Raw genomic sequence first — 144179 nt, 5'->3', positions numbered from 1 at the left:
GGGGTTTGTGGGTATGAGGATCAGGAGAGGAGATCAGGAGGGAGTGAATCTAATGGTGAATATGAGCATAATTTCCCTGCTCTTATTCCTCCGGGGAAACCGGCTCCATAGTAATATTAAAATCTATGGATTCAAATTAAGGAGAGCTGATGAAGGATTTGTATTCGTCTGTCTCTTTGTAACGGATCCAGTCCAGCCATTCCGCAGAGAACTTGGATATTTCTTCCCTTGAGATAGCTATCAGTTCTTCTATTTCTTCAATTCTATTTAGTCTGCGGAACCATTCTTTGAGTGAGGGTATATCAGATGTGCGCCAGTGGCACGGAACACAAAGTTTGGCAGCATTCATCATGTGTCGCGCCAATACTGTTTGAGGGTAGTTGGAGGTTCTAGGGGAGTAGTTAAGAAGAAATTTTTCCGGGGTGAATGGAATTTCACTGGATATGACTTTTTTTATGGTTTCCTGCACTATTTCCCAGAAGGGTTGCAATATTGGGCATGCCCACCATATGTGAAGCATGGTACCCGGAGACTCAGTGCATCTCCAACAGGTGTTGTCGACTGTTGGGGCAAATCTGTGGATTTTGTCTGGCGTCCTGTACCAACGGGTAAGGATTTTATATCCATTTTCTTGTGCAGTGACATTAATCGAGGTGCGATGGGGTGAGCGACAGATCGTTTCCCAGTCTTTTTCGGAAAGGGATAATTGTAGGTCTTTCGACCAAGCAAGGGCAAAAGTGGCAGAGGATGCAGACGGGGCATCAAGAATGTGACCATATAATTCTGAAATTATATGTCTTTGAGGAAGGGTGCGTTCACATATGGTTTCCAATGGAGACCGGGGTCTAGACCATAATGTTGGGTTGCCTTTGGAGGAGAGGAAGTGGCGTACTTGAAAGAATATCCACAGTGGTATGCCTGGGGGGGGGTAATGAGGAGTTAAGTCTTTCCCATGAGATGGGTGCTCCATCTTTGTAAAAATGTTTGGCTAGAACTTCCTGGTGCGGCCATAGGGAGCGCAAAAAGCCGGTAGACATGCCTGGCGGAAAGGCAGGATTTAACCTAAGGGAGGTCAATGGACCACAACGGGGATCAATTTTCATCTTCTTACGCCAAGCATCATGAATGAGTAGCGGGGGCCCAATAAAAGGGTGTATTTTGAGAGGTTGAGGTATGTCTGACAGAGGAAGCCACGGTAGAAGATGTAGCGGAGTAGTTGTCCAGACATTTTCCATCTTAACCACCTCTTTTTGGTCGGCATGGAGGGTCCAATCAACTATTCTGGTGAGAAGACAAGCTTTATAATAACTGGTCACATCTGGCAGGTTGAGACCTCCTCTATGTTTAGGGGCTGTAAGGCGGGAAAATTTAATCCTCGGTGGTTTATCTTGCCAGATAAAAGTCCGCCATGAAGTGCGTAGAGAAGAAAAAAAGGCTGAAGGTATATGTATGGGAATTGTTTGGAAAAGGTATAATAGTTTGGGGAGAATGGTCATTTTAAGAATAGCAGCCCTTCCGAACCATGATACCTGAATGTTTCTCCATAATTTCAAATGTGTATTGATAGATGACAAAAGGGGTTGAAAGTTGGAAGCATACAGATGTGACAGGTCGCGAGGGATATGTATGCCTAAGTATGGGAGTGTTGTGTTTGCCCAAAGAAAAGGGAAATTAGATTGACACCGACTAACCTCAGCAGAAGGAAGGGAAATGTTTAGGGCCATTGATTTTGAATGGTTAACTTTAACTTTAAGGTTGGATAGAGAACCATAATATTCCAGGTCTTTCATTAGGTTCGGGATAGAAATGTGCGGTTGTGACAGAAAAAGGAGCATGTCGTCTGCAAACGCAGCTACTTTATGGTTGGTATTACTTATCTGTATACCATGAATGTTAGGGTTTTGGCGAAGCATGTTCAGAAAGGGTTCGAGGGACAAAACAAAAAGGATGGGGGAAAGTGGGCATCCCTGTCTTGTGCCGTTGGATAGGCGGAAGGCGTCCGACAGGTGGCCATTGACCCTGACCCTAGCAGTTTGATCTGTGTAAAGCGCCTGAATGTTTGATAGCATCCTAGTTCGGAATCCAATGGACTCCAGGGTCTTCATTAAGTAGTCCCAGGCCACCCTGTCAAACGCCTTCTCTGCATCCAAGGAGAGAAAGAACCCAGGGGCTTGTTTTGTGGTCAACCAGTGGTGAATGTTGAGGGCCTTTGTGGTATTATCTCTCGCCTCCCTACCAGGAATAAATCCAACCTGGTCTAAGGAGACGAGAGACGGCAGAAAGGGGAGTATCCTATTAGCCAAAATTTTGGCATATAGCTTGGCGTCAACATTTAGAAGGGAGATTGGTCTATAGCTTGTAACCAGGGAAGGATCTTTTCCTGACTTCGGGATAACAGAAATATGTGCCTCCAGGAGTGAGGGTGGGTGGTTAGGGGATGTGGCTAAGCTCCCAAACGCACGGAGAAAATGTGGTGTGAGAGTATCAGCAAAGCAACGGTAGTACTGAAGTGTAAGCCCATCCGGGCCCGGGCATTTCCCCGGCTTCATTTCTTTAAGAGCGCGGTGCAGTTCTTCTCCAGTTATGGGGGCTTCCATGGAAATCGCATCGGACTCAGAAATGGGACTCATGCCGTGATCTTGGAAGAACTTATCCAGTTGAGCTTTTCTGGCTTCTGAAGAGGGTTTAAGAGCAAGTGAGTCAGTAAGATTGTACAATTTCCTGTAGTAGCACTCAAATTGCTTTGCAATGTCAGGGTTAGAGTGGTGGTCCTTACCAGAAGCATCTCTTATGAGGTGTACTTGGGACGATGTATGCTGTGGGCGTATGGAACGTGCCAAAAGGCGACCACTTTTATTCCCCTGCTCATAAAATAGTTTGCGGGAAAGAACGAGTCTGCGGTGAGCTTGCAAGCCCAACTTATCTCGCAGTTCAGTTCGCACCGCGGTTAGTTCTGATAGAGTGGATTGTGCCTGCGAATGTTTAAACGATTTTTCAAGTCCTTCGAGTTTGGAATAAAGATCCGTGAGGTCCTTCTGCCGGGCCCGTTTAAGTGTTGCTGATAATGCAAGGAATTCTCCCCGGATCACGCACTTGTGCGCCTCCCATTGGGTCAGTGCTGAGGTATCTGGGGTATCATTCAGATTAAAATATTCTTTCAAGGTGTTTTGAATCCTTGTGGTTGCCGCCGCATCTTTTAGGAGTGAGGTATTAAGTCTCCAAGACTTACATCTTGTCTCCACTTCTGGAAACAGCAAGGTTAAGGTGATAGGATTGTGATCTGATAGCACACTGGTTTCTATTGAGGAAGAAGAGAGGTAAGGAAGGTCTGGTTGGGATAGAAAAAGGTAATCGATTCTAGAGAATTTCTGATGAGGTGAAGAGAAAAAGGTGTAATCCCTAGTATCTGGATGGGTCAATCTCCATGTGTCATGGAGTCGGAGGGATTGGAGTTGTGTGATGATTTGTCGCAAAGCCTTGTAGGGGAGGACCGAATTGCCTGTGGAGGAGTCAAGTAAGGGGTTCAGAGGGGCATTGAAATCACCTCCAAGAATTAAAAGGCCGGATGTGAAATCTTGAAGCTCCTGTAAGGTTGAGCGAAAAAAGGCCACCTGCTTGGTGTTAGGGGCATACACATTTGCGATTGTAATTGGGCGGGAGGCAAGAAGTCCCTTTACAAAAAGGAATCTACCGTTAGGATCTTTTTTAATGTCAATCAGTTTAAAGTCTAGTTGACGTGTAAGTAGAATCGAGACTCCTCGTGATTTGGTGCCTTCTGTCGTGGAGTGAAATCCCGTAGGGTATCGTTTGTTGGAGAGATAAATTGGGTCACCAGTTCGAAAATGGGTTTCCTGCAGTAAAATAATTTGTGCCCGGAGTCTATGGGCTTCTGATAGTGTTTGCGAACGTTTTTCTGGCACATTTAGGCCATGTGCGTTCAGCGAGAGAATTTTGACGCGGTTTTGTATTTGTGTTAACTTGGGGTTGGTCATGATGAAAGGAGAGTATGGAAAGGGGAGCTAATTCGGAAAAGGAGGGAGAGAAAAAAAAAAAAAAAGGGGAGGGGGATGAGGGGGGGGGGGTGAGGAAGAAAGGAAAGATCAGGAAATTAAAGATAAAGAAGGAAGAAGTCGAGATATGAAAGATGGAGGAGTTATTAGAAGTATCAGAAAAGTGATATAGAAGGAAATGCCCCCAGAAAGCTTACCAAGATTACCGGGAAAGCCTTATTCTAAGGGGCGAGGAAATGCGCACTTGGTGCTAGGGGTCAACGGGGGCCCGGAGTGAAACACTGGCACCCGTTGTGGTGCGGGGAGGGGTCTTAGAACAGAAACCAGATAACCCACCATGGTTTATTATATAAAAGGCCAAAAATTTAAAACATTTTTTTTCTGTTTTAAACATCCAACAAAAAAAAAATCGAATTTCCTCATATATTGAGGCCAAAATTTATTCTTCTACATGTCTTTGGTAAAAATAAAATCCCAATAAGTGTATATTAACTGGTTTGTGTGAATGTTAGTGTCTACAAACTAGTGTGTGTGTGTGTGTATATATAATGGAAATTATGCAGCTATAGACTCTAAACTATAATGGCGGTGATCAGCAAGTTATAGTGCAACTTTGATTGGCAATCTGGCGTTAACAGACACAGCCACCCTATCTGGAAGGGTCACTAACTGACAATGGCATCATGTCATTACAGGGAGCGGTGATAATACTGTAAACTGACACTGTACAAATGACACTGGCTGGGAAGGGATTAACTGCCCAACAATATGTAATGTGTTTGCACTTTTGGTTTTAAAGTTTAATCTACACAACCACAATTTGTAATCTTAAGAAAACCCAAATGTCTAAAATATTACTTATAAAATCACTTTCTCTTTCCTTAATTGATGGACACAACTCCTAATCTTCATAACCATTGGGTTATTCTGCCCCCTAGAAAAAGAATATGGCTACGCCTATGGGCAGTCCCAAGGGGTATATTCTCTCTGCTATAGGTACTGCAGTTTTTTTTTTCTGCCTAGTCAGGAGTAAGGACCTAGTTCCTTGCTGGGAACTCTGGTACTGGCACATTTTTTTTTTCTTTTAGATAGACATTTTTTCTCAAGTGTTTTTTTTTTTTTTTTTTCCTGTGAGATCTACAATCAACTGTCAGACTAAGCGACAGGCTGAATGATCTAGATCCAGTGGTCACCCCAGTCTGACCAGCGAGCGCACGCAGACCTCCGCTCTGTGCTAGGTTGTCCGCGACATAGCCCCACTGGACGGGGGCTGGCCTGCGAGTTAAATGCCTCGCTGGGTCGTATAATGACGGGTCTTGGCCTGAGTCAGTGTTCCTCCTGGTCGACAGCCCCCCCCCCCCCCCATTTGGATGGCGAGGGATTCTGTCTGGAGTGGTGCGCGCCTGGTTCCTGGTATGGTGAGTAGCTGCCCTCTCCCCCCCTGGAGGGTTTTGGGATGGATGTAGTCCCCTCCCTGGGACAGTCTAACCCCCGAGTTCCCCTCCTTCCTGTCAGACAACCCCCTTTCATCTGTCCCCCATCCTACTTATGCTGTGGCTGTGCGGGTGGTCTGGTCCACCTCCTGGGGTGGGGGCAGGACTCAATGCTGGTGATTGGGGTGGGGGGTGCGTTGCCGGCGACCGGATGATCGGCTGTGCGGGTGGGGGCGGGGGTTGTACCTGGTGGGGGCTCTTGCCTAGACCTAGGGATCCCTCCTGGGAGCTTTGTGGGGCTACAATTTTGATGTAGCCTGTGTTTCGGAGCGCGGTGGCCATGACAGTGGAGCCCGGGGCATGGAGATTTTGGTGGTGGGAGCCCCTCCTCCATCCCCTGGTGCTGCCTCCTGGATCTTTTAACTTCCTGATCGCTGTTGCTTAATGCTTGGTGCATGGCGACCGAGTGGTGCTGCCAGTGTGGTGGGGGGTTTTCCCTTTGCAGTGTTTTACACTTTTTGTGGGGTCTCCCTGGTGACTCATGGAGTCTTTGGCGCAGATCTCCCCACCTGACCCCCCTCTCTGAGGCAGTGGGGCCCTCTGGGTCCCAACCATCTATTGATCCACTGACGGCAGTTCTGAAGTCCTTTGTGTTCCAGGTGGAGGTGGCTTTCGGGCAACGGGCTAGCAAATCGCTCCCCCCGCCTTTTGCTGCCTCATCTGTCTCATCAGATCCTAAATCTGATTTGTCTGCTGCGGAGGTGGGTCACCCTGCTGGGTCTGCGACCACACGCCCAAAATCCTCAGATAGTGTGGATGATTGCTCCACATCTGCAACTGCGCACAAAAAGGCGCTGGTGGAAGCACAGATTGTGTCTGTGCATGAGACCTTGAAGATAAAGGACGCAGTTGCGATGGAGGCGCAGGTTCGCTTTGGCACTCGCAGTCCAGAGCAGCAAAGGGGTTTCCATTCCCTGCCTATTTTGACAGAATAGTCTCAATAGTGATGATGACCAGAGCGTCCCTTTGCGATTTACTAGGCATTACTCCTTGGGGGGAGTCCCTTGTTCCTCCGGTGGTGGACCCTCCGGTTTCCAGATTGAACAAGGCAACCATGATTCTGGTTGAAGAGTCCCCAGTCTTTAATTATCTGGCTGACAGGAAGGTGGCTGCTGTGGCCTGCAATATGTACACTCGGGCTGATTTGGCATTGAGGCTGGTATTCACCATTGCCCTGGTGTTGCGAACTCTGACCGAGTTGACTAAGCTTTTACGCTGTGACCTGGAGGGAGAACAGCTCCCCCCTGCCTTTGATGAGCTGGCGGACCAGCTGGTCCAGGGGCTGCAGTTTATCTGGGATGCCTCTTTGGAGGCGGCTCCCCTAGTGGCTTGGCTCTTTTTCAGCAGTGGTCCTTTCGGCTTGTCTTTTGGTTCAAATACTGGTCTGTGGACCAGACTTCTAAAAAGGCCTCGTCTGATCTCCCCTTTCAAGGGGGTCCCCTGTTTGGGGCTACTCTGGATGACCTAATTAAAGGTCTCACAGGGGCGGCTCATAAGTTTTTTTTTTTTTTTTTTTTTTTTTGTTTTTTTTTCGTCCCTCCGGGTCAAATGACAAGGGCTCAAAGCCTTTCAGGGCCTCCTCCTGGAGGATCCAAATGAACCTGGTCTGGCAAGCCGATAGCAGGCTTCTCCAGTCCTGTGGACAAGGCTCCTTCCGCATGAAGCTGTGCCCTCACCTGTATCGGGGGTGGGAAAACGTCTTTGTTGGTTTCCGAAACCGTGGACTTCCCTGGTACAAGACAAATGGGTCTACTAAGTCGTTTGGTCCAGCTCCAAGATCGATTTTCACTTTTGTCCCCCGGCAAGGTTCTTCCAACTTGCGCCTGTCCCTGGACTGTTTACGGGGTCCGATTTGGGGCAGTACAAGACCTGTTGTTTCAAGGGGTGATTGTCTCGGTTCCCACTTTGGAACAATTTCAGGGTTTTTATCTAAACCTGTTTACAGTTCCCAGGAAGGAAGGCAAGGTGCGTCCAATCCTGGTCCTCAAGGCACTGAACTGCTTTGTGCGGGTGCAGAAGTTCAGGATGGATTTGATTCTCACAATGTTGGCATCCCTGCATTAGGCGGATTTTCTTGCCTCGAACGACATCAAGGATGCTTACCTTAACATTCCAATATGCGCCGGTCACCTGCGCATCCTCCACTTTGCCGTGGGAGAGGAGCATTATCGGTTTGTGGCGTTGCCCTCTGCACCACGGATCTTCACAAAAGTGTTGGCATTGATACGCCAGCGAGGGATCGTGGTACTGGGTTACTTGGACGACCTCCTTCTGCGAGCCCCCTACTGCTCTGGTGGAAAACCTGGAAATACCCATACGAACTTAGAAGTTAGACTGGATTCTGAATTTTCAGAAGTCTGCTCTTTTTCCATCCACAAAGCTGGATTATCTGGGTCTGACTCTTGACTCGGCCCTAGCCAGAGTGTTCCTTCCTCTGGACAAACTTCGGAAATTGCAGGTTGCAATTTGTCTCCTGCTGTCCAGCAGATTATCACTGGGACTTGCATGCAGGTGCTGGGCCTGATAGTGTCTCTACCTTTTTTGAGGTGGTTTTGTTTTCACAGTTCCATACGAGGTCCCTGCAAAGGGAGATTCTGGCCAAATGGGACCCTATGAGGTCCCTGCAAAGGGAGATTCTGGCCAAATGGGATCCTATGAGGTCCCTGCAAAGGGAGATTCTGGCTGAATGGGACAAGACTCCGCAGTCTCTCTGCTCAGGGGGGATGTGGACACTGGAAGAGTCCAGACTACCAATCAATGCCTTGGAACTCCGAGCGATCAAACTGTGTCTGGGACCATTGGACTGAACGTCTTCAGGGATGTCCAATGTGCATTCAATTGGACAAGGCCACGCCAGTGGCTTATGGCAATCACCAAGGGAGGCACAAAAAGTGTCCTGGCGGCTCTGAAGGTAGCCGGCATTCGAAGGTGGGCAGAAGGGTTCCTTCCACCCCTCTCCCCCGTATACATTCCCGGGGTGGAAAACTGGCAAACGGATTAACTCAGTCGGCAGGTGTTGGACCAAGGAGAGTGGTCCCTTCACCCAGAGGTATTTCATCAGTTCCCGTGTTGAATCGGTTTGTGTCTCGGCTCAACAGAAAGGTGCAGAGGTTTTTTGCTCGGTCACGGGATTCTCTGGTGGACGCCACAGATGTGCTGGTTGCCCCATGGGGGTCAGTATCGTCTGATTTTATACCTTCTCTCCTCTCAAGCTTCTGCCAAGACTTCTATGCAGGATTGAGGCTGACAGGATTTTGGCTATCTTAGTGGCCCCAGGCTTGGTACGCCGATCTGGTGCAGCTGGTCACCAACGTTCCTTGGAAGCTTCCTCTCGGGGAGGATCTGCTGTCCTAAGGACCAATCTTCCATCCTACTTTTAGTTGCTGGCTTTGATGGCTTGGCTGTTGAACGCCAGGTGCTCATGGATAGCAGTTTTATCTTCATCAGTGATTCCAACGCTGTTAAAAACAAGGAAATCTACTCCTAGGAAGATCTATCCTTGTACGTAGAAGAGGTACATTGTGTGGTGTGAGTCTCTTGCGGTTCATCCTCGCTCCTTCTCAGTAGCTCTGATCGTGACCTTTCTTCAATTTTCTGAACAGAAATTTGCCCTCGAGTACCATTAAGGGCCAGGTGTCGGCTTTGGCAGTCGTCTTCCAATGACCCTTGGCTTCACACTCCCTGGTGTGTACCTTTCTTCAGGGTGTTCAACAGTGCGGTCTCTGTTGCCACCTTGGGACCTCAATTTGGTGCTTTCGGTCTTCCAGAAGCCTCCTTTTGAAAACCTTCAAGAAAATTCCTTGCTTACTGTCTCAGAAGGGGGCTTTTTTGGTGACCATCGTCTCTGCGCGTAGGATGTTTGAACTGGCAGATGGTTCTTTGCCTCGTCCGTCGTTCCTTCCAAAGGTTGTCTCTGATTTTCATTTGAATGAAGATATTGTGTTGCCTTCCCTGTGTTCCAGCCTGAAACATCCGTAGGAAATTTCCTTGCATGCCTTGGGTGTGGTCAGGGCAATTAGGGTGTACCTGGCAGCTACAAGTCTTTTAGGAAGTTAGGAAGTCAGACTCACTATTTGTGCTCACAGATGGGCCTCGGAAAGGGTTGTCAGCTTCCTCTGCGACCATTTCTAGATGGATCAGACAGACGTTATGCAGGCCAATTTCCATCAGGGGTTAGGTTCCTCCTTTCCCTGTCAAGACGCACACTACTTATCCAGGTGCCTCCTGGGCCTTCTGTCATCAGGCGTCAGTGACATAGGTTTGCAAGGCGGCCACCAGGTCGGTGCATGCTTTCACAAAGTTCTATAAAGTGGATGTGTTGGCTTCTGCAGATTCTTTTGGCCTCCAAGGTTTTGCAGGCTGCTGTTTAGAGGACTTGGTCCTCCTTTGAGGGGGTGTTTTTTTTTTTTTTTTTCAGGTGCGCTTCAGTTGTTTTGGTTGAGCTCATGTTGGCTACTGTTTGTGTATAGAAAAGGGTGCTAGCAGCGATCAGGCTTGCCTGTTTCGCTGGACCGCTCCTCTTTGGGATTGTTAAGTGCGCTTTCAATCGGACTATGCCACGGCCGTGGCTTGTGTCAATTGCTAAGGGGGTACCTTAATTGCCCCTGCGGCCTTGGAAGTGGCCGACATCCTCCGATGGGCGCAATGCTTGTTCCAGCCTTCTCCGCTGTTCCCCTTTCAGGATTGGGAAATGGGCTGGCGGATTTCCTCGGTCGACGGACCTTGGATCTAGGAGAATGGTCTCTCCATCCGGAGGTGTTCCACCAGTTGTGCCCAAGTTGGGGTACTCCAGATGGGGCTCTGTTGTCATCCTGGATCAACATTGATGTACAGCGGATTGTGGCCCGCTCCCGGGATTCTCAGGTAGACGCCGCGAACGCGCTGGTGGCCCCGTGGGGTCTGTATCAGCTGCTGTATAGTAGTGGATTTTTCTGCGCTAATTTGAATAATTAATGTGTGAAAAATAATTAGGAAAAGCTGCTGCACAAAGGAATCCTAGAAAAAACCCAAATGAATTATAAATAAAAATGTGCTGAGCTATAGTATAGTGATAAGTGAAATCACTGAGTGATAATTGACATTGTGTTTGTGAAAAAGGAACCTGAAATTAATCAGTAGACCCTATATTTATAATAGGGTCCACTGATTAATTTCAGGTTCCTTTTTCACAAACACAACGTCAAGTGAAATCACTGAGAGTGATGATAATTATCACTATACTATAGCGCAGCACATTTTTATTTATAAATCCGCTGCTGTATGCCTATACTGCTCTCAGGTTACTACTGTGACTGCTTGCGGGATAGGTGGAAGGGATTCCGATCATTCTTAGGGTTCCAGACTGGTCTCGTTTGGTACGACGACCTGGTTGGGCTGGTTGCGGACGCTCCCTGGGGAATTCCTCTCAGGGAGGACCTGCTGTCACGGACCAATCTTCCATCCTGTTTTACGGTCGCTGGCTTTGATTGCTTGGCTGTTTATAGCCGGGTGCTGAAGAAAAGGGGATTGTCTACTTTAGTCATCCCTATTCTGCTCACACTATGGAAAGGACTTCTAGAACAATGGATCATCGTACGTGGAAGTCGTATATTGCGTGGTGTGCGTCTTTTGGGGTTCCCCCAAGCTCTTGCTCCGTGGCTCGATTGTTTGCCTTCTTTCCACGGGGAGTTTCTTAAGGTTGGCCTTGCGTATATCGAGGGTCATGTCTCGGCCTTGGCAATATTATTCCTCAGGCTATTGGCCATTTTTTTCCCTGGTGCATACTTCATCCAGGTGGTGCGACACCTGCTATTTCCGGTGCGACCTCCGTTACCACCTTGGGACCTTACTTGGTGGTGATGGTTCTTCTGCACCCTCCCTTTGCAAATTTTCAGGGGATTTCCCTGCTCACTTTGTCCCTGAAGGTGGCTTTTTTCTTTGTGGCTATTACTGCTGTGCTCAGCATGTCGGTACTGACGGCGTTGTCCTGTCGTTCTTCCTATCTGATGGTGCATAGGGATACAGGATACTTTGTCCGGAACCGTCCTTCCTTCTGAAGGTGGTTTCCGTTTTTAACTTTGCATGAAGTCGTCTTATTTGCCTCCTTGTGTCCTCAGCCTATACATCCGAAGACTTGCATACATGCTTTGGTTGTGGTTCGGGCATTTTGGGTGTACCTGGCAACTATTGACTTTTTTCGCAAGTCAGATTCCTTTTTTGTGCTCACGGATGGCCCTGAGAAAGGGTTGCCTGCGTCTGCTGCTACTGTTTCCAGATGGGTCAGGCAGACGGTGGTACAGGATTATTAAAGGGTCAGGTTCCTCCTTTCCCTGTGAATGCGCTTTCTGCTCGGGCGCTTAATTCCTTCTGGGATTTTTCACCGTCCGGCTTCTGTGCTTCAGGTTGGCGAGGCGGCTACCTGGTCGTCTGGTCCCACCTTTCCAAAGTTTTATAAAGTTGATGTGCTGGCATCTGTGGATGCCTCTTTTTGCCGCAAAGTTTGCGGGCTGCTGTTTGTCTCCTTTGAGGGTTTCTGTTTCTCAGGTGGGTCTCGAGTCCTGTTTTACCTGGTGGGCTATGTTTAGCCTTGTGGATTTGTTTCTGCTGTCCCACCCCTCATTTATGGCACTGCTTTGGGACGTCCCTACTGATATTAATCAAGAAGTCTGTCTGTCAATGAGCGACAGAAAACTGGATTTTTGACTTACCGTAAAATCCTTTTCTCTTAAGCTCATTGACAGACGCAGTACCCGCCCCTCTGTTTTTGAGTTGGGTTGGTATTATTTCTCTGACACTGCTTTGTTACAGAACTGGCATCCTATAGCAGGAAGTGAAAGGGTAATACCCCCTGGGACTGCCCATAGGCGTAGACAGAACTTTTTTTTCTGCCTAGTGTCCTACTCCTGTAGGGGGCAGTATAACCCTACTGATAATAATCAAGTCGTCTGCATCTGTCAATGAGCTTAAGGGAAAAGTATTTTAACCACTTAAGCCCCGGAGGATTTGGCTGCTAAAGGACCAGGGGTTTTTTTGCGTTTTTTTTTTTTTTTCTTTTTTTTTGTTTTTTTTTTTTTTACTGCGTGACTTTAACGGACAATTGCGCGGTCGTGCGACGCTGTACCTAAACGAATTTGACGTCCCTTTTTTCCCACAAACAGAGCTTTCTTTTGGTGGTATTTGATCACCTGTGCGATTTTTTTTTTTTTTTTTTTTTTTTTTTTTTTTTTTTTTTTTTTTTGATCACGCGCTATAAACAAAGAGCGTAAATTTTGCAAAAATAACTATTTTTCACATTTTTTTTTTTATATGAAATTCCCCCCAAAAAAATGTAAAAATCAAAATTTTTTAACATTTTTCGTCCAATTTGTTTTATGCTACCTATGTTTGGTAAAAAAAATCGCAAAAAGCGTATTTTGATTGGTTTGCACAAAAGTTATCGCGTTTACTAACAAAGGGAAAGATTTTTGTCATTTTTGGTGTTTTTTTTTAACGCGTAATGGCGGCGATCTGCGATTTATTTTTCGGTACTGCGACATTGCGGCGGACAGATCGGACCCTTGACTGACATTTTTGACACTTTTGGGGGTACCAGTGACATTACTGCAGTAATCAGTGCTATACATATGCACTGTTACTGCAAAAATGACACTGGCAGGGAAGGGGTTAACTTTATTGGACAGGGAGGGGTTAAGTGTGTCCTAGGGGCGTGATTCTAACTGTGCAGGGACATTGCTATTGGTGTAAAAGCAAAGATCAACAGTTCTACATAGTAGAACGGTCAGATCTTCACTTTTACACAGGGAGAACTGACAGGCAGCTTGTTTACACAAGCCGCTCTGTCTTTCTCCCTTCACAGGAGCGATCGTAGTGTGACTGGCGGACATCGAGTCCGCCGGTCACACGCACTGACTTGTCTGTGAACGAGCCTCGGCGGGCGCGCGCCCGCCCGCAATAGGCTTGCAAGTCAGTGACAGGCGAGTGACGTATCGATACGTCACTCTGCCTGGCCGGGGCTGACCGCCGCAGTATATAGTCGTGCGGCCGTCGGCAACCGGTTAAGGTAAGTCAAAAATCCAGTTATTTTATTTAAAAATAAGAAGAAAGCAACTTGCAAAACATCAAAAAGGAGAGCGCTTGAGATAAGCCACCGGCCAGTCGGCTCTTCCGCCCGGCGTGCTGACGTCACCAGAACGAGACGGAGGGCGGGCGGAAGAGCCGACCGGCCGGCGGCTTATCTCAAGCGCTCTCCTTTTTGATGTTTTGTAAGTTGCTTAACAGGTGGGTCCTAGGGGGCCAAGCTAAAAGATCTCTGTCCAGGCTAATACAGATAGATGCCACCTTTCTGCCCTCACAGGACTGGGGAAGTCTGTATGACTGGAAACAAGAAACAAACAGGGCGCATCGGCCTGGTGCATTATCCCTAAAGCCATGTATTTTAATAAGGTAAAAAAGGGGTACTTACAAATGAATGTTTGGTATAGGCATATCATGTAAAAGGACTAAGAAGTCCACAGTATCTCATCAGGATGATTAAAATTGTCTATAGGGTGGCTGGCGCGTTTCGAGGTCCTGGCTTTTCCTCAGAGCTGCTGCGGAAGAGGCAGGACCTTTAACGCGCCAGCCAACTTATGGACGTTTTTATTCATCCTGATGAGATACTGTGGACTTCTTAGTCCTTTTCCATGATATGCCTATACCAAACATTCATTTGCGAGTACCCCTTTTTTACCTTTAAAATAGATGGCTTTAGGGATAATGCACTAGGCCGGTGCGCTCTCTGTCTGTCGTTTCCAATGCACATGCCTATTTAGGATCACAGGTTTGGGTGTTGATTCTACAATTCGATCCCCCATACAGTTGGAAAACATCCCCATGGCTCACACTTAAGCCCTTGATCACCCCTGATGCATTCATTTTATTTTTGTACAGCGTCGCAAAACTGCACAATTGTCTGTTAACCACTTCAATGCCGGAAGGTTTTACCCCCTTAGTTACCAAGCTTTTTTTTGCAATTCGGCACGGTAATCTTAATTGCGTGGTCGTGCGACGCTGTACCCAAATACAACTGATGTCCTTTTTTTTTTTTTTTTTTCCCCCACAAATAAAACTTTATTTTGGTGGTATTTAATCACCTCGGCGGTTTTTAGATTTTATTAAACAAAAAAGAGTGACAATTAAAAAAAAAAAAAAAAAAACCCCTATTTTACTTTTTGCTATAAAACATTCCCAATAAAAAAATGTAAAAATCTAATTGTTCTCATCAGTTTAGGGCAATTTGTATGCTGCTACATATTTTTGCTAAAAAAAAAAATTCCAAAAAGCGTATTTTATTTCGTTATCGCGTTTACAAACTATGGGATAGATTTTTGGACTTTTTATTTATTTATTTTTTTAGCGGGATTGCAGAGGACAGATCAGATTCCCTAACTGACATTTCTGGCACTGTTTGGGGAGCAGTGACATTAACCACCGGAGGATTTTGCTGTCTTACGTCCAGGCCACTTTTTGCGATTCGGCGCTGTGCGACTTTAACTGACAATTGCGCGGTCGTGCGACGCTGTACCCAAACAAAATTTATGTCATTTTCCCCCACAAACAGAGCTTTCTTTTGGTGGTATTTGATCACCTGTGAGATTTTTACTTTTTTGCGCTATAAACAAAAAAAGAGCGTAAATTTTGAAAAAATAACTATTTTACACTTTTTTTTTTTTTTTATATGAAATTCCCCCCAAAAAATGTAAAAATCAAATTTTTTTAAAAAAATTTTTTGGCCAATTTGTTTTCTGCTACCTATGTTTGGTAAAAAAAAAATCACAATAAGCGTATTTTGATTGGTTTGTGCAAAAGTTATTGCGTTTACGAAGGGAAAGATTTCTGTAAATTTTTTTTTTTTTTTGCGGGACTGTGACATTGCGGTGGACAGATCGGACCCTTGACTGACATTTTTGACACTTTTGGGGGTTCCAGTGACATTTCTATAGTAATCAGTGCTATAAATATGCACTGTTACTGTAAAAATGACACTGGCAGGGAAGGGGTTAATGTATGCCTGGTGCTTACTGACGTGTGTGTGTGTGTGTGTGTGTGTGTGTGTGTGTGTGTGTGTGGGGAGGTGACTGAGTGACACAAGGACAGATCGCATGTTCAGCTATGCTGAACCCTGCAATCTGTCACGGTCACTGAGGGGATCCGCCCGCTCTGTTTACACAAGTGGGCGGATCTCCAAACTCGATTCCCCGACGATCGGGGAAGAGCAGCGGCGATTGCTGCTGCTCATCCCCTGGCCCGACTCCCGCTGTGAATGAATACAGTGGGAGCGAGCGTGCCGCCCACAAGGGGAGGAGTCCAGCGCCGTAGTACTATGCAGTACCTCCGCAGTAGAGGCACAGTGAGCAGTTGTCTAGTGGTTAAAGCGGTTGTAAACCCTTGTAAAAAAAAAAAAAAAAACCTGCAAGACAAAGGCATAATGGGCTAGTATGAATCGCATACTAGCCCATTATGTGTAACTTACCTCAGAACGAAGGCCCGACACGGACTCCCGGACATCGCTGCGGGCGCTGCCATGATCCCTCGCCGTCTCTTCCGGGTTCGGTGGCTCCGGCGCGGTGATTGGCCGGAAGAGATGGATCCGGTGCGATGATTGGCCGGAGCCGCGATGACGTCACTCCCGCGCATGCTCCCGGCAAGTTAATTGAAGGTCCCCCTGGACCTTCAGAGCGCATGCGCCGCTCGCGAGAGCGGCTGCATGCACTGTAAATATCTCCTAAACCATGCCGGTTTAGGAGATATTATTTGTACCTACAGGTAAGCCTTATTATAGGCTTACCTGTAGGTAAAAGTGTCAAAAAGCGGGATACTACCGCTTTAATACAGTAATCAGTGCTAAATATTATGCACTATTACTGTATAAATCACACTGGCAGGGAGGGGGGTTGACCAAAGGGTTCTACCAACTGGAGGGGGGAGAGCTCTGTGACAGGCACACAGACTGGTGTTTCAGCTTAGTGTACCTGTCTGTCAGAAGAGCCGCCTGCTTTGTTTTTGATAGGCAGGTGGCTCTCCTCCCGCATTCTGGCTCTGGCTGTGTCTATTCATAGGGGGAGTGAGGCGTGCAAATAATCATGTAGATCTACGTGATTATGTGCAGCTGAGCCGCCTTCTGCAATAAATCTGTGTGGGAGGGTTGGCAAGTGGTTGAAGTAATGCACTGCTGAATTGCAAAAAATGGCCTAGTCGTTAAGGGGGGTAAAACCTTCCGGTCCAGAAATAATTAATAACCGTAACCCTAATCGTCCAGAAAATTTTCATTTCAGCACTAGGAGTTTTTGACATGAGCAGTACTCTATGAAGAAAGTGTGTTGTGACAATGTTTAGATTTTCCTTTTATAAAAAAAAAAAAAGAAGAGAGGAGCCTTTCATGGAGCCAGCCACTGACCGGGTACCATCCGTGCAGATGCCAAGACAGGTGTTTTATTTGCAGATATGCTGACAAAACATTAATTATGTCTCAACCTTTGGTTGTTCCAGGTAGCTCTACCCTTTGTTTTCAAATCATATAAATGGCACAGCATGACATACATTGATGATATTGGCTGACTGATCAACCTGGATTTTGCTGTTTTTGAACCTGGAAGTTGCTGTTTTTCAAAATGTCACATGAAATCTTGCATGACGTGAAAGATCTTATCAATATATCAACTTGTACGGTTTGAATGGGACCGTTTCAATCTCTTACGGCATCTGCTCCTAGCATTTCACTCCCTATAATTTTACATGCTGGCATTATTAGATTATCACTGTGGGGATTTTTCTTTTCTGGGTAATACGTTTCTGCCACAAAATAACTTGCTTCCTGTGCCTTTTTACCACCTGAGATTTTTTTTTTTTTATAATGCACAAGGCACAATGCAATCAGACAAGTTGGATCACCAGTCCATAAAAAACCCATAGTTGGGTAGTTTTCACTGTGCAGTTGAAATAATCAGAATATTAGGATTTCACCGCTCAGGCAGGCAGAAGTCTGATTTCCATTCCTCCCTCCTCTCCTTACGACACTCAATTAATTTACAGGTACTCCTCCTCTACTTACCCCCCCCCCCCCCCCCCCCAGCACAATACTTCTAATAGTTCTTGCTGTTCAGTCCACTGTGCACTCCTGCTTTGGAAATACTGTTTCCTGTAGGGAGGCTTTTAGTCATCAGTTCTATAGACTGCAAGGCCTTCAGCTTTAAATCCTCAAACTGTAATGGTATCAGCAGCAGCCGTGCAGAAGGTGATACAATGTTGATGTGTGATTACTGAATAAAAGGGCAGAGTACAGGGGGTTGGTAGTGATTAGTGCAGAAGCAGTTTTCTGCCTTTCCCTAGTACTTGCAGTTATAGTCCTTGCTGTGTGTGCTCCTGCTTCGGAACTACTGTTTCCTGTAGGGAGGCTTACAGTCACCAAGAGCTTTGTACCACCATCAGCCTTGCAGAAAGTGATAAATTGGGCATGTTATTACTGAATCAAAGGACAGAGGGCAGCGTACTGGGTTCAGCATAGCAGGGGCCAGCCACGTACAGTACAAAGTGTCAGTAGCAGCCTGTAATGAAAAAAGGTGTTTTCTTCCATATGCAGAGTGGTGCATGGAAGATGCTGTTGCATATTACTACCTGTTTTGGCATGCTGATCCTGGCCAGCCCTACTCTTGTCCATTCCATCTGATGTCGCATGCAAGCACCTGGGAGGGACACAGAGGATGGCTAGCAGGGATCGAAGCAGGACAATGACGTATGCTTCCCTTTTGCTGCACTTCAGATAATCCTACACTACAGATTCACCTGAAAATGGAGGCCAAAGTTAGTGTAAGTTGAATTCACCACTTTGGTGAATTGAGGTGGAACCCCACTTGACAATCTGTTCTAGAGCTTTCGGGCTGTAGGGCACAAAATTGCTCTTCTGCTTCTCCACCACCTGAATCTATTCAGTATGACCCTGATCCTACTAACCTCTTTGAGGAAGATGAGGGGGGTAAGATAGATGCACAACAGGATCCTTCAGAGGAAGTTTAACCTGCGTTTTTGAAACTCAAGGCTTCATGATATATACTTTCTACAGTGAGATCACTAGCAGACAAAGGCTTGTATGCACTGTCAAACAGCATAGGAATATTCTGAGCCTAAACTGGGTTACTATGGACACTAAACTGCGGGTGAATTCTAAAAAGACATTTCCTACTACACATATTTTACCTTTTGCTTTACATGATGATTGGACAAATGTTGACAAGGTATTTTTTTCTCCAAAACTCTTTGCTTTTGTATATCCTATGGAAAAAGAACTTGTGAAAAAAGGGTCTGTTCCAGTGGTGGATTCAGCCATCTCGGTTGTCAACCAGCATTTGGCTGTTCCGATTGAAGAGGTTTCCTACTTTTCAAGATTCAGTTGATAGGCGGTATATTTTATGTATATGCCATGGAGAATGTAATTTGCCAAGTCTCTGGGATGACCCTATCCTCTGTACACATGAGCAGAATTCTGTGGTTAATGGCTTGGTCTGCTTGTAAAAGGCATCTTTTATGCATGTGTTTCGATGGTGAATCCTTTGATAATTTTTCAAAGAAGTTTTTGGAGAGGGGAATATGTTCTCCCCCACAAAAAAAAAAACGGTTGAATGAGAAGTTCCTTTTTTTTGTAAAAAAAAAAAAAAAAAAAAAAGCATCTTTTTGTAGGGTAGATTTGTAACCTGTTACTAAAGTTGAATTTATCCTTTAAGCCTATTACGACTATGGCTCTTCTCATCAAAAGGGGTCCTTTAGGTTCTCCCAGGTGTCTGCAAGTTCAAAAGCATGTACCTCCTTTTGTTCAGGCATTGGATTCCAAAACTCTCCAAGTCTACCCAGAAGCCCTCTTCACAATTAAGGGGTGTCCTCACTCTCTGGGATGGGGGGGGGGGGCTGTCTCTTGTCCTTTGCGCTAGCTGGAAGAGAGAGATGTCCCAGACTTCTGGGTCCAATCTGTCATTGCCAGGGGCTACAAAATAGAATTTTAAATTCCTGCCCCTCCTCAATTCCTGCCCTTCAGTCAGCTTCGTCTCGAAGCCAGGCAGATTTAGGGGCTACCCTAAACCAACTTCAGACACAAGGAGTGACAGTCCTAAGTTCTACAGAAGAAACGTTCAAAGGGTATTCCTCAAACCTACTCCTGCTCTCAAAAACAGAGGCATTTGCCCGTTTATGGACTTGGTATCCCTGAACAGATATCTGTGTGTTTTCAAATGTTGCATGGAGTCCACAAGATTTGTAATCACTTCTCTCAGATCAGGGGAATTTTTAGCAAAAAAAACATCTTCACATTCCCATCTTTCCAACAAACCACTTTCTGCGCTTTGCTGTAGGGTGACCAACATTTTCAGTTTGTTGCGCTTGTTCTTAGATGCTGTTCCACACCAAGAGTCTTCACAAAGTTGCTTCCTTTACTCCTGGTCCTGCTAAGATCTGAGGACATTCATGCCATTGGATACCTAGTAAACCTGCTGCTGAAAGACTCCTCAACAATGGTCTTTTCTTCCACATTTAAAGGAAGATCCTTCAAATTTGGAGTTGGTGATCAAATTCAAGAAGTCTGTTGTCCAGCCTGCTTTCTACCTTGAGTATCTAGGACTGATTTTAGACATGGCTCAGGCCAACATTTTCCTTCCTCAGGAAAATATTGCTTTTCTGAAGCCTAACTGTCAGACTCAAATGAACCAGGCATCCCTTCACTCGCTTCTGCATGAGGGTTCTGGGCCCCATGGTGCCCACCTTTTCAGGCTGTTCCCATTGCTCAATTGCACTCCACACCTTTGCCATCCACCATTCTCACAATGTGGGACAAAGACAGTTTCCTTCTGGTCGCCCACTACTTCTATCCAGCCAGGCAAAACAATCTTCCTGGAGTAGCCAATTTCTAAATCAGCCCTAGAATCTGTGAATTTTTTTTCTCTCTCCCTGGGAACTGGTAACAAGGCATGCCAGTTTGTCTGGCTGCGGCAGTATCCATAATTCCCTGACTCTCCAAGTCATCTGGTCCCAACAGGTGTCTATGCTTCTCATCAATATTTTGGAACTGAGAGTAATAAGATCGACTGTAAAATTACTGCATGACTTATGGGAGAGTCAGACAGGGCCACGGCTGTGGCCCACTTAAACCACCACGGAGGCACTAAAAGTCAGGCAGCATTAAAGGGGCTCACTCTCCAACAGCTGTTAGAAATTACTCATGACAGAGAGAAATGACATTTGGTGCTTTGGATTGACACAAGTACGCACTATAGAAGGATGTTCTTTGTTCATTTTACACATTGGGGCTCTTTTTTCAGCCAGAACATGGCGGAAAATTGGTTGTAAACCTCCAACTCCCCTATTTTCCTCCTCAGAGCTCCCTATTTTTCCGTATGGGAACAAAGTATCCTGGATGGCTGTCATTCTTGATTCCCTGTATCTTATCACCTTCTGTGGGAATGTCAAACAATTTATGAATCCCCCATGGGTTGGGTCAGGACTGCCATCTGTGGCTGCCTGCCATATCTTGGGATAAAATATAAAACATTTTCCTGGCATACTTAACCAGCTAGCCTGCCAAAAACACATTGCACTGGCTTAACAATTTAAGTTAAAAACAATGGTTTTAGTTGCTCAGCATTTACAAATACACTGCTAAAAAAAATTAAAGGAACACTTTTTAATCAGAATATAGCATCAAGTCAATTAAACTCCTGGGATATTGATCTTGTCAGTTAAGTAGCAGGGGGGTTGTTAATCAGTTTCAGATGCTTTGGTGTTAATAAAATTACCAGGTGCACTAGATGGGCAACAATAAGTCAACCCCCCAAAACAGGAATGGTATTCCAGATGGAGGCCACTGACATTTTTTTACCTACTCATCTTTTCTGACTGTTTTTCACTAGTTTTGCATTTCGCTAGGGTCAGTGTTACTACTGGAAGCATAAGGCAATACCTGAACCCTATAGGGGTTGCACCGGCAGTCCAACTCCTCCAGGATGGCACATCAATAAGTGCCATTGCCAGAAGGTATGCTGTATCTCCCAGCACAGTTGAGGATGGAGGAGATTCCAGGAGACAGGCAGTTACTCTAGAAGAGCTGAACAGGGCTGTAGAAGGTCCTTAACCCATCTGTTAACCGGTATCTGCTCCTTTATGAAAGGAAGAACAGGATAAGCTATGTCGGAGCCCTACAAAATGACCTCCAGCAGGCCGCTGGTGTAATGTCTCTGACCAAACAATCAGAAACGGACTTCATGATGGTGACCTGAATGCCCGACATCCTCTAGTGGGCCCTGTACTCACTTCCCGGCACCGTAGAGCTTGATTGGCATTTGCTGTTGATCAATAGAATTGGCAGGTCAGCCACTGGCACCTTGTGCTTTTCACAGATGAGAGCAGGTTTACCCTGAGCACATGTGACAGACGTGAAAGGGTCTGGAGAAGCTGTGGAGAATGTTATGCTGCCTGTAACATTGTTCAGCATGACTGGTTTGGTGGTGGGTCAGTGATATGCCTTTCCAGGCCATCAATGGAGGGATGCACAGACCTCAACAGGCTAGACAATGGCACCCTGACTGTCATTAGGTATCGGGATAAAATCCTTGGACCCATTGTCAGACCCTCTGCTGCAACTGTGGGTCTTGGGTTCCTCCTGGTGCACGACAATGCCCAGCCCCATGTGGCGTGAGTATGCAGCCAGTTCCTGGAAGATGAAGGAATTGATGCCATTCTTAGTTGCTGCAATGAAATTTTAGAAAAATGGACTAGCCTGCTGCATAATTTTTTTACTTTGATTTCCGGGGTGTCTTTGAATTCAGCCCTCTGTAGGGTGATAATTTTATTTTCCATCAAACAATCTTAACGCATTACCCAGTCCATATCCGTATAGATATCAAGCATGATATTTTTCCCCATTGAGATCTGATGGGTTATCAAAGTGTTGCTTTCATTTTTTTTAGCAGTGTATATGTGGAAGCCTCATTGCCTTGTAGAGGGCCCCTTTGTAAAGTGCAGTCGTAACTTGTAACTCTATTATTTAAGAGTCTCCATGTTGAACCATATATAGCAAAATCTGTATAGCAATCGCTAAATTAAGGGCTAGTATGCCTGGAACAGCCTATTTCTCCTTAAAGGCTCAGGGACACAATAGAAGTCCAGCAAATGGCAGCTGCAGATGTTCAATGTGTCTTCACACCAATTTAGTTTCCCTTGGGAACTGACCCCTCTGTTTCCCCATAGGGTGGTCCCTCTATTGGATTCCAACCTCCTGTTCCACCTAACTGAGTGGGTAGTTTGCCTTTTTTCATTAGGGCTTCTGCCTTTAGGAAATGAGTCCCTCCTTCCATACCTGAGCCCATTTTCGCAAGAGATACTGATGTCCTTGGGCTTTTACAAAAACTAGCATCAATTTTCAGGGACACCACCTGTTTTTATGTTAATCTTCTCAAAATGTTTTTTTTTTTTTTTAGTTTTTACTGAGTTGTGCTTTGGTAAAAAGGTGCTTCTGCTGTGAACTGTCTGTTAAGCCTTGTTTTTTCTTGTGGGCCTGTTATTACTCTTTTGGCTATTTTGTTGGTCACCCCTGAGATTATTGTTTGGGGGCATCCCATATATTAAGAATCAATTCCTGTGTCCTGTACTGTACAAATAAAAATAAGAATGCTGATATACCCAAAAATTCCATATCTTGGCGTATAGTACAGGACACAGGTCCTGCCCCTCCTTAATGCTTTTGAAAAAACTGAAGTCTCATGGAGGGGGCAGGGTTTTGGGTACATTGGGTAGGCAGTCCTAGCAAAGCTTTTGCTAGTGTCAAATCACCTGAAAGTAGCAGCAAGTAACCATGGTCTAATAATCAATTCCTGCCTTCTGAACTGTACTCCAAGATACGGAATATACAGGTACATCACAATTCCTTTTTTATATATACAAACAACCCATGAGGTTTAGAGACAGGCTGTATGAAATTTGCAAAAGCTGTGCGAAAAACCTATTATGCCTTATACTCCACACCACTCTATACACTGTGATGTACATTCTGTACTTCACGTTGCTTCATTCTGTGCTGCATTCACATATTACACATCCACTGTCCTCCCTGTGTGATAAATAGTTTAACTCACCTCACTGTGCTTTGCACTACTTACATCGCACCACTGCACTTTGTTCTGCGTACTGTGCACCACTCCACTGTATACTCTGTTCTGTACTTTCTATAATGAACGCCACCTTACTTGGTGTAGCACCCATTAGTGTGTGCTAGAGTTAGTGTAGGTTTTTCTGTTAATGTAGGTAAATTTAGTTAGTTCAAGCCTAAGCCTGAGCTGTGGAATTTGGGTCAGGGTTCAGTGACTCAGGGCTGGGTGACTCATCTGGCAGCTCTCTCTGGCACTTCCCCCTGGTCTGGAAGTTTGTAGAAAGTTCCAGAACTGGCGTGTGGGAGTGAGGAGTGGTTGCCATGCATATTAATGAGGCCTCAGCCCATCCCCAGTTGTGGGCTGGCAGGGGGCAGTGATGATCTCATAAGTAGACAAGCCATGCCAGCAGGGGCAGTCGGTGGAAGATGGAAAGGCAGTGCGAAGGAGACTGTCGGTGGCCGTCAAGGGTGCCCCTTAGTCTGGGGGAGAGGGGGGTGACCATGGGCCGGGGCTTGGGTGCTGGAAGGATCCTTCTACAACTTAAGCCTCGTACACACTCAATGAATTTCCGCCGACCGGTCGTCCATCTTTTGTCCAGAGTGCGTGTCTGTTGGTTGAATGTGCTCTAGACTGCACACGAATTTTCCCGCATGGCAGAATTCTACTTCAGAAGTGATGTCATGTGTTGGATTGCTTTCTTTGTGTTCTTTCATCTCTGAGCATGCCTAGTCTTGCTTATAAGATTTTTCCCCAGCGAAATCTGTACTAATGAGACGAAAATCGGACGTGTTTTGACGGTCGACAAAAATTATATAGCCTGCACACCAGGATTTTTTCGGCCGAAGAGTCGGTTGTCGGAAGCACCATACTAACAAGCCGAAAATTGGCAGATCGGTCGTCGGACGAAATTCCCCGGCTGAATTTCTACTCGTGTGTACGGGGCTTTAAAGGGAGGAAGTGTAATGTTCTGGTACCTTTGGGTACCCTAATTACTCTTTCATAAGTGTATGCGCCCCACCATTCTCTTTTGGTAAGGTGCGCATACACCTTTAAGACTGATGCTGTCATCACTGAGCGCCGGACTGGATGGCTATTTAGATCGCCGGCTCTCACTCACATGTGTTCGTTCAACCGCCATGGTTGGAGCTTCCTGATCTCTGAGTTCAGCATGTCAAACCTACACGTTCCTGTATCTCGCTACCTGTACCTCTGTTTTCGGATCCTGTCTCGCCACCCGATCACCCCTGGCATGCTGTTTTCACCTTCACCCTTCTCACGACTACACTGCTTTGTGCCTTGATGCTAACCTGTCTTGAAGCTCTCATGCTTGCAAGCATACCTCGCTGTCGGAACCACGCTGCGCTGATCCCTTTATCCCGCTACCGGATCATCCGCTTTTGCCGAACCTCTCCTCTGCTACATTGCTATTAGTGATAAGTACCCCACAGGGGAAACCTCTATAACCTTTATACTAAAGCTTACACTATCTAGCTCTGCATACTAAGGACTATTACTACATCTGCATTATCTAAGATTGCTAGCTCTTGAGCTTACTACCACCTGTTCTTGCACTGGGTTGATCTCTCTTGTATGTCCACCTGCTACTCTGTCATCTGCTACCATACATGATTGCTAAACCTATCTGCATCCCATCTGCTACTATCTAAATTCAAGAACATTTCCTTTCAAGTGTCTGTCATCTACCATCTCTACCCAACCTGTCTCTTCAGCCTATCATCACTGTGTTACTATATACATAAGTCACTCTAGGAAACATCTTATTGAGTGTGTGTATTTACTTGCTGAATTGAGATCCTCCACACATGATGAGTCATTGGGAGTTGGGATTGGTGTCTCAGCGTTTCTCTACATGACTACTGAAGTGGAATATTTCTGCAGCTGAAAATCCACATCATACGTAAAACGCAGGAGCGTTACAGATTGAACGAACCACAAATGGATTCAGCAGAAATAACCACTCAGATGACACAATTAAAACAGCAAGTAACTGCGTTAATACACGCACTTGCTGAATTAAAAGAAGACAATCAGGCTCTGTCGCAGCAGGTAATTAGACTGACACAACTTACCACTGCTCAGTCCCCTGAACCCAAAATAAATCCTCCTTTGGTATTTACAGGCGATCGCAAAAAATTTCGCGAATTTAAAAACGCATGTGAGTTACTTTTCTTGCTAAAACCCCGTACCTACCTTACTGATCACATTAAGGTTTGTACTATTATTTCTTACCTAACAGGCGATCCTCGGGCCTGGGCAGACTCTCTTTTTGAGAAAAATGACCAGCTTCTCAACTCCTATGCCTTGTTCCTAGCAGAACTCACTAGCCTATATGATGATCCCAATAGGCAAAGTACTGCCGATCTTCAATTAAGATCCTTGAAACAAGGTGGGAGACCTGTAGAAGACTTTGTCGCAGAATTCAAGAGATGGACCCTTGATTCAGAATGGAATGATGCATCTCTGAAATCCCAATTTAGGCTTGGCCTATCAGAGGCCGTTAAAGACGAGCTCGCCCGAGCGGATCTGCCAAAAACCCTGGATGCATTGATACAACTCAGTATCACCATAGATAGAAGACTACGAGAAAGAAAGGCTGAGAAAATGGGAACGCCATTATCCAGTTCTTCTCGGATCTCGGCCGTTGACCCCGTTCCTATGGAGGTAGGAACCATACGCCCACCTCTATCAACTATGGAAAGAGCCAGAAGACGATCTGGTAATCTCTGCTTGTACTGTGCATCCCCGGATCACAAGATAAACGTCTGTCCCCTAGTCTACAAAAAGAAGGATGAGTGTTCACATGTCCTCCTAGGGGGATTGACAACTTCAATCACTAACCCTTACCTTTCTGTTTGCTTAACATTACAGTGGGACCAGAAAAGGATTACTACTAAGGCCATGATTGACACAGGATCTTGTGGAAATTATATTGACATACGTTTTGCTGCTTTAAATAAAGTTCCTATTATTTCTAAACTTAAACCTGTCTCAGTGAGTCTTATTAACTGTGTTTCTTTATCCTCTGGTCCGATCACTGATCAGACACAGGCACTCCTAGTCACTACTAACGGGTCTCATATGGAAACCACTACCTTCGATCTAATACCTTCACCCCACTTTCCCATTGTTTTGGGACTTCCCTGGTTGCACACACATCAACCAACCATAGATTGGAAGGAACGGACCCTGACCTTCCTCTCTTGCTATTGCGAGGGTACGTGTAACCTCCCGTCTTTTGGGAAGATCCTGTCTGTGGTGACAGATGAGATTGCACCACTATGTTATCAGGATCTCTCTGAGGTTTTTCTTGAGAAAAATGCTCAAGCACTACCTCCCCATCGAGACTATGATTGTAGCATTGATCTACTCCCAAATAGCAAATTGCCGTTCGGTCATGTTTATCCTCTTTCACAGGATGAACTTTCCCATCTCAAAGACTATTTGGATGAGAATTTGGAAAAAGGTTTTATTAGACCTTCCACTTCTTCCACAGCAGCAGGACTCTTTTTTTGTCCGCAATAAGGACTCAAGTCTCAGGCCTATCATCGACTATAGGCAATTGAATGCTATTACAATAAAAGATCGCTATCCTCTACCGCTTATCCCTGAGCTCATTGAGCAGGTGCGTGGAGCTACCTATTTTTCAAAATTGGACCTGAAAGGAGCATACAATCTCATTCGAATCCGTGATGGACACGAGTGGAAGACTGCATTCAGAACCAGATACGGATTGTTCGAATATCTTGTAATGCCATTCGGGCTATGCAACGCCCCTGCAGTTTTTCAACGATTTATAAACGATATTTTCAGAGACTTACTAGATGTCTGTGTTGTGGTATATCTGGACGATATACTTATATATTCACGATCCCTGTCTGAACACATAAGACATGTAAGACTAGTATTATCGAAATTGCTTGCACACAACCTTTATGTGAAACTGAAAAAATGCTTGTTTCATAAAGAAGAGGTACTGTTTCTAGGCTACATCATATCCAAAACAGGAATCGAGATGGACATGAGTAAGATATCCTGCATTCAGGATTGGCCTACACCAACCACACGCAAGGCGCTACAGCGATTCCTTGGATTTTCGAATTTCTACAGGAAGTTCATTAGAAACTTCTCTGCCATTGTGAGACCCCTCACACAGCTCACTAGCATTAAAAAACCATTCAAATGGTCAGATGAAGCAAATAAAGCTTTTCACCTGTTAAAGACAAGGTTTACTTCTGCTCCCATACTACGCCATCCAGACCCATCCCTCCAATACATTCTGGAAGTAGATGCGTCAAACATGGCAGTAGGAGCAATACTCTCCCAACGACCAACTCACACTTCACCACTTCATCCAGTCGCCTTTTTTTCTAAATCCCTAAGCAGTCCAGAGATAAATTACCCCGTGGGTGAAAAGGAACTGCTTGCTATAAAATTGGCTCTGGAGAATTGGCGACATCTACTCGAAGGCACCCAATTACCAATACTTATATACACGGACCATAAAAATCTCCAATATCTTCAGACTAACAAAACTCTCTCGCACCGACAGGTACGATGGTCACTATTCTTTCTAAGGTTTAACTTCCTAGTGACCTACACACCTGCAGATAAGAACAAAAAGGCGGATGCACTATCACGACTAACTGAAGAAAACTACTTCGAAATCCCTTCCGTTCCTATAATACCTCACAAACGCATTATTGGAGTTGTCCGTTCCTTGAAGGAAGAGGTTTTGCATGGTATAAGTTTGGATACACCCCCACCACAACTAAATACTGATGCAGAAGGCTTCCTCTACTACAACGACAAACTTTACATACCACCTACCATACGCACCAAGATCTTGGAATTATCGCATGATGTGCCTATGGCAGGACATATGGGTATGACAAAGACTCTTAATCTGATTACCAGGCAATTCTGGTGGCCTGACATGAAAACATCTATACAAAAATTCGTCTCTTCATGCAATGTCTGTGCCAGGTCCAAAATTGACACTACGAGACCATCCGGTCTACTATGCAGTCTACCAATACCCCAAACTCCATGGGAAGTTGTGTCCTTGGACTTTATAGTGGAATTGCCTCCTTCCAAAGGATTTAATACCATCTTAGTGTCAGTGGACCATCTGACAAAAATGGCACATTTCATTGCTATTCGCAGACTACCTTCGTCCAAACAAACGGCAGAACTCCTGATGAAACATGTCTTTAAGTTACATGGTATCCCAAAAACTCTTCTGTCTGACTGTGGATCACAATTTATTTCCAAGTTCTGGCAAGAACTATGTCACATACTACGGATCGAGCGGAAGCTCACTTCTCCTTACCATCCGCAGACCAACGGACAGACTGAAAGAGTCAACCAATGCATCGAGCAATATTTACGTTGTTACACTTCTTACCAACAGGATGATTGGGTGGATCTTCTCCCTCTGGCAGAATTTGCCTACAACAACGCAACCCACAGTACGATCAAGCAGAGTCCGTTCTACTTGAACTATGGGTTTCATCCCTCTATTCTTCCACCACGCATCTTTCCTTCAAATAACCCAGTAGCCTCAGACTATCTTACCCAAATAAAGGACTCTCTGGGTTTGCTTAATACTACCATTGCACACGCTCATAGTCAACAAAAGAAGTACTATGATCTTCGCAGAAGACCTTCTCCTCAGTACGCTATCGGGGACCTCGTTTGGCTCTCAACAAAAAATTTAAGACTGAAAATCCCTAGCAAAAAGCTTGGACCTCTGTTCTTGGGACCTTTCCCAATCAAGAAACTTATTGGAAAAGCTGCAGTACAGCTTACATTGCCAATAGACTTCAAAATGCATCCCATTTTCCATGTGTCGCTACTGAAGCCCCATGTTCCTGACCAAGGAATAAGGCCTACTATCCCACCTCCTCCTCCTGTACAAGTTGAAGGTGGAGAAGAATACGAGATAAAAGAGATTCTGGATTCTCGTATCCACAGAGGAAGACTTCAGTACTTGGTTCGATGGAAGAACTATTGGCCCCAAGACGACACCTGGCTAAACACCTCTGACATACATGCCTCTAGATTAATCCGCAATTTTCATGCGAAGTACCCAGACAAACCAGCTCCAGAGGCCTTCAGGAGCCGGCCTTAAGGGGGGGGTACTGTAATGTTCTGGTACCTTTTGGGTACCCTAATTACTCTTTCATAAGTGTATGCGCCCCACCATTCTCTTTTGGTAAGGTGCGCATACACCTTTAAGACTGATGCTGTCATCACTGAGCACCGGACTGGATGGCTATTTAGATCGCCGGCTCTCACTCACATGTGTTCGTTCAACCGCCATGGTTGGAGCGTCCTGATCTCTGAGTTCAGCATGTCAAACCTACACGTTCCTGTATCTCGCTACCTGAACCTCTGTTTTTCGGATCCTGTGTCTCGCCACCCGATCACCCCTGGCATGCTGTTTTCACCTTCACCCTTCTCACGACTACACTGCTTTGTGCCTTGATGCTAACCTGTCTTGAAGCTCTCATGCTTGCAAGCATACCTCGCTGTCGGAACCACGCTGCGCTGATCCCTGTATCCCGCTACCGGATCATCCGCTCTTGCCGAACCTCTCCTCTGCTACATTGCTATTAGTGATAAGTACCCCACAGGGGAAACCTCTATAACCTTTATACTAAAGCTTACACTATCTAGCTCTGCATACTAAGGACTATTACTACATCTGCATTATCTAAGATTGCTAGCTCTTGAGCTTACTACCACCTGTTCTTGCACTGGGTTGATCTCTCTTGTATGTCCACCTGCTACTCTGTCATCTGCTACCATACATGATTGCTAAACCTATCTGCATCCCATCTGCTACTATCTTACTTTCAAGAACATTTCCTTTCAAGTGTCTGTCATCTACCATCTCTACCCAACCTGTCTCTTCAGCCTATCATCACTGTGTTACTATATACATAAGTCACTCTAGGAAACATCTTATTGAGTGTGTGTATTTACTTGCTGAATTGAGATCCTCCACACATGATGAGTCATTGGGAGTTGGGATTGGTGTCTCAGCGTTTCTCTACATGACTACTGAAGTGGAATATTTCTGCAGCTGAAAATCCACATCATACGTAAAACGCAGGAGCGTTACAGGAAGCCCTTCCTGGAGCCTCGGGAGCAAGAGAACAGAGTGAGTAGCATTGTGGGTACTACAAAGGGGGGTGACTTCCACATGTAGTCAGTCTCTCTTGAAGGCTGCTGTGTGCTTAAATCTTCAGCCTTTCCCTAAATATCTCCTGAGAGTTGCCTGAGGTTGTGGTGCTCAGTGACCACAGAGAAAGTAGGGGAGAAAGTGTAAGCTGTCACTCTGACGTGCTACTATTATAGGACTGCGAGTTCCTGCCTGTAATGGGCTGTTGATGAGCTGCCATCAGACCTGTCAGCTCCCCTCAATGAGTGAGCCAGCAGAAACCAAGCGTGTGTAGGTGACTGAAGAAGAGGCTGTATATAGAGATTGTACCTGTATAAAGGAAGATGTCCCTGAAGTTGTTGAAGTCAAGTGGACATTCCATAATCTCCCATCCATATCCAAGTTAAAAAAACTTCCTAATAAAACATAAAAACAAAGCTATGGACTGTTCTCTGTCTCTGAAGTGCTGGTGAAGACTCGGTGTGCCTGGTTATGCAGGAGTGGGGGATCCCTTTTATCTGCAGCTCCTATGTGGGGTGTGCTACATACATGGTATAATGTGTTGGATGCAGAACTACCTACCAAGAACCTTTAAAAAGTCTGAAACAAATATGAGAGCACCTTCTAAATGGAAGTTTTTTTATTTGTTGCCCATTACCAACCCCTGCATCATCAAGGGTACAGTATATCAGACTTGTCCAGGAACAAATAAGAAACATTTTCTTAATATTTATAGTAGATCTTGTTGGTACCAGTGACTTTCACTCTTAAGCATGCTACATACAGCTCAAAATCATGGATCCAATTTCAATCTGTGTGTAGCCCCTTTCTGTTCAACAGAAGCTGATTGTTAAACCAGCTTCAGTTGAATCGTCCTGCTGGAAAGCCAGCATTTGTTCAGTGCTGCAGTGATGATCTGTGTATTCTGAGGGGTAGGTAGGGGTTGGGGATAGTCCCTACTTTCCGAATACAACAGCATAGTGGGCGAGATCCCTTCATTCACATCGCTTGTGTGGATGCAGGAATCAGTTTTTTCATACAACCCGCAGGTTGACATTTTCAAAAGACTCATGATTCTTGGAAAATACCTTGAAGTGTTTGATTTCCGAAATGGGCTCATTTTGTGGATGTTTCCACTGTCCTGGTGCTCCAGGGCTTCCGAAAATGTGATAGAAAATTAGATGTGTAATATATGCTCCTGTAATGCTTGAAGGTAACTTTCATACAGAATAAATCAAATACATGGAGCAGAATACATTTTGGTAAATTATTGAAGAAAGATTATTTGCAAAATATAAGAACAGAAAACTGACAAAAACCCTTTTTTTCTTTTTTTTTTTAGGAAAAAATTAAAAACCCAGTGGCCTTGACTGGAAGAGGGTAAAAGTGCCCAGACTTGAAGTGGTTAATTAGGGTTAACAAAGTGTTACTTATAAGTTAACTTGGAACGATTTTCTTAAAAAAATAAAACTACCAGGTACATCCAAGCTATGTTTTAAAGTTTTTGGGCATGTACACCCAATGTCCATAACTGGTCAATATCAACTTTTAGTACCTGTTTTTAATGCTTTTTAGAGCGGACTTCTTTTTAAGTGTAGATTGGGCAGATATAAAACCCTCACCAAAAAAAAGTGCTTTTAAATGCAGTCACATTACCAGAAGCATCAGCGACACTCACATAAATGCCAGTGAATTTCCTTCTTCACAAAAAGGAGCTTACGTTAACCACTTGCCGACCAGTCACAGTATATATACTGTGGCAGGTAGGCTCTATTACGCAAAATGTATGCAAAACCTGTATGTTGTTTCGTGCAATAGCCAGCTGGGGCAGGTGCTGATTGGCCACATGGGGAGCCAATCAGCAGGTCTGGCGGACGCGATTGCTCCCCAGAGAGGTAGAACGGTGGTCTGCTGATGTACACAAGGCAGACCGCCATTGTGTCAGGGATGAACACAGTGATTTTGTGTTACTGCTAAGCAGGAACAGGGATCTCTTTATTCATCCAGTGAGTCCATCCACCACAAAGTTAAAAAGCATCCCCTAGGGACACACGTAACCTGCCAGTGTCAGTACAGTAATAGTGCAAATTTTTAGCACTGATTACTGTAATAATATCACTGGTTCCCAAAAAAAAGTGTCAGGTGTCCGATTTGCAGAGCTAGTGATAAATATACGTAAATAAATTATAATCATAAAAAGGATCCTAGCTGTCATCAATACCCCCAAAATTAGGCTAGAATAGTAAATAAATTTGTGACTTTATACATAAAAGATAGAAATATCCATAAAGTGTCCAAATGAGTAATCAGTATTTGTTGTGAGGATATCAATCCCACATGAAGTGATGGAAGTTGAAACTCAAAAGATAGTCAAGGTGACACCTTTCACTCTCATGCAAGGCTATCCAGAATGCTTGTGATCCCGATCAAAACACATATTTCCACACTGGATCCAACATCATAGAAAGGGATAATCTTCATGGAAATGCCCAAAGATGTTAATTGGACACACCACAACCTCCTATAAATTATCACTGACTTCACAGTAACCCAGCTCAGATCAGTAGGATCGAAGCGTGCAATTTGATACATGTAATGAAGAAATGTTCCACATAGGATAAAATGGCAAACAAGAATTTGTTGACTACAAATAAACTTACATAGTACCCAGATAAAAAGCATGTATAGAAGACGCTAGAATCTCCTACTCCGGAAACAAGGATGGCTGCCAGATGGTTGCGCATGTGTGGTAGCGTGTGTGCATGGCTCTGCACGGTTTCAACTTCCATCACAGCATGTGGGACTGATATCCTCACTACATATACTGATTACCGTACTTTTTGTACACTTTATGGACTTTCTTTTTTTTTTTTTCATAAAGTCACAAGTTTATTTACTTTTCTATTCTAATTTTGGTTGTCATACAGTATCTAGCTTTACTGGGTATTGATGACAGCTAGCATAATTTGTATAAGAATTTATTTAATTGGCTCGAATAATTATTCTGGCCAATGAAATGAAATTACAGGTGCTTGAACGCATCTACACGGGTCAAATGTTTTTTTTTTTTTTTTTTTGCCTCTAAACTCCTTTAAAAGCCTTTGTGTGCATGTACACGTAGACTAACATGCAGGGGCGTTTAGAGGTAGGAAAAAAAAAAAAAAGCCAATCGTCCCTAGGAGCTGTAGAAAAATTGTGCATGAGACCTTAAAAAACTACACAAGTTGTATTGGAAAATGGATAAAGTCTTCTATTAGTTTAGCTTTTTTTTTTTTCTAAAGAGGAGGAACAACGACCCTGAAGGTTTATTGTAGAGCAATGATTTAAAAAAGTATCTATTCAATTGCCAGTAAATCTGCTTAGATGTTCAGGACCACCAGAAGTTGTCCTTTGGTTATAAAGTCCTGCCTGAGATGATCCCTGTCCAAGGTAAGGCCTCATGTACACTACAGATATTAAACTGAAGTTTAGGAGCAGTTGGGTGTTTTTTTTTTTTTCAGCAGTTCCTGAACTCTCCTCTATTATCTTATGTGTACATGTACACTCAGTCATTTATAGTAGTTTAGAGGTAGTTGAGGTCACAGGCATTTTTTAAAATTGAAAAAAATCGCATTCAGAACTGTAGTTTTAAGTGCCAAATGCTTGTAACCGCCTTTACGCCTTTATGCGCGTTTGCAAGCATTTTTAAAGGGGAACAAATTTCTGATAATATTTAACATAATAAAATGCTGAAAAAATATGAATTTCATCACATGCTGTTGTCTGCATCAATGGATGAGTCCAGTAGCGACAAACTCTGGTGTTTTCATGTAATTTTCTATGTCTTCGAAGCCTCAGCAGCACCAGGAGCATTTCCTCACACATGATGGGATTCATAGAGAAAACATAAAAAATAAGACATCTATCTACAAGCACACTGCTCTCTCTGCTGCTGCTCCCTCGTCTCTTCGAGAATGGGTGAAATAGTTAATAATTTACTTGTTTTCATGCATTGTGCGCATCTGGGAGGGTCTCCTGAGGTTATCTTTAAAAAATGCTTCTAACCTTAAACGCGGTATTTAAAAGCTGTAAAACTGATTTTTTTCACCATTGGTTTCCAGCAATCAAGTTTCCAGCATTCAAAAAATGCTTTCAACCGCCCTGCGTACATGAGCCCTTAAGCCCCGTACACACGTACCGATTGTCGGCCGTAAATATTCGGCCGACGACCGATCGGCCGATTGTAGGCTTGTTAGTATGATGCTTCCGACAGCCGACAGCGCATTTTCGGCCTAACAGAATCTGTCGTGCAGACTTTAAAATTTTTGTTGTCCGTCACCAGAACGGCCGATTATTCGCCAGTCAGTACAGATTTCGGCCAACAGACAGCAGATTAGCAAGACTGGGCATGCTCAGAAAAGAAAAAAGACAAGGAAAGTTAACCATCACATGACATCACACCTGCAGTCGGCTATTGTTGGCCGACAAAATTCGTGTGCAGTCTTTTGCAGTTTTCAACAGACACGACAGCCCTGGACAAAAGACGGCCGATCGTTCGGCCGACGATCAGTACGTGTGTACGGGGCTTTAGTCTCCATCAGGCGTAGCTGTCGTTTCGACAAACTTCAATGATTTGTCTGTGACAGGCTTAAATAATTTATTGTCATATTTTCATTTGGTATTCTTTGTATCACACTGAGTGCCGGTTCACACTACCGCGGCACGACTTCGGGGGCGACCTGTGAAGTCGCGTGCATCGCGACTTTGGCGCGACTTGCACGGACTTCATATAATGAATGTCAATGCAAGTCGCTCCGTTGTTGCCCCGAAGTAGTACAGGAACTTTTTTCTAAGTCGGAGCGACTTGAGTCGCTCCTATTAGAACGGTTCCCGTAGCACTGCATGGACCGCGACTTGTCAGGCTGACCAGTCGCCTGACAAGTCGCGGTAGTGTAAATGGGCACTAAGCCCTTGTGTTAGTAGGTGCTTTTAAACATCTTTCTGACATGTTCTCTTAAAAAATGACAGCTAATGTAATCATTTTTTTCCCTGAACATATTCATTTAAGGGCACATTCCAGCAGGAAAAAAAATAACTCAAAGCTTTAGGCAAATTAAAACTATGAAAAACTGAAGCTGTGTCTTCATGGCCTACAGACCAGAGCTTCTGGGTCATTGCCTGCAGAGGGGAAGTCCAGCCTGCCTTCCAGGGCAGCACTGCCATGTGCTTGTTGTTCACGAGACCTCAGGTAGGCAACCTGAGGGCCTGGATGCTGAAGATACAGAGAGCTGACTGAAGAGCTGTCATCTGAAGATCTAGTCTGGTATCACAGGAGAAAGGTGACGCATGCAGGGCCGGTGCTAGACTATTTTACGCCCTAGGCAAGACCAGCTACTTGCGCCCCCCCGCCCCCTAAAAAAATTAAATAAAAAGGGAAGGGGTTAAAAACTCCTCTGTCATACCAAGTGACCCTGATCTGATGGCTCCTCTATGTTATGCTGTCATACCCAGTGACCCCCATATTCCTCCATGTCACACCTGGGGACCCTAATGTCCCTCTATGCCACACCAAGGGACCCCAATGATCCTCCATGTCACACCAGGGGCACCTGATGTTCCTCCATGTCATACCCAGAGACCCTGATGTTTTTCCATGTCACACCTGGGGACCCTGATGTTCCTCCGTGTTACACCTGGGGACCTCAGTCCCCCATGGCACACCCAGGGACCCCAATTCCTCATGGCACACCTGGTGACCCCGAAACCCTGTTACACCCGGTGACCCCTATCCCCCATGGCACACCTGGTGACCCTGATTCCCTTTCACACCAGGGAACCTCCATGTCACACCCAGGGACCCTGATCCCCTGTTCTGAGGACACTCACTGGGCGGTATGAAGAGAGTGGCCCGCACTCTGCCCTCCTTCACCGTGATCCTGCTGATTCCTTCTCCTAGGATGCTCCTCTTCTGGACCACAGTGCTCACCACAGCTCCATGTGAAGGGAGAAGCAGCAGTCAGAGAACTCCGCACGTCCCTAATCCCCAACCTCCTCAGACCATTCCGGTGCCTCGTTGTTTCTGCTCCAGTAAAGGTGCCGCCCTCCAGTGCCAAGCTTGGGGTCAGGTTCAGCTCTCCTCCGCTCCCTGCTTAATACCGACCCAGGGAAATGAACGGCTGCCCACCAGCTCAGTGCAGAGAGTCACTTCCTGCCCAGGGTTTACACCACTCAGCTCCAGCCAAAGAGGATCATCATGCAGGCAGCACTCCTGTGGGCTCCCTTCCTGCCTCTTGCCCCCCCCCCCCCCAACAGTGGTGGAAAGCCAGGGCATGGTAGTTCAGCCACTGCCCCAGGCACCTGGTATCTTCCTCTGTCCATTCTTCCTCCCCCACTGCCGCCCCCTCCCCTCAGCTCACAAGGATCATTCATGATGGACAGAGAGTGTCGACTCATGGCTGCGCCCCTAGGTTGCAATGCGCCCTAGGCGGCTGCCTAGTGGAATCACCGGCCCTGGACGCATGGATGATGGAAGGAGGCAACAAACTTTCCCTGGACATTTGGGAGTATAGATTGCTGTGAGAGATCTTAGAGACTTTTTGGCTACTGCCATACCTCTTGTGCTAGAGAGTCAGCGGTGCGTTTGCCCAAAGGAAACATCAGATGTTGTCCTGAAGAGCTTAGTCTATCTGATTCTTTGTGAAAAGACTCTGCTCTTATTGCTGTAAAGGAAGAAGCATGTGTTCTTAAACTGCTTCTACTTCAAGACAAATCCACAGTTTGATATTACAAGGACTTCTGCTTCAGCTTTTCAGAAAGCAGTTTACTGTCCTCAACCTGTACATTGTCCTCATTTTTGGAGTATCCAACTCAATTCCCTCAACCCTATGCTAGTTACTCCAAAAATAAACAAAAATAACACCCCTAGTTTTTTAAAGGAAAAAAGAGTGATTGTGATTGTGTGCCTGGCTGTGAGGCAATCTACTGGAAAAATAATCAGGGCAATTTCCAGTGGCTCCTTCAGGGTAGTGTTACAAGAATATTATGGACTAGTGTCAATAGGCTTTTGTTTGCTTTAGAACTGATTTTCAACCTATAAAGTATATGGGAATGCTAAAGCAACTTGAATCAGGTAAAATGCAGGTCAGGAGGTGGTAAACAAATTCACCTGCAATTAATTCTGACTGATTTTAGAAGCATTTTAAACTGCATGCTGCATTTGTCCACCAAAGCCTGCCAACTCTGGCCCTATAGAGGCCTATTTCTGAAGCAGTCCTTAGCATGGCTATGTCACTAACAAAGATCCTTTGACATATTTATAAAGCACAGACACATTGTTTACAAAAGTCTTTACTGCTATCTTCTGAAATCTGATGTGAAATGAAGCCATATTTATTTTAATGAATTAGTAGGAAGCATGGGAGGTAAAAACAAAACCTGTCACGTGACTGGAACAGGTCATATGACAGGGTTCTCCTCCTATACTATCTACGTGTCAGGAGCATGTAAGGCTCCTGTTTTTTTTGCAGCTGGTCTCATTCGAGCATCATGGTTTTGGTTGTGATACATTCTCTTTAGATGACCACCTGCAAGGTGATTGATGTTGTTAGTCTCTGGGTGGAGACCAAACCTGATTTAGGCCAGCCAAGCCTGCAATCTCATGTGTGTAATAGCATGTGTAATATCTGATCAAGCTGTTTGCCTGCCCCGCTAGATTGGATTAGCTCATTGACGACCTCAGATCAGATATCGACTATTCCCTGAACTCTGCCTGCCTTTTGACTTTGTACATAGACCCTATTTTGAACCTTGTCTGAGCAAAGCAATCAGGTATTTCGGTTGGCAGACAGTTCACGCATGCCCTGGCGTGGTAGCCATGCATTAAAGCAGTGTGTATATAAGACCTGGGGGCAGCCGAATAGTGGTAGGCCTGCTGGCCTTATAAGAAAGGGGGCTGCTATAGGTGAAGAACACAGAAGCTAGCTATAGTGTCTGACTACCTGCGTTCAAGGTAAGTCTGACATTACAGTGTTATGCATCTTGTGTTTTTTTAACCCCTTTGGCAATCATGGCTAGTGTCAGAGTGGTAACGTAATCGGACGCATATGTGTTGTGTTGCATTAAAGCCTACCTTTTTGCCCATGCACATATGTGTCAGGCGGTCGTAGGCTAATTGGATTTAAAATGCAGATGCAGTGTAAAGTATTTACTGAAAAATCCTGTGAAGAGCAGATACCACATTTTCCAAGAGGCCTTGCTCTATACATAATTACCACGGTGGTTGTAAGAAAAAGCAATACACTTTTTTTTTTTATAGTTTTACTTAAAATGTACACATTCTTGTTTACATATGTAAACATTAGTCAAGAAAAGCTTTGTACAATGTTTTATAAAAATGCATATGGTTTTAAGAGCATAAGCTTTGCATGGCTGGATAACATACATATTTTACTAATGCCACTAGTGGTTGACATATTCCTGATTTGTTGCTATGGATTGCAGCTAATTTCTACTAATTGTCCAGAGCAGTTTTTCTCTCTTTTGAAAAAAGGTAATCCACATGCCCAGTTGGTTATCCATAGCAAAAATCAGACATTTGCTCCCACTTTGTATATTAGCGCAGACTAAAATTTCTCACATTTCAATGACGTATATGGTATTTGTGCAGTATTAACCACTTTAGGACCAGAACATGTTTTTCAACATTGCACCAGTATAATTTCGTAAAGTAAACATTTGAATCTGAGATTTGCTTTTACAAAAAGTTGGGCTTCCGTATGTTCAAAATACAATAAAACCTTTGGATTGAGAGTTACTTGACCTAAGAGTGTTTTGCAAAGACAAGCAAAGTTTTTTTTATTATAAATTTTGACTTAATAAATGAACGATGTATTGACATACAAGTTGCGTCACGTCACAACTAAGTATGAAAGAGAAGATATGCGCCTCTAAGTGTAGCAATATGGTTACATTTAATGGAGGTTCAACATTTAGCAACTCACATGGTTGATGATTAAAACAGGAACTTCTAAGTGTGCAGGCATCCGGGGTAAAGCTGTCCACATAGACCATTCTACGCACCGCTATCAACGTCATCCCTTCCACACTGCACTCCACGAGCGCTTCAAGCCTCGATTTCAGATCGCTCTACTGCAGAGTAGTCTTCCCGGTCACGCCAGCAGTGGGGAGGACAGCTTTACCCCAGGTGCTTGAACACTTAGATGTGCTGTTTTAATTATCATCCATGTGAGCAGCTAAATGTTGTACCTTCATTAAATGTAACCATATTGCTACACTTAGAGGCGCCTCTCTTCTCTTTTATACTCTGTAGCTCCTGCTGGATTTTGCTTGTAATCCCCTTTGTGGATGGACATTTTATGGTTACACAACCGATCACATTGCTCTAATCTTTTTATATGGACTATAAACTGAAGGATTTATGAATAAATGGTTTTTTGAACAAATCATCTGAGTTTCCATTATTTCTTATGGGGAAATTTGCTTTGATATGAGTGCTTTGGATTACAAGCATGTTTCCGGAACAAATTATGCTCACAATCCAAGGTTTTACTGTACCTAAACGAACAGAAAATAGCCTGGATTATGTGTTTTATGCTGTGTATGTATATATATATATATATATATATATATATATATATATATATATATATACACATACATATTTGTGGAATGCATTTGATTCAGAATGGGTCTATTTGATAATGCAGATAATGCTATTTACTTAGCAGTTTACAAAATAGCCTGTTTGCGTTTGTCTCCAGCTTTTTATCATCTACTGGTACTCAATAATAAGTTTTGTAGCACATTGATACACCTTGCATTACCAGGTTGTAGTAAGGCAGCCAGTTTATTTTTAATGAGTTGCCAATGTACCACAATTTTTTTTTATTTTTTTTTTTAATTTGGCACACCACAGCATGCAGCTGGTCACATCTATGAGTTGTGGTATGCCTAAACGCACGGGGTTATGTGCTGTCTAGGATCGCACTCCAGTGGGTCCAGGAACACATGTAAATCGCACACGGCATGAATGCAACTGTTTTGGAAAACAGGTAAATCTGTGGGTTTCATTGTGCTTTAACAAGTATTATTAGTGATCACCTTTTCACACGTTTGCTTGGACCCAGGTGGCAAAAGCAACCCTGAACAGATATCACAATTGTGACTGTGTTTATACAGCCAAACACTGGACAGGATTTACTGTATACACTCTGTCAAATGTCCTTAAGTGGTTGATAGGTCAATAAACATACGTATAAACTTACACTGGCCAAAAATAAGCACTGCATATAGAAAAAGATTGAAATGCCAAAGGATAGTCTCTTATGCATTGTTTTATTTCTTGTCTTGATCACTTTATTTTCAAACCCTTCATTGCAGATTCCAGACTCTAAAAAAAAGGAGACAATGACACTGTTACGATCACACTCTTCTTCTACATATTTGTATTATTTATGGGGTGTAAAGCAAACTTTTCAACATTTTTCATTTGATAGCAAAGTACAATGATTGGCAGCACAATAACTTGCAGTGGTGTTGCAGGTTTTAAATGCTACAAAAGTGAATTCTTCATCCATTTTGCTACATGGGGGGGGGGCTTATGAAAGCTGTCACTTGGCAAAAAAAACCTGCTGCTGGAATGAAGTGCAGGCACCTCGAGGTACCTGAAAATCTTACAGCAGTTTTCAAATGACTAAAAGCAGGGGTGTCATGCTCAATTTAATTGCGGGCCGCATCAGCATTGTGGTTGCCCTCAAAGGGCCAGACTATATAAATTTGTCCAGGCCTTTGCTTCTCAAAATAGGTGCAGGAACTCAACCATGCACACTACTCCTACTCGAATGTATCGAATGGTGGAGGCGGCCAAGTTTTATCAACAGTGGGAGGATCTTAATGGGGCAATAAATACCAGGAATGTGTTATGTGCAAAGTTCAGGGATGCGCTATCTACAGAGTGCAGAGTTCAGGGGTTCAGAGAGTTCAGGCAGGGGTGCGCTAGGTGCAGAGTTCAGGGGCGCAATGTGTGCAAGGTTCTGGGTTAAGAAAAAAAAAAGCCATGGGTGCGAGGGCCACATGAAATGACCTGGTGGGCAGTATTCTGCCCACAGGCCTTGTGTTTGACATATGTGACCAAAGGGCTCTGGTAGGGGAGGACGGGGGCAGGGGGGCAATTACCCTCTGGGCCACTCTAATGCCCTATAAAAAGGCTGCACTGCTTTTGCCACAGACTTGCCTAAAGGATTCCTGTTGAAGAAAAGTAAAAAGTCCCTGCCGCTGACCTACTTATTGCGGACTGAAGACAAGGACAGAGCGTAGGCTGCCCCCCCCCCCCCCCAGCATGGATGGTGTAAACTGTGTCTGAACAGAGGCTGGTTCCATGCCCTACTGGAGCCCCAACCAAGCTGTCCCAGCTCACGCAAACCGCCCCCTGCTGGCCAAGTCTGGAACCAGTTTTTGGCCTGTGAGTAGGGAGTACCTAGAGCAGAGCTTTAGCCTGGAATGGGGTTCAAGAGGAGGCTTGGAAGAGGGAGAGTGGGAGGGGGGCAGATTCACTGCACCATGGGCCTCTAGTTTGTACTTGCCCCCTGGACTGAAAGTTGCCAGTCATTCCCTGGGCTCTGGGGTAGTGTAGGTGCTTGCTGCTACCTTCTGCCCCCAAACATTCTGATTGGCCTATCATGGCTGGCTAAGGTCAACTCAAGCCACATTGTTTTTACTTATCAGTTCTGCGTAGAGTGGGGGAAGTGTTAAAACCTGGGTTACATTTTTATTCTTGTCCCAGTGGTGAGACAAGAAACAAATGTAATGGTCACCATTAATTTGCCACCACATACTAAGGCCCTGTTCACATCTGAGCAACTCATAATCACAGGCAGAATCGTGTGATTCTGCTCTCATTTTTGGATTGTGCTAAAAATACACCAAGACCCAAAATGTGCCTTTGGCTGCCATTCATTGTTAATGGCACCCCTAGCTTGCTAAAGGAACAAATGTTTTGTCGGGCAACAAATCCCCATAAAATCCCCAAAACATGCCATTCATGAACGAGCCAAAGTCAGCTACAAAGGGTTGAGTCCCCACACACTGTTTCTGATTGATTGTTTTTCTTTTTGAGCACAATTCCAGTTCTCCAGGATATCCAAATTGAATTAGGTGACCAGTGTGTTATTTGCCCTGACTGTAGACATGTATGTAAGGTTTCCTGATATCTGCATTGTATAACAAGATCTATGGTATTTCAGTTTCTGCTGAGGTATCTTACTGTACTGAGGGTGCGGTGGGTGTGGATCCTTACTTGCTCCTCGGATATGGAGAGTGATGTACAGGTCACAGGTGTAATAGTATACCCCCCCTTTTTTTGTTCTGTTACTTTTATCGCTTTGTTTTTTGCCTGTTAATCACTGACTGTATGTAGTGGTTGTATTTTTGTTCAACATGCAGTCTCTGTGTTGTATTGTTTAAATTGAAAACAATAAAAATAATTCCCCCCCCCAAAAAAAAAAAAAATGGCTGCAAAAAAAGTGTACAGGAGCTACTTTGGCACATTTTTGGAGTGGAGGGCAATCCATTCAAGTGACCCCAAAAAAAATTGGCTACAAAAAAAGTGTACAGGAGCCACTTTGGCACATTTTTGGAGTGGATGGCAATCCATTCAAGTGATTGTTGTTGCTCCAAAAACATACAAAAAAGCACAAAAAAACAACAACACTGTGTTGCTCAAATGTGAACGGGGCCCTAAGCTCACACATGTTATAATCTGACTGCACTATCTATTTTATTTACATAGACCTTACTCATTTATTGTCTACCTGCAGACACACTCACACTTTGTAGGTAGTAACACTGATTGAGTTGTGTCTGCCTGGTTTCATTTTATGTAATTTGTTCTGCTACTGTAAGGCTGGGTTCACACTGACGCGAATTGGATTAGGGTTTCCCTGCATCCAATTTGCATGACAAGAGAGCGTGACCGACTCTCAATGGAGCCGGTTCACACATCTCCAGGATGGCTGTCTTCTGTATTGGAAAAAGGTCCAGTGCATCTTTGGCTCCATTTGAAAAAAATTCAGACCTGATTCACACCTGAATCGGTGCACAGGGAAACATAGACTGCATGCTGTGACCCAAAGCCGCATCAGTGGGAACCCAGCCTAAAGGCTATGTTCATACTAGCCTGCCCCGTAGAACGCACCATGCTGGCAGCTGTCATAGTGAGCTTAGGTAGATAGCGGTGTGACGCGTGTTTCAATGCATCATCCAGATTTTTTTAACTTTATTTGAAGGATCACATAGTGATAATGCATCATTCTTGTCACTGCATGGCAGCTTGTTGCATTGTGCTGTAGTGTTGTCATGTGAGGTTCCATCCAGTGAAATGTGGAACATTTTTTCCATGTTGCACCACATCGCACATCACACCAGCATTGCGGTGTGAATGGGGCACATAGAAATCATTTGTGTGACCTGCATTTATCCTTTGTGGCAAAATACAGGTCTCCTCACATAGTATCTGGGCTCGTTCACACTAAATCCCTTTCCCTCAAAAGGTTAAAAGCTTAGGGCCTCCCAATTGCCCAACCTTTGTACCACAATAGCAAGATCATACGATATATTACAACCACATCAGGCAGGCCAGGGCTGGGAGCAGAGAAGCTGAAAAAGACAGATTGCCTACTGAGATGCAGGACACACTGCTAAATGAGTAAGGTGAACTGTTGTCTGACTCTACTTTTAGATAAGGAGAGAAAGAGGCGCCTCTAAGTGTAGACTTTAAAACACATTTTATTCTAAAAAAAGTATGCACTCACATCTGTAAGTAAGCAAACACGTGTAAAAGGACCCTCCTGGAGATTTCAAGATAGGTGGGTGGTGGATAATGTCATCCGATCCGTGCTGCCATCCCTCCGGGACTGACTCCTCTTCACCGTAGCCGGCAATGACGGCGGAGCAGCACGACCAGAAACGCGTCGCATCTCCAGTGACGTCATCCACACATGACTGCTGACCAAGCCTCGTTCTCAATAGACGGACTCTGAGCCTCGCTCTCACTCCTGCTCCGCCGTCATTGCCGGCTACGGTGAAGAGGAGTCAGTCCCCGTGGGATGGCAGCACGGATCGGATTACATTATCTACCACCTACCTATCTTGGAATCTTCAGGAGGGTCCTTTTACACATATTTGCTTGCTTACAGATGTGAGTGCAGTCTACACTTAGAGGCGCCTCTTTCTCTCCTTATCTTCAGCTTGGTGGAACCCCTGGCTGATTGGTTCTAGATGGCTGCCATAGGCGTGCACACAGGGTGTGCCGGGTGTGCCTGGGCACACCCCAATCACCTAGGGCACATTAGCATTATCGCTCTGTTTGCCAGTGAGGAGATGGGAAAGATCTCCCTCAGACCTGCTCTGCCATAAGAGAAGTGCCACACACTTCTATTTCACTTTGCCAGCAGGGAGAGTAATGTATCGGGGCCATGTACATGTAGGCAAACGCATGCATGTGTATTTAAACTTTGGGGTGCACACCCTAATGCAATAGGCTGCGCACAACTATGATGGCTGCCCTATATGTTGGACTCTCCCTTTCCATCTATTCCATTTAAGACGTTTTATGGATCCATATGGACCTTGCCTAATTGTGTGGCTTATGCGCCTGTTACATGTTTTGTTAGACTTTACTTTTAGGCTGTAGGTATGTTGAACAAGAGTAAATAAAGTACAACAATAAAAATGCATAGGCTTTTCACAGTCAGCAATAATGAGAGCCCAGCCAGTAGTACTGACAGGCCGCGTGGCAGCCCTTCCATTATACACCTGAGGCAGCTGAAAATTGGTGCAGCTGGTGGTGCTGTTATATATACATATTACAAATTATATTTTATATTATAATCCAAATTTTATTTGAACATAGTAAAATCTATGTACAGGTACATAAAAGATAAAAGAATGATTGCCCACCTTTATGTCCCAAATACACATCCCTCCATCCATTCCAGTGGTGCAGAACTTGGAGCATTTTGCTTTTCCCCCACTCAGCACAGAGATTTGACTGAAAGTAAAAAAACAAACATAATAAAAAACAAAGGGTCTTTTTTATTTAGTCTTGTAACCAGTCATCATCATTATAATAATAGTTAAACCATGTAACTCAGTGAAAGGATTTCCATAGGATTACTTTACACCTGAGGATGTTTAAAGAACTATGAAACCCAATACAATGCCATCAAGAAAAACAACACCCATAGGTTGCTTTTCTTTTTTTAAACCTGTTCAATTTAGTAGCGTTGTGGTGATTCCTCTAGCAACTCCACTTTAGTTCTGCCGTTTAAAGGATTTAGAAATACCGGGTTACAAGCGTTTGTGAATTAGTGTGATCTCCTCGGAGGAGAGAAATTTCCCAGTAACTTCTACTAAACTCCTTTATATTTGTTTGGTTAGCAAGACTAAAGCTGGATACACACTATACAATTTTCTTTAGATTTTTTCCTTTAGATTTACCAAAAACATAAAATACAAGGTCAAATCTAAACACTTTCAATTTGTATGCAGTCAGGCAGGCCTTTGCACTACATAGTTAAAGGAAATCTAACAACAAAAGTTGTAAAGTGTGTATCCAGTCTTAGTACAGGTAAAAGCATGCTCCAGAATACTTCTTTTGCTTAACTTATAGCAGTATTAAAGGCCAAGTTTGTCTTTTTCAAGCCTATGTATTTAAGGGGACCCAGTAGAAAAAAAGCTTTGCATAATATTCATTAAATTTGAACTAATGAAAAATCTTTTTTTTTATTTTTTCTTATTTTGGAAAGAGTAAGGAAGGTTGTAAGGGCCTTTAAGCCCTATAGGGTTTATTTTTGCCATCTGTGTCCCATTGGGGAGATTACCCTTTACTTCCTGTCACATTGCCAAACAGGAAGTGAGAGGAAATCCCTCTAAAGTGAGGGTATCCCGGAGTATCAGCAGAGTCACCAGAACTGGTGTATCCTTTGGAAGATTTCCCCACTATTACTGTTCTGGTGGTAACCCGTAATTTGGGATTTTCTTTTTCTTTTGGTGATAACAGAAAACAGAACAGAGAGATTGAATTTCCCTTGAATATGTTGTCATACCTGCAGGCCTTTCCTGGAAGCCGGGCTGAAAAACTCCCAGTAGCAATCCCCACCCCCTGCCTCGTTACTAAGATGTAAAAACCATTGAATGCTCACTCCCAGCACTACAGGAGCAAAAATCAATGGGTTTCACTTCCTAGCAAGAAGGCAGGACGTAGACAGAACGTTTGTCCAGATCACCGGGTAAAAATAGATGACAAAAATACCCCCCCCCCCCCCAAAAAAAAAAAAAGTGAATGCAACCACCACATTCAAGAATAATTAATAATTAAGCTGCAATATATAATATCTTTGGCTGCGTATAGATTTTTTTTTTTTTAACGAGTTTGAGATGATTTGAGCTTTGTGACATGGTGCATTTTCCTGCTGAAAGTAGCCATCAGAAGATGGGTACACTGTAGTCATAAAGGGATGGACATGGTCAGAAACAATTCTCAGGTAGGCCATGGCGTTTAACCACTTTAAGAACGGAAGGATTTGCCCGCTTCCTGACCAGGCCCTATTTTGCGATTTGGCACTGCGTTATTTTAACGAACAGTTGTGCAGTCATGCAACTCTGTACCCAAATAAAATTGATGTCCTTTCTTTCATACAAATAGAGCTTTCTTTTGGTGGTATTTGATCAACTGTGCGATTTTTATTTTCTGCGCTATAAACAAAAAAACAGCAACAATTTAAAAAAAAACTATATTTTTCACATTTTGCTATATGACATTCTCAAAAAAAAAAAAAATTAAAAATCAAAATTTTTTTAACATTTCAAGCCAATTTGTTTTCTGCTACATATTTTTGTTAAAAAAAAAAATAGCAATAAGCGTATTTTGATTGGTTTGCATAAAAGTTATTGCGTCTACTAGCTACGGAAAAGATTTATGTCATTTTATTGTTTTTTTCTTTTGTTATTTTACTAGTAATGGTGGCAATCTGCGATTTTTTTGCTGGACTGCGACATTGCGGCGGACAGATGGGACCCCTAACTGACATTTTTGACACTTTTGGGGGGACCAGTGACATTACTACAGTAATCAGTGCTAAAAATATGCACGGTTACTGTAATAATGACACTGGCAGTGAAGGGGTTAACATTGAGGATTATCAGTGGGTTAAGTGTGAGCCTAGGGGAGTGATTCTAGCTGTGGGGGGGTGTGGCTTCTAAAATAACCATAGAGACATGTGATCCTATATAGAAGGATCACATGGGCTCTATGATCATTTCAGGGAGAAGAACAGTCAGCTGTGTTTACAACAGCTGCCCGTCCTCCCTCAGCAGGAAGTGATTGTGGGTGTCAGGTGGCAATCGGAGCCCCCTGCCCCATGCATCGGCTTCCCTGCTGCCGAGTGGGGGCGGGAGCGCACCGCCGGCGGCGCGCGCTCGCCCCCTTGCTTCCCGTGCGCAACTGACGTAGGTCTACGTCGGTTTGTCAGGAGAGCCACCCTGCCGCAGTAAAAAGGTGGCGGGCGGGCGGGAAGTGGTTAAACGATGCTGAGTTGGTACTAAGGGGCCCAAAGTGTTCCAAGAAAACATCCCCCACACCATTACACCACCACCAACAGCCTGAACCATTGATACAAGACAGGGTGGATCCATGCTTTAATGTTGTTGACCATCTGAATGTCGCAGCTAAAATCAAGATTCATCAGACAAGGCAATGTTTTTCCAATCTATTGTCCAATTTTGGTGAGCCTGTGCAAATTGTAGCCTAAGTTTTCTGTTCTTAGCGGACAGGAGTGGCACCCAATGTGGTCTTCTGCTGCTGTATACCATCTGCTTCAGGGTTCAATTTGTTGTGCGTTAAGAGATGGTATTCTGCATACCCTGGTTGTAACAAGTGGTTATTTGAATTGCTGTAGCCTTTCTATCATGTTGAACTAGTCTGCCCATTCTCCTCTGACATCAACAAGACATTTTCCTCCACACAACTGCCACTCACTGGATATTTTCTCTTTTTCAGACCATTCTCTGTAAACCCTAGAGATGGCTGTGTGTAAAAATCCCAGTAGATCATCGGTTTTTGAAATACTCAGACCAGCCCGTCTGGCACCAACAACCATGCCACGTTCAAAGTCACGTAAATCCCTTTCTTCTCCATTCAACTTCATCAGTTCTAGATGCCGAAATGCATTAAGTTGCTGCCATTTGATTGGCTAATTAGTGATTTACGTCCAAGCAATTGAACAGGTGTACCTAATATAGTGACCGGCGAGTGTATCTTCTGGCAACCAGCAACACTGACAACAGGGTTTTGTAATTATTCACAGATTTTATAGTGAAACAACCAGTAATACAGGGGTGATCATATTCTTCTCTACATATCTCCTTACCTAATGCTATTTTTATGCAGAGTATCCAGTGTTCCATTGTTGTTATCAGAGCTGGCTTTTTTGTCCAGGTTCTGAAATCTCTCTCGTGCGGTCAATCCTTTCTGGGCGCTCTGCTTAGGGATGTCCAGTTTTCCTCCAAAGCTCAGACTTCCCTGGTCTTTATCATATGTAAACAGCATAGGATAGCAGTCATGACCCTGACAGGAGATAGAAATAAGAAATTAAATAAAATAAATCTAAAATTGTGTTTATAACATTAGGTTCATAATAAAAGCATAATAATAAGAGTTTAGGGGTCTGATAGTATGATTTTAGTTGTTGGGTAGTATTTTTTTTTTTTTTTTTTTTTGTTCAACGAGAAACCATGCTGTTCTTTCAAAGGTTTCTTATGTTGTATAAATTGAAATGTATACACTATGGACATTTACTTTTTTCCAGTAAGTTTTCAGCTTATGGATGTACAATTGTACAATACTGTTGAATTCTTAAATCGATCATGTTTTTCACAAGGCTCACTCACCTGCTTTTCAAATAAATAAAAAAAAAAATCAAAGTGGTCCTAAATTCATAAATTTTTAATAAAGTGAAGCTTTGTTTAACATCACACATCCAATATGCATAAGTGATTGAAAAAATTTAAAGTTTCTAGAAATATGATAGAAATTATTCATGATTGACAAATCATCCCCATAGACAAACAGTCATGGGAACAATTAGGGCAGGGGTCCTCAGACTTTTTAAACTAAGGTCCAGTAGAGTATCTATTGGGCTGTGGTTGGACTATGGCCAGTGGGAGTTTAAAATGTCCCAACATTGGTGATCAGTAAAGCCCTGTACACACGATAAGATTATCGAACAATCTGTCGTCCGTTTTTTGTGGCATGCTAGTCTGATGTGGAAAGTGAAGAGGTTATTTTCATACGAATTTTCCCGTAGGACAGAATTCTACTTCAGAAGTGATGTCATGTGTCGGATAACACATGACCCAACATTGGTGATCAGTAAAGCCCCGTACACACGATAAGATTATCGAACAATCTGTCGTCCGTTTTTTGTGGCATGCTAGTCTGATGTGGAAAGTGAAGAGGTTATTTTCATACGAATTTTCCCGTAGGACAGAATTCTACTTCAGAAGTGATGTCATGTGTCGGATAACACATGACCCAACATTGGTGATCAGTAAAGCCCCGTACACACGATAAGATTATCGAACAATCTGTCGTCCGTTTTTTGTGGCATGCTAGTCTGATGTGGAAAGTGAAGAGGTTATTTTCATACGAATTTTCCCGTAGGACAGAATTCTTCTTCAGAAGTGATGTCATGTGTTGGATTGCTTTGTATGTGTTCTTTCGTCTCTGAGCATGCCTAGTCTTGCTCTCAAGATTTTTTTCCGTTGAAATCTGTACTAATGAGACAAAAACCGGACGTTGTATTACGGACGACAAAAATTTTATAGCCTGCACATCAGGATTTTTTCGGCCGAAAAGTCGGAGTCGGCTGTCGAAAGCACCATACTAACAATCCGAAAATCAGCAGATCGGTCGTCGGACGAATTTTCCCTTCAGATTTTCTTATCGTGTGTACGGCCTTAAGTGTAAAAAGCACCCAAGCATTTTTGGTATGAAGAATGCCCTGGCATTAGCGGAAGTTAAAGAATTGTCCCAGCATTGGTTGTGAGTATGAGTAAAAGATGCCCTTGTGTTGGGGGTCAGTGGAGGTAATAATGCTCTGGCTTCTATTGGAAGAAAAAACGCCCCTCCTGGTGTATGTGAGGTGAATAGTATCCCAATGGTGTAATTGAGATTCGGAGCATCCTTCCAGCACTGGTGTTAAATTATTACTTACCCTTTCATATTCTCTGTGCCTCCCCACTACTCCTCTACTGGCCAGATGGTGTCATAGCTAGCACTATGTAGGCACAGTCAGAAGACATGGGAGTAAGTCACACATGTGCAAGTCACAAGCAAGTCTCAAGTTACTGTGGCGAAAAGCAAGCAAGTCAAGTCTAGTCCCTGCTAGAAGTCAAGCAAGTCAAGTCAAGTAATTTATTTTGGTCAAGTCACAAATCAAGTCAAAATACTGATCTACCCCAATTTTCAAATTTAAATCAGTTAAAAGTCAGTGGTCAGGAAAGGTTTTGTTTTATTTTCAACATTAACAAAACTGCTTAGTGCTTTTTTTTGTGGCATATTAAAGAAACACTTTGAATGCCCAAACAGCTCAAAATCCTTCGTCCGGTCATGTTTCAACACCACAGTCACTAAAAACATGTTAAGTATTTCCATTGTTAAACAGCCAGTGTCCTAAAAATCAGAACACACTGAGGTGTTTTAAGTGACTGTGGTGTCAGAAACATAACAGGGACATTCATTTTGCTTTAACACATCTTGAGAAAATGCAAATATTTAATAACTTAAAAAAGTAAAGTCATTTCGAGTCATATGTCTCAAGTCAAAGCCAAGTCTCAAGTCATGAATACCAAGTCAAAGTCAAGTCTCAAGTCATGAATACCAAGTCAAAGTTAAGTCGAGTCTTTTATTAGTTTTAGTCAAGCAAGTCTCAAGTCCTCAAACTGGTGACTTAAGTCAAGTCACGTGACTCGAGTCCCCCATCTCTGACAGTCAGACAGAAGATTGGGGAGAGCAAAGGTATATTGTCTGTTTCTTGAATGCTCTGCATTCTAGCACCTGTTACCCACTGCCACTCTGCATACAGCAGCACCAGAAGGCATTGAAAAGATTCTGCGTGCATGGTCTTCTTATTGCAGGAATTTGTAAACAGTGGTCCATGAGCCATAAGCTAGCCATGAATGGATCGAAATTTAGCTGGTGCAGCAGGGATCGTCTGAATTTTAATCCATGTGTGGCTCCTCCTGCTCAAAAGAAGACTTATCGGAAAGCTAATCAGTGTATTCTGACAGTGGAGAGCCCCCCCCCCCCCCCCAGAATACAATGTCTCAGCAGGGAGGATTCCTCCACCCAACTCAAATGTATGGACAGAGGAATCCGTTTGTATTTTTTTGCATTCAGCCTTTATCATTTAAAGCCTTAAACATCTATCTAAGGCCAACCATAGTTTAGGGCTATAGTTTTCTCAACCTTTTTTGAGTCGAGATTCTGGACAGTATCGAGGCATCCCATTCTAAAATGTAAAAAACAATTCTATTTGCTTTACACAATGCAGCAACATCCACACGTAGGACACTTAACATTAGAGGTGATTTATTCTTCCAAAGCAAATACGCTTTCGCACACTGGTACTGACTAGTATTCCAATGTTTCTCTTCTCCCTCAACTTCTCTCTATCAGTCAGCTAATGTCACCCCAGTGCTGAGGGAGAGGGGCACAAGAGGGTCAAGCAAGGATGCTATGGAGGCAACAGACATCCTCCTTATTAACTGATGATGTCATTGGTTGCTAGGATGGCAGTGTCTAAAAAGTTGTAATGGTTCATAATGAAAACAATGGCTTTGTGCAACTAAAAGACAGGCTTCATCCACACACTGGCTTCTATACAACATTGATCCATTTTTAGGCATTTTGCCAAGGCACCCCTCAAGAAACCTCAAGGCACACCAGGGTGCCTGGGCACCCTGGTTGAAAAAGGCTGGTTTAAGGAATGCAGAGTTCGGAGTTCTCCCATTAATACAGGGTCAAAAAAAGGAAATTGGTTGTAAGTCTTTCTAACATTGCTTAAAAGTGGCCGGATCAGCATTACTACAATACTTCTCATATGGGTTAGAAATTTCGGAATGGTGTTCACAAAAGATACACAGTGTCTATTTCCACAGGTGACAACGTACAATAATATTTTTGGCAGGCTCCAATAAGACTTGTACTGTTCTGGGAGCTGGTTTAAAGCAATATTAAAGGCAGATTTTTTTTTTTTTTTAAATACTATAACAAACATTTTATATTTACCGGCTCTGTGCAGTTGGTTTTGCACAGAGAAGCCCCGATCCTCCTCTTCTCAGGTCCCCCTACCGGTGCTCCTGGCCTCTCCCTCTTGTCAGTTGCCCTCATGGCAAGCAGCTTGCTATGGGGGCACTTGAGCAGGCTCAAACCCCAGTCGCTGCTCTATGTTTCAATTTACACATGGAGCATGGCTTGGCCCCACCCCTGGCCTCTCCTCATAGGTTTGCTGGCTGTTATTGACAGTAGTGGGAGCCAATGGCTGCTGTCTCAGCCAATAAGGAGGAAGAGACCCTGGAGAGCCACTGCTTCTGTGCACATCACTGGATCGAGATGGGGCACAGGTAAGTATTGGGGGGGGGGGGGGCTGATGCACACAGAAGGTATTTTACCTTCATGCATTCAATGCATAAAGGTAAAAAACCTTGAGCCTTTACAACCACTTTAAGGCTTTTGCAACTTTTTCTCCGTGCTATCCTATATTTATTTTCTCTTAGGTAACTGAAATGAATTAATGTGCCATCACTCATGCACTATATAAATAAATACCCTAAAATTAGTAATTAAAAGGTTTGGCCACAACATTAAGATTTTTTTTATAGTGTCTGCAGCAAAAGTGGTAGTTACATTTGCTATTCATTAAAAATTTCCTCTGAAGAGCGAAGATATCAAATATTTTTAGCATTTGCGAATTTCACAGGTAGGTCCCTCCGCTGGGTGAATTTAAATTTTTTTTTTACTTAGCACCATACCTATGATCAATAACATCAATTCAAGTGGTATTTGTTATTTTATAATGATAATGACATGATAATTTGCACATAAAAAATGTTCAAATTAAAAAAAAAGAAATCTTGCATGGGTGTGGAGCCATCATTTTCCCACATGAAATTAGCATTCCACTATTTAAAAATTGTCTTAATTTACCCAAAACTGGCATTTTATCTCAAAAACAGTTATTATTACCTCCAATGGTTCCTTCACTGTCCTTCCTCAGTGGAGGCCTCACAGAAACTAAGTGTTAATTTCTGCCAGAAGTGGTCATAGTTTTAGCAAAAACCTGCACAATAATGTTTATGAAATGACTTTTACATACAAAAGAATGCACAAAGGGTGAATATAACGTGCATGTTGTTCATTCAGGCAGACCTGTGCAATAAAGTGAATAAAAAAAAAAAATGCACAGCAATAAAAAATACTGCATGCTTAGGCTTTTTTGAAGGAACAATTTTGTGCTTAAAAGGACTCACACAGATGTTGTAGTGTCTGCATACACCGAAGATGTCCCAAATTCACAGCAGATGCTTCATATTGTGTTTAAAAGTGTATCTATACATAAAAACTTTTTTTTTTTTTTTTAGTTTTGAATAGACTGGGGAACGGTTTGGACCCCCTTTCAGGTTTTACGGCTATCTAGGGCTCCATTACAGAGATTTTCCTTCACTTTCTGTTCTGGGGAAAACTTTTTTTTTTTTACCAGACAGGAAATGAAGGAATCTCTCCAGCGGGGGCTTTGACTGCACTAAAACCTGATAGGAGTACTAATCAACTCTATCCAAAAAAAAAAAAAAAAAAAGAAGAAGTTTTGGGTATAAATACACTTTAAAGAAAACCTGTGGGGTCATTTAAACTACTAAACGAACACTTAGAAGGTAGGAGATGACAATATAAGTTTTAGACTTTTTTCTTTATGTTTCCTGCTATTACTGCCTGGAACCTTTCTAGAACAGCTGCTGTTTTCCTCAGAACATAGGTGTGTGCAGCCTATGGCATTAGGGTGAGCATCCCAAAGCTCAAACACACATGCCATTCTCTGCCACCTCGGCTGAACTGGACAGTGAATGAATGGGAAGTGCTCCCATCCATGGGGGGCACAACACAGGGGTAAGCCCAGGCAGTAGGGTAATTTGACACCGAGCACACCTGGCACACCCCCTGCTCATGCCTATGTCTCAGAATATAAAGAAGATGGGGTTTCATATAACCCTCATCTTCTATATGGAAGGGCAGAAGGGGCTTATTTATTCAGAAAATTTAGGTGGTAACAAGGTCAGTTCAATAGGTTTACTTAGGCCTAGTTAGTCAGTCAGCTTCAGTAGGATCAAAAAAACTATAGTTTAGGGCTATAGTTTTCTCAACCTTTTTTGAGTCGAGATTCTGGACAGTATCGAGGCATCCCATTCTAAAATGTAAAAAACAATTCTATTTGCTTTACACAATGCAGCAACATCCACACGTAGGACACTTAACATTAGAGGTGATTTATTCTTCCAAAGCAAATACGCTTTCGCACACTGGTACTGACTAGTATTCCAATGTTTCTCTTCTCCCTCAACTTCTCTCTATCAGTCAGCTAATGTCACCCCAGTGCTGAGGGAGAGGGGCACAAGAGGGTCAAGCAAGGATGCTATGGAGGCAACAGACATCCTCCTTATTAACTGATGATGTCATTGGTTGCTAGGATGGCAGTGTCTAAAAAGTTGTAATGGTTCATAATGAAAACAATGGCTTTGTGCAACTAAAAGACAGGCTTCATCCACACACTGGCTTCTATACAACATTGATCCATTTTTAGGCATTTTGCCAAGGCACCCCTGAAGAAACCTCAAGGCACACCAGGGTGCCTGGGCACCCTGGTTGAAAAAGGCTGGTTTAAGGAATGCAGAGTTCGGAGTTCTCCCATTAATACAGGGTCAAAAAAAGGAAATTGGTTGTAAGTCTTTCTAACATTGCTTAAAAGTGGCCGGATCAGCATTACTACAATACTTCTCATAAGGGTTAGAAATTTCGGAATGGTGTTCACAAAAGATACACAGTGTCTATTTCCACAGGTGACAACGTACAATAATATTTTTGGCAGGCTCCAATAAGACTTGTACTGTTCTGGGAGCTGGTTTAAAGCAATATTAAAGGCAGATTTTTTTTTTTTTTTAAATACTATAACAAACATTTTATATTTACCGGCTCTGTGCAGTTGGTTTTGCACAGAGAAGCCCCGATCCTCCTCTTCTCAGGTCCCCCTACCGGTGCTCCTGGCCTCTCCCTCTTGTCAGTTGCCCTCATGGCAAGCAGCTTGCTATGGGGGCACTTGAGCAGGCTCAAACCCCAGTCGCTGCTCTATGTTTCAATTTACACATGGAGCATGGCTTGGCCCCACCCCTGGCCTCTCCTCATAGGTTTGCTGGCTGTTATTGACAGTAGTGGGAGCCAATGGCTGCTGTCTCAGCCAATAAGGAGGAAGAGACCCTGGAGAGCCACTGCTTCTGTGCACATCACTGGATCGAGATGGGGCACAGGTAAGTATTGGGGGGGGGGCTGATGCACACAGAAGGTATTTTACCTTCATGCATTCAATGCATAAAGGTAAAAAACCTTGAGCCTTTACAACCACTTTAAGGCTTTTGCAACTTTTTCTCCGTGCTATCCTATATTTATTTTCTCTTAGGTAACTGAAATGAATTAATGTGCCATCACTCATGCACTATATAAATAAATACCCTAAAATTAGTAATTAAAAGGTTTGGCCACAACATTAAGATTTTTTTTATAGTGTCTGCAGCAAAAGTGGTAGTTACATTTGCTATTCATTAAAAATTTCCTCTGAAGAGCGAAGATATCAAATATTTTTAGCATTTGCGAATTTCACAGGTAGGTCCCTCCGCTGGGTGAATTTAAATTTTTTTTTTACTTAGCACCATACCTATGATCAATAACATCAATTCAAGTGGTATTTGTTATTTTATAATGATAATGACATGATAATTTGCACATAAAAAATGTTCAAATTAAAAAAAAAGAAATCGTGCATGGGTGTGGAGCCATCATTTTCCCACATGAAATTAGCATTCCACTATTTAAAAATTGTCTTAATTTACCCAAAACTGGCATTTTATCTCAAAAACAGTTATTATTACCTCCAATGGTTCCTTCACTGTCCTTCCTCAGTGGAGGCCTCACAGAAACTAAGTGTTAATTTCTGCCAGAAGTGGTCATAGTTTTAGCAAAAACCTGCACAATAATGTTTATGAAATGACTTTTACATACAAAAGAATGCACAAAGGGTGAATATAACGTGCATGTTGTTCATTCAGGCAGACCTGTGCAATAAAGTGAATAAAAAAAAAAAATGCACAGCAATAAAAAATACTGCATGCTTAGGCTTTTTTGAAGGAACAATTTTGTGCTTAAAAGGACTCACACAGATGTTGTAGTGTCTGCATACACCGAAGATGTCCCAAATTCACAGCAGATGCTTCATATTGTGTTTAAAAGTGTATCTATACATAAAAACTTTTTTTTTTTTTTTTTAGTTTTGAATAGACTGGGGAACGGTTTGGACCCCCTTTCAGGTTTTACGGCTATCTAGGGCTCCATTACAGAGATTTTCCTTCACTTTCTGTTCTGGGGAAAACTTTTTTTTTTTTACCAGACAGGAAATGAAGGAATCTCTCCAGCGGGGGCTTTGACTGCACTAAAACCTGATAGGAGTACTAATCAACTCTATCCAAAAAAAAAAAAAAAAAAAGAAGAAGTTTTGGGTATAAATACACTTTAAAGAAAACCTGTGGGGTCATTTAAACTACTAAACGAACACTTAGAAGGTAGGAGATGACAATATAAGTTTTAGACTTTTTTCTTTATGTTTCCTGCTATTACTGCCTGGAACCTTTCTAGAACAGCTGCTGTTTTCCTCAGAACATAGGTGTGTGCAGCCTATGGCATTAGGGTGAGCATCCCAAAGCTCAAACACACATGCCATTCTCTGCCACCTCGGCTGAACTGGACAGTGAATGAATGGGAAGTGCTCCCATCCATGGGGGGCACAACACAGGGGTAAGCCCAGGCAGTAGGGTAATTTGACACCGAGCACACCTGGCACACCCCCTGCTCATGCCTATGTCTCAGAATATAAAGAAGATGGGGTTTCATATAACCCTCATCTTCTATATGGAAGGGCAGAAGGGGCTTATTTATTCAGAAAATTTAGGTGGTAACAAGGTCAGTTCAATAGGTTTACTTAGGCCTAGTTAGTCAGTCAGCTTCAGTAGGATGAACTTTTGACCTGGGCTAACCCTTGGTCAAGGCTTCCCGCTCTTAAGCTTCAGGTATCTGGGCAGAATTTAAATTATTGCTGCTTTCCCGCCCTTATCTAAGGTATCGCTAGGCAGATTAGCGCGTGCCCCCCGAACTCCCGCCTGAATTCCCCTGCTCTTGACTGAAATCCAGTTCCAACTGGCTCTGCGGGGGGCTATTTAAGCGGTGACCGAGGGTCTCCTGGTCACTTCATCTCCTCAGGACCATTATACTGCTGTCTCCCCGGACCCCTGCCGTCATGAGCCTTGTCAGACAGCTACTAGAGCGAGCCGGTGAAGCGGGTGGCGAAGCCTGGGTCAGGCGTTGTCTACAGCTACCTTTATCAATGGAGCCAGGATCCGGTCCGGCCGCGGTCGAGGAAGACGGAGGTCGGGTCCCAGTGGCCATCGATGGCGGAGCTGCGGGCGCGGAGAGTAGACCCACGGAAGAACGGTCGCGCTCGGCGGAGGCATCGGAAGGAGAAGAGAGGTCACAGGACATGCGCAGTGTCGTGGCGTCCGTAATATCCGGTACGGAGGCCGGGGCAGCAAAAAGAACGAGGATGCCCCGGAAGTCTTTTTCTCCCTCTACAGGTGGCGGTTCCGGTTCATCGCGGAGACGGTCGCCGAAGAAGAGGCCGTGCGGGAGAAAGGATGGGGACGCCCCCGGGAGGACATCGAGGAGCCGGAGCTCGTCGGGACGCAGGACGGGAGCGGAGGATCCAGGGGCCACAGGTCGTACCGAGGCCACCACTAACACCATCAGGGCAGCGTCGGCAGACGTCCCTAAAGCCGGTATTCCTGCTCTGCCATTGAGGGGTGAGTCCTCTTCTCAAGAAGTGGCAGGAATGTTTTCAATGATGTCTGACATTTTGCAGGAGTTTAGGAATGTGGCCGGGCATTTAAAAACTATGGCACCATCCCCTGCTAATGTCTGGGTTGCGCCACCTTGTGGTGGCTTATCAGTTAGCAATCCCTCTTTGGCGCCACCTTGTGGTGGTTTATCAGTTAGCAATCCCTCTTTGGATAACACTGCTTTTGAGATAGCTCAGTCTCAAAATTTGCCCGAGACAAGTTTGAGGGAGCCTTTAGTGTGTGAAATATCCCCTCTAGGATATCATTTATCCGAATCCATGAAAGAAAAGATTTGGCAGGGAGTTTATATAGACATGCTGTCATTGTTGCCCTCTGCCAAAGAATTTGTGTCCAAACCTGAGAAAAAGGAAGAGGAAGAGAGGAGACGTCCTATAACGAAAACATTTAACAATTGGTTACAGGCTTTCCTGATATTTTCCAGTGTTTTGTGCGAAAAGGCTCCGGAAAAAAGTGTAGGTTTGTTCCAGCACATTGACATTGTGCTGGAAGCTTACAAAAACTTTGGGGGGACATCATGGTTCAACTATGACGTTGCCTTTAGAAAAAAAACTAGCAGTTCAGCCTTCTCTAAAATGGGGAGTAAAGGACGTAGGATTGTGGCTTGATCTTTTCTTGCCACAACGGTCCTTTCTCCCAAAACAGCCTGTTAACCCACAATCTACAGGCGGGCAGACCTTTAAAAAAGGCATCTGCTTAAATTTTAACGAATCGCAGTGTAGGTGGCCTGGATCGTGTAAGTTTAGACACGAATGCGCTTTCTGCGCAGGGCCACATCCAGTATTTAAATGCTTTAAGAAGCTGTCCAACAATCAGCAAGCTATTCAAAAAAGCTACCACCCCAGTGAGGCTCCCAGAAATGTTCCCCTGGTTAGTCAGGTACCCAGACCAGGAGAAAGCACGCCTATTAATTGACGGCATTTGGTTTTCCTTTACCACCTTTTAAAGGCAAGGGTTGCACCATCCACAACAATCTTAGATCAGTTGATGGTTTACAAAACATTGTGGCTGAAAACATTTTTATGGAACTCCGGGAGGGTAGGTTTGCGGGTCCGTTTTCTGAACCACCTTTCCCACATTTCAGGATTTCACCTTTGGGAATTGTTCAGAAAAAGGAACCGAATACATATAGGTTGATCCATCACCTATCCTACCCTTTGCATGACTCCCTCAACGACGAGATAGATGACAGCATGGCATCTGTTCACTACGCAACTTTCGAGGATGCTTTGGTCAAACTTAGGTCTGCAGGACAAGGTGCTTTGTTGGCGAAAGCCGACATAAAGTCAGCCTTTCGCCTGCTACCTATCCACCCTAATTCCTTTAATTCTTTCGGTTTTTACTTTAGGGACGAATTTTATTTCGATAAGTGCCTGCCAATGGGCTGTTCTTTATCCTGCTTTTATTTTGAAACTTTTTCCTCTTTTTTAGAATGGGTGGTTTCTCAAATTACGGGTTCGCATCTTTTAGTCCACTATCTGGACGATTTTTTATTTATAGGTCCTGTTTTTTCTAACACTTGTGCCTATCTGCTGGAGGTCTTTATGCAAATTTGTATGAAATTCGGGGTGCCCCTAGCTGAGGAAAAGACTGTTTTTCCATCCCAAAGTATAGTTTTCTTAGGCATCACGATAGATTCGGAAAAGATGGAATTCAGACTGCCGGAGGAAAAGATTGAGAAGCTGCGGGTCTCCCTGTTATGGATGATCAGATAAAAGAAGGTTTGTTTAAATAAACTGCAAGCTTTACTAGGTTTATTGGCTTTTGCCTCAAGGGTGATGCCCATGGGAAAAAAAATTTCTAGAAGGATTTACGCTGCTACTGCAGGTCTGAAATCCCCTTCGTCTCATGTTCGAATCACCAGTGAGATGAAGGAGGATTTTTTAGTTTGGCTTCAATTTTTGCTTTATTTTAATGGATCCACAATCTGGCAGGAGCAGTTCATTCTAGATGAAGACTTTCTGCTCTTTACAGATGCAGCTGGTTCTAAGGGCTTTGCCGCAATCTGGCGCACGCATTGGTGCGCAGCGCCATGGTGCGACAGATGGAAGGCATCCGGCCTCATTCGCAACATTGTTTTATTAGAATTGTTCCCGATAATAGTGGCAGTAGAGTTATGGGGTCATCAGTTTAAGAACAAAAGGATTTGCGTTAGGACTGACAACAAGGGCGTACTCTTCGCCATTAATTGTCTCTCCTCTAAATCGCCTCCAGTCACGGTAATGTTGCATTATTTGGTAGCTAAATGCTTACAATTTAACATCTGGCTCAAAGCCTCTTTTGTTCCTGGAAAGAGCAACGTTTTTAGCAGACTGTCTGTCTCGTTTCCAGATGGAACGTTTCTTTCATCTGCTACCGGAGGCAGACACTGCTGGACATCGTTGCCCCGATCAGTTGTGGATGGCCCCGTCCACGATGGCTGGATATCGATCAGCTTGGGGTTTATGGCTTCAACACCTTAGTTCGTTAGGGCTGTCAGAGGATTCATTCTCTGAAGTGTTGGTATTATCATTTTTGAATATGCTTTTCAAGCAAAAATTTTCTTGGTCACATGTGAGCAAAATTCTGGCGGGAGTATATTTTTTCGGGAAGCTAAAAAATCATCCGGCCTGTTTGTCCTTTTTTTCGGTCCACCAGGCCATGAAAGGCTATAGGAAGAGAAATTTTAGATTAGATGACAGAAAGCCTATTTCGTTGGAGTTATTGAATAGGGTTTGCGGGGCTCTGGACAATGTGTGCTTCTCTGGTTATGAAGCACAGTTGTTCAGGGCAGTGTTCTCGACAATGTTTTTTGGTGCCCTTAGAATTTCAGAGCTTATTCCGGACAGGAGGTTGGGTTATACGGGTTTGAGAGTTCAGGATGTGAATATTTATATATCCAGTGTAACAATATTCTTGGCCCGTTCTAAAACAGATCAGCTGGGGTTGGGTAAACAAATAGTTTTACATGAGTTCAGGGGAGCGCCTGTTTGTCCAGTTGCTCTGTTAAAAGAATTCCTTTTAATTAGGCCAGTAGGGGAGGAAGTTTTATTTGTTCATAAGTCCGGAAAGCCGGTTTCTCGTTACCAATTCACTGCTGTGTTTAAAATGTGTTTGAAGTTCTTGAATGTAAGTGCTGAAAGTCTGTCTACACATTCATTTCGCATTGGTGCTGCGACAGAAGCAGCTAGGTTGGGATTGGGAGTTGAAGACGTAAAAAGGATTGGTAGATGGACCTCTAACTGTTACAAGTCCTACATACGTCCTAATGATGTTGTTTAATTTCAGGTGAAAAAATTACTATCTTGATCATCAGTCATTCATATATTCACTGGGCCCATCTCCGAGCTAAGAAGAGAGTGTATTCGGACAATTTGGGATTGGACAGAGGCAGTTACAAGGTTATGTGGTTCAGTAAGAGGGGTATGGTTTGGTCGGAACTAGTTCCAGCAGTTTCCAAGCTAATGTTAAGTTTTCCCCTTCCTGATATCTTAGTTGTCCACTTAGGGGGAAACGATTTAGGAAAATTAAAAACCCTCGATTTGCTCTATGCGATTAGGAACGATCTAGTGATCATACAAAGTAAACTCCCTAGCGCCCGTTTGGTTTTTTCAGAAGTGGTTCCGAGACTGGTATTTTTTAAATGCCAGGGTTTGAAACCGCTTGAAAGGATGAGGAAGCGATTAAATAGGGGTTTAGCTAAACTGTTGAGAGACATAGGGATTGTTTGTTATAGGCATATGGAATTAGAGGGTGGTTTAGAGGGCCTCTATTGGAAGGATGGGGTTCATTTATCGGAAATTGGTTTGGACATTCTAAACAATAACTTAGGGAGCTGTATTGAGCAGGCCGCGAGGTGGGTTGGTGGTGACAGGCACAAGGGTGTTGCCTGTCCGGTGGAAAATGTTATTTTAAAATGTTGATGTCATAGTGTCAGCCCCGAGCCGTCTGGCTGGGCTGCTGGATGTTTTTATCTTTAAAAGTGAAGTTGAATAAAATAAAGTATCTGAGTATTTATATATTTATTAAGCCAATAATAAAAAACAGCCGCGGCCTTTGTCCAAACCAATTTCCTGTGTGGTCTTGTTTATTTCAGGTTTATTTGCTTAAGGGGTTTTATATTAAAATATTAGGGCATCCTGAGTGCCATTTCCATATAAAGAAGATGGGGTTTCATATAACCCTCATCTTCTATATGGAAGGGCAGAAGGGGCTTATTTATTCAGAAAATTTAGGTGGTAACAAGGTCAGTTCAATAGGTTTACTTAGGCCTAGTTAGTCAGTCAGCTTCAGTAGGATGAACTTTTGACCTGGGCTAACCCTTGGTCAAGGCTTCCCGCTCTTAAGCTTCAGGTATCTGGGCAGAATTTAAATTATTGCTGCTTTCCCGCCCTTATCTAAGGTATCGCTAGGCAGATTAGCGCGTGCCCCCCGAACTCCCGCCTGAATTCCCCTGCTCTTGACTGAAATCCAGTTCCAACTGGCTCTGCGGGGGGGCTATTTAAGCGGTGACCGAGGGTCTCCTGGCCACTTCATCTCCTCAGGACCATTATACTGCTGTCTCCCCCTCCCCCCTCCCTTATTTGTCGCGGCCAGTTATTTTAATTATTGGCTTGTTTGCTGTCGCCTTAGCCAAGGTGCTTGGGTGGACTGTTCTATTGAAAAAGTATTTATTCTGCGTGTGGTGGAAAATGTTATTTTAAAATGTTGATGTCATAGTGTCAGCCCGAGCCGTCTGGCTGGGCTGCTGGATGTTTTTATCTTTAAAAGTGAAGTTGAATAAAATAAAGTATCTGAGTATTTATATATTTATTAAGCCAATAATAAAAAACAGCCGCGGCCTTTGTCCAAACCAATTTCCTGTGTGGTCTTATTTATTTCAGGTTTATTTGCTTAAGGGGTTTTATATTAAAATATTAGGGCATCCTGAGTGCCATTTCCATATGATTTTGCAAATCTACAAGCATGCACAAAGCCCCATATGACAATGCTTTAGTCTGTTGGTTGTTTAGGCACTATTCATTGCGGAATGGGGCCTCATTCCCGCTATGAGAAAGTGGATACACTCCTGGAAAGTTCCAAGCATTGAAGGAAAAAAGCCTAAGGCCCCTTTCACACGGGCTTTCCGATCAGGTCCTCACTAGGGGGGGAACCTCTGGGTGAGTCTAGGATGGAAAAGGACCTGGGGGTACTTGTAGACAACAGGCTTAGCAGTGGCATGCAATGCCAAGCCGCTGCAAGCAAAGCCAACAGCATACTGGGATGTATAAAAAAGGGGATTCACTCCAGAAATAAAGAGATTATTCTCCCACTCTACAAGACTCTGGTCTGGTCACATCTGGAGTATGCTGTCCAGTTCTGGGCACCGGTCCTCAGGAAGGATGTGCTGGAACTGGAGAAAGTCCAGAGAAGGGCAACAAAAATAATTAGGGGAATTGAGGACATCAGCTATGAGGAAAGACCACAAGCACTGAACCTATTCTCTCTGGAGAAGAGACAATTGAGGGGGGATATGATATCAATGTACAAATATATAAATAAAGCTGCGCTAACAAATGAAACAGTCCATGTGAATGTCCATAAATGAGAGGGAAAAATGATGACCCTTGTGCAGGTACCGCTTACCAGATTCCAATCATTAAAGAGCCAAGAAATTTAAAGGCAGAGTCTTCAAATGTGGAACACAGCAAGCTTCATAGGGCTCCGATGTAAATCTCCTCAGTGGTATATGAATAGAAGGAGAAAAACAACACCATAGTGTAAACCGGTAACAAAAATGGAAAAAATTGCGTTGTAACTTGTGCGGGTACCGCTTACCAGAAGTAGCAGATACTGTAGCCAAAATAATGGGAACCGAATCCACAGACCTCAGAAGGCAGCAACCCGTACCGTGGTGATGCAGGTGTCCAGGGATACGTTTAAATGAGGGAAAAAAAGGCAAACGCCATAGCGTAAAACCACAAAACAAACGATGATAACACCCAAATAGTGATAACTAAAAATCCAATAGTGGTGAATAGTGACAGCCACCACCGAAGAGGGTAGGTTCCCTTATAGACTGTACCAAGAAGTTTAAGCAGGTAGTGAGATAAACCGCTTACCAGATAGACTAGAAGGTAGACGTATAATAGAACCTAGAGGGCACCAGTGAGAATGGGTACTCTTACCAGCTCCAGATATTAATTGAGCGGGGGTTCAAAGTGACGCTGGACAACACTCCTGATAGCGCTCGTCAACCAGACTGTCGCGTCTTCCCTCTCTGGAGTTGCTGTGGCTGTAGCTTGTGCAAAGTTTGCTAAAAGAAACTAATTTGAGGTCGAGCTCATTCTCCAGTTGTAGCAACTATTGGGAAGATCTGAGAAAGCAGGCCAGACAACTGGAGAATGAGCTCGACCTCAAATTAGTTTCTTTTAGCAAACTTTGCACAAGCTACAGCCACAGCAACTCCAGAGAGGGAAGACGCGACAGTCTGGTTGACGAGCGCTATCAGGAGTGTTGTCCAGCGTCACTTTGAACCCCCGCTCAATTAATATCTGGAGCTGGTAAGAGTACCCATTCTCACTGGTGCCCTCTAGGTTCTATTATACGTCTACCTTCTAGTCTATCTGGTAAGCGGTTTATCTCACTACCTGCTTAAACTTCTTGGTACAGTCTATAAGGGAACCTACCCTCTTCGGTGGTGGCTGTCACTATTCACCACTATTGGATTTTTAGTTATCACTATTTGGGTGTTATCATCGTTTGTTTTGTGGTTTTACGCTATGGCGTTTGCCTTTTTTTCCCTCATTTAAACGTATCCCTGGACACCTGCATCACCACGGTACGGGTTGCTGCCTTCTGAGGTCTGTGGATTCGGTTCCCATTATTTTGGCTACAGTATCTGCTACTTCTGGTAAGCGGTACCCGCACAAGTTACAACGCAATTTTTTCCATTTTTGTTACCGGTTTACACTATGGTGTTGTTTTTCTCCTTCTATTCATATACCACTGAGGAGATTTACATCGGAGCCCTATGAAGCTTGCTGTGTTCCACATTTGAAGACTCTGCCTTTAAATTTCTTGGCTCTTTAATGATTGGAATCTGGTAAGCGGTACCTGCACAAGGGTCATCATTTTTCCCTCTCATTTATGGACATTCACATGGACTGTTTCATTTGTTAGCGCAGCTTTATTTATATATTTTCTTCTTGGGGTGTCAGTCGCACTTGAAGCTGCTGCTTTGCTTTTTTGAATTAGCGCAGTTGTTTTTTCTCCTTTATATCAATGTACAAATACTGTACTGGCAACCCTAGCATACCCAGGGAAAGGGAATACAATAAGACACGTGGCCACTCACTAAAACTAGAGGAAAAGCGGTTTAACCTTAAAATACGCAGGGGGTTCTTCACTGTAAGAGCAGTAAGGATGTGGAATTCTCTTCCGCAAACAGTGGTATCAGCAGGGAGCATCGATAGTTTCAAAAAACTATTAGATGGGCACCTTAAAGACCACAACATACAGGGGTATACAATGTATGGTTAACAGCAAGCACACACACATCATAGGTTGAACTGGATGGACTGATGTCTTTTTTCAACCTCACTAACTATGTAACTATGTAGGTCCGCCTCTCAGTTTTTCAGGCGGACCTGATTGGATGCTTCATGCACCCCTAAGGAACAGCGGATGTCAGCAGTGACATCCCTGCTGACCCCCGCTGCTATAAGATCCGATCCTGTCTGTGAAATCGAGACTAATGGAAACCCTATTTTCCATCTGTCCAGAGGATTCGATAGGATCGAATGAAAACAGACAGGCGGAGGTAAAATGGCAAATTGGGCCCAGTTTGGGCATTTTCACTTAGGGGTGTATTCACTTTTGTTGCAAAGTAAGCAGAGACGGAGCTGTCATCCGCCTGCTCATCGGGGATCAGCGGATTGATCCCCACTGAGCAAAATGGAGTCCACTGGGTGGAAAGCCCGTGTGTAAGGACCCTAAAAGTAAATGTATATTCTGACAGTATATACTGTCATCTACCTCCTGCAACTGTTAGGTAAGTAGTTGTTTTTTTCCCGCAGGTTCTCTTTAAAGACATTGAAAGCAGACTTAGGAGCATATTTAAAAGAGCAGGCTAATGAAGGTTGCATAGATTGGCTTGCAAATGCTGGCCCTTGGCCGGTGTTTGCCTTGTAGAATATTTATAGTTTGAATCTGCAGTGATGCTGTATATGGTTTAAAATTTTAAAGTAAGATACAATTAGTAGTCAAAAGCAAATATTTGTCAAACCAAAAATTGGTTATCCAATTCAATTTTGTCAGCTTTAAAAATATGCCCCAAAGTGTCATGCATGTTTTTAATCTTGAAATTACACCATTTGATACAGTAAACAAAAAAGACTGTTTTACTTACGGCAGCAACTAAGCTGTTTTCTGTAATAAATGTCAAACACAGGAGAGGCAAAGTATCTGTGGTTAGAGTTGCAACCCTGTAAGTAATCAATAATTAAATCATTAACAGTTTCTAATATTATAAACCAGTAATTTTTTTTTAGCACTGACATATGCAATATGGAGAAGACTCAGTGCAAACAATTTTGTGATTAAGGCTCCTTTCACACGTATGTGACCTAAAAGTCTTGCGTTTTTACTGCGATTTTGCTATCATTTTTTTGCCGCGATTTGTACTGAACTTGAAGCAATGTCTATGTCTATGGACCTCAAATTGCATTAAAGCGGTTGTAAACTCTTCTATAAAAAAAAAATAAAAAAAAAAAAACCTGCAAGACAAAGGCATAATGAGCTAGTATGCATCGCATACTAGCCCATTATGTGTAACTTACCTTAAAACGAAGCCCCGACACGGACCCCCGGACATCGCTGCGGGCGCTGCCATGGTCCCTCGTCGTCTCTTCCGGGTTCGGCGGCTCCGGCGCGCTGATTGGCCGGAAGAGACGATGACGATGGCATGCGCGCGGAAGTGATTTTTCCGGCAAGCTCCCGGCAACTTAATTGAAGGTCCCCCGGACCTTCAGAGCGCATGCGCCGCTCGCGCGAGCGGCTGCATGCACTGTAAATATCTCCTAAACCGTGCCGGTTTAGGAGATATTATTTGTACCTACAGGTAAGCCTTATTATAGGCTTACCTGTAGGTAAAAGTGTCAAAAAGCGGGATACTACCGCTTTAAAAGTGGCCCAAAGTAGTGTAGGGACTACTTTTAAGTCGTTACGACTTGAAGTCGTACAGATATGAACGGTACTCATTGGAAATCATGGAGCACGACTTGTCATGCGACTTTGCAGTCCCACAAGTGTGAAAGGGGCCTAAAGTGATATTAAACCCAAAACCAAAACATAATATATTGCAGCCTACCAATCCTTAGATGTGGTGGCTGCATTAGGTTTTTTTGCCTTTCTTCCCCTCTTTTTTACTTGGTGATCTGGCTAGTAACACACCTCCTGTATCAGGGTGCCCCACTCTGAATGAAGGAGCACAGGAGGCAGCAGTGTTAATCCGGTAAAAGTTTTAGATGTGCTATCAGATTTTCTGCTTGGGATAAATGTTTTACATTAATAAATAAAAGCTTAGCATTTTAAGCACTCTAAACTCCTACATTTGGAGGAGAGCTTGTTCTGCTGAAAAATATGACTTACTAGCCAGATCACCAGGTTAAAATAAAGGAAATAAAACCTAAAACAGAAAACGAAAGCAGCCATCACATCTGAGAATTGCCAAGCTGCAATTTGTGGTTAATACAAATTGTATTAAAAAAAATACAATCTGAATTAGATTTATAACAAATTTGTACCTTTTCAACATAAAGATGAATTCCATGCATTTTTACATATAAACACAGTTAAAAGGTAGTAATAAAGTCTATATAACATAAAATGGCTGATATTCAGAGAGAGGTAAGCCTTGTGTGAATGAAAGTGAATGCAAACTGCATGCACCGGTGTTCTGTGATGATACAGCCCATCCACCAAGAAACACACTGCCTCTCACCTCAGCGATTCGACCACTAGGGGTCACAAGGCCAATAGACAATCCACAGATCCGGACCAAATACAGGATTCCTGAACAGCTTCCATGGATCCCCAGATGACATACAAATAGAAAGAACGATATAATGCTCTCTTTATAGTTCAACAGTTTTATTAATGCAATAAAAATAATACTCACAAGCGATGCACTGACACAGTGCAAAAGGCAAGCAGCATAAGAATCGTATAAAGAATAAAGAGTCAGCATTACAATCATACAAAGAGCATGGTGGCCGCGGGTGATGTCATAACTCCTCCCCTGTACGCGTTACGTCCATGGGCAGGACTTCGTCAGCAGGGTTGGAGCTACGTCAAGACCTGATCATTAAATATACTGCAACCTAGCGATGAGACGCCAGATCGTGTTACCAGGAACGCCCCTCTTCTGTTAGAGAAACGTACATATCACGTATCAAAGATTTCATTACTTGCACCACACAAGGTGTTGTCTATTTGTGCGAATGTATATGCAATATATAGGAAGGACAGCTAGGGCCTTGCATGTGCGAGTAGGTGAACACATCAATAATATTAAAACCCCGCTGACGAAGTCCTGCCCACGGACGTAACGCTTACGGGGGGAGGAGTTATGACGTCACCCGCGGCCACCACGCTCTTGGTATGATTGTAATGCTGACTCTTTATACGATTCTTATGCTGCTTGCCTTTTGCACTGTGTCAGTGCATCGCTTGTGAGTATTATTTTTATTGGTTTAATAAAACTGTTGAACTATAAAGAGAGCATTATATCGTTCTTTCTATTTGTATGTCATCTGGGGATCCATGGAAGCTGTTCAGGAATCCTGTATTGCGTCCGGATCTGTGGAATGTCTATTGGCTTTGTGACCCCTAGTGGTTGAATCGCTGAGGTGAGAGGCAGTGTGTTTCTTGGTGGATGGGCTGTATCATCACAGAACACCGAGTTTGCATTCACCTTCATTCACACAAGGCTTACCTCTCTCTGAATATCAGCCATTTTATGTTATATGGACTTTATTACTACATTTTAACAGTGTTTATATAGTTCACTCATTTATGCGCTGCACTATTTTTTCTTGTTTAGTATCTTGAGGTATTGGGTTGACCTACAGTGTTCAGCAGCAATGTTATTTCTTGTACCTTTATTGTGTGGATGATCGTGCGCTGAATTGACCCCCTTGTCTTTGTATATTTTTACATAGTTCTATTGATCCAGCTTGGACCATAGTTATATTGATCAAGCTTGGACCAATGTAACTATGTAAATACAATACGTAACTGATACCCATGAGAGCTGGACATCACTGAAGTAGACACCGCTACTTCAGTGATCTTCACTTGTTTCCGAGTTCCATGCTGTGCGGCTGGCCTGATGCATTGTGAACACGGGAAGTCAGCTCCTTAGCGCAACTGACATTTACATAATGCATTTTCTTAATGAATGCAAAAAGTTCCCCGATTAGACAACATGGAGCGTGTGACGTCACCTTAGAGAAACCAAAGGAAATACGGGGGCTGTTACTGCTGAATGCCTTCTAATTCTGTCTGGCTAAAACTTTATCACTGTGAGTCGCTAGACAAGATTATAAATAATAAAGCCTGTGACTCCAGATCTGTTCTAGGTCAGTGACTCACTCAGTGTATTGCAGCCAATGGATCAGAATAACAAACAGAGAACTAGCATTGTATTATAGAGAGGTCAGCTATGCCAAGATAAATATTCATTCAGTATAGATTTCCTTTCAGGCCTTGTGCAAAGATTATAGCACAGCATGATGATATAATCAAAATTTGCCCATAACATTGCTGCGATCATAGGGGCAATTTGTAACAAATGGTGCTAGAGACTATTCTATTAATGTGTTGTTAAATAATCTCACCCCTTTTATATAACACACCATTTAAACCCTTATACTTAAAAAAAAAAAAAAAAAAAACACAGGGTATTTTATCATTTTATTTTTATCTGATCTAAAAGTACACTTTTCAGGAACTAAAGGTTAATGTAGAAGTCCACCCTAACACTAAAATCTCTGCATCTACCGACATCCATGATCTAACACTAACCTATCTAGCCCTGTAAAGAAGAAATCGGTATACAGTGCCTTGCGAATGTATTCAGCCCCCTTGAACTTTTCGACCTTTTGCCGCATTTCAGGCTTCAAACATAAAGATATAAAACTGTAATATTTTGTGAAGAATCAACAAGTGGGACACAATCATGAAGTGGAATGAAATTTATTGGATATTTCAAACTTTGTTAACAAATAAAAAACAGAAAAATTGGGCGTGCAAAATTATTCAGCCCCTTTACTTTCAGTGCAGCAAATTCTTTCCAGAAGTTCAGTGAGGATCTCTGAATGATCCAATGTTGACCTAAATGACTAATGATGATAAATAGAATCCACCTGTGTGTAATCAAGTCTCTGTATAAATGCACCTGCACTGTGATAGTCTCAGAGGTCCGTTTAAAGCGCAGAGAGCATCATGAAGAACAAGGAACACACCAGGCAGGTCGAGATACTGTTGTGGAGAAGTTTAAACCCAGATTTGGATACAAAAATATTTCCCAAGCTTTAAACATCCCAAGGAGCACTGTGCAAGCGATAATATTGAAATGGAAGGAGTATCAGACCACTGCAAATCTGCAAATCAGCTCATACAAGGAGAAGACTGATCAGAGATGCAGCCAAGAGGCCCATGATCACTCTGGATGAACTGCAGAGATCTACAGCTGAGGTGGGAGACTCTGTCCATAGGACAACAATCAGTCCTATACTGCACAAATCTGGCCTTTATGGAAGAGTGGCAAGAAGAAAGCCATTTCTTAAAGATATCCATAAAAAGTGTTGTTTAAAGTTTGCCACAAGCCACCTGGGAGACACACCAAACATGTGGAAGAAGGTGCTCTGGTCAGATGAAACCAAAATCAAACTTTTTCTCTCGATGTGCAAAACTGATAGAGACATACCCCAAGCGACTTACAGCTGTAATCGCAGCAAAAGGTGGCGCTACAAAGTATTAACGTAAGGGGGCTGAATAATATTTCACGCCCAATCTTTCAGTTTTTTATTTGTTAAAAAAATTTGAAATATCCAATAAATTTTGTTCTACTGCATGATTGTGTCCCACTTGTTGTTGATTCTTTACAAAAAAATTACAGTTTTATATCTTTATGTTTGAAGCCTGAAATGGGTCAAAAGGTCGAAAAGTTCAAAGGGGCCGAATACTTTCGCAAGGCACTGTACATACCCTTTTTAAAGCCAATTCGACTCGATCCAATGCTGAGCTGTCAGCCGCTGCTTTGCTGTGTAGGCAGGTGCAGAGGACACATCCAACAATGGAAGCCCCATAGTGACTCTATGGGTGATGACACTCCCCATTCATTTCACTGCCTGTGTCAGCTGTGTCCTCTGCAGAGCTTCCGCCGCTGGAGACCAGACCGGATCACCTTCAAAAAAGGTATGTATACTGATTTCTTCTTTACAGGGCTAGATACGTTAGTGTTAGATTGTGGAGGTCTAAAGATGCAGGGATTTTAGTTTTAGGGTGGACTTACACTTTAATTTCTCAAGAAAAGCTTTCTTGATATTCATTCCTTTCTTCCAGCTAAAGCAGTACTGATAAACATAGGTTTAGACCAGTATTAGTGCCAGCATTAGAACTGTTGGGGCAGCACTGCATCTAAACACAATACCAAGGAGTCACCTGGCAGTCACATGGTCCCTCAGTTTTTTTCCCTTAGCGTGGAAGAACCTTTAAAAGGAGACAGGCATACATTCTATCTTTAAAATAGTAATTGCTCACTGAGTGCTTTTCAACACAATGACCCAGTTAACAACTATGAGTAATCACCTTTATACCCTTCTCCCCTTCTGCAAACTCCTGGTTGACCAGGATTGGTCTGCTGCATGCAGCAACCTCTTCCCAAATACATCCATCAATCACCAGAAAGCATGTCTTCAGAGATGTCTATGCAAAATAAAAACAAGCTTACTCCCTCTCTTGCACTTATCACATAACTAGTCCATTTTCACATGCCTTGCCTCATTCTCAATTCAATGATGAGGGAATTTGGTTATATCCAATTTGTGTTCAAATTCAGAACCATGCTTGTATCTTTGTGAAGCCACACCAACTTTCAATGGTCCTGCTCAAATGGAAGGTCAAAAACCATTAAGGTTCTTACTAAAGTATGGACAGTCTGGATTTATGTCTTACCTCATCTTCTTTGTGGCATCAACAACACATATGGTGCTGTCATGGCTGACCCAGGCCATGTGGTCTCCACTGTTGGAGAAAGAAACACTGTGCACCCAGCCACAGCTGCTACTTGATTCAAACATCATTTCACCAAATGGCATTTTGGACCCCCAAGGGGTAGGTGCAGGGCGTTCCTCCATTTCTTTAATATAGGATGAGAAGATCCTGTTGAAAACATGTTTTTTACATTTACATTATTGTTACCACTGTACAGTATTAAAGTGATTGCAAAGTCTCGTTAAAAAAAAAAAAAAAATAATAATAACAAACATGTTATACTTACCTCCTCTGTGCAGTTGATTTTGCACAGGTCAACCTGGATCCTCCTCTTCTCGGGTCCCTCGTTGCTGCTCCAGGCCCCCTTCTCCAATCGAATGCCCCCACAGCAAGAAGCTTGCTATGGGGGCACCCGAGCCGAGCTGCAGCTCTGTGTGTCCATTCAGACACAGAGCTGCCATTCAGCCTCTCCCCCTCTCTCTTTCCTGTTCCAGCCAATCAGGAGGGAGAGTCCCGGACGGCTGAGGGACTCGTGGACAGAGTAGGACCTCAGGTAAGTATTAGGGGGTGCTGGGGAGGCTGCTATACCCAGAAGGTTTTTTGTCTCCATGCAAAGAATGCATGAAGATAAAAAACCTTCTGACTTTACAACTCCTTTAAGAGGAATATAGCAGAATAAAGTTAGGTAAACAGCAAACTACGACAGAAGGATGGAAATAAAAGGTTGGAGGACAAGGTGTACTATACTATACTTTAAACAAATTAGCTGTGGTTTGTTATAATAAGCCTATACAAAGAGGTATTGTGCCTGATAAGCAAAACCAACCAAAAATAGCATTGTTAGCTGGCGGCATAGTGCTAAATTTCAGCTCTTCAGGCCCCTCACTCCTGACGGGTACCCCCACAGCAAGCAGCTTGCTATGGGGGCACCCGAGCCGAGCCAAAACTCTGGCCCCATCTCTCTCCTCATTGGCTCACTAACTTTGATTGACAGCAGCGGGAGCCATTGGCGTTCCGCTGCTCTCTCAGCCAATGAGGAGGAGAGTCCCAGGCAGCCGAGCCTCTCCTGAAACATCTCTGGATCGAGATGGGGCTCAGGTAAGTATAAGGAGGGCTGCTGCACGCATAAGGTTTTTTTTTTATCTTAATGCATAATGCATTAAGATAAAAAAAGAAAATCCTTCTGACCTTACAATCACATTAAGATTGCAGGTAGGAAAATTGAGTAACCAAAACCTTGGTAAACATTAAGACCTTTCTGTAACATTTTGCAAGTGAAATGGGGTGATTTTTAATGGTGTAATGAGTTTTAAATAGCTTTTGAGAGTTACAGAACATCCTTTCAACTACCTTGAACCTATTTTTGGCCAAATATTATGGACCCTAATTAGCCTTATTACTATGTTTTTTGGGGGGGGGGTTTTCACAGAAGGAGAAGAAGTCAAATAAAATAATACCTCTTTCATTTCCAAGTTTAATTAAAATTTCCTGTTCAGACCAAATTTTGAAATTATTACAAAAATCACTCAATAACATGAATCTGTCATGACAGGGGTATGTGGGCTGCCCTTGTGCAACGTAAATCTCCTTTTGAAAATGCTAGTTGTCTGGATGTGTCTGACTTCTAGGCATTATAAACTTTTATTACTTGCACCTTGTGTTTTTCAGCTGCATAAGATTTGTATTGATCGTGTAGTTTTTGTGGTTTCATTTGTTGGCCTGTACATACAATCTACAGTAGAGTAAATTTATATTTTGATGTCAACAATTTGTGTTTGTGTTCAAGCATGAGGCAGGTGGCACAGCACTGGACAGGTTATTACATGACCTCTGTCAGTAGTCTAAGAACAGACACATCCTGTGATGCAACTATATACCCCACAATCCCTGGTACTCTCAGTCTAGCACTGGTGCAGGTGCAGTAATTCGATCAGACAGACACAAGCAGGCTGAACAACAAAAGTAAGAGATGTGTTCAGGTCACGTTTTTGATGCAACACAGAGAAATGGTAAGGCATTCATTTGATGCTGCGTGACCCAGAACAAGTTGCTTGTCTCTTTGGCGAATAGGGGCAAGCTAGATGAACTAACGCATGGATTAAAGAGGGATTTATAGAGAAATTGATTAGCTATGAAACTACAAACTGCAGCCACAACATTAGAGCCTACCCCTACAAGGCAAGTCAATAAAAATGAAAATATAACTACACAAATAACTAGATAAAGCAACAAAAATATTTGAAAGTATTTAATGCCTTTAAAGTGGTTGTAAAGGCAGAAGTTTATTTTACCTTAATGCATTCAATGCATTAAACTAAAAAAACTGCTGTGTGCAGCAGCCCCCCTAATATTTACCTGAGGTCCATCTAGATCCAGCAATGTTGCACGAGAGACTCAGCTGTCCAGGACTCCCCTCCTCGTTGGCTGAGACAGCAGTGTGGCGCCATTAGCTCCTGCTGCTGTCAATCAAAGTCAGTGAGCCAATGAAGAGAGAAAGACTGCAGGACCGGGCCCCGGCTCGGTGTCTGAATGGACACAGGGAGCCGCAGCTCGGCTTGTGTGCCCCCATAGCAAGCTGCTTGCTTTGGGGGCACTTAACAGGAGGAAGGGGCTAGAAGCACCAAAGAGGGACATGTGAAGGCAAGGATCTGGGCTGCTCTGTGCAAAATCATTGCACAGAGCAGGTAAATATAACATGTTTGTTATTTTTAATGAAAAAAATAGACTTTAGTACCACTCTGTAAGTACTCTTGAGTCATGAGCTTGGAACATGCAAGCTGTAAATCAGAAAAGTGTATCTTTATACTTGTTCCAGTTCAGAAGCTCAGACAGCATTGAAAGCAAAGTATCAGCATCACAGCCAAGGAACTAGCACAGTCAAAGTGTTCATTCATTGGTAGCCTCCATAATCTTTTATAGTGTATACATAGGAGTTACTTTATCAAGATCTAGAGTCAGGCTCGGAGGAAAGTAGCTATAGCAGTAGAGCGGCACCCACTGACAAGCAGGACAGGTATACAAGCAGGTAACCCTGGCAGATGACACAGGTTCAACTGAGGTGCAGGGTTTAAATACTAACTGGTATTCACCAGAGCAGAGGTGAGCAAGCTGGGGTTCAGTAGCAGGTAAAGCAGGTAGGCATAGGCAAAAGTGTAGTCAGTAAACAAGCCAAAGTTTGGTAACAAATGGTTGCAGGTTAGGATTAAGCAGAAGCATAGTCGAGGAACAAGCCATAGGTCAGTAACAAATGGTACGGATGGCAGCAGGAGAGACGAGATTGAGATATTGGCTAGAGAGAGCACAATAATCTGGAAACATGGCTTAAACCATAAAGTTTATGGGAGGATCAAAGGGTTCAAGGTTTATGAAAAACAAGGTACAAGGCAAGATTGTCGAACACAGGGGTCTTCAAACTTTGTTGCCCTTCAGGCTTTAGGGGGGGGGGGTGGACTGTGGCCAGCAGGAGTAAACATCACATTTGGTATGAAGGGGAGGATTGGTGCCCCTTCTTGGTGTCATTGGGAGGAATAATGCCCCATTGTTGGTGTCACTAGGAGGAATAGGGCCCATTGTTGGTGTCTTGGGGAGGAACAGTGGCCCATTGTTGGTGCCAGTGGGAGAAATGGTACACCACTGCTGATATCAGTTGGTAAAATTATGTCTCATATCAGTGGGGGGGGGGGGGGGGGAATAGTGCCTCAAGGTCCGGATAAAGGAAAGCCAAGGGCCACACTTGGGCTCTGGACCGCAGTTTAAAGACTGCTGGTCTAATAAATTTAAAGGGAACTATCCAGTATCTCCAGTGGCTCAGCAAGAAGAGGTACTACCAGGCACATCAGAGGCCCTGGGTTCAAAGCCAAGCTCTTACACACTAAGATCTGTTATTGTTGATGTTTATTATTGTGTATGGCCTTCAACAACAGAACAAAGAACACACACACCTAAGAGGAAGAGCTAAGGAAGAAGCAGTAGGGGCAAAACACAAATATAGATAGAATGGCAGATTATCTCACTGTTGGAAGATTAACAAGATAAGAAAGCCAACATGTTTTGGAGTTCACAAAATCCCCCTTCACCCTCTAGGAGCCTTGGGTGTCACGTCATCTCGTGGCCATCTTACCATTAGGCTTAGAGTCGGCATATGTGTTTGATATGTGCATTTGAGCTAGCACTGGTGGCAGTGCTTTATTTTGTAAGTTCAATATTCTTTTATTAAACCTTTCAAACCAGTATTAGATCTTGTTTTCTTCCCATATACATTGGGTGTTCCTGAGTGCCTGAGGACCTGTGTACTCTTCCTATGGGAAAAGATGAGTGAGGAGGATCTGCCAAGAATCTGTCAGAGCCCAGATATTATTCCTGAGGGGAACACTGCTTACTTTGACCTTCTGGTAATGCAGGGGTGAGCGGCCAGTTTGTATGGTGGTGGAGCACGTTTATCATTTGGATCACAGTACCAAAGTGGTGAATGCATATACTGGTTGGACTTTTTCTTATTTGTTGCACATTATAATCATATTAGATGTGAAAAGCACTTTGATATTTCAGTGTTGATATTCAGTACAAGAGACTTATTTTTGTTGCGTTGCACTGTTATCATTTCCTTTAAGCCTGCAAAGTTGCAAATCATTAAATATTCCAAATGTGCCCACAATTTTTGCCCCCACTATAGGAGTATATACAAATCTGTGAAAGGTATAAAAATGTAATATATAAAAAAGTCTATAAAATTTTATAAGTACATTTCTTCCAAGTGCAGGTTTGTTTGTAAGAGTAAAAATAACATACATAATCAGTCACTTCAATATTTATAAATGCCACATACATTTCTTTTTTCATTGTGGTGTTTATGAATATTGAAGGAGTTTATTTGATTGTAAGTTGTCTGAAAAGAGGGAATATTTCAATTATATATAATTGGATATGATTTTAGGGCTTCTGATGACAAAATGCATACAAAATACTTGACTTCCCTTGCTGGCATAATACATTTTTTCCTTATTGAATTTAACTCCTAATGTTCGTGCTTTTAAATTGGAATAATTTTCTCTAGTATCACTGCTAAACATTAGGGCTGGGTTCATACTTGTGCAATCACAGACTTTGCATGTGAATCACACCGCACTGCTGTGCAGATCACATGCGATGTCTGTGCGATGCAAATTCAGCCATACAAACTGTATGGTTGAAATTGCATCGCATTAGCACCAAGATGGTGCAGGTCCCCCTTTTTTGGATCCCACTGGAACCGGATAGCATGGGTGTTTACACATATGCAATTCAATTCCTGCCCCATTTTTTACATTTTCCTCTGCAATTTGCGAACCGATCTGGGGGTGTCATTACCCTTACATTGACACCTACAGCGGTTCGCAGATGTCAGTGTGAACCACTGCGATTAAGGTGCTATGCAGGAACTCACACAGGAATTGCGCGGGTTTTCACATCGCACAAGAGTGAACCGAGCCTAAGAGTCTTATGTATCAATGTATTCTTACTGAGATTTCCCCATATCCACTAATTAAAAAAGAAGAAAAAAAGATGAAGGGAGTGGCAGGGAGGACTGTCATCAATATAAGAGGTAGTAAATATCTGCATATATTATACCTACAGTTTGCAAAGCATGCATGCTTTTAATCTGAAAAAATATACCTGTAACAAGTAAAGCAACATTTAAAAGATAACTTTAGACATTAAAAAATATATATATATATTCTAATATAATTAGTTATTAGGTTTCTGGACGATTACTGTTTAAGTTCTATGTAGGCACCAAAACTGTTAGCTTACCTGCTTTTAAAATCACTTGAACCTGCCGCCAGTAGGACATTGTTTGGATGCCAATCCAAGCTAAGGATAGTAGATCTTATGGGCTTCTTGATGTGTTTGCACACCCACCTGTAATAATTAGGTCACAGCACAGAAAAATTATCGTTATGGCCTATTATGAAGTAAAGCATTTTTCTACAGTGAGCAGTGGAAAAATATCTATTGTGTGGTAGTGGGAAATTGTTCTGGTCTATGTTAGAAATGTTAGCTGGCCATAGGCATCAGAGAAGTGGTTGGGCCTGCATTATCATTATCATCACTTTTCTAGCCACGTGTGCAAATGCAACTCTCCCCAAAACAGAAATCCACTAGTTGCAGTAGATTTTTCTATTTAGACAGTGAGGAGGGAGTGGATAAAGTCTCTTCTCAGACACACCAAGAACTATAGATAGACAAAAGGAGAGGCTCCTCTAAGTGAAGACTGTAAACTTTAATACATGATAAAGCAGTAAGTAACTCACATAGAGTTGTTGGAGATGAGCATGACAAGTAAAAGATCAATCCTATGCTGCTATGAAAAAGGAGCGTGGCTGCTATACCACCCGCAGCACCCACGCTCGGAAACGCGTTGCACACTAGTGACATCATCTAGCCATGCCGCTGGACCTTTTCGGCTGAATCCTCACTGTGATATCCATCCACCACATGGCTGGCCCCACGGTGACCAGCGGGAAGCGAATTGCACAGCGCCGCCATGACAGATGACTGCATTCACCGGATGATCCTTTCAGACTGATCCTTTACTTGTCATGCTCAACTTCAACAACACTATGTGAGTTATTTATTGCTTTACCATGTATTAAAGTTTACAGTCTTCACTTAGAGGCACCTCTCCTTTTGTCTATCTACAGCTCACTGGAACCTTGGCTTGTTCCCCCTTGATGGCAGCCCTAAGCCTTCTGACTTTTGATTTAATTTTCTGCATATATTCCCTTTCATATGGACTTTTCAATTGACTTTTAATGGTCTTATCTGGGGCTTGCAGCGCATGCACCTGTTAACTTTGTTGTTGTACACCCAGAACTATACTTTCTAACCTGCCCAGTGGTTGTCTTGGGCTAAAAACAAACAAGACATGCAATACACCCTGCAAATGTTAAAAAGTTTAGAAGACTCCTGCAATAATATGTACTGTAGATATCACCTAAACCAAGAATATAAATGTTCTTGTAGGATTTGTTATTTTTGGAATGTGTGCTGATGATCATATTGACCTTTTAATTTTGAGAACAAATTCTCCATGCATGCTTCTTCTGTGCATGCACTGATCAAGAAGAGCATGGCCAGAAAATGTCTGGAGTAGCAGCTGTATGACCATTTAGGAGCTGGAATTTATATTTTTAGTACAAATAATCAGCTATATAGATATATGAATGTAGTTTCACTTATCTGTTTGATTTAAAAAGTATATATTTATAAAACTTTTTTGATTAAATTCCCAATCCTGATGAAAGTTCAGAATAAATGAATTTCATTGCTGTGGTGCTTCAATTTCAGTTATAAATTTTGCCTTTAGAACTTAAATATAATTTTAGAAGTTTTAGTAATCCTATGCACACAAGCTACCTAACTATCATCCAGTTTGCTCACAGGGACATCAATAGCACAATATTGAAAAAAATCAAGCATCATCATCTCAAGGTTCCGGTGTTATCAATCTACACCTTTCAAATAGTTGTAAACCTCAGACATGAAATATGAAGAAAGCATATCCCTCCTATAGTGTGTGCTTGTCTCAATCCAAAGCACCAAGTGTAATTTCTATCTGCTTCTTTGTTCCTCTGCTATAAGCCTGAGTCACTTCTGATCAGTTTTCCTGACACCAAGAGAAAAATGGTGTGAGGGCACAGTCTGTGATTGACAGCCTCAGCTCTATTCCTGTATGCTGTTTGAAGGGGGGGGGGTGTCCCTTCCCTCTAATCAGCTCTCAGAGCTCTCCTCACTGATGTAACTTAAGCTGTCCACCCTCTGCTGTTAAGAGCTGAGAGATCCGCTGTAAATTATGCATTTTGAATGAATGTAGGGGAAAGGTGGCTGTAGATAAACATGTACAACTTATATAGGATTATTTGTTTCATCTCTGTGTATCATCTGAGGCCAGTCACTTCACTGGGTATATGTAAGGTTTTACAACCACTTATCATTAGCTTCATTAGATTGTATAGCATGAACTATAAATTTAAATTGGACATAGGATGAGGCTACACTGGATGTAGGATAAAGAAGATTAGCTTTTTACAGTTAGTTGTTGCAACTTGTGGTGAAACGATATTCATAACACAGACACTGTAATATTGGCATGGACAGGAAAGACACCTTACATTAGGAAGCAGGTCTCATTTATTGGGTGCATTGGCTGCCTAGGTGCTGGAATATGTAAAGCACTACTAGTGAGAAGAGATCTAGTGGGTATGAAACTGTTGTATTAAATGTACATTGTGTATTAATCAATAACATCTTGACAGGTATTCAATGGTCAGTGAAATCTGATTCTAGTACAGTGGCATTAAACTGTGGGGTCAGCCGTGTACTGCTACCAGGGTGCTATGGGGATTCTTTGTTGCAAATAGGTTTTAGTCTTTCTGTTCCCTAAAGTCTTCCTTAAAATGGAACAGAGAAATTAATCAAATCCAACAAGGGTTCAGTAATGTACATTTTACTTGGTGTTACATCTGACCTACATGGTACAGTTGCTGATGTCTACTGGTCACACATATCTAGTGTTAGTCAATAGTGCTGGCCAATTGATCAATGAAGTTTTAGATATGAATTGTACTGCAACCTCTGGCTAACCAGTTTTAAATTAGCTTTTTACTACCTGCAGTTAAGAATAATTCGAACTAAAAAATGTGGCTACTAGGGGGCATTTGAAGCCCCAGAACAACTGGCTATCCACTAATATATATCATACAAAATAGTCTGTAATCACCAGTCATTCTCCTGCTCAAAATAACAGATGGAGATAAGCCTTGAACCGCTGCCCACAGCAAACTTGTTTTCCTTGGGGGACCACTTCACACATCGTGCGGCACGATTAATCCTCAGTATGACGAGAGTTGGTTTCCACACATTGTTTCGCAGGGTCCAAACATAGGCATTTCGATCAGTGCCACATGTCACAATTCGATTGCTCTCAGGTGCCCAATCAATGCCTAATGTCAATAAAAAAATATATATATATATATTAGAAAATGTTTTGCATACCTGTGTAGGTATAGGGTAAATATTTATCTGTTCATTCATTGGCCTGCCCTAGGTGAAAGCTTAACTTAATTGAACTAGAAAACCACTAAAAAGGTAACCAAAATTCTTTGTTTTCTAGAGATAAAATGTACATATATTCATCATAATTTTATTATCAATAATGCCTTAAAACACCATCTACAGTATTGGCTGTTTGTGGCCCCCTGAGCCAGTTTAACACATGCTAATGATACAATAATCATATGGGCTATAAAACAGCGTAAACATAAACAAAAAAGAGGGCGCACCAGCCTAGCGCATTATCCTCAGTAGGCTTTTATTAATAAATAATTAAACAGTGTCTACTCACAAACAAGTGATGTAAACCAGCATAATAAATCCGACAGACAACGTTCATGGTGCTGGAGTCCACTGACTAAGTCCAGGAGATCTCTCTGACGCATTTCGAGGCAGTGCCTCTTCCTCAGAGGCACTGCCTCGAAACGCGTCAGTTGATCTCCTGGACTTAGTCAGTGGACTCCATCACCATGGACGTTGTCTGTCGGATTAAATATGCTGGTTTACATCACTTGTTTATGAGTAGACACTTTTTAATTATTTATTAATAAAAGCCTACTGAGGATAATGCGCTAGGCTGGTGCGCCCTCTTTTTTGTTTATGCTTACAGTGTCAAGTCGACCACCCCGGTCGTAGAGGGCAGCAAGGTCTAGCCATTTGGGGATGCCAAGTGGAAAGTACCGTGATAGAGGGTGTTCGAGAACCAGGTTCTGAGCGCAGGAGCAAGGTGCCAAGCATTGCATTTTTCTTTTGGGGCTATAAAACAGCTCCTGATCACTATTGTATCCTGATAAATTGGAATCAGCTTCCTCCCCCATTTCACTCCACTCCCCTCTTAACTGTATGTTTAGACAGTGGCATACCTGGGTGGCTGCCTGCCTTGGGTACAGCTACCTGGTGGGGGCTCTCCATACCTCTGTCAGATGGGACCCACAGCTACCAAAACAGCTGACTCCCCAAGTTCTCACTGTCAGTGTTAAAAAGCGGGTCGGCAAAGGAAATCTATCACCACTCGCTTCCTCTGCAACTGTTTGCTGTCCTGATTTTCAATATCAGCCACTGAAAGATCTCACACCTCATAGCCATCAACTGTGAAAATATTATACTAATTAGATGGCCAAAGGTAAAATATTTATGGCCTTTATTGTAGAAATGGCAAGGCCTGGGAAAAAAACCTAGAAAATTGGGGGGGAAAATCTGGAAAAATTGGGGAAAAAAAATGTTTTTCTTTTTTTTAAAGCCATTAAAAATTAGAAAAAAAAGAAGTGTGAAATATGTTCATTTACAATGATGAGTAATATATCTATGACATAATGTCCAAACTATATAACATGAAGACCTTCATGAAAGATTTCTGAGACTTTATGTAAAGTCTTAAATTATTGCAAATCCTAGATTACAGTTCAAGTAACAGTGTACTTCTCAATGCAGTTCTCAAACTAGAGAAATATGCATTTCTGCCACTAGGGGGCACTGCAGGGAAAAGGTTCCAGTTAAGTTTGCTTGTGGGCTCCATCTTGTATCCCCTACATTGAGTGATTGTTGGGATACTGTAGAAGATTATTAGGCCTGAGAGGACAGAAACTGACAGGTAAGAGGGCAAATTTGTCTGATAAATTAGTTTAACTTTATAACACTCAAATTATTCCTATTAATGTTCTCCATAATCACATCATATTGTTTCTCTGTAGTCTACTCAGTAAATTGTTTTTTCTTTTCCTTCTCTCAGTAAAATGATGAGACCAACATCTAGCGTTTAGAAACATTTCCACTGCAATTTCTGCTGAGAGCAAAGCTACAATTTGCAAATATCGTTAGAAGAAATATTCTTTTCCAAATGCTACAAGGATGACAAAACACATCCTTGCATGACAGGGGTGCCCTAAAGACATTAAAATACTTCATGGAATAAAATGATGAGTGCCAAATTAAAGTGAGAGTAGCTTTTCTCATTCTAGAAACATTATTTTTGATGCTTCTGGATGATCACAAAGTGTTTAACCAGCGGCATCTTCAAGTAAAGAAGTGCTACAAACCACTGCCTCCCAAAAATTCATAATACCTTCATCTATAGAGAAAATTACACCTGAAAACCAGGAGAACATTGATCAAGCTTGCAATATATGCTTCTGGATCAGCATTGTCAATAACTGAAAAAGCATATTGGCAAAAAGCTTATTAATGATTATGAGGGAAAGGGGGGAGGTTACCTGTTCTCATGTATAGGTGAAATGTTTTTAACATATAGAGGTTGATAAAGGCAAATAGAGTGTGCATGTTGCACTCTGCAAGTGCAGTTGCTCCAGAGCTTAGCAAATGAGGCAAAGCTTCACTTTGCAAGGAATACCAAATATGTGCAAGGCAATTAAAAAAAAACAGCATTTGTGCTTGCAGATAATTGAAAGATGGAAGTCAGCAGAGCTTTTGCTTATTTAAAAAGCTCTGGAGCAACTTCAGAGTGCAACTGCACTTTGCAATGTGCACAGCCTATTTGCCTTTAGTAATTAAATCCCATACAGTCCTTGTTGCTACATTTGTAATAAAAATAAAATTTTAAGTCCTGGTTCACACTACCGCGACTTGCCAGGCGACTTGTCAGCCTGACAAGTCGCGGTCCATTCTGTGCTACGGGAACCGTTCTAATAGGAGCAACTCAAGTAGTTTCGAAAATAGTTCCTGTACTACTTCGGGGCATGGGAGCGACTTGCATTGACTTCCATTATGTGAAGTCCGTGCAAGTCGTGCTGAAGTCGCGGTGCACGCAACTTAACAGTTCGCCCCCGAAGTCGGATCGCCATAGTGTGAACCGACTCTAAAAAGCAAGTTTTGTTTATTTACTGAATAAATTGTATATTTATTTGAAGCATAATACTTTAATATACACTGTATTTCACATTCCCAGTGTAACAAAATGACTTTCAATTTGTAAAATTATTCCACATTGAATTTTTTTTAATTTTTCCAAATTTTTTATTTTTTCTGGAAAAAAAAATGAAAAAAGTTTTTTTTCCCACATAGCTTTAACATTTTTGGAAATTTTACATCTCTACTCAAGAAGTGGCAGAGCTTTTGAACTTACTATATGCAAAGTTGGCTATTGTTGGTGATCTTCAAAGTTTGGTTGTTCCCAAATCCATTAAAACTGAATTGATTATACAAACATCACAGAGACACATGGAGGTTGCTAAATGTAAAAACATAGCCCAGAATATGATCTAAAGTACTGACCAAGAGTGAGTGAATTTAACAAAATTGTTTAAATGTTGTAGTGTGAATTTTGTGGCAGGAGTTATTCTAATTATCTTGTTAGTTGTCAAACAAAAGAACCTTTTCCCCTTATGCAGAACACTAAGCGATCACATGACCACTGGCTACTCAGTTCTAAGTCTGTTCAAAGTGGAGAGCAGTGACTGTCATTTACCACTCTCTGCTCTGCCCCTCCAGTGCTCACTGGAGCACCGGGCTGAAGATGGGGCTGGAGCAGCTGTCTCTCCACATGCTGAGAGCCAGAGCAGCTGTCAGGCAGCTAGGTGGACCCCAACAATATTGTCATTATCGACGTATAAGATGTAAGATAACTCTGGCGGGTCACAGAAGTACCAAAGTACACTCCAGTGGCTCACAAGAGAAGTATGGCCATAAAAGCTTTGGCCATACATCTCTTTTAGGGCAAATTATATCATTTTCAACCCTCATATCCTAGGATAGAAGTTTGCATTACAGTAAACAATAAATACTATAATCTACTATATATATATATATATATATATTAGTATACTATATATATATATATATATATATATATATATATATATATATACACTATATACAGTATATATATGTACAGTATGCTTACAGTCATACAAGCACCCCATGACTTCCAACAGCAGTATGACTATTTTCCACTACAAGGAAGTAGAAATGACATAGGCGGTGCTCAAGGCAGTAAGGTTTGTGCTGTCAGATATTTGCTATCAAAGTTAGTTTCAGGAGTCCCTGAGGCTTGCTTTGTGTATTTTTTCATAAAATTGGATTTTGTTTTTTTTTTAAGTATACTGCAGTTATCATGTTTGGTATTTTTAGATCCACAGAAAGCTTAGTGGGGTTGTCCTTCATTATTAGTTTGATGTATGCCTAAAAAAAATATCTTAAACATTTTTTTATGAGGATCATTAAGAGAGTATTATGAAAAGGAGGTCAGTCTGCACTGACACATTGGACTACAGATATTATAGGCACTTACCTGTAACCTGTCCGTTGTGTTCTTTCAACTCATGCATTTTGGTCCATTTTTCTCCCTCTTTCTTGTAAATATGGACATCATGACTATTTGGGCAAAAAGCTATTTCTGTGGGAGAAAAAAAGAATTTAGCGGATAAATTGCAAATATTGCACAAGCATGGTATGTTAACTGGATTGTTTTGCTCAAAACAAAAAACAGTTGGAGATATTTATAAAACAAATAGCACAAGTTAATGGAAAGGTGTGGTGGGTTTGTGCATTATTTCTTACATCTTTTATATGTCAATATAAAATATTACTGGGTAAAGCCTAGTACATACTGGCCGGATGTTGGGAGGCATTGGCCGATTCAATGGAAACCGGAAGACATTCGGCCCATGTGTACTGTAGTTAGTCCGACAAGGCGCCAGCCATTTGGCTGGCTTCTGTTGAAGGGGCATGACCAAAAAAGGTCTGCCGATCAGCCCCTGATCAGTGCTCCCAGCCAATGGCTGAGATCGATGACTGGAGAGTTCTGGCGGGGGGCTGCCCCTATGTCAGAATACAATAGAACAGCAGGGGAGATCACTGTACGAAAAAAAAAAAAAAAAACTATCAGCGTGTACTAGGCTTCACTGCTTCTGTTGTGTTTTAGAACCATCATGTGGAACTTTATGGCTGCAAGAATATATATTTAAAGACTCACAAAATGGTCATATTAAAACTTTAAGTGTTCCCATGACATCTACAGTAAACATCTTGACTTAATCTACAATATACAAAATCCTGCAGAAAAAAACATGGTAGCAAATTTGTTAATTGACACACCACTATTTTAGGTGGACATAAACCCAATATGAGGTACATTTAGTTTGCTAAATAATTGTGTATCATAAAAACACAAAAGTGCCATTTTGTTTTTAAACTAAAGAGTTTCTAAAGCAAATTTAAAAAAAATTAAAATAATAAACATATTTTACTTATCTGCTTTGGGGTTCCCTGCTGGTGCTCCCTGCTCCTCGTCTGTGTCTGCCCCATAGCAAACCACTTCAAAAATGTTATTAAAGGTGTAGCACTGTCCCTGTAGGGCTTGCTGTATGATGACTTGTTGGGCCTCGGATTACCAGCAAACAGTCACACATTTATCCTTACTCCCAGTGGCTCGTTGCTCAATTAACAGTCTAGGGGTGTTGGTTTTTAGTATTTATTGTGGAACATGGATGGGAGAAGGGAATAGTGGGATACTCCGACTGGAACTATATACATTGGATAAGGACAACTCTCACCTGGCCTCACCAGGTTGCTTGTGAAAGCAGTCTTACTGCTTAAACCATACTACCACATGTAAGGAAAGGTTTAAGTTTCCTTGCTCTTTTTTCCAGCAACTGACTTGGTGATCTACATTATCTTTAGGATACTCTCTAGCATCCCCTTTAGTGACACCCGTCCACTGACTCTTCTAGCTGCAGGGATGGCCCCCTCAGGTCAGGTCCCTTGACACAGATCTGTACTCACTGTACTGCAGAATCAGATCCTTCCAGTGTCTCCCCTCCTAGTCAGATTTACAGGACCTCCGGGTTCAGTTCCCCTCTAGCTCTTTAGGCCCTCAGGTCGACCACCTGAGGCTGCATAGCACCTCTGCAGAGGAGCAGAGGAGGAGGCATTCGCTCCCTCCCTCCGGGACTCCGCTCTCCTGCTGAAAAGAGCCTGAGCACATGTGCTCCTGGCAATTATACAGTATCCCAGCATGCACTGAGGCATTTTCCTCTGCCAAATCACCAGGGCTTTAGCAAATGCCTGTGTACTCATTCCTCAGGTTTCCTCCCACTGTCCAATATGCCTCCCTATTGGACCAGTGTGAAACACGCTTCAGGCAGAATGAGTTGCACCTGAGCACATTAAGCAGACCTTACTAGCAGATCATGCTTTCTGGTAGGCAGAGAACAATATAGATTTAAATGCAATCCCTCTAGTAAGCAGAAAGGATTCAAAACTATACTCTCTCTATAGCACCTACCTAGGAGGGTGCTACAAAAGCTTACAACATAAGTTGCAGTAAAAAAAAAAAAAAAAGTAGTGTATAGTATTAACCAAGCAATCAAAAATAAACTTTTGGAAGCTTTCCTTAAAAATAAAGAATTTACAATTTTTGTAAAAAATTAAAGGCTTCCAGGGTAATTCAGCAAACAGCGTAATTCAAGCACACCTCGGATCTCAGTTCTGTTTACCTTCATATGTACATCTGACCGTATGAGAGTGCAGCCAGGAACCTGAAAGCACTTTCCTTTGGGAACCATCATTTGTATCTACATACCCTAGTGTGGGAACAGCTGTGTAAGACCCAGGGTGATTCTTGGGTCTAAGAGTGAGGTGAGAGGCCACTCTAGCTGGTGGTGGGGGTGTTCACACAAGCATGGATGTGTCATATCACAAGTTGCTTTATGGGATCTATATAATGGACTGTTTTGGTCACTTTTATGTGCACATTATATAATCTGCACTATTTAAGGATTTTTGTTAGCACTATATGGAAGGAATGGTGATTTATGTACTGTGATTTTTATGATTTATATTTATACACATTATTTTATCTGGCGCAACACTGTTTGAGTAGATTCTATAACAGGAAGTGACTGAACAAGGACCTTCACTGCAAGATAAACAGGTTCTGTATTTAACTTCTGCATTTAAAGTGAAACTAAACTTGATTAACGTGGTTCTAAAGGCAAGAGGATTTTTTACCCTAATGCATTCTCTGCATTAAGGTAAAAACAACCCTTTGTGTGTCCCCCCCCCCATCCCACCCCTAAACACTTACCAGAGCCCAATCTTGAATGGCTCCTGCTGCTGTCAATCAAATCCCGTAAGGTGGGAGGGAGGGTTGGGTTGAGCTGCTATGTGTGCGTCCATAGATGCACACAGCCCAGCTCCAGATCAAGCTTGCACATCAGACACAGAAGAAGAGGAGCCAAGATCTCCAGCAGGGGCCTCAGAAGAGGGCCACTCTGTGCAATGGTAAGTATAACAAGTTTATTTTTTTTTAATTAATAAAACAAACCATTTTTACAATCGCTTTAGTAAAATACTGCAAGCTGACAGCTCTTTATTGCAGAAGAGACATGTACAGCTTAGCGAGCATTCTCAGCATAGTCCCATGCTCATTCCAATCAAAAGGCCAAATACCCAGCACCTGGAAGTAGCCAGGGAGAACATAACAGTGGCTGGCAATGGATTTAACCATCACATTGCTGGAATGTAAGGAAAAGGGAAGCAGTCTCTAGCCCCCCTTTTCCTCATGGGATGGCGGCGGGAGAGTCAGTTTTAAGTCCCCCCTTTTTTCTTCCCATCAATTTTCTTCCCCTAGTACCATCTTCCCTTAGTTACATCTTCCCTTGGTAATACCTCCTCATAGTAACTCAAGTCCCAGTAACTGCTTTAGGATTGGTCAGCGCCTCAGGTGAGGGTCACCAATGACCTTTGCATGGGTCATGACTTTTCCTTCTGGAAAAATCAGTTTTTCTCCTTTAGGGATATATTAAGCTTAATAGCTGGAGCTCAGTCACCTCAGAGGATCACCTCAAGGAGCAAGATCTGTGTGTTCCCCTCCCCCTCCCTTTTTCTTGTCGCGGCCTATATTATGTGGTGGTGTCACTTTTGAAATGTTCAAGGGCAAATTTTATTATATGTTGACGTTTTTGTTATTATTTGTATGTTGGGAAAATATATTTGATTGATGCTGAGACAACCTGAGTCGTGGTGACTAGGTTGGGAATTTTTATGTAAAGTTTTGTTGTTAATAAAACCTTGTGAATGTTTATATTTAACTTTTAAACCAATAATAAACGGCCACGGCCTTATTAAGGCCCCTTTCACATAGGGGCGACGCTACTTCGCACCTCGACCTCGGAGGTCGCGGTGCGAGCAGCGCGCCGCGACCTCGGAGCGTCCGCCACGGACTTCATAACATTGAAGTCTATGGCGGTCGCCTCCTGGTCGCCCCAAAGAAGCTCCGGACCCTTTTTCTAGGTCGGAGCGACTTGTGTCGCTCCTATTAGAACGGGTCCGCAGCTTCCCTATGGGAGGCGACCTGCGGCGACCTGTGAGGCGACCAGGTCGCCTCCCAGGTCGCCCTAGTGTGAACTGGGACTTATCCAGCCCAGTGTCTGTGTATAATTTAATAAGAATTAAGTAGTTTATCTGTATTGGGTAATAATTGCATTTTTTAAAAGTTAATTATTCTATGTTTGGAAGAATTCCCGCCTGCTATCCAATGAGGAGGTGAGTATTTCTGTGGGCTTAGTTCCACTATAACATGTTAAAGCAAAATTATGATTTAAATTATTGGGTTTACATAAACTTTAATGGTCAAGTTTCAAAACAAGCAGAAATACTCACGAGTTCCATCTTTATTAAAGGCATGGCAGCTTATTGGTTCCAAGAGGAAACTGTGAAACGCCATCTCTATATGAGAAAAGAAAAACAGGTAGCTTGAAGAAGTATATCTTTTCCTTACATTGAACGTTAAGGGGCACATTTATAAAGCATGATACTTAAATACTTTATTTATTTAGTTGCGTTGATATACATTACACCTTTTTAACATTTATAAAGCAGTTAATGTGACTTTTAGCAAACACTCACTTGTGGGGAAACAATTACTTTAATTTAAAAAATGTGTCAGGAATATTCACCTTTGGTGAATGTTTGGCGAATGTCAAAATTACAGCTCTATAAATATGCCCCAGAGTTTTCTTAATGCTAAAATACAAGCACAAAATGATGATAAATACAAGCAAAAACATTTACCATAGCAACAAACAATGTTAATTTCTTCCCACATGCCAACTATGACCCTTTAACTGAATGTTAAAGCATGACCATACTTACCTATTCTCCAGCGCTGTGATCCCCGGAGCTCCCTGCCAGCTACTGACATCTTTAGCCCAGGGACTTCCGGTATCTATCCCCAGCTGTTTTAATTGGCTGGCCCAAGGTGACATTACTCTCGGGCATGCATGGGATTTCAGTCAGCTTGGCATTGCTGAAATTCTACACTGGGCTGCACTTATGCAGCTCACTGTGCAGCGCAGACAGGCAGACAGGCAGCAGGCAAGGAAACGTCAATACAGAACAGACATAGCATCTCTCTTCTGCATTAAAAATTCTTACTGTCCACTGTAACCTTGTCTGAAAATCAATTAAATAATTTCTGTTAAAAAAAAAAATAAAAAATTCTGCCTGTCCACAAGTTCCAATTTAAGATGGGGGTGAGATGGACTTCCTGATTATGTGATCACTGATTGGCTGAACAAAAGACTAGATCTTCACTGTGATTTTCTTACTTGGAACAGTTTCAGGAAGACAGGCTAAGCTATTGTCAGTGAATGCATCAAAGTGCACAGTGCAGGTCTGTTTGGAGTCTGTGTACCTAAATCTATTTGAGCACTGTCAACATTTCTAAGAACTGATGAAGGGGGAGTGTGTTTTGCCCCTGAAACACATTGGCATTTTTCTGCTATGAATAAATTCAATTATTAAAACCTTGGACTCTTAAACATTTGTTTGGAGATTTCAGTGGAATCTATCCATGTGGATTTCCAACTCTAGGTCCTTTTTTCTTGATCTTTAGGGTAGTCCTATTTTTGTGAAGTGCTGATAAACCAGAGCCAGTGTGCCCAGTGAAAATGTAATTTGCCATAAAGAAATCTGCATCCAACACCCTCTATTCTTGTGGGATTTAATATTGTTGGCTCTAAAACCAATGCTGGGGGTTATTATTGCCCAACTAGCAAAAATGCTGCTGTTTATTATTGCAGCCATTGACACCAGTGCTGGGGGTTATTATTTCAGCCACAGACAACAATGCTAGGGGTTATTATTGAATCTGTTTACACCATAGTTACATAGTTAGTCAGGTTGAAAAATAACACAAGTCCATCTAGCTCAACCAATAAAAAAGGAAAAAGAAAAAAAAGAAAAAAACACAACCATACAATCCCATACACAATCCTATACCCAAAGTTGATCAAGAGGAAGGCGAAAACCCCCCACAAAGCACGATACAATTTGCTACAGCAGGGGAAAAAATTATTTCCTGATCCCCGAGAGGCAATCGGATATTCCCTGGATCAACTTTACCTATACATATTAGTACCCAGTTATATTATGAACAGCTAGGAAAGAATCCAGGCCTTTTTTAAAGAAACCTACTGAGCTGGCCAGAACCACCTCTGGAGGGAGTCTATTCCACATTTTAACAGTTCTTACTGTGAAGAAATCTTTCCATATTTGGAGACAAAATCTCTTTTCCTCTAGATGTAAAGAGTGCCCCCTTGTCCTCAGCAATGACCTTTACTGAATAACTCAACACCAAGTTCACTATATGGACCCCTTACGTATTTATACATGTTGATCATATCCCCCCTTAATCTCCTCTTCTTAAGAGAGAATAAATTCAGTTCCTCTAATTTTTCCTCATAGCTGAGCTCCTCCATGCCTCTTATCAGTTTGGTTGCCCTTCTCTGCACTTTCGCCAGTGCCCCGATATCCTTTTTGAGAACTGTTGCCCAAAACTGAACTAAATATTCCCCATGAGATCTTGCTAATGATTTGGACAGGGGCAAAATAACATCTCTTTTTCTCTGCAATCCATGCTTCTCTTAAAACAAGAAAGGACTTTGCTTGCTTTGGAAACCGCAGCTTGGCTTTGCATGCTATTATTAAGCTTATGATCTACCAGAACACCCAGATCCTTCTCCACTATGGATTCCCCCAGTTGTACTCCTCCTAGTATGTATGATGCATGCATATTCTTAGCCCCCAAGTGCATAACTTTACATATATCAACATTAAACCTCATTTGCCACATAATTGCCCAATTAAACAGTGCATTGGGGTCAGCTTGTAAGTTGGAGACATCCTGTAAGGAAGTTATTCCACTGCATAGCTTGGTGTTATCTGCAAAGACTGAAATGGTACCTTTTATCCCAGACCCCATGTCATTTATAAATATATTAAAGGAGTTGTAAAGTCAGAAGGTTTTTAATCCTAATGCATTCTATGCATTTCTAAAAACCATGAGACTTTACAATCACTTTAAAAAGTAAGGGTCCCAACACTATATGTTGGGGTACACCACTGATAACCTTAGACCATTCAGAGTAAGAATCAATAACCACTACTCTGAATTCTGTCTTTTAGCCAGTTTTCTATTCATTTACAAACTGATCTTTCCAAGCCTCTAGGCTCTACCTTGCACATTAGCGATGTGTGGGGAACTGTGTCAAAGGCTTTTGCAAAATCCAAGTATACTACGTCTGCAGCCACACCTCTGTCCAAGGTTTTACTTTCCTCCTCATAAAAAGAAAATCAGGTTTGTTTGACAACTTCTGTCTTTCATGAAACTATGCTGTCTGTTGCTTAAAATATTTTTTTCCAGCAAGAACTCATCTATGTGGTCTTTTATTAAGCTCTCCAGTATCTTCCGGACTATAGAAGTTAAACCAACAGGTCTATAGTTACTTGGTAAAGACTTTAATCTCTTTTCAAATATAGGCACCATATTGGACTTAAGCCAATCCAGTGGTACTATTCAAGTCCTTAATGAGTCCCTAAAAATTAGAAACAATGGCTTTGAAATGACAGAGCTCAATTCTTTTAAGATACATGGGTGGATGCCACCTGGTCAAGGCGCTTCTTTCAGCTTTATTCTGTTTAAATATTTCTGGACCATATCTTTTTTGAGCCATTGTAGACCATTTGGGGCTGTGCCAATACCAATTATGGCCATAAGCTCCCCCATGCTCCTTTGTATACACAGAGCTGAAGAAAGTATTTAATACATTTGCCTTCTCTTTGTCCCTAGTCACCCACTCCAGATTATTTTGTAAAGGGCCTAAATGCTCATACCTGACCTTTTTACTATTAATATATTTGAAGAATTTTTTGGGGTTTGTCCTACTATCTTTTGCAATCTGTCGTTCATTTTGAATTTTTGCATCCTTGATTTCCTTTTTACATATTCTGTTAGTTTCTTTGTAACAATTAAACAACGATAGTGTTTCTTCATTTTTATATTTTTGAAAAGCTCTCCTCTTATTACTTATAGCTTTTTTAACTTTGACCGTGAGCCACATAGGTTTTATTTTTAGTCTTTTAAACGTATTGCCCATGGGAATATACTTTGCAGTGAGTTCACATACAGTCTTTTTGAAGAATTACCATTTCTGTTCTGTGTTCATCGATGCCAATATTCCCTCCCAGTCTAAGTCTTGGAGAGCAGCCCTCATCCTTGGAAAATTTTCCCTTCTAAAGTGTTTTTATATTTCCCATATGTGTTTGTTCTTTACAACAAATATTAAATGAAATCATATTATGGTCAGTGCTACCCAGATGTTCTTTTATATGAATATTGGTAATAAGCTCTGCATGGTTTGAGATTACCAGGTCCAGCAGAGCATCATTCTTAATCGGGGGCCTCAATAAACTGCACCATAAAATTGTCTTGTAATAGGTTTATTACCAATATTGGTAGTTATTATTTCTCCCCATGGCACTAATGCGTGGGATTATTATTGTGTCCACTGACACCATTGCTGGAAGTTATTACTTTTCCTATTAACAGCAAAGCTGGGAGGTTTGATTGCAGCCACTGACACCAATGCTTGGGGTTACTGTTGATGTCATTAAAAACAATGGTGGGCTTGTTTTCCTCCCACATTCTTATTAGTGTGCATCTCAGTACACTGCAAAAAACTGCAGAAAGACTGAATATTTGGGGTGCTAAGGTGTGTTACAGCCCATTCAAAATGAATGGGCTGTCTAACTTGCAAAAGACCTCAATGCACAATAACATGCTGCTATCATGCGACCCTCTCGAAGTGTCTGGAACTTGAGTTTACCACCATTGATACATGGATAGGAGATACACTTGAGATGTGGGGATATTACTAGTTACTAATGTGGATGTTTGAAAATGTTATAAGGCCATCTATTTTACATTTAGAGTGGTGTTTGAAAGTTACTGAACTATTTAAGAGCAAAAGGCAATCATGCTTATTTTGTCCTGCTCTAATGTACATGGGAGCCCAAATATTGGCCCTGTTAACTTTACCATTTACTGCTTCCCTGTACGCTATAGGAGTTATTTACTAAAACTGAAGATTACAATATCTGCTCACAGTGATTTGGGGGGGATAAGAGGATGCTGTATGTGCTAGGGAGCACTTTGGGAGGGGAGAGAATTTGTGCAAGAAGGGGGGTTAAATATAAAATTCGACCCCCCCCTCCCCTTCAGCACCAGTTCTCTCCCCTTCAAAGTGCCACCTAGCACATACAGCATCCTCTTATCCCTCCCAAATCACTGTGAGCATCCTTTTTTGACAACTTGTCCCTCTTCTTCAAAGAGATGCTGGCTGCTATTGAGACAATCATGGTGTCTGGGATCCCAGGCACCTCGCTAGAGATTCAGGGCAATCGCCCCAGGTGCCCAAACTAGTGCCCCCCTGTCAGGCAAATTAGTGAGTCGAGAGCTGGAACTTTTTTCGGCACTGGGCTCAAGGACTCAGGGCCAGCTCACACCACGAATCACAAAGAAACGCACTGTGTTGCTGTGTGATTCACATGCCTTCCCGGTGCTGTGCGATTTCAGCCCTTTCATTTGAATGGGCTGAAATTGTGCCCATCTTCATTCAGAGCTGTGCATGCTCTACTTTACAAAATGCACAGCAACTGGATCGCATGATACTTCTGATCATACAATCTGGTGCAGGCAAACACTGCATTTGCGACCTACATTTGGGGAGTCATTAAGGTGACACACCTGCTGCAGATCACTACAGCAGTGCATTCTGAATACAGTGTAGAAAACACCTTCAAGATGCGGGTTTCCCTCACAGCATTCTGGTATGAACAGTCTGGATAAACAGGATTTAATTTGTATCTCAGGAGGGTCCCACCAAACTAGGGTGGTTGGGCAGTATGGATCTGTATTAGAAGGGGAAAGGATTTGTGTTTTATTTTTTTTTGGGGGGGTGTTTGTACTAGGAGAGGAGATTCGGATAGTGGGGTTTGTGACAGAACTGGGGAAAGTACTTATGGGGGAGGGTTTTTTTGCTGGAAAGGAGGACCTGGGGGAGAATATCTGTGCCAGAAATGGGGAGAGGATTTTTGCTGAGGTCCCAGCGCGACTGTAGACAGTGGGGGAGGGGGGGGGGGGTTGCATTGTGGAGAGGAGAGGGGTGGTGGGGGGGTTTCATTGTGGAGAGGTGAGGGGGGGTGGGGCACCAAAATGCACCTTTACCTGTGTAGACAAAAATCCCTGCGCAAGCCCTGGCTGGTACTGATATCCACCGCCTGGCTTGGTTCCCCCGCCGCTCCCAACTACTGCTAGCCCAGTGCTGTCAGTCTGTTTATCCATTGGTGTCCCCAGCTGTCAGAGCTCTCCTCCTGCACCACCGCAGCTCATATTCCTGAGGTTGGCAATGGGTATGCTGGTTCTCCTGTCATTGGTGATCCGCTCAGGGTCCGTGCAATGAGCCAATCAGTACCATCATGTTTAAAAGCCTTTTGGAAGCTGGGAGTGCAGATCTTATATGTCAGTAAAATCTATAACATTTATAGCAGTATCTAAACACAGGTGATACACAGTGGCGAAACTACCAGGGCCACAAAGGTTAGTTTTGCGACTGGACCCTGGCATTCTACCAACGTGAGGGGGGGGGCCCAAGATGGAAAGGAAGGGGGCCGCTGTAGTGCTGTAATAAAGTGCCCCACGATGGGAGTAAAGGGCCCCTGGCCCGGAGGTAGGGGTCTGGGACCAGAGGGTCGGGGGGGGGGGGGCATTCATGGTTTCTTGCACCAGGGCCCAGAAGGTTGTAGTTATGCCTCTGGTTTTACTGTCAAAGGTTAAATGAACAAGCTGCAGTTGGAAGCTGATTGACTATCATGCACAGCTACACCAGATTATGAGTGCTTCAGTCTTAGTAAATCTTTCCTTAAGAGTCCAAAGCCAGCCCTGTTACCTCTGTTGGCTCCTTTGTAAATTGATAGCCCAAAGCAATCCCTTTTAGCTTTGTCACACCCTGCTCCTTTGTGCATGCTTTCCTTTATCCAAAACCGAGAAGTAGTATTAGGAGGTCATTTTTATACATATCTCGACAATACATGGATAGGAGATACAATTAGTTGTAAGGAAAATATTGGTTACTAATGTGGATGTTTTTTTTAAAATAACAAACATGTTATACATGCCTGCATGTAATTCATTATGGTAAATAAAGCCTTTAGAACCACTTTAAAGTGGTGCTTTAAAGGTTGTGAACCTAATTAAAGAGGTTGTAAACTCGCATATTTATTTTTTTTTTTTTATTCACCCTGCTAGAGAAAGACATAATGAGCTAGTATGCATCGCATATTAGCTCATTATGCAATACTTACCTTAGAACGAGCCCCCGCCGTGCCGCTCACTCACCTCTATGACGGGCGACATGTCCAGTCGCCCGTCTTCCGGGCTTGCGGCATCCGGCCATCTGATTGGCCGGAGCCGCGGTGACGTCACTCCCGTGCACGCGCGCGAGAGCCGACAGTCACGGCATGGGACTCTGAAGGAACGGCACGAGCGGCCGTTCCTTCAGAGCGCATGCGCCAGTGACGTCACTGGCTGCATGTAAGGTAAATATCTCCTAAACGGTACATGTTTAGGAGATATTTACAGTACCTAAAGGTAAGCCTTATCATAGGCTTACCTATAGGTACAAGTTGTAGAGGAGGGTTTACTTCCTCTTTAAATAAATGTGTTAAACCTTATCCTTTATAAATAAAAAAATAATAATAAAAAATATAATTTTATTTCTAGAAAAAAAATATCAATATAAGTTACATACTGTTTTTGTGTGTAGCCAAGTCTAAGCTTCGCAACATAGGTTTTTGGAAGTGTGTACGGAGGACCTCTAAAAACAGTAAATGATGCTCACCAGGATGGAAAAGGTTACAAAACTATTTTAAAGAGTTTGGACTCCACCAGTACACTTTCAGGCAGATTATGTAAAAATGGAGGTAATTTAACATAATTTTTACTTTCCCAAGGTCTGGTTCACCAACCAAGATTACACCAATACTCCAAGAGATTTCAAAGAACCACAGGCTTACAGTTAAACTGTTACTAAACCTAGCACCCTGCATTCACTATATCTGGTCTCCCACAGTACACAGAACATGGAAATGCAATACTTTTGTAAATATAAACTGCTAAATACCTTTTCTTATCAGCAGTTAGAGCAGTCTTGTGACTCTATCAGTGTCTGGTTAAGGTTTGTAGGAGGAGTTTTCATTCTCCCCTGACTGTCCTATAAGGCTGCAGGACCCCTGACTCTCTGTCTGGACAGTGCTAATTGGCCCTGTGCTGATCACATGCCCTCTCCCCAAAAAAACCTTTCTAGCAATACATACCAAAATGAGCATCTTGGCCCCACAGCTCTGTTCTATCAGGAGATGGCTTGGGGGCAGTAGAAGAAGGGGAGGATCAAAGAAGACAGGATTAAACAGCCTTTTTACACAATGCAGAGGATTAACCCCTTAGGTTCCACAGTGAGTATAACAGGCATGCTTTACTGCATATTCAAACTGATTTTGCTGTTGTGTGTTTCGTAACACTTTAAGCAAAGGCCTTATCTACATTGGCAGATATTAGTGTTCATGAATCCACTATTAGCAGGAACCCTTACTACAGGGGAAAAAATAGGAAATGCTTTGTAGGTCACACATACATAATTTTAAGGAAGTATTGCCTCCAAAATGATATAAAAGCAAGGCAGTCCACTTCCTCCTTCAGTCCAGTCCAATCAAAAACCTAAACCAAACCAACTGATGTAGCGCCTAAAGTTCCCGATCCTCTGTTTTTGGCCAGGGATTCTAAATCATCTGCTGCAGCAATGCAGGATTGTGGATGGTAGATACAAAATACATCATATTATCTGCTTTGCATGGTCAGTTAATCTGAGCCAGCAGCAAAAATATACATCTCATCCCCCCAAACATCAGGCATGTTCTGTGGTGTCTTAACATAAAACATAAATAGCATTTATCCACGTGTCCACCAATTACACATGTAAATGGGGAGGATGCTGGTAATGCAGTCACTGTAAACTAGTCAAGCTTCTTTTAAAATCTTATAGAGTATGCAGCTCTGAAAAAAGTACAGAGCTGCAACAACATACACAATCTGTCTAAAGGCCCGTACACACGTACCGATCGTCGGCATACAAACGTCGGTGGACGAAGGATCTGCCGATTGTACGCGTGTTAGTATGGTGCCTCCGACAGATGTCTGCGCACAATCCGCGGACAAAAGTCTTTCTTGCAAACATGAAAATTTTTGTATGCCGACACCAGAACGGACGATTGTTCGCCTGTCAGTACACAATTCGGCCGACAGACCGCAGATTTGCAAGACTGGGCATGCTCAGAAAATAGAAAACACAGGGAAAGTTAACCATTACATGACATCACTTCTGCAGTCGGCGGACAAAATTCTTGTGCTGTCCTTGTGCTGTCTTTGCACTTTTCAGCTGACACCGACATCCCGGGGAGAAAAGAGGAACATTTGTATGCCGACCATCGGTACGTGTGTACGGGGCTTTAGTGTCAATGTCTTTGGATGTTTCCCTGTTTAGTCAGTACACCTCACTAGTACTACCACCACTTGGAACAGCAGCTACAACAATGGGTAATAAGTAACAAGCAGTGATAATGAAACATTTTCACACCACTACAGATGCCCAGATTGCCCTCTGAGACTAGAAAATTGACCTTTAGTTTTTACATTATGCTCTCTAATTGGGCTTTATGTCAGTGTACTGTGCTCAGGGAAAATTAAAGAAGACCTCAGCTTGGCTCAGCTCCTAAATAGCTGATACAGACAGTGGTACAGACATTGGTGAAAAAAAATTCCTTGGTTAACAAATTATTTGAGAAAGCTCGCTATAGATGGATAGGATTTCAAACCACTCTTGGGAAAAAAAAAGGCTTTAAGAAAGTTTTTTTCATTTTTCTAATCATTACTGGGTCAAATCCACATTTATTTTTGACCGCAGTGACAAGAAGATTCTTAATGGAGCAGGTTGGAAAATATTTCTTGAACAAACTAATTTCTAACAATGTATATGGGTATTGCTCTGTTAAATCCATTCATTCCAAAATCAAATGTTAAAATCAAACAGTCTTTCAAATGACAAACAATTGTTGTGAGAATATTCTCAGAATTTTTGTACAAATTTTCCTAAAACTTTTCCTAAGAATTTTCATATGAAATTCTATCTACTGTATTTTCTGGCGTATAAGACTACTTTTGAACCTCAAAAAAATCCCCCAAAAATTGGGGGTCGTCTTATACGCCGAGTATAATATCTCCAAGGTAACCTAAGTATAAGTATTACCGGTAGATGAAAATTAGGGGGGTCGTCTAATACGCCCAGTCATCTTATACGCCGGAAAATACGGTATCTATGATCAACTGAAAGGTCAGAGTCTGTATAAACTTAAGCTGGTCTTTCACAGCTACAAGCCTTCTCTTGGCCTGAGGAAAATACACTTTTTACAAGTTTGCCTGTATTGTGCCCTCAAAAAAAAAAAAAATAAATAAATAATATATATATATACTGTGTATATATATATACATATATATATATATATATATATATATATATATATATATATATATATATATATATACTGTATATAAATATAAATGTATATTTTTTTATCAGAAAAAGGTTTATTAGACACTCAGCATACAATGCAAACAAACATTACAGTTCGAAGAGTCAGTTCACACAAAAAATTGCAGGCACGTTTCACAGATATGCGTAAAACATAGCAAAGCATACTTATACACATAACTGTGCTGCTGTACCCACAACTCGCTCATTGTTAAAAAGGTAATGCAGATTAATAGAATAACCCTCACCTCGCCCACCTCCCCATAGTATAAAATTTCACTACTTTGCAATCCTTGAAGATACAATAATAATCTGTTCAAAATTAAATCTACTGGAGCAAGGCCTGGTATGGGCAACCAGCCTCCCCACGCTTTTTCAAATTTAGATGGGTTACCCCAGTGTTGATATATTAAACGCTCATATATAAGTAATACTCCCATATGGTCTATCCACATTTGAGAACTGGGAGGGGACTGCGAAATCTGATTCAGTAAGATAAGTTTGAGGGGCTGGAAAAGGGCTTGAGACACTACCTTCCTGACATAAACATCCTGCACCACATCATCAAGAATGCCCAGAAGACACGGTTTAGGGTCAACAGGTATAGTCAATTGAAAAGTACTATTATTGGTGGTAACTATAAAATTCCAGTACCAGTGGAGCTTTGGGCACCTCCACAGTAAATGTATGAGATCACCTGTGTCTCTACAACATCGTGCACATAATGGGTGAGGACGTATACCAAAGGAGAATAATTTATAAGGGGTATGACATGCTCTCAATAATATATAGAGTTGTGATAATCTTTGTGTCACATTCAAGGCACAGCAAACGGACAGACTCCAGGGCCTCCTCCCATTGTTCCCCAGATATGGTACCTACAACTTTTTCCTGTCCCTACATAGCCGAGTTGAGGTAAAGCTCCAGATAATCTGCCAATAGCATTGCAATACATCCAGAGATAAAGCTCTTAGTGGAACTAGATTGTTGCATCATATTAAAAGATATCGGGGAGTCGGGGATAATTTAGGAGCAGTTAATGACAATTGGGCCTTAATTGCGCGCTGTAGTTGGAGATAGTAAAAATGCATTGTGGACGGAATACCAAAGCGGGATTGTCGTTGGTTGAAGGTAAGCACAAAACCCTTTTCAAAAATATGTCTCAAGTGTTTTACGCCCAATGCATGCCATTTAATAGTGTGCTGCAACTTTGCCAGTTTGGGATAAGCATGATTGTTTAATTTTGCGTATTTTTTGTAAATCCTAAAACTTGTTGTAATTGTTTTGTCTTGAACCATATTTTATGCATTAGCCGGTAAGTTGGGTATAATTTATTTGGTTTTAAGTTGACCTGACAGATAGTAAAGCCAGGGGTTTGGAAAACCCAGGATACCCGTATCTTTAGCTTTTTGTAGCTATTCTAGTCTAATCCTTGCTGGTCAATTTTTCCAGAGTAAGGAGCAAAACATGGAATTAACTATTCTAAAAAGATATACCATTGGGAGTATTGTATAGAAAATAAAGTAGTTGAGGCGATAGTATCATCTTGACAAAATTTGCTCTACCTGCCAAAGCTTGATCTATAGTTTCACCTTATCCAGAGACCTTAATAGAAGATTCAGACAACAATAATTGGAGATCGTAGAGGAGATTATAATTCTCAAGTATTTAAATGCAGATACAATTGGTACTGGGCAAAAATAAGTAAATTGGGAGTTAATGGAATTGTCCAGCTGTAATAAAGTGGACAATTAATGGACAGTCGTGAATATTCTCCAAACTCTGAGATTATTTCCATCACCACTCTCAAGGAGGGACCAGTATTACCCAAAAGCAACATATCATCGGCATAGAGCATGATTTTTTCATGCAATATACCATATATGTAGCCCTCTATAGAGTCACTGGTCTGAGTTCTGTCCACCAAAGGCTCTATGGCGAGGGTGAACAGTAAAGGGGAAAGAGGAAACCCCTGTCTAGTACCACGACTAAGTTCGAAAGCTTGCAAAATTCTACCTCCCTCCCTAACCACAGCCTGGGGATGGCAATATAGTAACCAAATCCAAAGTTCTCCAATACTGCACATAAGTATCACCATTCCTCACTGTCCAATGTTTTGTTAGTGGCTAAAAACAGCAGGACTCTAGCACCCATATTATCCACCAGTGTCTGCATATTAATATATAGTCATCTAAGGCTAACTGCTGTAGATTTATTGGGCATGAAACCCGCCTGGCCAAAATATAATTTCTTTAGATGCTCACCCAACTCTATAAACGATGAAAGTGTTCAACATGTACATTATTCATGTGCTTCTTTCAGAACAGGCACTGGCTGCTGATCAGGAATGTCTGCTTTTGCAGGAGTTGATGTTTAAATTTTTATCTATCTAATGATTTAGTAGATGAACAAAATGGTCTTGGTAATCAACCGAAATTTAACCAGCTTGAAATTGCACTGTTTAGTGTATTTCCCAGGATAAATACTTCCTTCATTATGCAAATTTGTAATGCTGCCAAAGGTGACTAGTCCATATTTTTAGCTTGCTGTAAATCCAAATTTAATAATCATCTGTATTCTATCATTTTATGTGTTAGTACTTTTCTGTGATGTATACTTTTTGCCAAGAAAAACATGTCTGTACTGGATGCACACAGATCTAAAGTATGTGCAAAGGCAACAAACTTAATCATACAAAATTGTTTGGTTTGGGTTCAGAGTTGTGTAAATTGGGGGAAAAACACAACAGACATTTGGGGAGCAGATGGCTGTATGACATTGAATATTTACTACTTAAACTAGATAGATTGAGATTTTATGGTGTTATCATAGTAAGCTTTTTTAGATGAGTATTCTTCTAATAAATGTGAAAGATAGGTTTGTTCCTTTAGTAGGTTTTACCAGTCCCTTTTGGGAAGGACTCAAAGATTATCTACTGTATTATTGGTGTCCTGACATTACTTCTTTGTAATGTGTAATTGTTTCTATTACCTGGAATGGAACCAGGATATATAAGAAAATTAGATACACTATATTTTCAAAAGTATTGGGTTGTCTGCCTTTACACAAGGTTTAGGAGTGTCTCTATGGGAATGTTTGACTATTCTTCCAGGAGAGCATTTGTGATGTCAGGCACTGATGTTGTACGAGAAGCCCTGGCTTGCAGTCTCCGCTCTAATTCACCCCAAAGGTATTCTATTGGGTTGACGTCAGTACTCTGTGCAGGCCAGTCAAGTTTCTCCACCCCAAATTTGCTCATTCATGTGTTTCATGCTCCCAACTTTGTGGGAACAGTTTGTAGATGACCCCCCTTTCTGTTCGAAAATGACTGTGCACCAGTGCACAAAGCCAGGTCCATTAAGACATGGATGAGCGAGTTTGGGGTGGAGGAACTTGACTGGCCTGCACAGAGTCCTGACCTCAATCTGATAGAACACCTTTGGGATGAATTAGAGTGGAGACTGCAAGCCAGGCCTTCTCGTCCAACATCAGTACCTGACTTCACAAATGCGCTTCTGGAAGAATGGTCAAACATTCACATAGACACACTCCTAAACCTTGTGTAAAGGCAGGTGTCCCAATACTTTTGACAATATAGCTGCAAAGGGTGGGCTAACTCAATACTGAACCCACGGACTATGACCTATGACTGGGATGCCATTCAAGTGCGTGTAACGGCAGGTGTCCCAATACTCTTGACAATATAGTGTATGTGGTTACTGCATGACAATTGGTCTCCAAACACATGGCTCTTTGCTTTCCTTTGTCCCTTGGAGCACTATCCCTTCCATTAATACGAGTCACTATTCCTCCCACTGACACCAACAATAAGACACCATTCCTTTCACTTACACCAACAGTCGGCATTATTCCTCCCATTGACACCAACAATCGAACATAACAAAATACTAAGAGAAAGATGGGGCTTTGTATGGGCAATTGGAGAGAGGATGATCACAATTATCACACCATATAATTAATTAAAATTGCTCTCTTTATTGAACAGTGGTCGGCAAGTGGTTAAACCTTTTGTTTTTAACGTTAACTGTTAGAAAGGGTCAGTTTGGTTTGTTGAAGGGAAGGGAGCTGGGAATTTTGTGTTTGTTGACTTTTGACATGTGCTCCTTGCTGAAAAGGTTGGAGTGGTTGCTATTTGTTTGTGCTGTTGGTGAATTGGTGAGGGGACACACTGGATACCTTCGCTGCCATTTTGCTATTGCTAGGTGTCCAGAGCATCCCTATACCTTTAAGGAGGGGCGGGCTTCCTCCAGGCCTACCTGCCCTTAATCTATCCATTATTATACTGTATATGTGCTTCAACTCAAGAGACTCTCAAAATGATAAAGTTAGGACTGCAGTACACTGGATTGCTGTGATGTGACTGCTGCGGCTTATGCAGATATTTGCAAATGTGTGCAAACGAAACACCTTGTTTTTAACGGGAACTTTAAGACATGGTCAATTTGGTTTGTTGCAGGCTGGCCGGTAAGTGAGCTGGGAATTTTTTGTTTGTTGTTTAGACATGTTTTGCCCTTCCTTGCTGAAAAGACCAGTTATAGGTTGGGGTGGTTTTCATTTGTTTGAACAATGAAACATTCCTCCCATTGACACCAACAATGGGGTACTATTACTCCCACAGATACTAAACATTAGGCACCTTTTCTCTCACTGACACCAATGATAGGGCATTATTCCTCCCACTTATATAAAAAATAGGGCACCCCACTGATACCAACAAAGGGGCACTACTCCTCCTACCAATACCAGTGATGAGACAATATTCCCCATCCTACTGACCACGGACGTTATGCAATTTTTTAGTCCCACTGACCATCAATCCTGAAGCATTCCTTACTTCCACTGATGTTGGGGCATTTTCTACTCCTACAGGCCACAGTCCGGCCCCCCATACATTCTAAAGGACAGTAAACTAGTCCTTTGTTTAGAAAGGTTGGAGACCGCCACTGTATAATAAAGAGATACTGACATTGGCGATATGTAGACTGCATGTCTTTTAAACAGTTAAACTGTTGTAATCATTGCTACAGCAAACCGTTGTGGTTTAGCTTCCCTTATATAAAAGGCAGTGTGTAAAATTGGGAAGTTAGCTTAGCAGATACAAAGACAGAATCACACAGACATTCTACATAGTGTACCGAAACAACTGCATCACAGTGGAAGTAACTTGAATTCAAAGGCAAACATTTATTTATGTTGCAGTCAGATGCAGGCATACAATCATCAATGTCACACTGGCTGTCTTTGCAAAATGATAGTTATGCCATAAAAGCAGCAGACAGACATAAAAAACACACCTAAGATGGCCACACATGTGACAGTCTGATTGTACATCCTTCTTAAAGTATTACTAAAAGCACAACTTTTTTATTTAATTTTGGATAGAGTGGAGATGGATTACAACACTTGTCAGTTGTTATAGCTGTCTGTGTACCCGTTAGGGAGATTCACCCTCTCTATTTGTCCTGTTTACCATTATCATTGAAAGTGAAAGTAAAAGAAAATCCCAAATTTTGGGTTGTCCCCAGAAAAGTAATAGAGGGGAAATCTTCCAATAGGGACGTTAGTTCTGGTGAGCTGGGGGTTCATAAGGAATTTCTTTAATTTACAGGGATTTCTCTCACTTCCTGTTTGGCTATGGGACAGGAAGTAAAGGGAAATCTCCACGAAAGGGACACAGATTGCAGAAAAAAAAAAATCTAAAGGGGGTTTTATAACCCCCCCATGCTCTATCCAAAATGAAAAAAAAAAAAATATAAGTTTTCTATAGTTCTACTTTAAGATTGTGCAACCAAAATACTAACAGCTATGTAATAATAGGGCCTGGCTAATTATACAGAAATTCAAATAGATTGTTTAGGTAGGTCGATTACATAGATTTGGTAAATCTAAATGAAATTGTACAACCAGATTATAAGGCGAATATCCAGCTTTAGGCAGGCATTGTATTCTAAAAAGATTACATTAGCTCAAAAGGTGAAGTTTCAGATTAACATGCAGAAATCCATGTGACACAGAAATGCATGATAAGCAGAAAAACTTCCCTGCCCGCATTTGAAACCTCAGGGGAATACATCCAACAGGCACTTGGACTTCAATGCTTATCAATAGAGACGTAAACAGAAAAAAAAAAAAGACAATCAGGCTCTGGTTAGGCAGATCACATGCAACTAGCCTCCTACCCAAGGGTCACCCAGGAACATCATGCAAAACTTAAAGCAGAGTTCCGGCCACAAAAAAGTTTTTTCAATAAAAATACCCCCGGGACAGTCAGGGCTAATACATTCCACAATAACCTTTTAGAAGAAATTCTTACCTTGAAAATTTCTTCTCCAGCGCTGCCATCTCGGATGTGGGCAGCTGAAGCCAGCGCGTCCTCTTCTACGTCCTCTTCCGTGTCCTCTCCTCCCAGAATGCGCCTCGTCACTTCCGATGTGGGCGCGTAATCCCTCCACAGCTTCTGGGCATGCCCAGAAGCTGTTTAGAAGGGAACGACGCGCCCGCACCGGAAACTGACGAGCGGGGCCGGTGCAGGCGCATTGATTCCTGGGAGCGATGATGTTCAGCTCCCAGGAATCAGTGCAAAGAGGAAGTGATGGCGCGGGCAGTGGCCGCAGAGGAAGGAAGTGGAAGAAAGGTGAGTATATTTTCTTCAATAACAAGGTAAGTAAACAAAAAAAAAAAAATCGTAACTATCCATTTATTTTTCAGGTGACGAAAAGCAAGCAGATGGCCCAAAATCATCGATTTTGTGGCCGGAACTCCGCTTTAAAGGGTAACTCCACTTTCGTAGGGAAAAAAAATCACAAACAAAGAAAAATACTATAGCGTATACAATTGCAACACAAGTCCTATTGTAATTGAATGTTATTAAAAATCACCTTTCCTGTTCAATATGCAGCGCTGTAATTTTCTGAAAATGCAATGCAAGATGGATATCTGGAATTGTTCTGTACACAGAATGTGTACTGACCACACCCCAGAATCATAAGTTCTTGCTTGTGTGATTGGCTCACCAATTTTCTCAGAAGTCTGCCTTAGATACAAGTCAGATTTCTGGCATCCCCTGCAACAAAAATGTAATTTTTGGTGAGATATTCCCAATAGGAACACGTCTAAAGGGATGCAGGTCCAGCAGATTTCCTCATTAGTTCCCAGTAGCTGCACAGCTGATTGATAATTATGAAACCACTCCCATTAGACCCACTCAGCACAGTGGAACAAACAGAGATTTCTTCAGAATAATACCTATGTTTTAATCCCTGCGATGTACATAGATCACCCAGAGGGGAATGTTTTTTTCTCAACAAAAGTGGAGTTACACTTTAAAGTGGTTGTAAACCTCAGTAATGAAATGTGAACAAAGCACATATATCTGTGGTGTTTACTTGTCTATCTCCAAAACTCTAAGTGTAGTTTCTCTATGGTGCTTCGTTCCTCTGTTATTAGCATGTGTCACCTCTGACAAGTTTTCCTGACACGTGAGATACATTTGTGATGGGGGAGGAGAGCTTAGCACACAGCTTGTCTATTCAGAACACAGCTTTGTATCCTGCCTTCATTCTGTGCTGTGTGTGGAAAGAGGGTGTGTGCCTTTCCTACAATCAGCTCTCACACATTGTACATGGGCTCTAACTGCAGCTCTCCGCCCCCTCCTCTGTAATACTGACAGATGAAGAAGCAGGGCCGATCCTGGGCGGGTGCACGGGGTGCACCGCACCCAGGCGCCACGAGCTGAGGCGGAGGAGGGGCGCCGAAGCTCCAGTGACAGGGCCGGTGTTCTAAAATTTAATACATAGCTGACAGAGAGGCGGCAGCAGGACTGGTTGCTTAGCTGAGAGGAGGCGGGACGGAGATAAGACATCCTCGGGTCTGAGAGGAGGCGGGACAGATTGCTTAGCTGGGAGGAGATGGGACGGAGGTAGAGAAAAAATTTAATCAGCAAGCTCTGCATTATTACAATTATGCTCGACCTCCGTCCCGCCTCCTCCCAGCTAAGCAGTTCGTCCCGCCTCCGCCCCACCTCCTCTCAGACCCGAGGATGTCTTCTCTCCATTCCGGATCCTCCCAGCTAAGCAGTTACATAGTTACATAGTTAGTGAGGTTGAAAAAAGACATCAGTCCATCCAGTTCAACCTATGATGTGTGTGTGTGTTTGCTTTTAACCGTACATTGTATACCCCTGTATGTTGTGGTCTTTAAGGTGCCCATCTAATAGTTTTTTGAAACTATCAATGCTCCCTGCTGATACGACTGCTTGTGGAAGAGAATTCCACATCCTTACCGCCCTTACAGTGAAGAACCCCTTACGCATTTTAAGGTTAAACCGCCTTTCCTCTAGTTTTAGTGAGTGGCCACGTGTCTTGTTGTATTTCCTTACTCTGAATAGTTTGTTCCTTATGCTAGGGTCGCCAGTACAGTATTTGTACATTGATATCATATCCCCCCTCAAACGTCTCTTCTCTAGAGAGAATAGGTTCAGTGCTTGTAGTCTTTCCTCATAGCTGATGTCCTCCATTCCCCTAATTATTTTTGTTGCCCTTCTCTGGACTCTTTCCAATTCCAGCACATCCTTCCTGAGGACCGGTGCCCAGAACTGGACAGCATACTCCAGATGTGGCCAGACCAGAGTCTTGTAGAGCGGGAGAATAATCTCTTTATTTCTGGAGTGAATCCCCTTTTTTATACATCCCAATATTCTGTTGGCTTTGCTTGCAGCTGCTTGGCATTGCATGCCACTGCCAAGCCTGTTGTCTACCAGTACCCCCAAGTCTTTTTCCATCCTAGACTCCCCCAGAGGTTCCCCCCCTAGTGAGTAGCTTGCTTTCTGGTTTCTGGCCCCCAAGTACATTACTTTACATTTATCAACATTAAACCTCATCTGCCATGTAGTTGCCCACCCCGTTATTTTGTTTAGGTCCGCTTGTAAGGTTTCCACATCCTGTATAGAAGATATTGGCATGCTTAGTTTAGTATCGTCCGCAAATACTGAGATTGTACTCGATATCCTCTCCTCTAGATCATTTATGAATAAATTAAACAGGATTGGCCCCAGGACAGAACCCTGGGGGACCCCACTTTCCACCCCCGCCCAATCCGAGTACTCCCCATTAATCACGACCCTCTGGACTCTCCCCTGAAGCCAGTTCTCTATCCAGGTACTCACCTTATGGTCCATACCTACCTTCCTTAGTTTGTACAGTAAGCGTTTGTGGGGAACGGTGTCAAAGGCCTTTGCAAAGTCCAGATACACAACATCCACTGGCTTACCTTTATCTAGATGGCAGCTCACTTCATCGTAGAAGGTTAATAGATTGGTTTGGCAAGAACGATTTTTCATAAATCCATGCTGATTACTACTAATTATATTGTTTTCATTACTAAAGTCTTGTATGTGGTCCCTTAACATCCCCTCCAAAATCTTGCAGACTACAGATGTTAGGCTGACAGGTCTATAGTTACCCGGGATACACCTCGGCCCCTTTTTAAATATTGGTACTACGTTGGCCTTTTTCCAATCTGCTGGCACCATACCTGTCTGTAAACTATCCTTAAAGATCAAGAATAATGGTCTGGCAATCACCTGGCTGAGCTCTTTAAGAACCCTCGGGTGCAAGCCATCCAGTCCCGATGATTTATTTATGTTAAGTTTCTCAAGTTTAGTTCTAAGTCTGTCTTCTGTTAGCCATGGCGGCACTTCCTGAGGTGTGTTGTTTAGATTGGCCTTACAAGCTGGGTTCGTGTAGCCCCCCGATTCTTTTGTGAAGACTGAAGAGAAGAAATTATTTAACACTTCCGCCTTTTCCCTGTCCTCAGTGGCCATATTTCCTTTGTCATCTTTTATGGGGCCAATGTGTTCTGACCTCGCTTTCTTACTGTTTACATACTTAAAGAACTTCTTGGGGTTCTTTTTACTCTCTTCCGCTATATGTCTCTCGTGTTCTATTTTAGCCGCCCTGATTTCATCTTTACATTTCTTATTACACTCTTTGTAATGCTTAAATGCTGCCAATGACCCCTCAGCCTTGTATTTTTTGAAAGCCTTTCCTTTAGCACTAATATGCATTTTTATGTTGGAGTTTAGCCACCCAGGGTTTAATTTTGCTCTTTTAAATTTATTTCCCTTTGGAATGCACTGGTAAATCCCCTTGTTAAGTATGCTCTTGAAGCACTCCGATTTTACCCCCGTGTTCTTTGTTCCCAGGGTTCTATCCCAATTGATATTTTCTAGCAGCGAGCGCTGTTTTGGGAAATTGGCTCTTTTGAAATTCAGCGTCCTTAAATTACCCCTCTGCTTCCTATTACTATAATTAATACTGAAACTTATTGACCTATGGTCACTGTTTCCTAAGTTCTCCCGTATTTCTATATCCGTGAGCAGGTCTGTATTGTTGGTAATCAGTAGGTCAAGTACCGCATTGTTTCTTGTCGGTGCATTCACCATCTGACCCATGAAATTGTCCTGCAAGATATTTAGGAACTGCCTAGCCTTGGCCGAATGCGCGGTTCCATCTGCCCAGTCTATATCTGGATAATTAAAGTCCCCCATTATAATGACATTTCCCATCCTTGCTGCCAATCCTATCTGTAACATGAGGTCCGCCTCCCCCTCCTCCCTCAGGTTGGGGGGCCTATAGCATACGCCCAATATTACCTTCCCCACTGTGCCTTCCCTTTGAAGCTCTACCCATAGGGATTCTGCCTCGTCCTTAGCTCCATTATTAATATCATCCCTCATATTTACCTGCACACTGTTCTTAATATACAGACATACCCCTCCTCCTTTTTTACCCTCTCTATCTCTGCGATAAAGGTGAATGGTCGCCATCCAGTCATGAGAGCTGTCAAACCAAGTCTCAGTTATCCCCACAAAATCTAAGTCCTCCTCCAACAACAGCAGCTCTAGCTCTCCCATCTTGTTGGCCAAGCTTCTGGCATTGGTATACAAACCTCTTAATTTTGAGCGGCTACATATATCCTCATTTGATGTTTTTAGGTTGCCCTCCTGATTTTTCCCCATACCCATCCTGGGTATAGGAGCTCCGTACACCCTACCGCTAGTGCCCCCATTTCTGCCCTCTGAAACTTGCTTTCCACTGGCTAATTCTACATCTGTACCCTCCCCCCCATTTCCTAGTTTAAAAGCCCCTCTAGCTTTTTGGCCATCCTCGCACCCAGTACGGCTGCACCCTCCCCATTTAGGTGCAATCCGTCCCTACAAAAGAGCCGGTGACCGACTGAGAAGTCAGCCCAGTTCTCCAGGAACCCGAAACCCTCCTTACTACACCAGCTCCTCAGCCACTCGTTAACTTCCCTAATCTCCCGCTGCGTCTCTGGTGTGGCTCGAGGTACAGGTAGTATTTCGGAAAATACTACCTTGGAGGTCCTAGTCCTCAACTTAGCGCCTAAGTCCCTGAAATCGTTTAGGACTCTCCGTCTTCCTCTGCCTATGTCATTGGTACCCACGTGTACCATGACAGCTGGGTCTTCCCCAGCCCCACCCAATAATCTGTCCACCCGATCCGCGATGTGCCGAACCCGAGCGCCCGGCAAACAACAGACTGTTCGGCACACACGGTCTTTGTCACAGATTACATTGTCTGTCCTTCTAATAATTGAGTCCCCTACCACCAGCACCTGTCTTTCCTTTCCCTTTCTCCCAGCCTCACTGGAGGAGTTCTTCCCCTGGCAGCTAGGGGCGTCACTCTGCTCCAGCAATGCTGGTCCCTGACTGGTTTCCCCAACATCACACAACGGGGCGTATCTATTGGGGTGCTCCAGTCCAGGATCAGCCTCCTTGCCTTTTTGCCCTCTACCCTTCCTAACTGTCACATGTCTACTCTGCTCTGATGCCTGCACCTCCGATACTCCGCCCACCTCTGTGCAGACCCCTGCCTGCACCTGACTGGTACGATCCTGGCTCTCCTCCGGTATGGACATTCGTCTCAGTGTTGCCAGCTGCTTCCCTAGATTCAGGACCTGAGCTTCCAGGGAAGCAACGTGCTTACATTTTGCGCATTTGTATTCGCCCTCGATCACATGTCTGAGGAACGCATACATATTACACCGAGTCGCATCTCCACACCCGCCGGGCATTGTACCTACTAATCTAATCTAATGGGGATTCAGTGATTTAAGACTATCCTATGTGGCTATTTCCTGACTTCCTAACTCTACCTTCTCACCCTCTGGTACTCCGCTTCACTCACTTGACACTCAGTTGCACAACACTCACAATCTCACAGCCCGATCAGTCGCACGACACTCCCAGCCGCACCACCCGGTCAGTCGCACCACACTCCTGTCGCACTCACTCACAGTCTCACAGCCCGGTTCAGTCGCACCACCCTCACAATCGCACAGCCGGTCAGTCGCACCACACTACCAGTCGCTAGGACACTCACCAGTCGCTAGGACACTCACCAGTCGCAAGGACACTCACCAGTCGCAAATATACTCACCAGTCGCAAAGGAAACTTCACCAGTCGCAAGGAAACTTCACCAGTCGCAGGGACACTCACCAGTCGCAGGGACACTCACCAGTCGCAGGGACACTCACCAGTCGCAAGGAAACTCACCAGTCGCAAGGACACTCACCAGTCGCAAGGACACTCACCAGTCGCAGGGACACTCACCAGTCGCTAGGACACTCACCAGTCGCTAGGACACTCACCAGTCGCAAAGATACTCACCAGTCGCAAGGAAACTTCACCAGTCGCAAGGAAACTCACCAGTCGCAGGGACACTCACCAGTCGCAAGGACACTCACCAGTCGCAGGGACACTCCCAGTCGCAGGGACACTCACCAGTCGCAAGGAAACTCACCAGTCGCAAGGACACTCACCAGTCGCAAGGACACTCACCATTCGCAGGGACACTCACCAGTCGCAAGGAAACTCACCAGTCACAAGGACACTCACCAGTCGCAAGGACACTCACCAGTCGCAAGGACACTCACCAGTCGCAGGGACACTCACCAGTCGCTAGGACACTCACCAGTCGCTAGGACACTCACCAGTCGCAAAGATACTCACCAGTCGCAAAGATACTCACCAGTCGCAAGGAAACTTCACCAGTCGCAAGGAAACTCACCAGTCGCAAGGACACTCACCAGTCGCAAGGACTCTCACCAGTCGCAGGGACACTCCCAGTCGCAGGGACACTCACCAGTCGCAGGGACACTCACCAGTCGCAGGGACACTCACCAGTCGCAAGGAAACTCACCAGTCGCAGGGACACTCACCAGTCGCAAGGAAACTCACCAGTCGCAAGGACACTTCACCAGTCGCAAGGACACTCACCAGTCGCAAGGACGCTCACCAGTCGCAAGAATACTCACCAGTCGCAAGGATACTCACCAGTCGCAAGGACACCCACCAGTCGCAGGGATACTCACCAGTGGTAAGATGCTCACCAGTCGCTAGATACTCACCAGTGGTAAGATGCTCACCAGTCGCTAGATACTCACCAGTCGCAAGGACACTCCCAGTCGCAAGGATACTCACCAGTTACTCGCTGAGCCTCAGTGATCAACCTCAGTCACCAGTCCTGTATGTGTGTGTGTTCCTTTAAGCCTGACACTTGCTCCACCCCGCCTCCTCTCAGACCCGAGGATGTCTTCTCTCCGTCCCGCCTCCTCCCAGCTAAGCAGTTCGTCCCGCCTCCTCTCAGACCCGAGAATGTCTTCTCTCCGTCCTGCCTCCTCCCAGCTAAGCAGTTCGTCCCGCCTCCGCCCCGCCTCCTCTCAGACCCAAGGATATCTTCTCTCCGTCCCACCTCCTCCCAGCTAAGCATTTCGTCCCGCCTTGGCGGGGCGCCATTTTTAAATTGGAAGTAAAAAACTGCAGTGGCCCAGCAGTAGCGTGCGCCTCTCATCATGGCCAGGTAAGACCCCTCCACAGCCTCTAACCATCTCCCCCTGTACCATGTCCGCAGCCTCAGACATCTCCCCCCTGTACCATGTCCGCAGCCTCAGACATCTCCCCCCTGTACCATGCCCGCAGCCTCAGACATCTCCCCCTGTACCATGTCCGCAGCCTCAGACATCAACCCCTGTACCATGTCCGCAGCCTCTAACCATCTCCCCCCTGTACCATATCCGCAGCCTCTAACCATCTCCCCCCTGTACCATGTCCGCAGCCTCAGACATCTCCCCCTGTACCATGTCCGCAGCCTCTAACCATCTCCCCCCTGTACCATGTCCGCAGCTTCAGACTTCTCCCCCCTGTACCATGTCCGAAGCCGCTAACCATCTCCCCCTGTACCATGTCTGCAGCCTCAGACATCTCCCCCTGTACCATGTCCGCAGCCTCTAACCATCTCCCCCTGTACCATGTCCGCAGCCTCTAACCATCTCCTCCCTGTACCATATCCACAGCCTCTAACCATCTCCCCCCTGTACCATGTCCGCAGCCTCAGACATCGCCCCCTGTACCATGTCCGCAGCCTCTAACCATCTCCCCCCTGTACCATGTCCGCAGCCTCAGACTTCTCCCCCCTGTACCATGTCCGAAGCCGCTAACCATCTCCCCCTGTACCATGTCTGCAGCCTCAGACATCTCCCCCTGTACCATGTCCGCAGCCTCTAACCATCTCCCCCTGTACCATGTCCGCAGCCTCAGACATCTCCCCCTGTACCATGTCCGCAGCCTCTAACCATCTCCCCCTGTACCATGTCCATAGCCTCTAACCATCTCCCCCTGTACCATGTCCACAGCCTCTAACCATCTCCCCCCTGTACCATGTCCGCAGCCTCAGACATCTCCCCCTGTACCATGTCCGCAGCCTCTAACCATCTCCCCCCTGTACCATGTCCGCAGCTTCAGACTTCTCCCCCCTGTACCATGTCCGAAGCCGCTAACCATCTCCCCCTGTACCATGTCTGCAGCCTCAGACATCTCCCCCTGTACCATGTCCGCAGCCTCTAACCATCTCCCCCTGTACCATGTCTGCAGCCTCAGACATCTCCCCCTGTACCATGTCCGCAGCCTCTAACCATCTCCCCCTGTACCATGTCCGCAGCCTCAGACATCTCCCCCTGTACCATGTCCGCAGCCTCTAACCATCTCCCCCTGTACCATGTCCATAGCCTCTAACCATCTCCCCCTGTACCATGTCCACAGCCTCTAACCATCTCCCCCTGTACCATGTCCATTTGGTGGGCTCTGGTAAGCTGCATTTGGTGGGCTCTGGTAAGCTGCATTTGGTGGGCATTGGTAACTATCATTTGGTGGGCACTGGTAACCTGCATTTAGTGGGCTCTGGCAAGCTGCATTTGGTGGGCTCTGGTAGGCGGCATTTGGTGGACTCTGGTAGGCTGCATTTGGTGAGCACTGATAAGGCTGCATTTGGTGGGCACTGGTAATCTGCATTTGGTGGGCACTGGTAATCTGCATTTGGTGGGCACTGGTAGGCTGCATTTGGTGGGCTCTGGTAGACTGCATTTGGTGGGCACTGGTAATCTGCATTTGGTGGGCACTGGTAGGCTGCATTTGGTGGGCTCTGGTAGACTGCATTTGGTGGGCACTGATGAGGCTGCATTTGGTGGGCACTGATGAGGCTGCATCAATGCATTGATCTCTTGTATAATATCCGCAGTCTCTGACCATCCCTTGTATCAAGTCTGCTGTCTCTTACCATCTCCTGTCTGGGGGCTCTGTCTAACAGACTCTCTAACAGATGCCCTCTCTGTGTCCATTAGAGAGACCCCCCTCCAGTTCCCATTAGAGTACTCTGCTTCTCTTACTGTAATTTGTTTATTGTTAAGAGATCGTGGGAGGGTCCTGGGGTAAGGAAGACTTCTTAGGGGAGCATCTCTGTGTTTGAGCCATTGACATAGCAACATTTGTAAAGGGGAGGAGTTAGTAAGATGACCACGTCCATGTGGGGGCGCCATAAAAATTTCTGCACCCAGGCGCCTGTGACCCTAGGATCGGCCCTGTGAAGAAGGATTTAATCTAAATTCGGCACTTTTGAATGGATGTAAAGAAGAGAGGATTGCAAATAAACAATTAAAATGTATGTAGGAGGATTTGTGTCATCTCTGTGTATTAACTGAGGCCAGTCACTTCGATGGGTATATGTAAGGGTTTACAATCACTTTAAGCCAACAGAGTGCCAGACCTAATTCAGAAATTAGTCCAAAACTATTTAAAAGATTCACAAAGCACCCACTGCTTTTTAGGGCAAAACACGTCCCCCCCCCCCCCCCTTTTATCAGGGTTACAAGACAAAAACATTTGCTAAGATAAGATCATTTTTTTTTTGGAATTTGAATAAGTTATGAAATAGGGCCTGGTGCTCCTACTGTTGGTTTAAGCTGTGTGTGATGAATATGAAACCCCATCAGATACAATAGTCACTGAACATTACTCATAAGTAAAGCAGACCAATGGAACAGCAATCGTGTACATATTATGCTAGTTAACACAGAACAAGTTTGCCACCGAAACCTTATATACTGTACATTACCATATCTCATCAAACTTCATGCCAAGTAAAACTAGACAAAATATGCCAGTTCCCAGCAAATGTATGTCACAAGAGACAGAAGTTCAGTCAGTATGCATTAATGGAAACGAACAACACCCTTGCCACATCTCTGGCAAAGGAAACTTTTCATGTTGCTGGCAGTAAAGTACACTGCTCCACTATAACTGACTCAGCTTTATTCACTTTCTCCAGTGCAAATATTTGTGCTCGTAGGAATGCTAGCACCGGTTTGTAAGCAACAAATCAGGTGACACGTACACATTCGTTTAGTATTCAGTGTTATATAAAATGTAAATTATACTGTATTTTGCAGACAGAGTAAAACTGACAAAAACTTTGGCCAATCAACATAAGAATATGATTGAAAATGTAAGCGCTACCTTTAGTAAAAAATGTAATTTCAAAACTATCAATGTTCCGTTGCTAAACTTTTTCTGTAAAAATCTAAGCCCCCGTTCACACTGGGGCGACCTGTGAGGCGACCTGGTCGCCTCACAGGTCGCCGCTGGTCGCCTCCCATAGGGAAGCTGCGGACCCGTTCTGATAGGAGCGACACAAGTCGCTCCGACTCAGAAAAAGGGTCCGGAGCTTCTTTGGGGCGACCAGGAGGCGACCGCCATAGACTTCAATGTTATGAAGTCCGTGGCGGCCGCTCCGAGGTCGCGGCGCACTGCTCGCACCGCGACCTCGGAGGTCGCGGTGCGAAGTAGCGTCGCCCCAGTGTGAACGGGGGCTCACTCAGCCTGGTCTTCTTCCACCTACCCTGCTTCTAATTTAGGTTGCCTGTAAGGGGGGTAGACTGGAATTCTCTTGCATCCTTTATGTTTCCCTCTCTCGTCAGGTGCCAAGCAAGGGTCACATGAGAGGTTCTCTCTTAGGGTGGGTTCTTTGGACTACACCAGGTATTAAACAGGGTCACTAACCTTTGCATGTAATACCTCAAAGTACCTGAAATACCTGAAAGCATGCTCACCAAAGCCTAGGGACCAGGCTGGAGCTGCGTTGCCTGGTCCCTAAGCTTTGGTGAGCAAAAGCCTCATCCCTTTAAAACTGAACACATATTACCTACACAGATTCTGTGGCTAATTAAGGTGGTAATTAAACTCACTTGGTGCCTCATCTGCATCAAATTAGCCTCAGAACCTGTGTAATTTATATGTGTTCACATTTAAAGGGATGAGGTGGCAAACCTAAGCCGCCTTCATGTGAAAAGTCAAACATAAAGGCAGTCTCCCAACTCCATGATTAGCCAAATGTGTGCAGTACCTGAGATACAGAGTTCCTCCTTAAATATCCTGGTTTCATGTTCTACACACTTGCTCTGATGTACTGTGTACAGTATGTTGCATTCAGAGGGACAGGCTGAGCCACTGCTCACTCCACCAGTCAGCAAACCTTGGTTACCTCACTCCCAGTAACAGAATGGGATCCCGCTGAGAACATTGTTAGGACCTAATATGTGTTCTCACATAACTCTTCTCTTTCCTCACCAAATAACCAGGCCTAGATCTCTGTGATGTTAGTCCAATCCCACTGAACAATAGAGACGGACAGCTAGGGAGGGAATCCAAACACCCATCCCCTCGCTACCGGAGAACCTGTCATCTATCAGTTACCAACGCCAAGGACTAGTTTGCTGGTTTTCTTGGTAGTTACTCATAAACCCTTGCTATAGTGATAATACCCTTTATTGTGGTTGCGGACCCAAGTTCTTTAATAGTATGCCTAGACATCACATGCACCCCTTTCAATAATTTCAGACCAGACTCTGAGCAGTTGGATCAATATTTTCTGTGTGATTATCTGTGGCTGGCCCAGGTAGCCTACACAGGTGAAGTCTCTTAGAGGAAAGTCCAAATTTGGTGGTGCTCTAAAAGAGTCCATGTTCCAGTATTCTTCCGGCAAATCAGCATTCCAGAGCGGACCATAGGTCCCAGCAAGCCTGTGTTTCCCCAAGTATTCCCCGAAGCTCCCTAGGATCCAGACCTCTTCCCTTTTATAGGACACGGGGGAGAGGCTGGACCTCAGGGAAAGTTCGCAAACCTACCAGGAAAAGGCATCAGTAGGAAACCTGCCTACATGCCTATCATTAAGGGGCCAGTATAGAAACCTAGCAGGGATGGAGTGAGGCAAAGCTTAACTTTTAAAGGAAAAATGGAGATCTTCGAAAGACTTTAGTTGTCAATATCTCTACACCTATTGATCATTTTGCCATGTGATTTTCAATGAAGGTAATTTTGTAATTCCACCTTATATTTCTCTCATCATATGGTGAATTTGAATATCCAAGGTTTGTGATATTTTTATTTTAAACTTCATAATCTATAGTTTGGAAGAGTTATAGATATTTCAGGATATATTTCCATATATCATTAACAGAGAGGCACATAAACACATTCACACAAGACGACAAGGTAAGGCACTCACTATCTGCTTAGGTCTGTATGCTACTGAAGTGCCTAACATTGTAATTAAGACTTTAGTTGTTGATTGAACATACAAAAATAATCCAAACACCCTCTGGGCATCAAATTTCCCAGGTTTCCTAACAAGCTTGAATCCCTGCAAAGAGGAAGAGAAGGGAGGAGGACACAAACACACACAGTAATTCTGGCATTGCTAATCTCTGGAGAGGGCAATAATGACTAAACAGTACAACATGTTTTCAAATGTTTACACCCTCCCCACCAACACCTGCTGGCCCCCAAGAATATGCTTGCTACCACATATGACAACACTGTTTGATCCAACCAGAAAATGCCAGACATGGTGACTGTCATCTCAAGCCTAATGGCAGTTTAGCTCTTTCCCAGTTTGCTTGGTTTGGATTGAAAAACCGTTGTGAGCACTCAGAATTCCGTTACTCTTCCCAAATTGTAAATGACATGTTTGAAGCATGCTCTGGAACAAATACTTACACTCTAAGAAGTTCTAGAGTGGCCTTAGACATTGCCCAGAGATGTAGTTTGGCTCTCAAGGAATTCAAATTCTCTCAAGGAATTCAAACTCAAATTCTCAAGGAAAATTAATACAGAATTAACGCAAGATTTATGCGCATTAAATGCCTGTATAATTGAACATTTTAACTCCTGCTGCTAATACCGTCTTTTTGTTGCGCAAAATGTTACACTTAATTACTGTCTCTTTTGGATATCAGACTACCTTACTCAGTCATCCAAACATTAATGCATTTACATTGAGGAGCTATCCATTATCAAAAGGTTAAAATTGTTCTCCTAGTAAGTAATTTCACCCTGCTCCCTTCTCCCGGCAGTGATATGGCGACCTACCAACCTCTTAATTTGTATTGTAAAAACAGAGTACACTGTATGCTTTAGAATGCGGAGTGCCGAGAATGACTTTTGGAATGACTTTTTGAATTTTGGGGACGAATTGCTTCTCAGTGCCTGCAGCTACTGAGGTCAATAAGAGCTTGTTTAAAGCTCATGTGCTGCTTTGTTAGGAATATGTCAGCTGATTGGAAAAAAGCCAATGTGGTACCAATATTTAAAAAAGGGCCGCAATATATCCCAGGGAAAAATAGGCCAGTTACCCTAACATCAGTAGCCTGCAAGATTTTGGAGGGGATAATAAGGGACAAAATACAAGACTTTAGGTAATGAAAATGGTATTATTAGTAGTAATCAGCATGGATTCATGAAAAATCGTTCTTGCCAGACCAATCTATTAGCCTTCTATGAAGAAGTAAGTTGCCATCTAGATAAAGGAAGGCCTGTGGATGTGGTGAATCTGGACTTTGCAAAAGTATTTGACACAGTTCCCCACAAACGCTTACTGTACAAACTAAGATGCGTAGGTATGGACCATAAGGTGAGTACCTGGATTGAACCCTGGCTTCAGGGGCGAATCCAGAGGGTGGTGATAAATGGGAAGTACTCGGATTGGTCGGGTGTGGAAAGTTGGGTCCCCCAAGGATCTGTCCTGGGACCAATCCTGTTTAATTTATCCATAAACGACCTAGAGGATGGAATATCCAGCACAATCTCGTTATTTGCGGACGATACTAAGCTAAGCAGGCCAATATCTTCTATACAGGACGTGGTAACCTTACAAGCAGACCTGAACAAAATAACGGGTGGGCAACTACATGACAGATGAGGTTTAATGTTGAAAAATGTAAGGTAATGCAATGCCAAGCCGCTGCAAGCAAAGCCAACAGAATACTGGCATGTATAAAAAAGGGAATTCACTCTAGAGATAAAGCGATTATTCTCCCACTCTAAAAGAATCTGGTCCAGCCACATCTTGAATATGCTGTCCAGTTCTGGGCACTGGTCCTCAGAAAGGATGTGCTGGACCTGGAGAGAGTCCAGAGAAGGGCAACAAAGATAATTAGGGGATGGAGGATCTCAGCTATGAGGAAAGACTACAAGCATTGAACTTATTTTCTCTGGAGAAGAGACGCTTGAGAGTGGATATGATATCAATGTACAAATACCATACTGGTGACCTTAGCATAGGTAACAAACTTTCCAGAGAAAGGGAATTCAATAAGACACTGGGCCACTCACTAAAACTAGAAGAAAAGCGGTTTAAGCTTAAACTGCGTAAGAGGTTCTTTACTGTCGGAGCGGTAGGGATATGGAACTCTCTTTCACAAGCAGTGGTATCAGCAGGGAGAATCGATAGTTTCAAAAAACTATTAGATGGGCCCCTTAAAGACCACAACATACAGGTTTATACAATGTACGGTTAGCAGCAAACACACACACACACATACATCATAGGTTGAACTGGATGGACTGGTGTCTTTTTTCAAGCTCACTATGTAACTATGTAAATACTTGAATGTCTATTGCCTCGTTACAGGTTCAGTTTACAATATTTCTTTGCAAATGCAATAGGAACATAGTGCTAGATTTCACTCACTATAAGAAGACTTGTTTTGTTTTTGTATGAGCCTGATTTCTTTCCTTCAGGTATTCTACACTTGCATGGGTCTCAGAAATTGTTTAGTTTTTTTTTTTAATCATTACTTAACATTTATTCAAGGCAAACACAGTTGAAATACATATACTACAGTATATATTTACTGTTTTACCTGATAAAGACAAGTTCACACCAGAGCCTTTGTTGTGCATTGAGTGGTGTTGCTCAACACGATCACATTGCAATAGCAAGGATAATACCATTGCCTTCAATTTTGAGTGGTGTTGCTCAACACGATCACATTGCAATAGCAAGGATAATACCATTGCCTTCAATTGGTGTTGTTTACACCTGCGTGCTGCATTGGCTTGCACTGCGCGAAGATGACACTTGCCTCATTTATTCACATTGGACTAATGTAACAATGCTATACAGAGCATACCACCACAACCCAGCACTTCTGCTTATGATTTCACTGTACAAATAAAATTTGAAACTGTTCTTTGGTTGGGTGAGAAAGGGATGAAACCCAAAAGTGTCAACAACTCCACTTCCTTGGGGCAATTGCCAGTACCGCAATTATGAAATAAAGGTCCCTGACTGCAAAATTTGACGAATTACACGCACAACAAATAACCATTATATGCAGCACAGGTTTTTCTACAGTACATTTGATTAGCAATCATGAAGAAAAAGATATCAAAGGAAATAACCATACGACACACCACATTACAAATGCATCAGAAAAAGTGTATCAACAGGTTACAAAAAACACACTTCAATGCACCTCAGCACAAGTGCTGTAACACTTGCTGTGGTGTGAACCAGCTTTAAGGGCTCATTCACACATGCGCCAATACCCTGTGTTTATGCAGGATTTATTCAGCATTTTTAGGCCTGTTTCACACTGGCTTCAGGTTGCATAAGAGCAGTGTGAACAACAAGGTTTGTTGAAACTTTTAAATTACCATTCAGCTCCAGAACACAGATCCTTATAGGAGTGCTAATTGACTAATCAGTCTGTATATGCAGTAAAGCATGCTTGTTATACTCACTGTGGAACCCAAGGGGTTAATCCTTTGCATTGTGTAAAAAGGCTGTTTGATCCGGTCTTCTCGGGTCCTCCCCTCCTTCTACTGTCCTCTAATCATTTCCTGATAACACAGTCTATGGAGTCAGGCTGCACATGCTCAGTTTAAAGTGTATTGCTAGAGAAGTTTTTTTTTTTCTTGGGAGGATGCATGCCATCTTGGGCTAGAATTGTTGCTGTCACTCTAACGTTCGCCACGTCACCTCATGTGTGGTTTGAACGCCGTTTACATATGTGGGTTAGACGAATGTATGCGTTCGCTTCTGCATGCGAACACTTCTTTGCATGCAAACATTTTTTTTCTTATTGTTTATTTTATTTTTAGATTTTTACACTTTCCTTTTAAATATATTTTTGTTGATCACTTTTATTCCTAATACAAGTAATTTTAAACTTCCCTTGTAATAAGAACAGGGCATGACAGGTCCTCTTTACAGAGAGATCTGAGGTTTATAAGTCCCTACATCTCTCTTCTAGGCAGGAAAGACTGAGATTAAAAAAAACCCCAAAAAAACAAAGATCTCGGCCTTTCTATCTGAGATCACGGCAGTATTTAGAACTGCCAGGCCGGACGTGATGACATAATGTCGCGCCCGGGCCTCCGAGAGCCATAGAGACTGCCGGGGACCATCTGGTCCTTGGTATTCTCTATGGTGAACTTCTGCCACCAGCGGATTCTTTCCCAGGGGGGAGCAGTTTGCCATCTTTGCCCTGGGCACCATATGACCTTGTTCCAGCACTGTGTGTGATCACCTTAACATACCACACATGGGGGCTGTTTACATGGCTAGATGCTAAACCAATTGTTTCCAACTCCTCTAGGTGCTGGGGTTCCACCTACCAACCTATATAGCGTTACATGTTTTGCGACTTGGTTGCCTCCTCAGGAGATTATTGTGCATTGAGTATAGGGTACAAATATATTTGCGCTCACTCTGGGTCAGATGGGAGACCTATGGACAGATTGCGGCATCAATCCTTGCGCAGGGGGCACATTCACAAAATGCTTTACTGTGGAATCCTAGAGTCCCTTGGACCAATGTTAGAGGTGTTGAATCCTAAGTATAGCAGCCAGTAAACCTTAATGGAGCTGGGAGCAAATACTGCCACCATATTCTAGGGCTGCCAAGTGTAGATTGCACAAGACGCTTAGAATAAAAAATATCCAGAATTCCAAAGGTGACACGATGTATGCCAGTAATGATTCCTCTCTTGAAGTGCTAGTCACAGTGTACTCCACGCCTAAAACGTTTCATGGTGCACATACAGCATGGCTGCCTGTCTTTTCCCAGAGTGGGATCATGCAATGCCTGCTATATGAAGGGCATAGCATTTTTATGTAGTTTTAAGAATATTTGATGATTGTGTAAGATTGTATGACATTGTTAATAGAGAAATACAGCCAAAGCTCATTTGACTGTATTTCTCCTATGGATCACAGGAGTGCAGTTTATTCTACCTCTAAGGAAAGGAACTTTGAGGCGAAGCAATCCTAATAGTACACAGTCACGAGGATCTTTCAGCAAAGCAGTGTTCACGGGGCCAGGGGAGCAGCTCTGCCCACTCAGCTTTCTCCAGGTGCCTTCTAGTGAAACTATGCAGACTGGCACCTTAGGTGAAGTCTCAGAGTTATCATTACCCTCTCAAGTATAGGACCCTGGCTCTGTCACAGCCGGGACCTTGATGAGCAACAACTTGAAGCAGGAGAATGACTGAATGTTGGGGGTAGCCACCCCCTAATAGTTGGAATCCCTGGACAGGAAGACACTGCTGTTCCAATGCTCAGACTATGTATGTGCGTCTCAACCACCTTCTGGGCACTTCTTCCCCAGGATTGGATGCAGCATCATACATTTTTATGCTGCCTGTTTTCCTTGCTCCGCTCCTATGTTCCAGAACTTTCTGAAAGGCCAGAAAGAGCAAATCTGCAGCCTATGAAACACAGAACAGCCAAAATAAATCAATCACTGCTCCAATGACTACAGAAGAGCCAAAAAAAGACTACATATACTTAACACCCTGGCAACCTAACTAGGAGGGTGGTATATCTAGTGCAAAATAAATTAATTTGGACTTTATCTTTTGGTCTGGTACTTCCACTTGTTCATAAATATATATATATATTTTATCTCACTCATCATGTCTGCAGTCTCTGACCTTCTCCTGTATTATGCCCACAGTCTCTGACCATCTCTTGTATCATTTGTGTCTGTAGTCTCTGACCATCACTTGTATCAGGTCTACAGTCTCTGACCATCTCTTGTATCGTGTCTACAGTCTCTGACCATCTCTTGTATCGTGTCCACAGTCTCTGATCATCTCCTGTATCTTGTCCACATTCTCTGACCATCTCCTGTATCATGTCCACAGTCTCTGACCATCACTTACATCATGTCCACAGTCTCTGACCATCTCTTGTATTATGTCCCCAGTCTCTGACTATCTCTTGTATCATTTATGTCTGTAGTCTCTGACCATCTCCTGTGTCATGTCTGCAGTCTCTGAACATCTCCTGCATCATGTCCGCAGTCTGACCTTCTCTTGTATCATGTCCACAGTCTCTGACTTTTTCTTACATCATGTCCACAGTCTCTGACCATCTCTTGTGTTATGTCCACAGTCTCTGACCATCTTTTGTGTTATGTCCGCAGTCTCTCTATCTCTTGTATCATTTATGTCTGTAGTCACTGACCATCTCCTGTATCATGTCCGCAGTCTCTGAACATCTCCTGTATCATATCCGCAGTCTGACCATCTCTTGTATCATGCCCATACTCTGCCTATATCCTGTTGGGTGTCTGCTGTCCCTGACACTGAATATTCACTGAATTTCATGTGCAGCCTTTTGGTAATGTTGGGGTACACACTTTGACAACCCCTCCCCCAGAAATTTGACCACCATTGCTCTAAAATGCCTGATCACTATTCCCCAAATCATTTCTGACCCAGAAATGTTGTCTCACTTGATCTTACTAAAAATGGTCAAAAAATGAATCCGTGGCTATAACGACTGTGGTTAAGGTTTCATTTCGCAAGAGCTGTGTCCTTCCATTCATTCCTGAATGTCTTTGTGAAATCTGGCTTACTGACTCACATAACACTGCTCATTGCTCTGGTATTACTGTAGAACAGGGCCTCAGGTTCACGCTGCATTAAATTGTCAAGGACACATAAGGAGCCTAAACATCATGAACGCTTTTGTGTACTCTAACACATTTCTGATTCCTGCTTTGATATTATATAGGCTTCGAGGCTGTGGGCTTAAAGCTACGCACGCACATATTTGGTGGTTCTGCCCAGCAATGCAACCCTTTTGGACTAGCGTATGATCTTTAATTGAAGAGATTCAGGGTTTTCCTATTGCTAGGGATCCGTTGTCTGTTCTATTCCATGACACTAAACTCCCTCCGGCCCAGTATCGAAAATCTATTACCCCTCACCTTTTAAACGTAGCCAAAGCACTAATCCCAAAATATTGGAAACAGTCTACAGTTCCCTCGATACCTCAATGGTTGCGGGCAGTCGACCGTATTTATTACCTGGAAGACATGACATTGGATCTTCGTGGTCAGGCATCTCTGGCACGTAAGATTTGGTCTTGTTGGTTAACATTTACCCACACTAATATATACGCTTCATATATGGCTGAGGCCTCACCAGGCTAGAACGTCAAGACTGGTGAAACACCAAGGGACCCCCCTTGCCTCTCCCCTTTCCTTTTTTTTTTCTTTCCCCCTTTTTTTTTTTTTCCCCCAGCTCTTTCTTCTCTTTTTTCTTTCTCTTTTTTCTATATTGAAGACCCCCCCCGTTTAAAAAATTGGACTAAAATGTTTAACAATCCCAGAAATATTGATTTTTGTATGCATATTAAACCGTATGTCTTTGCCTTCGCTTTAGCTATGACGTGTAGGGATTGCCTAACTGTATGCAGCCTTGGGAGATTCTACTTTTCTTTTCTTTTTTCATGCTTGTATAATCTGTATAAAACTCAATAAAAATATAATTAAAAAAAAAAAAAAAATTATATAGGCTTCGAGACAGTCAGGGAAAGAGCTGAACAATATGCCTGCCTGTAAAATCTTGAAACAGATCTTAGGTTTTGTGTTTCCTATTAACCTCTCACCATGGTACAAGGAGAAAGCTTTAGCCTGCCTTTCACAGTTCCAATTCAAAGGCCACAGCTGCCTCCATCGCTCAAGCTGGCCATACATTGGTAGAATATCGTACAAACGTTTGAATGAAAAATCTTGTCAGTGCATTCAATAATGCCAGCAGAGGCTCAATGAATGTCATTCGAAAAGTATCAAAATATCATTTGTTTTTGGAATGAATGGATTTTACCAAACAAGAAAACACATACACTGTTAGAATTTTGCTTGTTAGAAAAATATTTTCAATCTTGCTTCAATCTTTTTTTCATCACTACATTTGAAACAGTTGTCGATGTGACCTCATTAATTAATTGAGTGATCCAACAATCTACCCATATATGGTTAGCTTTACAACAAGGAAGCAGAAAAAAAAAACTTCTTGGCAACATGCTCTGGCAGACTTTAGGGGAAGTGGGTACACAGTTCTATTTGGGCAGGTATTGCACCGCAGTGCCTACCTATGACACTGGCTCTCAATACGCACAAAATTTGCATGTCTGCAATATACTGATAGTAAGTATGATTGGACGTTTTCCTATAATTTATATTGTATGGCTGTGTCCCAATACATTATTTTTCAGTTACAAAAAATAATTACTGTCTACAGAAAGATCACTCGTTTGAAAGTCCAGTAAGACTTATGTTAATAAGTAGCTGAAGAGATGTACTTTACTTTGTTGCAGCCTGATTGAGACAAGAAAAAAAATTGCTTAAGTCTGCAAGCGGCTGGCCGTCACATGATTCAGACACCCCAGCTAGTGATGCTGGGCACTTCCTGTGCACAGATGTGTTTGAATGTGCTGTGGTTTTCAAATCTTTAATGCTCCTTATGGATTGACGTGCTCAGAAATGTAAGAGAAAAAAGATAGTGACATCTTTACTGCTGTGGAGTGAAAGAATTTGTGTAATTTCATTAACAGTACATGTCAGAGTTTCCTAGGCACAGGGCTGTATCAGCTGATTCACATAAAAAAAAAATACATTACAAAACTGTTAAAAATGAAAAATAGATATATCTAGCAGAAGCTAGTTTACAGCACAGGAAATTCCAAACGTTTTAAAAAATGTTGTGGTTAAAGACAAAATATTGCGGGACAAACAAAAAAGATTCTAATCTAGAACATGGAAAACCGATGATTTTAGGATTAACACGTACCTGTGTGCTTCGTGAGTGCCGTCTATTTAATTGAGAACGCAGAGTCGTTTCTGAAGGGTAGAATTATCAGTCTGCAAGCATTTACAGAACTTCTCTTTTCCTCCCTGAGTAATGCAGCCACTTCCTTGTGTGGGCGGAGGTGCTTAAAGCAAAAAAAAAAAAAAAAACGAACCACAAATAAGCCAACATTTTCTCCCTCCCCCTGCTGTTTGACTGCTCCTTCCTCTGTTAGAACTCAGATGGTATAACATCTGGAAGCCTGTATTAACCAAAGTTTTCCAAAAACTATAACAATGACTCCTGTGTCTTAAAGATGAATTCTAGAATTTTGTTTTAACTTGTACTGTGTTTTTTCTTATTGCTTTGTTTTTCTTTACAAATCAATTTCTTGGCCACTTGAACATTTTATGTATTGTGTTTTTTGTTTTCTACAGAATTAGTTTGTACTGGACTCCGGAAGATGATGAAACAGATGAATATTAATGCCATCTCTAACTATTTACCAATTGAAGACCAGCCATTTTCTGGCACTTTTTGTATACATGTGAAAATCGTTTTTTTTTTTTTGCTAGAAAATTACTTAGTTACATAGTTATATAGTTAGTGAGGTTGAAAAAAGACATCAGTCCATCCAGTTCAACCTATGATGTGTGTGTGTTTGCTGTTAACCGTACATTGTATATCCCTGTATGTTGTGGTCTTTAAGGTCTTAGAACCCCAAACATTATATATTTTTTAAAGCAGAGGCCCTAGAGAATAAATTGGTGGGTTTTGATTTTTTTTTAATATGCCACCCTGCTGCCCCTCCTATCCAGGTGTACAGGGGTGAGGCATGGACCCCCTGGAGCATGGGGTTGAAATGAGCTACAGCGTCGGTGGTAGTGATAGGGGGATGGAATGGGATCAGTGGCAGCGGTGGTGGGGAGGATGAGATCAGTGGCAGCTGTGGTGGGATGCGATCAGTGGCAGTGGTGGTGGGATGGGATGAGTGGCAGCGGTGGTGGGATGGGATGAGTGGCAGCGGGGGTGGGATGGGATGAGTGGCAGCAGTAATGGGATGGGATGTGTGGCATCGGTGATGGGATGGGATGAGTGGCAGCAGTGATGGGATGGGATGGGATGAGTGGCAGCAATGATGGGATGAGTGACAGCGTAGTGGGATGGAATGGGATGAGTGGCAGCAGTAGTGATGGGATAAGATGGGTGGCAGCAGTGGTGGTGGGATGGGTAGCAGGGGTGGTTGTGAAGGGGGTGGCATGAGTGGCAGTGGTGGTGGTGAAGGGGACAGGATCAGTAGGGATGAGTAGAAGTGGTGAAGAGAGTGGGATGAGTGGCGGCGGGGGTGGTGAAGGGGTGGGATCAGTGGCAGTGGTAGTGGTGAGGGGGGTGACCAGTGGCAGCGGTAGTGAGGCGGGTGGGATCAGTGGCAGCTGAGGTGACATAGGATGAGTAGCAATGGTAAAGGGGGTGGGATGAGTGACAGCGGTGGTGGGGAAAAGAGGTGGGATCAATGGCAGCAGTGGTGGTGAAGAGGGTGGGATCAGTGGCAGTGGTGGTGGTAAAGGGAGTGCGATTAGTGGCAGCGGTGGTGGTGGTGAAGGGAGTGGGATCAGCGGCAGCGGTGGTGGTGAAGGGGGTGATTAGTGGCAGCGGTGGTGGTGGTGAAGGGAGTGGGATTAGTGGCAGTGGTGGTGGTGGTGGTGAAGGGAGTGGGATTAGTGGCAGCGGTGGTGGTGGTGAGGGGTGGGATTAGTGGCAGCGGTGGTGGTGAGGAGTGTGGGATCAGTCACAGTGGTGGTGGTAAAGGGGGTGATTAGTAGCATCGGTGGTGGTGAAGGGAGTGGGATACGTGGCAGCGGTGGTGGTGGTGAAGGGAGTGGGATTAGTGGCAGCGCTGGTGGTGGGGAAGGGAGTGGAATGATGGACTCTGAGCCCCTCCGAGGGGTGCCAAAACTGCAATTAGCACCTTGGCAAAGGTTCGCGGGGAGGTTGATAGCCCAAAAGGAAGGCAGACAAATTGGAAGAAATCAGTACTCGGGGGGGGGGGGTGCCTTTTTTTATTGCCAGTAGTGGCCTAGTCGCAACGTGGAATGAACCCACCGGTCTTGGCAATGGTCCTGCCAGACATTGTCAAATCCAAGCAGTCTTGCCTCAGCCGTCTCCTCCTGGACTGGCTTGGCGTCGAAAGGGTTTCTGGGAGGCAGGGGGAACCGTAGGTGCCTTGTTCCTTTGTGTTCTCAAAAAGGTAGATTGAGTACCCCTCCAATTCCTCCTATAGTCCTTATTATAACGATTGTTTCCAAATCTCGAAAACCTCTTCGGGATTGCCCTAGAGGGTCGTCCCTTTGCCTTCTGGCCTTTCTGTTTAGGGGAAGAGAACCGGAACTCTGGAGATAGCCGTCTCCAACTTCTGGCCAAATAAAGCCAAATAAAGCTTTCCCGTCAAAGGGAAGTCTGCAGCAGGTCTGCTTAGATGATGGGTCTGCTGCCCAAGGCTTCAGCCATAATGCCCTTTGGCTGTTACTGAGCTCAGCATCGCTCTAGAGGACCACTTGATGACATCTATGGCTGCCTCCTCGACAAAGCTTGCAGAGAGTTTTATTTCATCCAGAGCCTTTATAATTTGTTCCTTTGGCGACTGGCTCTTGATGGCGCATTCTAAGTTCTGCGTCCATACCCGTAGGGCGCTTGCCACTGACATTAGTGCCATCGCCGGTTTGCAGGTACTACCTGCTGGAAGGTAGGCTCTCTTTAGGCCTGTGTCTATATGCCTGTCCAGGCCATTCCGGAAGGAGGAAGAATCCTCCATTTGGGAGAGTTGCATATGTAGAGTCGCATATGTATCCAATCTAGTGACTGCTGCGTCCACAACTGCCGCCCCATCCGTGAGGGGGTATAATTTTTTGGAGTCTGTTGGAAGAAGAATATTTCCATTCTCCCTTCTCCCATTCCTCTCTCAATGGCCTTGATAAATGGAGGTACCATAGAGAAGTCCAATCCTGAGTCCTCCGGACCCTCCACTGAAGAGGAGGTTGGCTCTAATCCTTCTTCTCAAGTGGCCAGCTGCGAAGCTGAGCCTGGGGACCCAGCTCATCCTCTGAGCTGGTGTCCCCGACGTTCCTGGCGCCTCCTTAGGAAAGGATGCCTGAGTGGCAGGGTCATGAGACGGTAGAGAAACTACGTTTTGTCTGCCCGTGTCTGGTTGACCCTGATGACCAGAAGATTATGTCAAAGTGTCATGGATCACCCCTAAGTAGGGTCGAGACCTGTTGACTTTCGAATTCTTGGTCTCCAGGCCAGCTGCCTGAAGCAGTGCCTGTAGACTAGTTTTCCCGAAATCGGGTCGTCTCTGCATGACCAGCAGTTGCCTTTTGGGCATTTAGCCCTTTGCGGCGATGCTGTATGTTTTCTCTTTTGAGAACCTTTGTGTCCTCTTAATGGAGATCTGCCAGGACTTGAGGGATTACTCTCTGCCCTTGATGATCCAGGAAGGTTCGGGACCTCCTAAAGTGGGATAGCGAGCGGCTGGGGTTGCAATAGACCAAAAGGGCACGCTCGTCAGGGCATAGGGCACTCTTTTTTCCCGCATCTTCTTACTTACCCGATGGTGGCTCTTACCTGATATGGTGGTGGTCTTGTGTGTGTGGCAGTAAGCTCATGTTGGTTGAAATACCGAAAGGTGCAAGGGGGCTGCATGGTCATAGAAAGAGGAAAGTAAAGAGGGGAAGGAAACTAAAACCTCTATAGACATATACTTAAAGACATACCTATATATCCCCCTAGATGTGCCTAGATGCAAGCATACCTCTAGAAACTCCTCATATTCACATATACACATATATACATACATACATACACACATACAGACACACACACACACATACACGCATACAGTGCCTTGCGAAAGTATTCGGCCCCCTTGAACTTTGCGACCTTTTGCCACATTTCAGGCTTCAAACATAAAGATATAAAACTGTAATTTTTTGTGAAGAATCAACAACAAGTGGGACACAATCATGGAACGAAATTTATTGGATATTTCAAACTTTTTTAACAAATAAAAAACTGAAAAATTGGGCGTGCAAAATTATTCAGCCCCTTTACTTTCAGTGCAGCAAACTCTCTCCAGAAGTTCAGTGAGGATCTCTGAATGATCCAATGTTGAGCTAAATGACTAATGATGATAAATAGAATCCACCTGTGTGTAATCAAGTCTCCGTATAAATGCACATGCACTGTGATAGTCTCAGAGGTCCGTTTAAAGCGCAGAGAGCATCATGAAGAACAAGGAACACACCAGGCAGGTCCGAGATACTGTTGTGGAGAAGTTTAAAGCTGAATTTGGATACAAAAATATTTCCCAAGCTTTAAACATCCCAAGGAGCACTGTGCAAGTGATAATATTGAAATGGAAGGAGTATCAGACCACTGCAAATCTACGAAGACCTGGCCGTCCCTCTAAACTTTCAGCTCATACAAGGAGAAAACTGATCAGAGATGCAGCCAAGAGGCCCATGATCACTCTGGATGTACTGCAGAGATCTACAGCTGAGGTGGGAGACTCTGTCCATAGGACAACAATCAGTCATATACTGCACAAATCTGGCCTTTATGGAGGAGTGGCAAGAAGAAAGTCATTTCTTAAAGATATCCATAAAAAGTGTCGTTTAATGTTTGCCACAAGCCACCTGGGAGACACACCAAACATGTGGAAGAAGGTGCTCTGGTCAGATGAAACCAAAACCAAACTTTTTGGCAACAATGCAAAATGTTATGTTTGGCGTAAAAGCAACACAGCTCATCACCCTAAACACACCATCCCCACTGTCAAACATGGTGGTGGCAGCATCATGGTTGGGCCTGCTTTTCTTCAGCAGGGACAGGGAAGATGGTTAAAATTGATGGGAAGATGGATGGAGCCAAATACAGGACCATTCTGGAAGAAAACCTGATGGAGTCTGCAAAAGACCTGAGACTGGGACGGAGATTTGTCTTCCAACAAGACAATGATCCAAAACATAAAGCAAAATCTACAATGGAATGGTTCACAAATAAACATATCCAGGTGTTAGAATGGCCAAGTCAAAGTCCAGACCTGAATCCAATTGAGAATCAGTGGAAAGAACTGAAAACTGCTGTTCACAAACGCTCTCCATCCAACGTCACTGAGCTCGAGCTATTTTGCAAGGAGGAATGGGCAAAAATTTCAGTCTCTCGATGTGCAAAACTGATAGAGACATACCCCAAGCGACTTACAGCTGTAATCGCAGCAAAAGGTGGCGCTAAAAGTATTAACTTAAGGGGGCTGAATAATTTTGCACGCCCAATTTTTCAGTTTTTTATTTGTTAAAAAAGTTTGAAATATCCAATAAATTTCATTCCACTTCATGATTGTGTCCCACTTGTTGTTGATTCTTCACAAAAAAATTACAGTTTTATATCTTTATGTTTGAAGCCTGAAATGTGGCAAAAGGTCGCAAAGTTCAAGGGGGCCGAATACTTTCGCAAAGCACTGTATATACACACACATTATATATACATATATATATACATACCCATGTACAAGTCACATTAATACGTATACTGAAACCCCCCCCCCCCACGCAGCCACACATAGATAGATAGACAGATAGATAGATAGATAGATAGATAGATAGATAGATAGATAGATAGATAGATAGATAGATATCTAACAGCCCTACTCTATCCCAGCATTTTATATATACACCGTCCCTTTAACGATATATAAACTATATAAACATTTCATAAAAGGAAATAGAATACCATATTATATTTATATATATATATATATATATATATATATATATATATATATATATATATATATATATATATATACACACACATACATACTTTTTTTTAACCCACATATACACACATCCACACATATTTATTCCTATTAAATCCCCCCCCCTTTTTTTTTTTTTTGTTTTTTACTTACCTGCAAAGTAGAATTTGCCTGTGTTGCTTTGCCCCCAGCTGAAACTGATTCCTCTTTAATTTGGATGAGAGAAGTAATGTCTCAGGCTCCTGGCTCCCCACTTTTTTTTTTTTTTAAATACTATGCAGTCAATATAATGAAAAAAATGAGCATTTAGAACCAACTCATAACCTAGGAAATAAATAGGAGGGAGAGAGAGAGAGAGAGAGAGAGAGAGAGAGAGAGAGCGCAAAGAGACAAAGAGGTAAAATACATGCTGCCCCTGCTGCTTTAGTCAGACTTCACAACATGGATACCACAAGAGGGAAACCAACTCTACAAAGAGAACTCCTCACCCCCAACAGGCCAGCAGTAGGGGCTCCCGACCTTGTCGGCGCCTTTAGCAGCCTAAGATGTGGGACTGCGACCTGGGAGAGGCTGAACCCAGACGGACTCCGACGTAGTCGGCAGGTAAGAGCATTCCTCTTGAATATAACGGTCTGTAAGTGTTGATCTTTTGAGGACAAAAAGGAGAATGGGGAGATTGCTCTCAGTTTATTCTTTTATAGATTTAAACAGGTCCTGTGGGTGGATATAGGGCCGGAGCTATATCATATGTATGCTGCCATGTTGGCGTCAGTAAAACAATATTTTAAAAGGTCTATACAAGCTGGTGTTTTCCCATCCTTTCAAAACTTCAATACAGTCCTCTGGGGGTCCAGCAATACCCCACAGTTCATGGTGAGCAGCCTCTAGGGCTGTAAACTATCAATTGCCTTATAATGCATCTCGGTAAGGTTCAGTGCGCCTATATCACAATGATTACAGGGATGAGCTTGACATGGCACTGCTCATGAACCATAAGTGACAGGGACACCAAACCTGGGGAGCACTGAGAGGGGACCCAGGACTATAACATATCCATACATTTTAAAAATGGAGTATGCTTGTACACTGACTGCACTAAACTGACTGAACAATCTGTCCACTAACTACCTGCCTAATCTCCATTGTTACACACTATACACGGCTGCCGTGTAAGCAGCACTCTGCCTTTGGCTAATCATGGCTCTGGCCAAAGCATACAGGTCAGGTGCATGCTTTGGCCAATTATCAGCACTCAATGCACTGCAAGAGCACAGTGCATTATGGGGCACTCATCGACAGGTGAACTTTCCGCCGAGCACCCCATTTGCTTGTGTGTTCAGCGAAAACTCGAACAGCTGATGTTCGAGTCGAACTTACGTTCGACTTGAACACACAGCCCATCCCTATTGGTATGGGTAAAGTTCTGCGTTAGGTCTATGGTATCTAGGGTGTCTTCCTAACTTACAGCCTACACAAAAAAAGATGGAAACAGAACTAGGCGTACCTATTACCCAGGTAAAACTGGACAGGGCCTTTGTACTTATACACAAACTATTTGTGTCATGTAAAATTTCCTTTTCAAAATATCTCGGCGGTACTTGATGCTATCCAGACATAAGCCAGTCTTCCTTTCTCAAACAGTTACCTGCCGATGATGCCAACGCGAGCCTGGCTCTTAACTTAACATGTTTGTGAATGTCTACCTATTTGAGATTTCTGGGCTATCATTATACATGCACTCACAATTCAAAGAACAATTCAGCAGACACGTTTCACACACCTGTGCTTAGTCATTGCAATGACTAAGCACAAGTGTGTGAAACGCGTCTGCTGAATTGTTCTTTGAAATGTGAGTGCATGTCATGTAATTTCTTCTCATGAATTTATAAAAAAAACATCAAGATTTTAAGCTGGATGTGCTGCCGTCTTTGCTCTATTTTGTCTCCACTCCATGGTTGTGGACCCTGGCAGGCACCAAGTGCTCTACAGACAGCTACCTGGTTCCAAAAAAACTTTTCATGGACTGCCTTGAGCAGTGTAAACTTTGTTGTCTAGCATTATACAGTACATCTCTTAATGATTTCTACCAAGAAAACATGTCTTCTTCTAGTGTGCCACAATATTCCCACAATCTATCCTCTCAGCCAATTCCACAATTTTTTCTCTTTACCCCATGACAAGCAATTCCCAGGCACTGGAAGTTATCCAAGGTCACTACTTTCATCAGATGCCAAGATGTACTCAATGATATAATGCATGTGGGACATCTTGGGGCACTTGGCCATGATGAAACCGATACATTCCAGACTATTTGGACCACTTGAACAGTATATAAAGAATCACTGACATTTTTTCTTTATTTAAATCTAGTCTTGTGATAGATTTGGTGCTGCCTGACTGGCAACATAAAGCAACTAATTCCTTTCCTTGTGTTACAATTTGTTGTTCAGTGTTCTTCCTATTTACTATCAGCATTCATGCCCCAGGGAGTAATGAGTCAACAAAAATTCACTGGATTTTTGTTGCGGGTTCCTGTTGTGCATCATAAAGTTTTACTAGACCTTCATTATATTCTCTCTACACCACACAATTATGCTCTAAGGGCACAGCAGACCTTGTAGGGATGTACTGGTGAGCGATAATAGTGACCACAGTTGCCTCTGTAAGTGTCTATTGATGACTTGTTTGCATCAGAAACGCTAATTTCTCTAAAAAATCTTTAGCAATGCAAAAGCAACCTGAAGCAAGTCAAATGCAGGTCAGTGAGAGATTAGCTGCAAGTCAAAGGCTCATGTCAATTAATTCTCAACAAGTATATAATAAGTGCAGTGCTGGCAAATCTATAACTAAAATATCAAAATTAAAATAGTAATGAAAAATAATCCTATGAATACCCAAGATCTTACCCCCCCCCCCAATGTTCCCTATCCAAATTTCTTATTTTGACCATAGGACTGGTGTCTTTCAGTGTAAAAAAAGAGGTTGTTTAACGTTCCAATTTATCTTCCATGGTAAGTCCACGTTCTCTGATAGAAGTGGTAACATCTTCACGATCAAACAATTCATCACCTGTTCATTTGAATTTGTGGTGTACGTGTTGCGTTGTCCTTGCAAGTTATTATACGTGGGCCGCACTATGCATACACTTCGAAAAAGAATAGGTGAACATCAGAGACTTATCAAAAAAGGTTGTCAAACATAGTGTGCCCCGACATTTCTTGTCACATCATAATAAGGATATTAAATGTTTGAACGCCTGGGCAATCTAACATATATCAGACAGGACCTTGACAGAAAATGAAAGATATACTCTATTATGTAGAAGGGAAACTTTTTGGATCTTTAAGCTAAATACTTTGTCACCAAATGGCTTGAATGAGGAGCTGGAGACACATACATTATTTAAATGATCCAAATATATGTTCTTCTGTGGCAGTAACTGGGTTTTTTTTTTGTGTTATGTTGAGGTTGGTGTTTTTTACAATTCAGACCAACACCCCCCCCCCCCCCTTCTTCCTGTCAATTTTTGGTAACAATCAACCAGCTGTTGCAATAATTTTATTTTATTTTTATTTCATTGTATACTGTATACATTTTGCCTTAGGGGATTTTTATTGTATTAATATATATTGCCTAAGATTGTTTTAGCAATAAGGATGTAATAACAGTAAGGGTTAATTACTAAGTCTGGAGATGGGAGTAGGCAATCCTGAGGTGTTTACCATGTTCACATTTCCCTACTTCCTCCACCCTCTTCCTTTTGGCTCCTCCCCTGTCCTTTTAATTTATTTTGAAATAGACTTCCTTCCACTCACGGTCACATGATTGACAAGGCTCTATCGAGCAAAATGCGTCTTGTGACCGCCTTACAGGCACCTATGACGAATCCTGAAACAGTCACACACACAATGCCTCCTGCGCTTAGGAAAATGGCCCCTCCGGAGGGATGTGCTTTAAGTCCTTATTACTCTTAGAAACGGGCAACCACGGTCTTGCTGCCCTCAAAGACTTAGTGGAGTCTAACACGTCTGCAACTATATAAAACACACAGAGGACGCACCGACCTAGTGCATTAACCCGAGACAAATAATTTATTAGATAAAAGCACGGTAAGTAATGTACTCACAAAGACAGCAAGAGATTGCGCATCACAGATCACTGTACATTCCATCCGTTGTATCAATATGTATGGGTGTAACAGTACTCTTATTCAGGAATTCCTAGAAAAGCATCAGCCCACTGGGTCTTCAGTGACTGTTACACCAATACGTATTGATACATTGGATGGTATGTACAGTGATCTGTGATGCGCAATTTCTTGCTGTCTTTGTGAGTACATTACTTACCGTGCTTTTATCTAATAAATTATTTGTCTCGTGTTAATGCACTAGGTTGGTGCGCCCTCTGTGTGTTTTATATAGTACCTGTGACGAATCCCCCTCCTCCACAACACACAGTCCTGAGCCGCGGCGCCACCTGTGATGTCATCTCCTAGTGACGGCTGCCAAGTGGGTTGGCTTCCTCGATGTCCATCCCTCTCTGCGCTCAGCCAGTCCAGCATGAGGCTGAGATGTCTCCTCAGCCGTGTGAAACTGGTCACACCATGAAGCTGAGCAGCTCTCACCCATGGTCGGGCTGCCTATGATGCCACGAGCTATCCCATCTAAAGGCTCCGTGCAAGTCTTCAGAGAGTAGCACGGCCACAGATCGCCCGATCGTATTGATATTGGTTAGTGTATGGATTTTAAAGGAAACCCCACGCCATAAATGTATAAAAAAATTAATAAATAATTGTTTCCTCCCAAAGTCCATACCAGACCCTTATCCAAGCATGCAAGCTGGCAGGCCAGGAATGGGGGTGGGGGATGAGCGGGAGCCCCCTCCCTCCTGAACCATACCAGGCCACATGCCTCAACATAAGGGGGGGTTGCTTTGGGGCCGGGGGGGGGGTTTGCCCTACTAACTCCAAAGCACCCTGTCTCCATGGGCCTCTTCCCCAAAACCCTGGGCTGTGGTTGTGGGGGTCTGCGGGTAGGGGGGCTTTTGTTTATAAAAAAAAACAAGAAAAACAAAACAAATGTCCTCCGATGTCAATCATGATGCCCGCCGCACTCGAAAAAAAGAAGAAAAAAAAACGTTGCCCTTGACGAAGGCTCCCTGCCGTATGCCTGTTCCGCGATGTGAAGGTTCCTAAATAGGTGCGGGGCGGAGCCACCTGGTGACATCACTTGGTGGCACCGCCCCCAGGTGAACTCACTGAACGGTGCATGCTGGGTAAGTGACATCACAGGAAGCGGTGCCACTAGGTGATGTCCCCAGATGGTCCCACCCCTTACCTATTTAGGAACTGTCATACGGCAGAGCAGGCAGACGGCAGTAGCCTTCAGCGTGGGTGGAGATTTTTTTTATTTTTTGGGGTCAGTTGGGCATCGTGATTGATTTACAGAGGGGGGAACTTGTTTTTTTAATTTTACTCAAAGAATTGTGAAAAGAACTGTATTTTTATTACTTTTTGACATTTTTTTGGTAAATGAGGAGGGTACAATGTTGTTAAAGGGGGCTTCCAGATACCGATAAGCCCCCCGTCCGCAGACCCCCACAACCACTGTCCAGGGTTGTGGGGAAAATGCCCTCATCCCCATCAACATGGGGACAAGGTGCTTTGGGGGGAGAGCAGAGCCAAAGCAACCCCCCCATGTTGAGAGCATGTGGTCTGGTTCGGGGGGGGTACTTACTCCCCCCCTTTTCCTGGCCTGTCAGGCTGCATGCTCAGATAAGGGTCTGTTATTGATTTTGGGGGGGGGGCCCAAGCCATTTAAAATAACAAAAAAAATTGGTGTAGGTGTTTCCCCTTAAAATTAATATCAGACCTAAGGGTCTGTTATGGATTTTGGGAGGGACCCCACGTCGCTTTTTTTTTTTACATTTTTTGTAATGCTAACAATGGTTTGAAAGCTTGCAGCTGGGAAATTCTATTTAAATGTCATTTTTTTTCTTTATGTCAGTTTTGCTGCAGCAGGTTCTATACACGGTACAGATGCGCCACTACAAGCAGACTAAGGGGACCTCCCAGACACTATATTTAAAGGAATGTTACATTTTCATTGTTTCCCTTTTAGCATCATTAAAATTCGGGTTCCATAGACATTTTAGTAGGGTTCCTTGTTCAGGTCCAAACTTTTGCAATGTTTTAGCATTCTGGCACGAACCGAACCAGGGGGTGTTTGGCCCAACTCTAATTGTCACCATATACATGGTGGAATTCCATGTTGCTGTAGCATGTGATATGCTGTTACTTCAGGACATTTGTTAATGCTTAGACTTAAAAAATTCCTTTTTATGGGTGGTTTTATGCTATGTGGATTGTCTCTTATTATATGTGCATCGATCCTGCTGAGCCAATTCCCAGTGGTGCAGCGGATACCTGCAAGTTGTGGATGTGTATGGTGACAACTGACAGCAAATTCCTGGTGTCTCTGTTGATGAGTGGAGGCTGGAGAAAGTGACCTTTTCCAGGGAGAATCTCACTCTGTGTGTGTGACCACTCTTATATGGAGCATCATATTTGGCAAGCCTTGTGTGTGACCTGGGAGACCTTTCAAGTGTTTGATGGTAAAGGTCTGAGGAGCTCATTCTACTTTCTCATCACAGCTTGTGGGACTTTATTCTGCCCTAGTGTATTTTCTATTGTACATGCTTCTATAAGAATTCTTGGATTTAAAGCAGAAGTCCACCCTAACACTAAAATTCCAGCATCTACAGACATTCACGATCTAACAATAACCTATATAAGTTTGAACCAGAAAATGTTACGCTGTTAAAGCCAGTGACTAAGAATCAAGATGCATTATGGGTGTTTTTTTTACAACTGGTATTAACATAATAGCAAACACCAGAGTGTACCTGCACTCTATATGCCAGTGTGGGGATCTTTTTTAAAATATGTAACTTCAACAAAACAAAAACGTGTTATTAATATATTAGTAATTTTTTTGCCTTAGCAGTAGAATAGGTTGCCCTTCATAATCCCACTAAATAGAGGAATATTCTTTGTAGATCCAATTGGGATGATGGCAACTACACATTTTTCTTTAGTCTAACCTTGCACAGATGATTTCTCCAAGAACCAGTTTCTTGCACAACATGGTAACTGTTAAGTTAGCTCACTAAAGCCTCGTACGCACGCACCGATTGTTGGCCGACCGATCGGCCGTCTTTTGTCCAGTGTTGTTGTGTTGGTTGAAATGTGCTCTAGACTGCACACAAATTTTGTCGGCCAACAACAACCAACTGCAGAAGTGATGTCATGTTCTGGTCTACTTTTTTGTGTGTTTTTTCTTCTCTGAGCATACCCAGTCTTGCTCAACTGATTTTTGTCGGCCGAAATCTGTACTGACTGAGGAACAATCGGCTGTTCTGCTGATGGCCAACAAAAATTTTATAGCATGCACACCAGATTTTGTTCGGCCGAAAAGTCGCAGTCGGTTGTCGGAATCATCATACTAACAAGCCGATAATCGGCCGATCGGGCGGCGGCCAAAAATTCACGGCCAACAATCGGTACGTGTGTACGAGGCTTAAAGTTACACAGAATATATTTTCTTTTTTTGCTAATGGCTCCTGCTGCTCTCTGACAAGCCTGTCAGACATGCACAGCACTGGACTAAGATCGGACACAGGTAAGAACTTAGGGGGAGCTGCGTATAAAACGTTTTTTTTTTTTTTTTAACTTTAAAGTATAGGTTCACCTTTTACAAAAAAAAAAAATAATGTGAATACACGTCTTTTTGCAGATAAAAAAGTGCATTTAATATTTTTTTGATTGCAGTCAGTAAGGCATTGCACCTATGATCAACAGATCTTGGGTGCAATGCCTAGATCTTGCAGGAACTCAGTAAGCGGTTTGCCCATATGGGCAAGGCAGTTACTGAGTGGCAGAAGAATCAATGGACTACAAGAGCACACACCAGAACCCTCGCGGCTATTGAGAATTGAAAGCCGTCAGTAGCGGGGGCTGATGGTACTTTTAGGCATTCAATCACAGGAACTCTCATGGACGTATGGGCAGAGCCCCACACAGGCGGTTTTTGAATTGCGACAGCAGGTGCAGTTAGAAGATCCCCTGTCTGCTCATACAGAAAGGGGGGGGGGAATCAAAGGAGGAGAGGAGGCAGGAGCAGGAACAGGTTACATGTTCCACCCTAAATATGCCTTTAATGCAGAGAGCACATTTTACCTTCGCAACCACAAGGGCAAGTGCAGATCCAGACCAGACCACAGAGCACCTCCCAGCATTTGAAAAAGATCCACGTACCAAGTTATGCGGCAGTTTGGTGTCCCCAGAATACCCTTCACCTTGATTCTGCATAGCACTCGAAGAAGGATCCATACCAGAGGGAGGCATAAAACCAACCACAAGTGCTCCCATGGAGTCTACTGACAAAGGCTAGAGGATACTGGTTCTTGGCCACAAATTTGTCCACCTTGTGGTGGATGCTGGATATGAATTTGCTGGCATCATGCTTCAAATAGAAAAAAGGAAGGGGAGGGGATTGCCTCCCAGAAATCATATAGGGACACACAGGTACTGATTAAAGGTTTAATTTATTATGAAAAATTTATACAAAACCCATTATCACACTAATCTGAGACAGTTTGTGTCCCCCTAAACGTCAATTCTGTGATTTCCACCAATTTTTTCTCTCTCTTCCTTCTCCCGGAACGTTGAGGGTTTCCACCTTTTTATTGAATTACTTTTTTCCAGCTTTTGTTAGTTGTAAAGTGGTACGGAGGATTTTTGAACTCCGAGGACCCCTAGTGGTTACAAATCAAGAATGGTGACATGAATGGATTTGTTACCAACTGATTGCAATGAATTTTCTAGTGGCCAATTAGGAGGTCTATTTAAATCAGAGTATTGAGAATGCCCCCTAGCTCTGAGGAAACTGGCGTGATTGGCCAGTGAAACGAGTTAGTGTGATAATGGGTTTTGTATCAATTTTTCATAATAAATTACACCTTTAATCATCAGTACCTGTGTGTCCCTATTTGACTTCTGGGAGGCAATCCCCTCCCCTTCCTTTTTTCTGTATGGTATTTAAATCTTGGGACTGCACCTAACCTAAATGATTAGGTGTTTGGTGATAGGGTATGTAGGTTTGGGGAGACACCGACTAGTGGGTACCCCTGAATTATTGTGAATGA

General features: G+C 43.1%; 1 protein-coding gene across 1 annotated transcript; it reads right to left on the bottom strand.

The window, feature by feature from the left end:
- Positions 1 to 40862: 40862 nt before the first annotated feature.
- ARPC1B (actin related protein 2/3 complex subunit 1B) lies at positions 40863 to 129305 on the bottom strand. The gene is made up of 10 exons (XM_082261203.1): positions 129167 to 129305; positions 91052 to 91117; positions 86679 to 86783; positions 82104 to 82326; positions 79136 to 79243; positions 73307 to 73513; positions 67476 to 67551; positions 49252 to 49448; positions 45782 to 45872; positions 40863 to 41216 (listed from the first exon to the last, which is right to left on the bottom strand). The coding sequence occupies exons 2-10, from the start codon at positions 91113 to 91115 to the stop codon at positions 41178 to 41180; spliced, it is 1110 nt and encodes a 369-aa protein (XP_082117329.1). The 5' UTR covers positions 91116 to 91117; positions 129167 to 129305; the 3' UTR covers positions 40863 to 41177.
- Between the last annotated feature and the right edge of the window lie 14874 nt (positions 129306 to 144179).

This window comes from Pelophylax lessonae (genome assembly GCF_965119305.1).
Source record: "Pelophylax lessonae genome assembly, chromosome: 6".
NCBI lineage: Eukaryota > Metazoa > Chordata > Amphibia > Anura > Ranidae > Pelophylax > Pelophylax lessonae.
Note: the sequence above shows the minus strand (reverse complement) of the source record. Positions and strands in the feature narration are given on the sequence as shown.

Coding starts and splice junctions, on each gene's coding strand:
- ARPC1B (XM_082261203.1), bottom strand. CDS start 91,115: ATGGCGTTTCACAGTTTCCTCTTGGAACCAATAAGCTGCCATGCCTTT. Junction 82,327..86,678: donor ACACAACGGACAGGTTACAG/GTAAGTGCCTAT, acceptor TATTGACATTAG/GCATTGATTGGGCACCTGAG. Junction 45,873..49,251: donor CTGCATAAAAATAGCATTAG/GTAAGGAGATAT, acceptor TTTTACTTTCAG/TCAAATCTCTGTGCTGAGTG.